We start from the raw sequence: 144,179 nt of genomic DNA on the forward strand, positions 1-144,179 counted from the left end.
ATAGCTATTATGAGTAATGCTTCTATGACAATTCATGTACAAGTTTTTGTGTGGGCACGTGTTTTCATTTATCTTGGATTGGACTGGAATTACTGGGTCATATGGTAACTTGCTGTTTAACCATTTGAGGACCTGCCAGACTGTTTTCTAAAGCAGTTACACCATTTTATATTCCCACCAGCAAAGTATGAGGGTTCCAATTTCTCCACATCCTTGCCAACACTTTTTATTATCTATTATCTATTATTATTATTATTATCATTACCATCCTTGTGGGTGTGAAGTAGTATCTCATTATGGTTTGGATTCACATTTCTTTGATAGCTAATGATATTTTTTCATGTGCTTATTGGCCATTTGCATATGTTCTGTAGAGAATTGTCTATTCAGATCCTTTGCCCAATTTTAAATTGAGCTATTTGTCTTTTCATTTTTGAGTTTCAATAGTTCTTTATATATTCTAGATACAAGTCTATTATCAAGTATATGATTTGCAAAATTTTTCTCCCATCCTGTGGGTTGTCTTCTCACTTTCTTGACGGTGTCCTTTGAAGCACAAAAGTTTTAAATTATGATGACATCTAGTTTATCCATTCTTTTGTTTTTGTTGTTTCTCCTGCTTTTGGTGTCATATCTAAGAAGCCAATGCCAAATCCAAGATCATGAAGATTTACCTTTATGCTTTCTTCTAAGAATTTTATATAGTTTTAACTCTTATATTTAGGTCATTGATTCATTTTGAGTTAGTTTTTGTATAAGTGTGAGTTAGGGATCCGACTTTATTTATTTAGGGATCCGACTTTTGCATGTGGAAATCTAGTTGTCCCAGCACCATTTATTGAGAAGACTCTTCTTTCCCCATTGGATGGACTTGGAACAGTTGTTGAAAATCAGTTTGCCATTGATGTATGATTTTATTTCTGGACTTTCAGTTTTCTCCCATTGGTCTATATACCTATCCTCATGCCAGTACCACTGTTTTGATTACTGTCACTTTGTAATTCGTTTTGAAATTGGGAATTGGGAATCCTCCAACTTTGTTTTACTTTTTCAAAATTACTTTTTGGGTTTTCTTGCCCTTCCATATGAAGGTTAGGATCAGCTTATCCACTACTGCAAAACAGGCAGTTGAAATTTCGATAGGATTGCATTGAATCTGTAGATCAATTTGGGGGAGTATTGTCATCTCGATGATATTTTTAAAATCTATGAATGTCTTACCATTTATTTAGGGTTTCTTTATTTTTTTCAACAATGTTTTGTAGTGTTCAGAGTATGAGTTTTGCACTTCTTTTGTTAAAAGGACAGTTTTGTACTCATATTATTCTTTTTGATGCTATTGTAAATTGAATTGTTTTCTTAATTTTATTTTTGGTGTGCTCATAGCTACTGTGTAGAAGTACCATTGATTTTTGTACATTGATCTTGTATCCTGCACACTTGCTGAACTCATTTATTAGTTTAATCATTTGTAGTGGATTCCTCAGGATTTGTTACATATAAGACCATGCAATTTGCAAATAGAGATTGTTGTGCTTGTTCCTTTCCAATCTGGATGGTTTTTATTTCATTTTCTTGCTGCCCTGGATAGAATCTCCAGTACACTGTTGAATGGAAATTGTGAGAGCAGAGATACTTGTCTTGTTCTTCATCTTTGGGGGAAAGCATTTAGTCTTTCACCATTAAGTGAAAATCTGGTAGCTGGGATAAACCCCAGGTCATGGTGTATAATTCTTTTTATACATTGCTGGGTTCAATTTGATAGTATTTTTGATGATCTTTGCATCTATATTCATAAGAGATATTATTCAGTAGTTTTCTTTTCTTGTGGTCTCTTTCCTGGTTTTGGTATCAGGGTAATACTGGCCTCATAGAATGAGTTGGAAAGTATTCTCTTCTGTTTTGGAAGAATTTGTGAGGACTTGGTATTAATTCTTTAAAGTTTTCGTAAAATAAAACCATCTGTTCCTGAACTATTCTTTGTGGAAAGTTTATTGAGTACTAATTCAATCTCTTTACTTGTTATAATTCTATTTATATTTTTAATTTTTCTTGAGATTGTATCCTTCTAAGGATACATACAGTTGGCATACAGTTGTTTATAGTAGCCCCTTATGATTCTTTTTTTATTTCTGTAAGGCCAATAGTAATATCCCCTCTTTGATTTTTGAATTTAGTAATAGGAGTATTATTTTTTCTGATCAATGTAGCTAAAGATTTATTAGTTTTGTTGCTCTTTTCAAAGAAATAACTTTTGGGTTTGTTGATTCTATTATTTTTCTATTGTCTGTTTTATTAATTTCTACTCTAATTCTTATAATTTCCCTCTGTGTGCTTGCTTTTGGGTTTAGGTTGCTACTTTGAGATCTTCTTTTTTAATGTAGGCATTTACAGCTATAAATTTCCTTCTAAGCACTGCATTAGCTGCGCCCAACCCAGCAGGGCCTGGATGGAGGAAAGGAATCCCCAACCTCTTGGCCACACTCATCTCTTCAATTTGGAGTTGGAGGGGATGAGAGATGTTGGTAGCTTTTCACTACTGGTGAGATTCCACACAGTAACTCTCGTGTCTGCATTTTCATTAATTTCAAAGTATTTTCTAATTTTCCTTGATTTTTTTCTTTGACTCTTTGGCTATTCAGTAGTATGTTATTTAATTTCTACATCATTGTGAATTTCCCCAGTTTGTTTCTTTTATTAATTTCTAATTTTATTCCACTGTGGCTGGAGAACAGATTCTTTGCATCATTTCAATCCATTTAATTTCATTAAGGTTTGTTTTATGACCCAATATATGTTTTATCCTCGAGAATATTCCATGTGGACTTCAGAAGAATGTGTCTTCTGCTGTTGTTGGGTGTGCTATAGAGACCTCCTAGGCCAAGTTTGTGTAGAGTGTTGTTCAAGTCTTTTATTTCCCTCTTGATCTCCTGCCCAGTTGTTTTATCCAAGATTGAAAGTGGGCATTGAAGTCTCCAACTATTATTGTTTAACTGTTGATTTCTTCCCTCAATTCTGTCGGCCTGTCATGAAACCTCAGCATGGAATGAGTGAGCTGGGGTGAAGGCGATTGGCACCCCAGCATTCTTGGTGTACCAGGCCTAGGGTATAACCTCCATTCTGTGGGCAGGGTCTGGGTGGAGGAAAGGAATCCCCAACCTCTTGGCCACACTCATCTCTTCACTTTCGAGTTGGAGGGGATGAGAGATGCTGGTAGCTTTTCACTGCTGGTGAGATACAGTAACTCTTGATCAGTTCCTGAGGGGAGAAGAAACTTGTCTTGTCCACACTCACTTGGAATGAAGTTTTCATCAAGCTGAAATGATTGGGGGTGGGAGAGAGGGAGAGGATGGTGCTTCAAATACCACATCCTCTTTGATGTTCTTACCAAATTTTAGTAGATTTTTTTGAATAAGTGTTTCTTCACTTGTTGTATGCCCTTAGGATAATCCCCACACACAATTCTTTGTCCATAGTTTTCATCAGCTTTGCTTATTTCACAGGGGAGGGGCTATGGAGCTCCTCATGCTTTCATCTTGAAAGTGGAACCAAAGAATGTATTTTTTAACATATAAAGTGTTCTTATAAAATTATTAGGAAAAAGATGAATACCCCTATAGAAAAGTGTGCAAAGTGCAATAGGCAATTTACTTTAGAAAAAATAGAAGTGATCAATTAACATAGAAAAATATTGAGTCTCTCAAAAATATTTGAGTTAAAGATATTCAACTCAAAAGAACATATCATTTTTCTATTATCAAACTGTCAAAAAAGAGAAGTAATAATACCCAGGATTGTCAAGACCATTTGTAAACAGATACTTTCCTACATGGTTGAGGGGAGTATAAATTACACCATTTTGGAGAGCAATTTGATAATATGTACCAAGATTAAAAAAAAAACCAAACGTATCCCTTTAACCTACCAATTCTATTACTAGGAATTTATCCTAAGAAAATCATCTAACAAGAATTCAAATGTACATTATTTATACTATTAAAATTTAAAACAATCTAATTATCTTTTCTTAGGGGATTGGCTTAATCAATTATGGTGTACCGACAACCATAAAAATGACTGGGTAGATCTCTATGAATTAACACATATATTAAAGGTGGGGAGTATGTAACAGAGAAGTATGGCCCATATGATTCCATTTGCAAAAGCTAATCTATCTGTAATCACTCTGTCTAAATTATATGTATGCACATGCATAGAAAAATACCCTTGGAGAATATATCTTAAAATCTTAATAGTGGGTACCTCTGGATGGGAATGTAGGTGATGTTAATTTTCTTATTTTTACCTTTCTGTATGTGTGTTTAAATGTATCTCAGTGACATGTATTATGTGAACCAAAAAGGAAAATCACAAGTAGTGTTTCTTTCTGATAGTGGGCCTAGGAGTTGGGGGCTGTGGGTGGGTACAGACCAGCAGGTCAAGGAAGTGTCAAGGCAGAGCTGGGCTCTGTAAAGTCTGCAGGTGCCCCACTGCCTTCTGGGACTTCATTCTTCCAAACCATCCATTTCACAAGTGGCAAACTTGCGTGTAAAAGACATTGCAGAGGGAGAATCCACCTGACCTGCCAGCAGTTGGCCAGAACTGAGTCGTGGTGCCTCTGAGATGGTGGCTATCATGAGTGAGCCATTCAGTGGCAGAGCTGCGTCAGCTCCGGCGTGAGGCCGAGCATTTTCCACCTTTGGAGTCTGAGGTCCAGGCTAGTGGGTAGCAGGGGAGGAAGCAGTGTCCTGCAGAAGGTAGACATGCTTGGCTGGGGCTTTGGAGATTTGATGGGAGTCCCCACGGCAGACCTGGGTATGGGGATAAAAGGGGGCAGTAACAAAGTGGGTAGTTTGACCCACGGGAGTGGCCGTTCTCCCGGGAAGAGATTATAGCAAGAGGGGAGAAAGAAGAAAAAGAGGATCAAAGACAGAGGTATGGGAGGAGGAAGGGAGCCCAAGGAGAAGTGGTCAGAGAGTGGGGGGCACACACCTCCCGGACACTAGGCACCCTGTGGCCCACTCTTATGGCCACTTCTTTTAGCATCGGACAGTTTCTTTTTATTAAAGAGAAGTTGATGTGTGCTGGGGCCCTACCCATGCCCCCGTTAACAGACAGGAAGTCCAGAGAGGGGCTGTGACTTGCCCAGAGCATCTATGGGTGTCATGACAGAGGTAGGCTGACCTCCTCGCCTCTGGGTTCCTGTCCCAGGTTCTCTCTCCAGCCCCCCACACCTCCCAGAGACAAATCTGGAAAAATGGCTGGTGGAATCCCAGGTCAGAAGGCAGCCTGGAGGGTTGTGAGACCCACCAGACCAAAATCTCCAGCACCACCTACTTTTCAGTCTTGCCCACAGTGAAATCACCTTCCTTGGTTTTCCCATCCTTTGTTTCCACTTCCCCACCCACCACATGCCTCATTCCCTTTCCACTTGCAGCCACTGATGTTTTTCAGTGCAAGTTGGATCAAATGAGTCCCTCATTAACACCTTTACCTGACGTTTATCTTAATCTGGCCTGCGGGGCCTTCATCCCTGAGCCTGTACTTGCCTTTTGGATTTGGTCTGATAAAGCTTGTCCTGCTGTGTCGCCTCAGCAAATCTCTTTATTCCGCCAGGAACTCTCCTCCCCACTCTGCCCCTCAACCTTTGGACCATCGCTTTGGCCTCAAGCTGGCATCCCTGACAGCCCCTTAGGCTCCACTGTGTGCTTTCCCTTTGCTCTAACACCTACTAGTGTCATGTTTCTTTTCCCCTCTAGACTGAACTTCAGGGTGGTAGGACAGGGTCCATTTTGTTTGCAGACATGGTCTCTGATGCTCTCGGGACTAAGAGCAGGAGAGAAGCTGGTGCGAGGTGGCACAGGCCAGTGTCTTTTAAGACAGCCCAGCTGAGGACTAAGACCCAGTCAAGTGTCTGCCTGGCACTGTGGGCAGAACATCAGCTGTTTTCAGCATTTGAACAAATGGTGTTCGGAACAGAATGTCTGCCAGAGCCACAGAAGTGAGTGTCCTGCACAAGGGCACCACTGTCAGCCTCACGAACATAGTCTAACACCTGGCATATTGTAGTGTTTGAAAATAAAGCAATTGCTGGGTTTGCTTTCAGTTCCATATGCTGTGTGGGTGCATCTGGAGCGGGTAGCTCTCAGCATGGCCTTTTTTCCTGACCTAGTCGGAGCTCTCCCAGAGTTGGGACCAAGAGACCCTTGGCCGACAATGAGAGCAACATGGAGGGACCCACAGAGCTGAGGCTGGACACGCACACCCACATGCCTTACCTGTGTGGGCTGTTGGCTCACAGGACCAACACTTAGAAACATTTCTCCCTGTCCTCTCTCTTACAACAAAGTTGTAAGTGGCTGTTAATAGAGGTTTTGTATTTTGCAGGGCTAAATACGAGTTTGTTACACAAAGGGCATATCTTCTCTTTATTCACAGAGACTTCAGAAAGGCTAAATGAATGAAAAATGATCTAAATAAGCGTTTCTTCTATTTCATATTTCAATATTAAATAGTATTTAAAATCTTAACATCTTTTTCCGGGAGTATTCAAAATTGGAGTCCTTAGTTTCTGAAGGAAGTTTTGACATCTGACAAATAGGAACAAGGTCATGGTCCTTGCCCCTTGTCACTGGCCAGAGTCTCCTCGATCACCAGCCCAATTCTGTCATCTTCCTGAAGAGGAAGAATACTTTCTGGAGGGAGGAAAGCTATATCAGTGTTCATGCTCACAGGATGGGAGCAGGGCTGGGGATGGCACAGAACGGAGAGGGGAAGAAAATCAGGACTAGCTCTTTATGAAGAGTGGTCTGGGGAAAATTTTGGAGACTTTGAAGTCACTGCAGGCAGAGATGGAAGTGGTCAGGAGAACCCCTACCAAATGTATCGGGATCAATATTTTAAAAAGCACAAAATAGGTCACTGGAAATAAGGATATAAAGCAATGAGTATGGGGATTATACTGTCCAAAGTAACAATCAGGATACTTGACCTGCTGATTAGATGGGGTAATTGGAACTGAGACTGCGCACTCCTTCCAGACGAGGGTGCAGGCTCAGGTTTAGGAGCCCTAAAATGAAATGCTTGTCTGTGACGCACAAGAGGTTATACCAGGTGGTTCCTCCCTCTGTCAGTCTTCTGTGTGACTGACTAGTGGTGGCCAGGCTGGGACAGTAGGAGAGGTCAGCAAGAGGACAGAAGTTCTGTCCCTTCTGATCGCTCCTCCGCTCAGGCCCTGGGTTCGCAGTGCATCCATGTGCCTATGTTTAGGTCAGGTTTGCAGAGAAAAGTGACATAGACGAGCCACAGGCAAAAGATGGGAAGGGAAAGCCACTGCTGTGATTTTCCACTCTGTCTTTCATTGGACAAGACTCTTGGTTTAGACTAGACTCTAGTTTTGCTTGTTGGGAGTGTGTGTGTGTATGTGTGTGCTTTGAATCTCACTCATTATTCATATTGCACGTCACACTGAAAGAGAAAGCAGCTCCAGAACAAAACCTGTCAGGTCTTTTGTCCACCATTATTTTAAAGATGGGGCTACGTAGTCCAAAATGATCAAATAGTTAGCCTTACCATCTTCTAAAAATAGTCTTTATTGAGTAAACTATGTATAGCCAAAAAAAAAAAAAAAAAAAAAAAAAAAGCAGACAAATATATAGATACAACAGAGGTATATTATCTTGGTTTCCAAATTCCATATAATAAATTCACTATGGCTGCCTTGAATACAAAACATGAAGCCTTTGACACAGGAGCTTCCCTGTTATAGTCTGAAACCCCTACCCATCCCTTGATGCACCTTGACAGGCCTTTTGTGTTCTGAGCACCCGATTTTGATGAGTGTATTTGTGGGGTTCCCCACACCCCTGACAAGCAATGCTCAGACACCAGCAGGGTGTCAGGGCTCAATTCTGACACTATTTATACCTGGAGATAGCATCAGATTCCACAGGCTGAGGGCTCAGTCCTACAAGACTGCGCCATCCCTCGTTTCAGATGCCAATTGCAGGCTTATGCTTCTGACAAACTGGCTACAAACTGGAGGTTCCAACGGCCCCCTCCAACTCAGGGTGCCAGTCCCAAGTCCAGGCTGTCACCTGTACTTCTGACTGACTGGCTATAAATCGGAGGCTCCCAAGATTCCCAGCTTGGGTTTGATTAATTTGCTAGAGCAGCTCACAGAACTCAGAGAAACCTGTTACTAGACCACTGTTTACTGTAAGAGGATGTAACTCAAGACGAGCCAGATGGAAGAGAAGCAGAGGACAAAGTATGAGAAAAGGGTGAGCTCCTTCCCTGTCCTCTCCGGATGCACCACTCTCCCTGAATTGCCCGGTGCTCACAAACCCAGAAGCTCTCTGAACCCAGTCCTTTTGGGTTTTTCTGGGGGCTTCATTACAGAGGCATGATAAAATCCTTGGCCACTGACGACTGATTCAACCTCCAGCCCCTCTCCTCTCCCCAGAGGTCAGGGGATGGGACTAAAAGTTCCAACCCTCTAATCAAGTGGTGGCTCTACTGGCAACCAGCCCCCATCCTTAGGTGCTTTCCAAAAGTCATCATTCACATAACAACACATACCTTTATCACTCGTTACTTAGGAAATTTCAAGGGTTTTGGGAGTTCTGTGCCAGAACAGGGAGGACGACCAAATACATATTTCTTATTAAAACTCACAATAACACAGCAGGTATTTGAAAAGACAAGGTACACACCTGTTTTGAGAACTTCAGCAATAAGCTGGTTTTCCAAAATGTATGGATATATATACAGCTATTAAACAGGCCTATTCAGCTTTTGGCATATTCTTTTAAAATATTATTTAAGTCACTAGGATAAGTACATAGAGAAAAAGTGACTGTTCATTTATTGCTTTAGTTACCTGTATTCTGTTCCTCTTAGCATAAAAGACACTCTTCACCCAGCTTCTAGACCCAAGAGCTCTCCATTCCGTTCAATCTTAGACCATCAGCTGCCCATCTTTAAATTCCATTAAAGATATCAAATCAAAAACATACTTATTTAATGCCGACAATACTCGTAGTCAAGGCCTCGTTAATAAGTGCTATACTTGGAATAAAGTATAAAATTCTGTCACTTAGATACAGATGTAATCTCAAATTTTCATTTCTTTAGGGCTGATGGTCAATTTCTTCCCACCCCAAATGAGCTTGCCTGATAGGGTATCTAGATATGTTATGGGTAACTACTTTTGTATTTGACTATTGTTCTTAATTGCCCTTCATTGCACACGCTCTGTCCTTAGTCATCTGTCACAGTCATATTACTGTCTGGTAACTTAGAGTGGTCTTTCAAAGCAAGGATCTAACCAACATTTTAAATAAATTCATCATTTTTAATATCAATTTTTCTTAGAACTGATCTAATTTTCTTCGATAAGTCAAAAGACATAGGCCAGGTAACACAGCATACTGTGGAAATATACTGCTCTTTTAGAAGATACAAATTGTTAGTGTACAGTCATAGTATTGCTGCTATGAGTTATCTACTGAATAGTTAGCTTCTTTAATGTCTACATTTCCTGGAAATTCACTTTGTTACATTTCCAGCTGCACAAAGGCTGTAACTGCTATATATGCCAAATCTTGGAGGGCAGCCTGACACCAATGCAACACTAGACATTTCATTTCCTGTCTTCCTTCCTACATGCTTTGTTAAAGCAGCTCACCGGAAAAACCTGCTTTTAAAAAAGTTAGAACTAGTTTCATAGCATGTTATTTGCTCGTATTGCACCATAGCCTGCTAATATGGATGTTTTTCTTCTTGCTAAATAGGTTGAAATTTAATATTGGAAATTAGTCAAATCTAATCATTCTGATAATGAAAGTCAAACTACTAAGGCTGCAATATCCTTTTGGGGAACATTAATTTCTAGTCAATAAAATTTGAGTGTGCATGTTTAATGAATAGTTAGTTCTCCTTCCCAATTTACTCCAGTCTTATACTGAGTGTTGGTTGTAGGCAAATACAGATAAATACCATATTTTGAGAACACAAATCCATGCTGTCTAAAAAGATCTTGGGAAGTGCGAAAGGAGAGAATAGATGCATTAGGTTGGGCCAGTGTGTCTTGACCTCCAAGGAAAGGGCAGGGGGACCTGTTTTTGGGTGCACTCTGTGTCCTAGACCTGTCTATTCTGGTCTGAGAGCTGAGTGTGGGGTCATCTGGGATGCTTCATGGAGGGTCAGTGCCTGGGAAGAGGGCATGGGTCACATGGGCAGCAAACACAGGGTCCTCTGTTTGAGGGCAATTTTGTTATCATGTGCATGAATAAAAGGCCCGGGTGTCACATGGTTCTTGCTTGCTACTCAAGCATACTAAAAGCTCACTTTATTCTGAGGCAAATTCTGCTCAATCACAGGTACTCTTCCTTTTCTTCCTTTTTAATAGGTTTAACTGAAGTGTCCGAAAGAAAAGATGAAAAAATAACTTATACTTGGACGCTGTAAACCTGCCAAGGGGGAGACTAAGTCACCATTTTTTAATCTTCCTACAACGCTGGTCTGAAAGGTTCTCTTGAGACAGTAATTAGGCAAAATTCCAGAGTCCCTTGCATATCAAGTCACAAAGCACGGGGGTTAGAAAGTAGCTAAAACAAAGTGGACCTTGTTTTTAGAAATCTAATGACTTGGGGAGACTAGAGTGTGACCGCTGCTTTTTCTTTTACAACTAAGCCCCTGCCACACAAACCGGACTGACAGCTGATGGCCAAGAGGTTCCACACAAGCAGTTTAGCCAAAAAGCTGGTTTGACGACTTATTTTAACCAGTGGGTCCAACAAATAATAAGACCCTCTCCTCCCACATCTGTGGAAACAGACATTGTCAGTGCCTTATTAACACATTCTTGGAAATGAAAAAAACAAAAAAACAGAGTGACACAAAAGGGGCAATGAAACACGAAAAGCAACACCTAGAATACATGAAATTGTCTAGATGCTAATTTAGCTTTGCCTAAAAACATGAGACATGTCTCCAGGAGGTAACCCTCCCAGCCCCAGAGCATTTTTCTAAGGCCAGCCTAGGTTTCTGGAGAGAATATGCTCTCTGAAGGAGATAAAAACAAAAATGAAAAAACCCCTAAAGTTTACTGCTACTTTCTGTGGCTCAAAGTTTCCATAAGAAGTATGTTAAAATACATAACACGTATAAGTCGTCCTAGGTTGCCTCAAAACCAACGATAATAACCACCTGAGAGGGACGTGTGGTGTGCCTACAAAGCTATAGAAAGTTGCAAGAGTGATGGCCAAAACCTCAGCTACTGGAGAGCAATCTCGTGACAGACTGAAGCACCCAAGGTCTATTTCCAGAAAAGCCAGTGTGTGCGTGGGGGTGTGTGTGTGTGTGAGGTGGGGGGGGTAAGGGAGGAGCAACTCTGAAGCAAAGAAGAAACTTCTAATAACCACCAAAGTGCTAAGGTTCTCGAAGGAGACTCTGATCAACTCCAACTGGCTGAGGGACTCCATAAAAGGTCTTTGAAAAAAATATGCCTTTTTATTCATTTAGGGGACTTACTGCCTGCTAGTAATGAAAAGTTGAGAATCGTGGGTAAAGCGATATAAGGATGCAAAAACGGACGTGCAGATGAGGAGGGGCGGGGATGGACGAGGCCTGACGTTTGCTGAAAGCTGACCAAGTGCTGGGCATGAGCTAGCGAGACATTTCTTAGCAGCCTTGCAAGGACATGAGTCCACTGGGAAAGTTGTCTGAGGAAGTTACAAACCCTGGCTTTAAAAAAGAAAAAAAAAAAAATTCAGGCTTCCAGTAGCCCCTGGAGGATGAGCGACCAGAGATGCGTGGTGTGGGCCTGGCCCTACCTCAGTCACAGGACAGCTGTGGACCATCTTCCCAAGTCTCAATCTTTAACACTAAGTCATTTACCTGGGGAGAATTTTTAAAGCATTTTCTCTTAAACAGTAGCTTATAAAGTAGAAAGCACAATCCGTAGAAAATTTGAAGACACAAAACCAGAAAAATATTATTTTGTTACGTTGGCCACTCTGAGCTTGACCCCAGAGCCCTGGAGATCCAAGGGACTCTGGCTGAAATGCTATGACCTGGCTCCCTGACCTGCAGCATATGAGAGGAGACAGCGGCATGGAAGACAGAATGGGCTGGGCGTCAGAGCTGCACTGGGGCTGCAGAAGCAGTTAAGTGAAATGAGGAGTGAGGGAGGTGCAGCAGCAGGAGCTGGCAAAGTCGAGAGCAACTAAGAGACAGAAGCTAGAACAAGCCTGTTCACAGGGAAGAAGCCAGCAACACCCAACATGTCTCCAGAGAAGCTCACAGCTGTCTGGGAAGAAGCCCCTCACAAGACAAGGCAGCTTTCATTCTCAGTCCCTCACTCTGGCATCCACAGTGAGGTCTCCATCTAGCAGCGTCCAGGGACATTTCAGGTAGACTCATAAATTTATTTTCTTAAAAAAACAAAAAACACTCAAATTAACTATACTGTGAGAGCTCCTCAAAAAACTTTTATTCTGTTGATTTTTTTTTTTTTTTTTTTTTTTTTTTTTTACCAGCACACTGCCTGGTACACACTGCCAGGCAGCAATTAAAAAAAAAAATTTTTTTAAATACGTAATTTATAACACTGGGAAGATTTCATTTCAGTGTTTGAGAAAATGTGGTTATTCTTGGAAAGAGTTTATACTTTCACAACTCTGCATAACAGAGGCTTTGTCCTAAGTTTTATAAGTCCTCAGACAGACAGTAGAACACCTTAGATTAACATTTAAGTGCTTTGGAAGGGTAGTAAAAAACTCTCAAGAAATTCAAGAGTTGTAACTGCAGGGAAGACGGTGGCTTCTATAGCCCAGGGCAGATTCGCAGCACTGACAGGGTAGGGGATATGTCTTCAGTGTCTCACCCAGACTGGGTACCTCCAGGACAGTTCCCCTGCTTGATTACTGCAAGAATTTGGGCAGGAGGCAGACCAACAGAGAGAGACTGTGAACTTCTCCAACCGGCTCAGGCCTCACACTGAAGCTTGGCTGAACCAGTACCCGCTGTTTAGCTACTGTGCACGTCATCCTGGAAGTGCCTCCGACATCTGTCCCACCACAGAGAAGACCAGAACCAGGATCGGGCATTCTGACCTCCCTTCTCCTTCCATGTAATTACCTGAAGTTCTATGTGTACTGGACATGGGCAGAGTTTTTACAAATTAAATAACTTTCTTAAAATACAATATAACATCATGACATACAATTCTCTTTGAAAAGTCTTTCCAATTAATTTACAAAATTTTGTGCAAAAACACTGACCTCAAATAAATAGGGAGAAAAAAGTGGGAAGAACTAAACTATTATTTTTGTTTGTTTTTTTTAAATTAAAACTTAAAAACACTAGCTGCACTTCAAAGTATTTGCAGGATGAAATGCATCAAGAAGGCCATGAAAAACAGCCCTCAGAGTCAGAGTTGCATTTTCAAGTGAGGTTTTCTGTGTTCAAAACTCACAATGGACGCCTCCGCTGAGGTCCTTCACCACGCCCTCTTTGACCAGCTTTACGAGCAACCTGGTCTCGGTTGTCACGTTATGCATGGTCTGAAAGTTCATGGCAGCCATGCAGAGATTGTCAAAGTAATGCAAAGGGGTTTTGGGTTGATTGAGGTCATATCCAAAGCCTGCCAAACTGACTTCATCACACAGATGTGTGGCTAAGATAACCGCAATGACACCAATTGTGGGGACGTTCTGAAAAAGAGAAAAGACAAAAGAGCCTAAGCACAAGTCATTGTTTCCTACGCAGCAAGCACTGCCATGCCACATAATAAAGGCTGCACTGGGGGCTGCAATTTTAAACATCACACCATTTTATATATCAGCGAATTCTAAAGTTTGACTTCCCATTCAATTCAGGATTCTAGACTCCAAAACATGGTCTGTGATGTGAATACTTTTAACACACCACCAAGAGGCAGCCTGGCAGTTCTTGCACCAAGCTAAAAGGTGTTTCTCCTTATACTTGGAGAGTATTTACTGCCATATATATGCTATATTTCCTCCCACTTATTTTGTGTTCTAACTTTTGTTTCTGATACCTTTTGCCATTCAGCAAGTTCATATTTTATATAATCAAGTTTGTCCAGTTTTTATTTTTATTTATTTATGAAAAATTTTTTTATTAGGAAACAGTGTGTTTTTCTAGGACTCATCAGCTCCAAGTCAACTCGTTGTCTTCAATCTAGTTGTGGAGGGCGCAGCTCACTTGCCTACGTGGGAATTAAACCCGTGACCTGGGTATTATGAACACTGTGCTCTAACCAACTGAGGCAACTGGCCGCCCACCGGCGGCTTAGCTCCAAGTCAAGCCATTGTTTTCACTCTAGTTGTGGAGCGCACAGCTCACTGGCCCATTTGGGAATCGAACCAGTGATGTTGGTGTTATGAGCACTGAGCTCTAGCCAACTAAGCCAACCAGCAGCCCCAAGTTAGTCCATTTTTTAAAGATTACTGTTTAAATAAAATCTACAGCTAAACAAATGAGCATTTGCCTATGCTTAAAAAAAACTATGAAATTTAATAAAGAAACAGTTTAAAATACACAGAAATCTAAAAATATTGAACAATACTTAACTATTAGGTTGGTGCAAAAGTAATTGTGGTTTAAAAGGTTAAACATTGCAAAAACTGCAATCAATTTGCACCAACCTAATATATTTACAGCAAAACATCTTTACAACTTAGTTTAAGTATCTTGCTAAAGTCTGTTTAAGTCTTGTTTTTTTAAACTGTTTTGTTAAAAGTGATGCTAACTGTTAAAGTTGTAAAGTCTTTGTTCAACGGGCAGGAATCACATGGCCTGTGGGCTTGCCATGGATGGAGAGGCAGGAAAGGACCAGAGGGGGCAGAACACCTGAGGAAAAGGGCGGCCTGCTAGGAGATGAGCTTCAACACTGTGAAACGTCTCAGGTAACTTGGGTCGTCAAGCCTGCGGCTGGAGCCAGAGCTCAATTTAGCTGTCCTTGATCATAGTAAAGAACTAGGTTTTGTTTTCAAGGAGCCTCGTAGGTGTTTGTTTCCCTCAATAACCACAGAATTCTTCCTTTAAAATTTACACAGTTGTTTGCAAGAATCTTTATACTTAGAATTTGATTCATAGGGCAAATAGAAGAACCTGCTAATCTGCCTATCGATTAACTACACCTAAGAGTCTAGCTCAGTGTTTGCAAACTGTGACCCTGACCAGCATCACCTCCTGCGAAATATCTCAGGCCCTCAGTGTGAGCTGCAGCCCCCACATTTCAAAATTACTCACTTTCCTTTACATGTAGAGGTTTCGCTCGAAGTTTTGTTTAAGAGTGATTTCTTGCTTAAAATAAAGCTTAAAGACACAGGTCTAGTTATTCAAATGATGAAGAAATAGGAACTAAAGGACTCTCCACCCCCTGGTGGCAGCACAGGCTAATTGCAGGTAAAGAATCAACTGCAGTGAACACCATGGAGCTGAGATTCTCAAATTAGGCTACAAAATAAAATCACCCCAGGAACTCTGAAAATCCCAACGTATAGACCACAGCACAGACCAGTTAAATCAGAATGTCTGGGTGGGACCCAGGCATCAACAGAAAAGCACTGCTCTGGGGGCTGATTTTATTGACCACTACTTATAAAGTGATGATAAATGTCAATTCTCACCTGAGTGGCCCACAGAGTTAAAAATGTAAAGAACTTTCCAGACCACTACAGTGCCTTTCAGGATCCTGCAATTAGTTAGATGGAGTCCCGGAGTAAGCATACCTTAAATAACATCTCAGTGACCTAAGTGTTAATGTGCTGACTACTCTAAAGAGATGAGTCGCCGGGGGGAGGGCCAACTAAACAGTGAGGCCCTGAGGTAAAGGTGCAAAGCGGTGAACACACATGGAGCATCCGATCACAGGGCAGGTTTCCCCACCGGAAGGTGCTTCTGGGTATACACTGAGCCTAACTGAGATCTGTACAGATGTCACCCCTCCAACGCAGAGAAGAATAGTTAACTTTCAGTAGCAACAAAAATACCTTATCTCGGCCCCAGAACCTTGACTGAGGCTCTGAATATTGCAGGATGTCAAAGGCAGTCTCTTTGATAATGACTGGATTCAAAATCCTGAAATGTTTTGGCTGTAATGGGATTTTCTCTGCCACCTGCTTCCAAAAGAAGAGTCGCACCCAAAATGGCTAAGGAAAGAAAGCAAACAGTCATGAGGGGTATTTAATAAAGTCATCCAATCAGTAGAGGGTGAGACTGCAACCCCTCATAATCAGGCCACACTGTGGCTGTCACCCCGTGGCTGTCACCCTGTGTGAGCATGCATTCTGCGGCAAAGTCACAGATCTTTGCAAATTCAGTACCTCAACTCAAAAGGGCAACTCTAAAGCATCTATTTATGAAGGTGGCATTGGACAAGAGGAGGAACTGCAGAAGCCACTCTTGTTTGTTTGGGGAAGAAATTCCTTAGAGAACTACCTGAGGTGGTAGCCTTTTTAGGGCGGAAAGCCACCATTGTGCCCAGGGAAGACTAAGCAAACAGCCAATTCAAGGGTATTCAGCGCTGTGAGTACCATGGTCTGATCAGGCCCTCACCCAGTGTCCTCTCTCTCCACTCACTGTTTCCCAGTCCTGTGAAGTCTCTTGGTAACTGACTGTGAATCACTTCATATGTGCTTCATCTTCCAACTAGAACAACTTCCACGCAACAGAAAGTCCAGAAGACCATGACAACCTGTACAGAATCAAGCTCTGGAGATACAAAGTCTCCATCCTACAAAGCTTGTGTGAAAAGTCTAATATGTCCTATCAATTTTGCAGACAGCCAGTTTGTGCAAGTGCATATAAGTGCACACGCACTCATGACAGTTGGCCTCTAAAACATAATGCGTGGGACTATATAGTAATGTGATCATAATTGTAAAATAAAAGGAATATGACCAGGTGGGGGCCATCTGCTCCACATCTGTCCCTCTAGAGGGCTGTGAATTTACTCCTACAAGAACACCACCAACTGAAGCATTTTTGGAGAATCTCTGAGAATATTCCTTAGAGATTTTATGTATATTCTTTTGAATATCCTCAATAATGGTTTATATTAATCCATGTAAACCTAAATTCTGGAACTAGCCAAAAGCCATGTAAGTTCAAGTCTGGTGAATAAGTTGAGTCATCAACCTTAGTAATAGTGACTCTGGTCCAAAACTTGATACTCCCATTAACTCACGATCACGATTTCTACATGTGACTCGATCAAGTTCTGAAAGCAATTTCCAGCAAGGAGTTCTGAAGGCTTTCTACAAAGGGAGTGGTCATTTGACAGACAACACAAAAGTATGCATTCCATTGTTTGTTTAAAAGTAAAAGTCTGTAATTACAACTAGACACCCCTTCACTTTTCACAAAGAGACATTCGATAGCTGAATTTCTAGTGCTTACCAGGGTTTCGTTTTTAACCATTGCTTGAAGCCAGTTGAAGTCCACACTCTTAAATAACACAGCAACAAACAAGTCATTAGAATAATATTCGAGGTCAGACAGTGGGGCACCCTCTGGATAAGTCATCCTTATAGTAGTTTTATTTCCAACATGCTCTGAATATCCCTCAACTGGTGCACTGTTTAATCTATTTAAATAAAAAGGACAAAATAAATTGACAAAGCAAGCCATCAACTATCTTATCACATAACCAAAGAAACCCCCCATCCTGTTCTCCACACTTTTTCAGGACTGGGAATGAGTCTGCGGTTGGGGGTGGGGTGTCCCTCCCATTAGCCTGGTCATCACGCCTCCTAGTTTCGCCCTCTCCAGGTGCTCGGTGAATACAGCCTTCAGTCAGGGAGGGACGCCCAAATCTAGTCTCTGAATGTCCAGCAGTTCTCTCTAGTCCTGCCACTTTTAAGCCAATCCGATCATTACATTTGGGGCTTTCTCTAGGCACTAGTAGTATTTCCTTGAAAGCCTCCCATCATGCTTAGATATTAGCTGCTCTTGCCAGAATTTCACAAAGGTAATCAGAAAGGAAAACCTAGAAACCCGACAAGGTAGACACATGCGGCAGTTACATGGACAGAGTTGGACCAAGGCAGGCAATGGGCTCAGGTGCAACCTGTTCTTAAAGCAAGGATTTGGGGCACTTGCAACTGTTAGATCAGTGAAGGCTTTACCAGGGTGGTGGTTTGGGGGAAAATTCTAAGAATTCTTCCCTAAGTAATACCGCTCACCAAGTCACACAGTTGTGTAGTCTGTTTGGTTCTTCACCTGTATTATGACACCTGTTCTTAACCTCCCTTTGCTATTTCACTGCCACTTCCTCATCTAGATCTCAGACACCTAACCCCTGGATTATTAAAAGATATTATCAGACATGACAACTAAATGCAAGGCACGATCCTGGAACGGTTATTCTTTTCTTTTTCTTTCTAGCCCCCTCCCCTTTTTTAAAAGAAAGGACATTAGTAGGATAACTTGTGAAATCTGAATAAAGACGGTAGATAAGCTCTACTGTATCAGTGTTGATTTCCTAATTCTAAATATTTTTTTGTGGTTCTATAATAGAATGTCCTGATTCTTAGGAAACACACACTGAAGTATTTAGGGGTAAAGGAGCTAGATATTTGCAACTAATTCTGAAAGCGTTCAGAAAATAATAGTGTGTGTGTGTGTGTGTGTGTGTGTGTGTGTGTGTGGAGAGAAAGAGAGAGAGAGAGAGAGAGAAAGTTACAAAGCAGTTATAAAATGATAAAGCATTATTAATTGGGGAATATGGAAAAAGGGTGAATGGGAGTTCTTCGTACTATTTTTGCAACTTTTCTGTTAAGTTTGGAATCACTTTAAGCCAGAAAGTTACTCAAAAAAAGCTTCGTAACTGATCTTCTCCCTCATCATGACACTCAATCACGCTTTCTCTGTCCCGTGTTCACTGGCCTCCCAGTGCCTAGGCATCAAGTCCATGCCCCCCCAGCCTGGCACCTGCCTGTACTGGGCACCTTCCCAGCCTTTCCTGCCCTCCCAGGACCCCGCCCTCCTTCTGCCAGATGAAGCTCCTCACCCAGATCTCCCCGCCCGCCCTCCTCCTCCCTGAAGAGCCAAATCCCAGTTGTGCTCAAGGCTGCCCTTTTCTTCCACATCTCTCCGGCCCAGAACGCGCACCATTGGCACCCGATTTCTCCCTTCTTCTCCTCCCATATCCCTGTCATGCACCATTAGATGGGCATGGGGTCCAGCCTGCCTCCCTCAGTGTTGTCTGTGCACAGAAGACCATTCAGCTGCTCACAGAAGGCCAGGGTTGAGGTTCTGGAAGCCTCAGAACCCCGCATTTATAATGCTGGGGTCTGGCCTGGGCCCTGGGCCCTATGGTATCCTCATCTATGACACTGGCCAATAGTGAAGACTTCACTGAGGAATGAGGACATCTAAAGCATATGACATGCAGTGACACAGAGACAGCCACCAGTGAAAGGCAGCAATTGTATGTCTTCACCCCAACCTTTATACTCCCTCTTCACATCATTCCTGCCTTCTGGTCACTGGGGACTATAGTACCCCTTTTGCCTTAAAACTCTGTTCTTAGCTGTTTCTTTGATCTCTTAGCCTTTACAAAAACCTGGTTCTTTCCTACAAACACCTTATATCTCCTGTGTTCTCCTCCTTAGCCCCCACCTTCCTACACATTCTCCAAATAGAGCTGCTAACATTTACTGAGCATTTACTACAAGCCTAACACTATTCTAACTGCTTTTAATCTGTTAACTCACCTTATTTTCACAGTCACTCTATAAGGCATGTGCTACTAGTATTGCCTCCAATTTCAGATGAAGAAATGGAGGCACAAGACAGTTAGGAAACTTGCCTGAGATCTCAGCTACTGGGGACAAAGGCATTATGTGAATATATCATCCCTTTTTAGTTCAAAATATCTGAAATGGATCTTGTCACCCTCCGCCACTAACCAGAGGTTTTCCTCAACTCCATTTCTGACAGCCGTTCCACTATTGTCTTAGACACACAGGCTAGAAATCTTGGTGCCCTCTGACATTAACTGGCAAACTATCAGAAAGCCCTGTAATCACACCTCTTATATTTGATCCTTAGCCTCATTTCTTCTTTCTGTCTCACACCAGGCCCAAACACTGCATGCCCTGATTGCAATCTCTAAACCCAGGCTCCCATCTGTATTTTCTCCTGCCATCAATCAAATCCATACCCTACTGCTGGACAATTTTAATTAAGACCCAACTTTCATCATGCTCCTGATTCTGCACACCCTTCAAGATAGGGACAATTTACCAAAATGTATCAAGAGCCTAAAAATTCTTGGTATTATTTCCAAGGAAATAATCAGAGATGTACATAAAGACGTATGTACAGTATGAGAATATGCAAAGCATTTTCACAATAACAAATAAACTGGGAACATTCTAAATGTCAGTAATAGGAGTGGCTAAATAATTTATGATACGCTCAAGTAAAGGAATAGTAAATTATTTAAAGTTAGCTTTCTAAAGAATATTTAATACCTTCAGAAATTGTTCCTAATGTTAAGTAAAAAAAAGCAAGACTTCATAAGAATATAAATGTATTCGTTAGTATGTGCATAGAACAAAAGTGAAAACAATAAAACAAATTAATAGTAGTTGGTTATTTGTGCTATGAGAGTGGTATTTTCTTCCTTATATTTTCTGTATTTTTTTAATCTTCAAGAATGAACATAATTTACTTATAATCAGAAACACAATTTTCAGCTAGCTAAACTAAGAAGAATCTAGGCTGGCTGCCTTATGGCTGGCCTGTTGTGTGGTGTTCAGAGTCTCCTGTGTGCTTCCTGCACCCTAACCAATGTGCTCACCCCCCATAGCTCTGCCAGGCAGCCCCTCCTCCTCTTAGCCTGTCTGGCACAGATAAGCCCTCCGCTGGCTTATCTGAATCTATCCGTCCTTCTAAACCTTACCTCCTCTGAAAAAGCTTTGCCAAATTAGGGTCAACACAGCAGTTTGGGGCATCTCATCATTTCATGTTTTTGTTTCAACTTCTCCAACAGTGAAGCCCCCTGATGGCAGGGACATGCAGTGCTGCTTGTTTCCCTCAGTGTGCCTGGTGTCAAATTGAGCGACAGCAGTGCACTTAACTCTAGAAGAGAAAGGTTGGTTGAAAACCAATGTACCTGATCACAACATCGAACTGGTTCAGGGCGTGGCCCAGGGCTAGCCCGTGGAGTATTCCGCCACTTCCGATCACCACACAACGCCTACAGCTCTTTGCTTTCAAATGTTCAGGAAAGTCGTGCTCAGGCAACAGTTCCAAGAGGGTCTGGACTTTACTGGAGAACTTCCGGAATCCAAAAGGAGGGTCGTACTTGTACTCGGCCTCATTCACTTTCGGAGCTTTCTGCACGAAAGGCTGTAAGTCCATGCTGTACCTGTGCTCAAACAACTGTGCCATTGACTTCTGGGCGAACTTGGGTCGGCATTCCTTTCGCAAGACTTGCTGAGCATGTTTCTGAGCTCTCTGGAATGGAATCACACCAATCTGAGTTTAAAATGCTCTCAGGCATTAGAAATACACCCGTACAGATAGCACTCTGCCCTGTGATGTCCGATGCAGCTCCCCTTTCGATCACTGTCCTTTAACACAGAACGTCTGCTTTTAAGAGTTAATTTATGCTAGAAACTGGAAGGAAAAAAAAAAGAAAAAAACTAGGAGAATCACACTGACAAGGAGATAAACTCAACAAGAATATTTATTTCATTGCATAAGTAAAGCAGGAGGGACCCCAACCTACCTACGACCCTGAAGGCTAACCTTGTTCAAATAAATTTGGGGGTAAAAAAAACCCCAACTTAAGATTTGATGTGTTTAAGATTTCATGTTTTATATAAAATCCTCTCACATCCTAAAACACAGATGAACTTTGAGGACATTATACTACGTGAAATAAGTCAGTCACAAAAAGACAAATGCTGTATGATCCCGTTTATATAAGGTATCTACAGTAGTCAAATTAATAAAAATAGGAAGTAGAATGGTGGTTCACAGGGACTGGGGAAGGGGAAAACAGGGAGTTGTTTAATGGGTATAGTTTCAGTTTTGCGAGAAATTGAAAAGTTCTTGAAATCTGTTTCACAACAATGTGAATATACGAGGTAGGACAATTAAGTTCGCGAACTGATTCTAGAAAAAGTGCTACATACCTCATTGCAGAATATCACTACGGTCACCTTCGAAGTACTCCCCTTGGGAAGCTATGCACTGATGCCAGCACCTAGTCCACCCTTCAAAGCAATTTTGGAACTCTTTTTCTGGGATGGCCATCAGAGCTGTTGGTGTATTACCCTTGATGTCCTGAATGTCATCAAAATGTCTTCTTTTCTTGGGTAAAGAAAGGAGTCATTGGAGGCCAGATCAGGTGAGTAGGGAGGGTGTTCCAATACAGTTATTTGTTCACTGGCTAAACACTCCCTCACAGACAGTGCCACGTGAGCTGGTGCATTGTTATGATGCAAGAGCCATGAATTGTTGGCGAAAAGTTCAGGTCGTCTAACTTTTTCATGAAGCCTTTTCAGCACTTCCACATAGTAAACTTGGTTAACTGTCCAGTTGGTACAAATTCATAATGAATAATCCCTCTGATACCAAAAAAAGGTTAGCAACATCATTGCAACAAGTTCACGAACTGAATTGTCAGACCTCGTACTTAGTCCTTAAAAGTGGTTAAGATGGCAAATTTTATGTTATGTGTTTTTTACCACAATTAAAGCATTTTTCATATTTCAGGTGCCAGTCTAGCAGGATAAGAAACAGCCTTATTCCTCAGTTGGGGCAATGAGCTTCCTACAGTCTGGAATGCAAATGACTCTAACTGTAATTCGGGAACTATGTCATATCAACACAGAAGTTGCCTTAGTTTCATACACAATTTTCCCTGTACATTAACATTTTGCATCAAGAAGGAACAACTGGTGATGAACATACAATGGGATTTATAGATGATGTAATACAGAATTGTACACCTGAAATCTATGTAATTTTACTAACAATTGTCACCCCAATAAATTTAATTAAAAAAAAAAAAAAAAAAAAAAAAAGAAGGAACAACTACGAAATGCCAAGTATACTAGCCCAAGTGAATACAGCAAGCCATGAGGAACATGGCACCAATGCCCACTGGCCCCACAGTCTCCCTCTTGGCTTCGTCTGGCTAAATACTGCCTCAGAACCAACCGCTGGGCAGGCAGTTCTCCCTCATCACTGTGCATTTTGGCCTCATCTCCACATTTAGCAGCCTGGGCTCTGCTTCCACCGCCTACCATCAAACTACCTTCACACACACACACATACATAGGTATTTTCAGGATTAAACATGTCTTCTGAACTTTGTCAGTACTACTATGAGGATTATTATTGTTGTATATAATTTTAAATGTTTAAGGCAACTGCATTTTTTTTTCAAAACCTTGTTAATTTTATTGTCTAATTTTTGTATAATAATTTTTTTTGTATTTTTCAATTACAGTTGGCATAACATATTATATTGGTTTCAGGTATACAACATAATGACTAGATATTTATAGAACTTACAAATAGATCACCCCAATAAGTCTAGTACCCACCTGACACTATACATAGTTACTACAATATTATTGGCTACAGTCCCTACACTATATTTTATACTCCTGTGACTATTTTGTAACTGCCAATTTGTACTCTTAATCCCTTCACCTTGTTCACCAGCCCCCCAACTCTCCTCCTATCTGGCAACTATCAATTTGTTCTCTGTATCTATGAGTTTCTTTCTGTTTTGTTTGTTCATTTATTTTGTTATTTTGTTTTTTTATATTCCATGTAAGTGAAATAATATGGTATTTGTCTTTCCTTGACTTATTTCACTTAACACCCACTAGGTCCATCCATGTTGTCACAAATGGCAAGATTTCATTCTTTTTTATGGCCAAGTAATATTCCACTGAATATATGTGCCACTTCTTTTTTATCCATTTGTCTATCTAGAGACACTTAGGTTGCCGCCATATCATGGCTGTTGAAAATAATGCTGCAATAAACATAGGGCTGCTTGTATCTTTTTGAATTAGTGCTTTGGATTTCTTTGGTTAAATACCCAGAAGTAGGATTGCTAGGTCATATAGTAGTTCTATTTTTAATATTTTGAGGAACCTCCACACTGGTTTCCATAGTGGCTGCACCAAATTACAATTCCACCAAAAGTGCACAAGGATTCCCTTCTCTCCACATCCTCACTAACACTTGTTGTTTGTTGACTTCTTGACGATAGAAATTCTGACAGGAGTGAGGTGGTATCTCATTATGGTTTTAATTTGTATTTCTCTGATGATTAATGATGTTGAGCATCTTTTCATATGTCTATTGGCCATCTGTATGTCCTTTTTGGAGAAATGTCTATTCAGGTCCTCTGCCCATTTTTAAATTAGAGTGTTTGTTTCTTTGGTCTTAAGTTGTATGAGCTCCTTATATAATTTGGATATTAACCTTTTATCAAATGTATCATTGGCGAATATCTTCTTCCATTTAGTAGGTTCTCTTTTGTTTTGATGGTGTCCTTTGCTGTGCAAAAACTTTTCAGTTTGATGTAGTCCTATGTATTTATTTTTTCTTTTGTATCCTTTGCCCAAGGAGACAGTTCCAAAAAAATATTACTAAGAGCAATGTCAGAGTTTATGCCTACATTTTCTTCTAGGAGTCATATGGTTTCTGGTCTTACATTTAAGGCTTTAATTCAAAATATGCTTAACTTTAACAAATTGTTTTTTTAAATCTTCCTCTCTGATTTTATTTTAATAATTCAAAGGTAATGGCAATTTAGAGATGTGAGATAATTAAAAAAAAAATCAGAGGCAAATGGTTAGAATGTTAAATAATAAGAGATTCCACTACACTGTCCAAGATTTTACTGGATTCACTGGTAAACAAAACAAGCTAATTTTTAAAAAGCCAATTTTTAACCTTGATTAAGTGATTCTGTGGTCAAGATGAGTATTTTCAACCCAATACCTGTACATCTTGATTTAACTTCTGTATATACTAGCATCATCTGCTTCTTGGCAACTTCTTGGGCAATTTTTTCAGCTTTTCACTCCTCAGGGTGCCTGCTAGTCGGTATTCTCCTCACCTTAGATTTCCCGGTTCCAAGGGTGGCTGGGGAAGCCACCCCACCTTGAACAGGATCCTCCATGGCCAGCCGCCCACTGCGGCCCTGTGGCTTCGTGGCCCTGCAGCCCAGCCGCTGTCACCTCTGTACTTCTGTCTGCAGCTGCTATAGTAAATGTTTTGTAGAAACACATCTATCTTATTACCGCAGAATTCCCCCTGCCATCAACTTTAAAAAAAAAAAATGAGTTTCAAAAAGTTATTAGTACCTGGGAAGATCACACTGTCTACATCTCAGGACTCCAACCCCAGTTCTGACAAGGGGAACTTAACTGATATTCTTTGAGCCTCACATGATGCTGCAGACACTCTGCATAGTCAACGACACCTTGCAAGCCATCTCTAATATCGTCACTTTGTGGGCTCAAGGTGGCATAACCGGTGAGGGCTAAGCTGGCAAGCTAACCTGGGCTGATTACTTCCCAAACTCCAAAAAAACCACAGCCTCTGCAGACAGAGAGCAGCACACAAACTCTGCCCCTGAGAACAAGAGTCTGAATATGAATTGGCATCTTCACGAGAAATCAGTGGGAAAGCCCCGGGTTCCTGCCAACCCGGTCATGACCTACAGCAGCCTCAGAACGGAGGGCTAGCCGCTGACTCGCCCTTCACACCTCGTTGCTGGGGGCAGGGCAAACAGAGAGGCTGGCGTACTATACACATTCATCTCTAGACTCTGGGCCTGAAGGTTAGGGACAGCAATTTTTAGAGAACAAAGGTCTCATTCTTCACCAAAGAATGACACCCCAAGCATCTGGTTTTACAAATCTCCCAGGACAGAAGGGAACATGTGAGAAGTGCCAAGAGAGACCTAGTGAAGCTCACTGACTGACTCACGACTGCAAAGAGAGGTCGGTGATCAGCTGGAAACCTGTGTACGACGCTGCTGGGTTGCCAAATTTTCTTTTTAGAAGTTTCATTTGGAAGGAGTGAAATTTCATTCCATTTCCATTTTGGCAATGAGTTCCATTGCAGGCTTCAAACTTAATTTTCTAGACTGGGCAGAGCACAAGGCTTAGGAGCGTCTTCAGTGACCCCTCCTGCACCTCATTTAGAATGGGCGCAATCAATCAATCCCCAGCAAATAAATGTTCCAAATGCCACTATAAATGTTTAAAGTCACAACAATTCTTTTTCTTCTTTTGTTTCAACTCATTCAAAGACGTATAACAAACCCCGAGAGAGCCCCCAGGATAATTTCTTCTAACCAGAAACTTGCAGCTTCTCTCCTCCCTCTTCCATGCTTCAAAGCTCAGAAGAAAAACGCCTTGGGAGGAGCACCTCACCTTGCCGGGCTGTGAGAGGAAAACTTTCATCTTCTTTGCTGCAGACAGCTCCAAAGCTGGAAGCCAAAGCAGGCAAACGAGGAAGGACGTGGGGGGTGGGTGAGGGTGTCTGGATAGCATTACCCAGGGTGAAGCCCCCTGGGAAGCAGAAAATGGGTGACTCTCAAAGATATAGGAACTCCCACTTCTTTCAAATCAAGGCATAGAAATGAGGGCTTCAGTTTTTAAAAGTCTTCCAGGCTAAGCTTGCTGGCTGCCCACAATTAAGAATAAACAGACATCTGGTAGTTCCAACTGTCAATGATGTGATTTGCCATGGAAAATCAGTGTGAAATTTCACCAAAGAGTATTTAAAAAAAAAATCAAAGTATGTTGCCTTTTGTTTTATATCCCACATATAAGTGAGATCATATGCATACAGTATTTGTCTTTCTCTCTTTGACTTGTTTCACTTGGCATAATACCCTTGAGTTTCATCCATGTTGTTGCAAATGGCAGGATCTCCTTCTTTTATACGGCTGAGTACTATTCCATTGTATATCTGTACCACTTCTTCTTTATCCAATCAAATTCATAGACACAGTAAACAGAAGGGTGGTTGCCAGAGGGGAAGGGGGATGGTGGGGGGATGAAGAGGGTAAGGGGTCAAATATATGGTGATGGAAGGACACTAGACTTCGGGTGGTGAGCACACAGTGCAATATACAGATGATATATTATAAAGTTGTACACCTGAAACTTATATAATGTTATTAACCAAGGTTACCCCAATACATTAAAAAAAAAAAAAAATCAAATGGTACACTTAAAAAAAAACCAAAATAATTTTCCTCAGGAAAATCTCCACTTTCATTTCCACTCCATAATTTTTAAGCTAATTCTCTTCAGAAATATAGGTAAGTCGCATAATTCTTAGTAAAAGGCAATGTTCTTATGTATTTATTTATTTAAATCCAGGAGAGGGCACAGCATTCAGGTTGAAGGAGAGTTTCGGATCTGGAGCTAATCAAACTTGGATAGGAGCCCAACTCAGCCACAGACCACATGAACTGAGGGTGTAAGCTACCGTATGAAATTTTCCTTTCTACATTTGTCAACTTTGGTCCTGGTCTCTTCCTCACAGGGCAGTTATGATGCCTAAGCATTTGGCACTGTGCCTGCAACATGTGAAGACCTGAATACCATCCTATAAGAACAGCAACTATTGGCAAAGCTGCTGCCACATTCAACTCACATTAAAGTTACCTGCCATAATTTTTACTTAGTTAAAAGCAGAAAAAATTTTGAATAACCAAGTTACAGAAAGAATACCACAGTGAAAGCTCAACCAGTCATTGGTATTGACTACAGAGAGAATGAGAGGGAACTAACTTGGGAGATGAAACATTCTAAAACTGGACTGTCGTGATAGAGGGGTAACTGTATAAATTTACTCATCAAACCAAAATTTTACTTCAAAGAAGTACAAAAAAAAAAAAAGAGGCATTTTGTCACAATAAACTGTGAAAAAATCAGAGATCTAGGCCTAGTTCTCTTTAACCAGCAGTGGAAACTTGGTTAAAGCATTTAACATACTCTAGGTCAAGGCTTCAGCTTCCTCATCTCTGATATTTATTCAGAGGTGGTCTGGGGAAACGGCGACAGCACTGAGAGAAAAGAACTGGTTTGGAAGTGCGACTGCCTGGACTAATTTAATAACTCAGCTTGGGGTTACTCTGCTTACTTTAAATACGTGAGTGTAGGTCTGCAGAGTCAGAGAATAAGTAAATTGGGCCCTAATTAATTACACAACACAGAATACAGTCCCCAGGGAGATATGTGGTCTTTGGCTCTCTGAGAGGAGGGAGGGCCGAGTTTTAATTGCTGCCACTAGGCAGCCCAAACCTAAATTGACATGAATGTGCCCTCATTGTCCCTCAAACATCTTGTAAGCGCAATTTCAATCTGAATCACACTTTCAAAGTATCCAAGCATCCCTGCAGAGACCACTGTTAGTGTTTTTTAAAAAGTGGCACATTAAGGGACATCTTTAAATAGAAAATACAAAACTCACAACGAATACTTCTGTCATATTACTACCGCAGGTCCAGTGCAACCTGAATAGTCTCAGAGCCCAACAGGGTCAGCAGGGTTCCACTAACACTACTAGTTGCTGAATGTCAACAACCAAGCTACCAGGGCTCCACCCTCATGGCTTTGAGACCCTCTTCAACTAAGATACATCCACAATAATTCAAGTTTGTCCAAAGGCTTTGGTGTTAAGGATCAATCTCCACAGGTAGCCCGGAGGCAGCATTTTCTCTGTAGAGCGCTCATACTGAAGATCATCTCACAGCCATTCAGAACATCATGACCACACCGGCCAGCTTCCTCTGCCTTTCCTCTACTCTGGGAACTTGACAGAGGCTTTCTGTTGTTTTAAGGATACACAACCAGATACCAAATTTAGGAGCTGCTTAGTGTGGCATTCAAAGCCTTGCACTCACTGTCCCTTTCTCATTTTCAGTCTCATTCTGCTATTCCCTACCTCAAATCCTCAGTGGTATCCAACTCTTGCTTTCCTCTAATTTGCAAAGCCTTCTTTAGGCACGTGCTTTTTGCACACACTCCTCCCTCTTCCTGGAATGAAGCTGGACAACCTGTGTGGACCACTGTGAAAAGTGGCATTTTGACAGGGTTAACAATGTTAAAAAAGCTACATTTTAAAAAAAGTCTCAAGTTATAGAATAAAAGACACCCCTAATTCCAACATGGATATAGCAGGTTTTCACTTTCCACTTTATTAATTTCTGAACTGACTGGAACTTTCACAAATATGTGTGACTTAAACAACTGCCCCTCTAGTCCACCCTCTTTCCCCACAAATTACAGGGGACTTTCTACTTTATTCATTTCTGTAGTCTTTAAATTTTTACAATGTTATTTTTATCATTGGAAAAAATAACAATCTTTTAGAAATCTTTTAGAACTGAGCTGATGTGGTGGTCACCATGGGCTGCCGCCTACTGGGTCTGAATTTCCCTCTCCTCTGCAGGTAACCGCAGTTTTACTCACCCCTCCTCCATTCAGGCAGTGGGCTTGCAAGGCTGACCCCACCCATCCCCTTTGTCAGTGATTGGTCAGGAATCCTCCCTGGAGCCAATCAGGGCAGGGTACTGGTGGCTGTCAGAGTCTGTTATTATTGGTCCAGCAGTGAACTGTACATTTTAAAACTGGCCCCATAAGCCGAAGTGGAGGACTCAGATTCCACGGTTTAGTGCCAAGGTGATGGGGGAGTTTTCTGTCTACTGTCTACTGGTGGATATAGAGAGTTGAACAGTAGGTGTCTGCTATTCCTCAAAGGGATTTTAAACTTAATGTGTGTTATTGAAAGTACTCAAAGAATTGCCTGTTATTTAACTGTCGATTTTCTGTACAATTTGCAGTTCAAAGAGGAAGACACCACATTGTGGGTCAAGTCATCTCTCCCCGCTCTCTGGGGTTTAATACACGTAAGTATGTATTCATTAATGTAAAATGTTAGCACACGCTCGCTAACTCCCAAAGGCTTGTTTGTTGCACAGTGAGGAAGACAAACATTAAAATACCACAGTGATAAGTGCTATGAATTAAGGCACGAATAAGGAAGGCTTCCAGAAGACAGAAAGAAGGATAAGCAGAGAGGACTTCTTAGAAAAGGTAAGCTCTGAGCTGAGATTTGATGTGAAAGGTGAGTAACAGAGAGGAAAAGAAAGGGAAGGGCTTCAGGCAGAGAAGAAAGAATGCAGCAAACACAGGGGAAAATCTTTTCAACAAATGGTCCTGGGGCGATTGGAGAGCCACTCGAAAAAGAATGAAGTTGGATCCGCTACCTCCCTCCATATATAAAAACTAACTCAAAAAAGGATCAAAGACAAACTATAAAGAGCTAAACTTTAGCATATAAAACTCTTAGAAGAAAACAGCATTAAGCAATGTTTTCTTAGGTATGACATGAAAAGCACGAGGAACAAGAGGAAAAATAAACAAACTGGACTTAATCAAATTTAGAAACTTCTGTGCTGAAAATCAGCATCAAGTGAGAAGAGATGCAGCACCTCTCCGTGCCATGCCCCTTCCCTCCCCGTGGCTGCCTGCCCCAAGTGGCAGAGCACGTGCGCTGGCAGCACAGCAGCCTGCTCACACGTGGGTAGAGCTACCTCCAGCCTCCAGGACTGGAGACTCTGGCAGCAACTGGCAGGGGCCAACCTGGCAGCAGTGGGTTCTAGGTCAATGGCCTCTAAGACTCCATTTGGATTCACTGAACTAGGCAACATGCGGAATCCAATGGCAAAAGAATTTCACAAAACATGGCTACCCATTCATTATTTATGATGTGTTCCCTGATGCATGCAAAGAGTTTCAAGAACTCTTTGAAGGGGTAGTGTCTTCACTAGCAGATGTAGCTGAAAAAGCTGACAGAATTATTACAACATTGCCCACCAGTATTATAGTAATAAAAGCTTATTCTGGAGCAAATAGAAATATAAAAAGTGTGAAGGAAGTGTCACTATTAACAGATTCAAGTACTATTGATCCTGTGGTTTCGACAGAATTGGCCAAAGACATTGAGAAAATGGGAGCAGTTTTCATGGCTGACCATTGTTTCTAGTGGTGTGGGAGCTGCTGGGTCTGGGAACCTCACGTTTACGGTGGAAGGAATTGAAGATGAATTTGCTGCTGCCCAAGAGTTGCTGGGCTGCAAGGGCTCAATGTGGAATACTGTGGGGCTGTTGGGACCCAGCAGGCTTGGCAAAGATCTGCAACAACCGGGTCTTATATTAATTTTTGCTCCAAAAGATGCATTAGAGCTGATGGTCTGGCTAGGTCTTATTTTTGGGGAAACATGGTATTTTTTATAAACACAGTCACAGTTCTCAAATAAATTATACTTTAGATGGGACAACAAAATGCTTACATAAATTATTATAATACCTAATTAAGTCTGGTAAGTTTCAGAGGAGCTTCAAAGTACTGTTGAAGTCCAATTTGAAATTCACTGAGTTGGGGACTAGTGGTGCCCACAAGCCGCATTCAGAACGGGGAAAGCCCCAAGTTACGAAACCAGCCTAAGCTTTCCAGCCTGGTACCATCAAATTGCAGAGAACCACAGAATCTCAGGGCTAGAAAGGATCTGAAAGACCCCTGAGCCACCCACTGTCGAGGCCTGAATTCTACCTACAGACTCCCAAAATAGTTACCCTGGCTTTGCTGAAAGACCTCTAGCGTTGTGCCAGAAAGATGGGCCATATCTTCCATCTTTGGATGTCTTGAACTGTCAAACCCTTCTCCTTTCAGCTTGGCTGCCACCCGCTGGTCCACATCTCTGCCATTAAGGCCACTGAGCAGGGCGACCCTTGGGCTAGGACTCTGGCGTATTGACAGCCGCTGCTATATGTCCTGCACCAGGTCTTCTCTCCTTCAGGCTATGCAGATGTTCCCATCCCTTCAAGGGGTCCTCAGGGACACGGTCTTGAGTCTCTTCTCTGGTCATTCTCAGAAGTCGCTATGATTCCTTGGCGGGAACCTTAGAGAGTAATGGCCGTATTGTTCAGAGCACTTGTCTGAACACTGCAGAGACAAGCAGACCATCCCTAGTCTATTAATGCAGCTTAAGGAAAATGGCCGTGGGCAGCCACAGCACAGGCTGGCGCACATGGCGCTCGCTGCGTGCTCACTAAAGACTGCTAAATTGACTTCACCCAGAGAGTTACTAAACCACATCTTCTTCATCTTGTACTTGTGAAATGGTGTAATCAAACCTGCACAGAGAGCTCACATTTTCCAGTTAACCCTGACTCTAGAGAAATGATCTTTGCATCTGGTCAGGGGGCCAACAGTGTGCAAGAGGATGCACAGAGGATGCATGAAGAGTGCAGCAAATAAACTGAGGGAAGAGTCAACAGAGAGCAGTAAGGCCTATCAAGTGTCATTCTTCTGGGCCTTTCCCAGGAGACAAGAGACAAGATATCTAAAAACTTTATCCAAGAGAGCTGTGAATGGCCTTGGAATTGAAAGGGATCTGGGGATGTCTGCAAAGCCAGCCAGATCAGGAGAGGAAACGCCTGAGCAGAGGCTCCATCCAGCAAAGCAGATGTGCTGAAGAGATGAAATGAGTCAGCGAACATCTGAGGGCAGACACAGCAAAGACAGGAAGGCTCTGCTATCAGCAACACCAAAGACACAACGGGTCTGCAGAGGCCGAGCTGTGTATTTAAAACTGAAGAGCTGTCTCTTCAGTTTGCATTGACTTGTTTATACCTGTCTTGAGACACTTAGGACAGACAAGATTAAGTCAGAAAACAATTTAGTAACTTGCCCAAGGTCTCAGTGTTACTAAGTGGAATTTACATTTGAATCTAGGTCCGGAACTTAAGCTCTCTCCATTCTGCATCACACTGCCTGCCTCTCCGGGCTTCTTTTCTGTGGCTATTCCAGACCCAGGCAAACAGCAGAGTCATCAGAGGCTCAAACTCAAACTACACTGCTGGGTCCAAGCCCTGACTCCAGCCCTTACTAAGGTAACCTGAGACACGTGAATTAATCTCCCTGCCCCTCCATTTCCTCAACTGAGAGCTGGGAATAATAATAGTACCAACATCCACAGGACTGTTCAGAGGATTAAATGAGCTTGTATTACTAAAGCACTTTCAGAACAATTACATTCTACACACTAAACTAGATTAACTAGATTAGTGAACTAAACTAGATGTGAACTTGGGCAAAGAGTAGAACTTGCCCAAGTAATCTAAAACCAAGTAATAGATCTCCCAGGCCACCCTCTCCAAAATGGAGAGAATACGAGGGTATCTCCTCGTCATGATGATAACTAAATGAGATAATACTTATAAAGCACCTACATATATATGTTTGGTTATCATTGTTACCAGGCTGCTTTACTTAAAATTATCTGTTCTTTCTTCCAGGGCTGAACACTATTGGATAATTTAACCACTCAATCAGTGAAATCAATATGTCAATTGATTTAGAAAGATAAATATAAATTGAAGGAAAAATCTTGAAATACAATGTGAAATTATTTAAAAAAAAAAAAGAAACACACGAATGACTGGTGATACCAAAAGAAATTCTTCCCGTCTGTTTTAAGCAGTATCGTGGCATTTTAACGAAATGACAAGTGTTCTAGAATGTGTTGACTGGAACTCACCCCCTACCTCATGGCTTCAGTGAATGGGGAAGAATACTGCAGGTTGGGTGGGTTATCCCTGATTCTGGTTTTGGAGTGCTGAGACTAAGTGATTTCTTCTCTGTTTATAACTCATGCACATTTTTTTATAATACTTTAGAGATGATATTACTGTTCAGGTGTATGCTTGGAAATGTTTTAAGTTTAAACCACACCAGTGGAATATCTCACCTTTACGCGGTCAGGGTCCACATAATGCACTTTTTTCATATCACATTCTTCAGTAGTATAGTTTAACTTGAGGATATAAAGGATCCATACTCCAAACACAAGCAATATACACCTAGAAAAAAAAAAAATAGGTATAATGATGCAGTCATGTGATAATCAAGAGAAATCATGTAAAATAAGTGAAAACCTAACCCAAGTTGAGTTTGCCTGCCATGCACCATGACCTTAGTGGTCAACTTAAGGCACTACGTTTTATTTCCTGACAAGACAAACTAGTCATTTATGACTGTCTTTGTTACAAATAGAAAAAAACTTTCTTTCCACAAAGGCACCATGATAAAATCTGAATCAAAATGCAGATTAATTGGACTTAAAAAAGCCAAGTAATAGATTGAACTATAGAATCTCACCTTCAATTTTTTGCCACTTTAAAATACTGTCAACCCTTCAGATGCTGTATGATTCCACTCTATGAAATACGTAATATAGTCAAAATCACAGAGATAGAAGTAGAGTGGTGGTTGCCAGGGACCAGGAGAAGGGGAAATGGGTAATTCATGTTTAATGGGTACAGTTTCACTTTTACAAGATGAAAAGAGTTGTGGAGATGGATGGGGTGATGGTTGCACAACAATGTGAATGTACGTAATGTTGCTAAACTGTACACTTAGAAATGGTGAAGATGGTAAATTATATGTTATGTGTATTTTACCACAATAAAAGAAATTGGGGAAAAGATACTGTGAGTCCTAAAAAAAAAGGAAAAGAAAACACACAATCTACTCATTATCCCTCTAAAGAATGCTACTCAGAAATGAGCTAAGGTGAGATAGTACCACCAGTCAGCCTTAAGATTGTCTACAAAAATAGCTTTTAAAGAGCTGATAAATTCACACTATTATATAGTTTAAAACACACACACACACACACACACACTCACACACAGGATTAGGAGAGAAGAACTGAGTCTAGAAGCAGGTGGGACACACACACACAATTTCTTACATACACAAGACTGGTAACATTGGTTATCTACACGTAAGTGAACAGGGGAATTATGGGGAGCAGGGATGAGAAGATGCTTCACCGAGTCCCTTTAACATCTATTGAACTTTGAGTCTTGTGAATGTAGTATTACCTATTCCTCTCACTAGCCCCAAGAAAAGATATTATATTCAGTACATGTAATAATTCCGATTTTGATTTTAAAAAAAAAAAAAAAAAAGGAAGGATAAAGGGGTTAGAAGCAGGCCGCTGTCCATAGCACTGACCCTGATGTATGGTAACTCCTGGTCTCGAGTCTGTCTTGCCCCCACACTGCACACATGGGGTGCAGGTCTATCCCATTTGCTGCCACGTGGCCAGCACCCAACACAATGCCAGGCACATGTAGGCCTCAATAAACATTGGTTGATGACCAAAAGGAGATGGAAAATGATACGAATGCTTGTGAAGATACATTTTCCTTTCTCACATTTCCCTGTCTATACCTCCTGAACTAGTAAAGTGAGATGAAAACTAGATTTCAGGGTTCCATTTCTATCTTTAGACATGAAAAAGAAGTAATTTTCAACTTGGTTCAGTTGGTACCAAATAAAACTGACAAGTTCCTCCTTTAACAATTCTACCACTTGTTAGGATATAAGGGTGGCCTGGCTAAAAACACCTGTCATCCTTTTTAGTATTCAATATTTAATGTAATTCAAATGCCTTTGGGGGCCTTTAATTAACCATATTTTAGATTAACTTAAAATAGCTAAGGGAAAAAAAGCCCTTTTTTGGTTATATAATGGCAGGAAGAGCTGCCCTCTGTGGGCATCCACGCTCAGGTACTGCCTGAGCGGCCCCGGGGCTGGGCACGGTATTCTGACCAACTACATACACTCTGATGCGTAAAGCCAGGGCATCTGTGCACTGCATCTCTACTCAATGTGCCTTTAAATGGTCCTGTGACCAAGAATGAGAGCCATCGTTAGAGCTCTCAGTGAGTTTACTCCCAATTCTACAGTTGACCCATATCAGGGGAATCTTATGGTCCAAGGGCTCAGACTTACTTGAAGATATCTTTTAACAACAGGCTGGGTCTTCTCATCTTGTTTTGAGCTCGAGTGTACCATTGCAGGGAGGGTCTTGAGCAATCGCTTCTCAGTTTCACACAGCGATAGTCCCTTGGCATTGCTGTGAAGAGAGGGGAAGAGGACAAGAAGAGGAAAAAGAGGGATGAGTTAGGTGGATAATGTTTTTAAAGAGCCTTTTTGTGCTACATCCATACTATGGAATACTACTCAGTAATAAAGAGGAATGAACTAGCGATACATGCAACAACTTGAAAAAACCTAGAAAGAATTATGCTGCACCAAATACTAAAAGGTTACATATTTTCTGATTACATTTATAGAACATTCCTGAAATAACAAAATTATAGAAATGGAGATTAGTAGTTGTCAGGAGTTATATAGCAGGTGGTGGGGATGGCTATAAAAAGGCAACGTGAGGGATCCTTGCGGTGGTCCTGCGTCTTGCCTGTATCCATGTCGTTATCCCAGCTGTGATACTGTACTATGGTTTTGCAAGATGCTACCATTGGGGGAAACTGAGTAAAGATTACATGGGATCTCACTGTATTATTTCTTACAACTACAGGTGAACCTAAAGTTATCTCAAAATAAAAAGTCCTTTTTTTTAAAAGAGCCTTTACCTTTTAGAGATACATATGAAAATACTTACAGATTGAAGAGCAGAAATGAGATCTGCTTCAAAAAAAATCAGGAAGGAGATAAGTACATGGCAGAGGAATAGATGAGACAAGACTAGCTTTATACTGTTAACTGTTGAAGCTGGGTGATGGCTACATGGGGCTCACGATACAATTCTCAATACTCTCACACTTCTGTATGAAGTTATAATAAAAAAAAGTTTAAAAAGAAAGTGTAACATTAAAAACAGAAGTGTTACACTAAGAAAAAAAAGAAGATGGTAATTTTAAAAGTTTGAATTAATTTTATTCTCAATTTTTCCATTTCTAAATACTACTCTAAAAGGAACTGCAGGAGAAATTGACACATCTCCCACCCAAATCAGGTTCCCCCTTCCTCTCAACTTAATAGAACTCTGGATTTTGACCTGGACACATGGTCTCCCAGAATAAAGACTACATTTCCTAGCTTCCCTTGGATGTAGGTATGGCCTCATGACTAAGTTCTGATCAATGGGATATGAGCAGAAGTGACTTGTACAACTTCCAGGGCACAACTTTCCTTGGCATACTCCCCTTTTTCCTTTATCCCCCTTCCTACTGGCTGAAATACTGACACATGATGAGCCACACTAGCCCACACAGACAGCACATCACCTAAGGGATGGTGGTGGAGCAACAACACAGAAGGGGCCTGGGTCCCTGGACAACCCTAAGGGCAGAGCCACCATTCCACCCGACTGCTTGCCTCTGGACTGTTACATGATGGAGCAATAAACTTCTGTCTTATTTAAGCAATTGTTAGTTAAATGCAAAGTCACATCTCAACTAATATAGGTACCTATTGCTATGATAATTTATATATTAAGAAATGTCTTTACTATACTTAGTCTTTCAGCCAGGAGGAAGTTACAATTCATTATTCACTTCATTTCTCCCATCAGGGTTGTGCCATTTTCTTTGAATTAAAAACAAACAAACAAAAAAAGCTTTTATCAAACTGACATTTGATTTAATTTTAATTTAATTTATTAATAGTATTTTTAATTTTTTGCTACTGTAAACAATCTCTCCCTCAATGTCAATTCTAACTGTGTAGCACTAGAGTGTAAGAATTTTCAGATATGTATCATTCTATTTGAGTAGTTTCAAAAAATAATGCCAAGGACCTCCCTAGTAAACATTTGCTGAAGAATCTACTGAATTCTTAAATGAGAAATCAGAACAACTGAGACCCTGGTAGGTTTTCAAACACCACAACTTTGTGGTTACTTAAATAACATGGTCAGCCAAGTGGTGGAGACCAGTAGCCTACCTATAACCATTACATATATAAAATTGAAGTTTCTAAGATGTCTGTGTTTTTATGACCTGAGTGACACTCAATTCCCACCAAAGTGGACCTCCAGAGAACTGTGGTAGCAGAAAGAACCCGGTTTCCACCTCTGCCTATCATTAGTGATCTCTGCTCTACTCTGCCCCTCAGGCTGTACTCCTGTAACTGACATTTTCCAGAATCTCTCTTGCCAGCTGGCGTCCTGTTCGGTTGTGATTGTGTGACATCCGGGAGGAAGACTGGAAGACAGGAAGACAAGAGGAAAGAAGCAGCCCTTCCATTCCCGATTTGGCGGAGCTTCTGATGGGGGCAGCAACAGGAGCAGGTGATGGAGGGTGACAAAATGTGACTTCAGCAGCAGGGTTGGGCATTCAGCGTCCGTCCGAGGTTTCTACTTAATGGAAGTGAAGACACCTCCAGTAGCTTTGTGACAAGTAGAGCTTCAGCCCAGGGTGACAGCAGTTTTTTGATCTCTGGCTAACACTTCTTTCTCACTTTGGCACCTTCCGGCCTGCCAATGTCTTTGTAATCAATCCCCTGCATGAAAGCCCTTAAGTCTCCATGTGGTTTCTGGTTTCCTCCTAGACGCTGACTGGTAATTAGGTGATCCTCTGCTGCACTTTCAGGAAAGTGGACTCGAGCAAGCAAAGGAGGGGCTCCGGGGGTGATAGGAGGGTCTACAGTCCTGAATACATTCCTTTTCTTACCATCATTGCCACATAATGCTCACACAATCCATTCAAATGCTCAAAAAACAAACAAACAAAAAAAAAAAAAGTTGTGTTTTTTGCCTTCTGATCACACTGGAGAGGACCTCAGGAGAGATAGCAGGAGAGCACGGCAGCTGCAGCCTGACAGCTGGGCTCAGCTCCTCCACCTACCCGCTGTAAAGCTCTGGGCAAGTTACTGTAACTCTTGTATTAACAGCTCAGATTCCTCATCTGTGAAATGGCTGTAATATTATTACCTACCACAGAAGATTAACATGGGGACCAGTGGGTGCACATAACAAGCCCTACATAAGTGTTGATTGCCGCTACTGTTATTACACAGAAAGGGAAATTATAGGCGCCCAGCTTCGTTTTCGACAACTCATCTGATAGGGCTTTGAGCCCCTCAAAACATGTATTTCCTCAATATGCTTAAGATTAAAACTGAAATTGAATGTGAACAGAAATTGTAATAGCGAAGAATAAAGCATAAACTCTACTGAAACATTTAAAATGTCCAAAACCAGGATGTTTGCTGTTAAATGAGGGGGTAAAGCACACCTGTGGAATACACTGCGGTCCTTAGAGCCTGGCTACATGAAGTGGAAGCTGTGAACACAGCCTCAGCACCACCTGGGAGCAGGTTAGAAATTCAGCTTCAGCCACCCCCAGACTTGCTGAATCAGGGGAATTCATATGAACATTAAAGTTTGAGAAGCGCTAGCTTAAAATATTCAGTATACATTTATTGAAACAGAAAGATATTGTAAACTTCTTTAAAAAAAATGTATGTACATATACATATAATCACGTTCTGGGATGTTGAAGGTGGGAGAATTTGACTTTCCACTGAGTTTCATCAAACCTTCCTCCGTGGGCTTAGAAGGTATTCTTCCTGATTTACAAGCGACCATTTGAATTCCATGGCCCTCAACATCACAAAAAGGCCCAACCTGACTTATCGTCACAGCTGTACAGCTGACACACAGCTAGGTGGCCTTAAGATGTTCCCTCAGACACCTGGGGTTTACCAGTTTATTGTCGTGTCACCTCTGCACCATTTGCACTGTTTTCATTCATTTCTTTTGTCTTCAATGTTCTGGTTGGTTGAGGATGGGTTGCAATTTAAAGGTTTAATTACATAAACACTGAATGAACCATGGACATTTTAGCTACTGAATAACTGCATACCATCAATCTCAAGGGTAATTACACTTTTTTTTTTTAAAGATTTTTTTTATTGGGGAAGGGGAACAAGACTTTATTGGGGAACAGTGTGTACTTCCAGGATGTTTTTTTTTTTTCTTCCAAGTCAAGTTGTTGTCCTTTCAGTCTTAGTTGTGGGGGGGTGTGCAGCTCAGCTCTAGGTCCAGTTGTCGTTTTTCTAGTTGCAGGAGGCACAGCCCACCATCCCTTGTGGGAGTCGAACCGGCAACCTTGTGGTTGAGAGGACGCGCTCCAACCAACTGAGCCATCTGGGAGGCAGCTCAGCTCAAGGTGCCGTGTTCAATCTTAGTTGCAGGGGGCGGAGCCCACAATCCCTTGCGGGACTCGAGGAATTGAACTGGCAACCCTGTGGTTGAGAGCCCACTGGCCCATGTGGGAATCGAACCGGCAGCCTTCAGAGTTAGGAGCATGGAGCTCTAACCGCCTGAGCCACCAGGCTGGCCCCAGTAATTATACTTTTAACTAACAAAAATTATCATAATGCTGTTTATATGTCCATAGGTGTATACAGATATAAAGCTATCTGGAAGAAGGTACACATAAGTGTTATCAACGATGGTGGGGGTGGGGGGAGTTAATTTCTCATTTTGCATTCCTTTTTAAACTACCTGAATTCTGTACATCACTACTTTCATTTCTGAAAAATTACAGATATTTTCAGCTGGTGGAGAAAGTCCTTTTGCTATGATGAAAAGACATTTGAAAACCACTCAAACAAAAAATATTGCTAGGAATTCTGAATCGTCTCTTTAGTGTGTTAAGGACAATAAATATCGCATAAGTCAAGCATTTAAAGGTGAAAAAGTAGAAACTAAGTTACTATATTTGGGGGAGGTCTGCAGAACTGGAAAAAATATATATTTATGCAGAAACAAAGTGAAGAACATTGGCACGGAGCAAGTTCAGCTTGCTCCAGGGCGCCCAGCTCTACTGATGCATCAGGGGCCTGGTGAATAAATCAATGGATGAATACAGGATGACAGAGGCCCCTTCGCTTCAGGGGGCTTGCACTCACCTGATCTGGCCTGACACTGCTTCACTAGCTGGAGAAGCAGGATGTCACAAACATCTCCCCGCACGAAAGCCACCCCCACAGACCACACTCATTTTAGTGATCTGGACCCTCTACTCAATTGAATTAATTTACATAATGTGAAGAATGCTTAGAATAAATAAAACTGCTATAGATCTCGCTTACCAAAACTGCTTATAGGATATTCCTTTTTGCACGCTTTCTTTTGTCTTTATAACACTTATCATCATGAGACACATTCGTAATTTTTTTTTTTTAATATACATTTTTGTCTCTTGTCCCCTCCACCAGAATGTATTCCATGGATCCAGGAGTCTACTTTGCTCACAATGCACTTATAGTGCCTAGGGTGGTACAAGGCACATAACAGGCATCTAGTACACATTCACTGAACAAATAGCTTCTCATGAGGGTTTCAAGGTGACGGTGGTTTCAGGCACTCCTCCAAGGATTTTTGTTGGCAGACTATCATCAAGGGCTTGGCTGTCTTCTGTGCTGTGGCACCCTTCTGGTTTTCCTTCTCCACATCCTTCACAGGCAGCTCTTCTACTATCATCTCCTGCTAAGTGCTAGGGTCCCAGGGTACATACATTTGAGCCTCTTTTCACTCAGACTGCAGGGGGGAAAGCCTCCACATCATAGCTTCACTAACCATCGTTATGCAGAAAAGGGTAAGCGTTCAAAATTACGTATTTCTACTCACATACAAAAATGGAAGCATTTATGAAGCCCTTGAGGATTTTCTTCAGGAGGGGTTAGGAAACACGTGGAAGAAAATCACTGGGGAAGCAGCTGGGGCAGCAGAGGAGGGGGAAGACGAGTCTGAGATGGGAGGCTGGTGAGGAATTACTGCAGTTCTCTGACAGCACGTCCTGTCTGTCCCAGCAAAGATGGCGGAAGCCAGGTGGAGAGGAAGGGCTTCCAGTCGCAGAACTGACAAAGCTTGAGATAGATCAGATGTGGCGAGCAGGCAGGAGGGAAGATAATTCAAGTGACAGGGAGGACGATGGGGCCCTTTGTGGACAGCGGTCACAGGATGAGGGAAACCTGTGGAGATGGTAAATTCCCTACTTTCTAGAAACCCAAGGTCCAGGGAAATGATTAATAGGAATGTAATTACAAAAGTGTGGGGAAGGCTGTGAGAGAAGGAGACTATTGAGAAGTGTGGTGTCTGAAACCAGAACAGACACAGAGGCAATGTGGTCAGGGAGCTGACTCCCTAGGCCATCTTGGCATGGCTCTATAACAAACGCGGTGGGTGTGAGTGAACTTCTAAACTTTCTTCTGCCCCCACCCATCAAGGAGGGGAAGCTGGGCATGGGAAGACAATGGTTTAATTGTAAATGCACAAAAGTATACTGGTCCACTGTCCTACCTGTGTCATACAGAGCTCTTGATGACATGTTACTTACTTCTCTTACTGATTCCAGAAGTCGTCCTGACCACCCAAGCAGACTACCATCCTCATATGATCTAGGTAATTTCAAACTAGTTTTAACTGTGGAACTCTTTTTTTGTAAGACAGTTTTTTTTAAAACAGGACTTTTATTGGGGAACAGGTGTGTACTTCCACACCTTTTTTTTTTTTTTTTTCCAAGTCAAGTTGTTGTCCTTTCAGTCTTAGTTGTGGAGGGCGCAGCTTGGCTCCAGGTCCAGTTGCCGTTTTCTAGTTGCAGGGGGCAAAGCCCACCATCTCTTGCCGGAATTGAACCAGCAACCTTGTGGTTGAGAGCCCACTGGCCCATGTGGGAATCGAACCGGCAGCCTTCGGAGTTAGGAGCATGGAGCTCTAACCGCCTGAGCCACCTGGCCGGCCTTTTTTTTTTTTTTTTTTTTACTATGAAAGATCACTTAGAATTCTAACATGTACTAGAGATAAGAAACATTCAATTGCTTTCTTGCAGGGTTTCCTTACAATGCATTATTGACATTTTGGGTTGGGTAATTCTGTTGTAGGAGGCTGTCTTGCATATTACAGGATGTTTAGCAGCATCCCTGGCCTCTACCCACCTGTCTTCCCCCTCTCTACCAGTTGTGACAACTGAAAATATCTCCAGACATTGCCAAATGTCCCTGGGTCGGGGGCGGGGGGAAGGGTGGTAAAATCACCACAACTTTACCCTCCAGGACAAAGTCGTTACATATATTAAAATTACAACATTGCCGTATCTTTAAAGTATTAAAGGTATAAAAAATAACATAAACTGAGCCACTTTAAAATGGAGTTGGAGCTGCTATCGCCAGAGGAACAGCCTTGCATGTCTTACTTCTCAAACCACTGGAATGTTAAAAGTGGGCAAAACAACCTTTGGACTGGGCCTAAAGCAGTACTGTATTCCAAACAACTGTTTGTTATGACTATAGGACTGAAAATTAAAGATATTCTTTGGAACTAGCATCACTATCTTAGTTAATCCACATTTACAGAAATTCCTTCTATTTGTGTAATTATTCCCCTTTTCTTCCTCATACCCCTCGCCATCACCTCCTAATAGGAACACTATTTGGGTTTCTGCCTGAATCAGTGCTTCCTGAACAGATATTTTTTTGGGATATCAAATAAATGCTCATTGCCTCTTACTTTGGCCTTTCATTTTTAGGTTGACAATGGTTATTAAACTTCATGCAAAAACTGAAATAAAAGACTGTGGGTTAAAAATTGATAATACTTGAGCTTCAGTATCTAACTGGGAGCCAACAGACACACACAAGCCTGCATTCATATACCAGCCCGACAAGTTGGCCTTCACAGATGTGCACGGGGGTGGAAGGACAACACTCACTCCTGGATCCATCCAACCAAAGCAGAGCACCTTTAACCGTCTCATTCCACTCCCACTGTAACAGTGAAATGCCGGGTCTAACTCCATCTTGTTCAAGGCTGCGTAGTTCCCATGGCCTCCAGGTGAATAGCTCCTGCTTTGTCTTGCATATAGACATGCTAATCTGTACTTTCTTAAGATGGAATTGAGGAACCACCAGGGCTCCCATCTTTTCTGTCGGCGGTTGGCGCCTTCTCAATCAACAAACCTTTCTTAATTCCAAACTCTGACATTTTGAGTTTTGGCCTTTTGAAGCATTGGTGTGGGGACAGAGCCCCAGAAAGTAGTTTACAGGCTCTCGGCCTCATGTGGAAGGGTGCTGGCTCGGGTGGTGGATGGCCGTCAGCTGTGGCTGATTGGCTGGTCGGCTGTGGCCGGTTAGCTGATTGGCCGCTGGTATAACTGCTGCGGCCACGGAGGAGAGCCGAGGAGAGCCGAGGACTGCCGAGGATTGAGGAGGAGCTGAGGAGAGCCAAGGAGAGCGGAAGAGAGGAGGAACAGAGTCGAGGAGAGTGGAGGAGAGTCATTGGTCGGTTGGTGGAAAGGCGGACGGCAGGTCGCACGTCAGGTGGGCCCAGCCTCCAGTGACACTATAGTGGTATGACTCCCCTACCTATGGCTCCGTGGGTGTTCCTTTTTGGCCTCACCATATCCTGCGTTCTTGTATGGGGAGCGGGAGCAGAGACCCTGCAGGCCGCCCCGCCTGAAAAATGGCGCAGCGAGCAGGGTCTCCCGCACGACAATTGGGCACGCAGACTTTGGAAACCCCACTAAAGGGGGAGAAACCCCAACTATATGGTACTTTCCCTATTTCCACTGGGTAGGTAGTGTCTCTTTTATCTTTAAGGAATGTGAAATTTCACCCATGATATCAAAACCGCCAAGAAAGTGCTGACAAGAGCACTGGTGCTGAGACCACACCTAAACATCTCTGATATCTTACAGTATTTATTCAATTTAATGTACCAGTGCCTCCACGGCTGTCTTGGCCAGTGCCTCTCCAGTCTGCTCATGAACAAGAATCACTGAACGAAGCCCAGATCTCACCTCTAGAACCTCTCACCCGAAAAGACCAGGTAAGGACGTCAAATGTGCACTGTCAGCAAGTTTTCCTCTGAGTTATGTGGGTGCAGCTCTTTGAGAAACCCTGCTCCCCAGCAAGCTTCTCACAGCTGTAATTAACATATTTTAGCCTAAGGATTTTCAGATCCTTCAAACTGCGCAGTTATGAAGACCTGTCTCCTGCAATGAAAAATAGAAGTGTTGCTCTGTGAATGCACAGTCTACACTCCAGTGTCAACTTGGCAAAAAAACTCTCCAAAAAAAAACCCAAGAGTGGTTTATTTGGGAAAACAAAAAACCCCCCCAAAACCGAGGTCACCCCAGCAGTGCCAATGCATACTTCCAACCTGCACTCCAACTGGCCACACACGTGGGAAAAGCCCCGAGTCAAAAATGGCTTGTCTATTTACTAGCATTCCTCCCACTCGAAGTTACACTGCAAAGTTTAACAGGAAGTCAGGACTAGAGAGTTAACAAGGGGGCCCAGCTCCACCCATAGTCTTCCCAGTTCTATGGTTAAGCATCTGAAGATGCCAGTTCGCTTTTATCACCACCAACCAAGATGCAATCACTTCAATGATTCTGAGATATGCTTTTTAATCTACTTCTAATTAACTGCTTTTCCTCTAATGTTGAGACTACATCATTACTATCATTCAATTGCCTGCTTTTTACATGTTTAAAAGTGTTACAATTAATCTGAGTCCTTGGATTACAGAAACATTCTTCCAAATAAAACCATACCCAGAAACTACAGATGGTATTTCTTCAAGATTTCACTGAAATGGCAAAGATGTTAAAAGGGCAGCAACTCTTGCAGGGTCAAAGCCAGAGCCCTCTCCCCTCTCCGCCTTTCTTACACTCTCTTTACTCCACTTCAGCCTAGCAAGCCTCCTGCTGTTCCTCACACCCCCATCCCAGTCTCAAGGTCTCCACTTGCAGTTCCCTCTGCCTCCTCCAGATGGCTCCCTCTCTCACCATCTTTATTCTGGTCTGTGTTCAAAAGTCACCTGCCTTGACTACCCCATTTCTTTGCAAAACAGCATTCCAATGCCCAAGCCACGTTATTCGCTTCCCTGCTTTACTTTCCTTCAGAGCACTCATTGCATACATATCAGCCTATTGTCTGCTCTCCCCACTAGAAGAGTCCTAGAGAAGGGACTCTGTTAATTTTGTTTACTGCTATAACCTTAGAACTTAAAATAGTGCCTAGCACATAAAAGGCACTTAACAATACTTGTTGAATGAACAAACCGATGAATGAATAGATGCACTGATCAGGGGACTATACCTAGATCCCCACAGAAAAGCTAACCCAAATTTAGCATGGTCCTAACAAGAAGACATGAAGACTGGACCCTTCCATGTGTTCATATATCACAACCACGGGGCATTAATGAGGTGTACACAGCACAGCTGGCACATGGAGACCAGGGATGGGAATCCTTTTTCAAACAAAAATTACTGTATGTTGAAGAAGGAGATAAAATCAAATGATGGTCCCACCCACCACCACCACGGAAAGAAAAGAACACCTGGACATGTTTTTTTGCTTGTTTTTTCTTCCTTTCTTTCTTCTTTTTCTTTTTTAAATTAGTTTCAGGTGTACAAAACAATGTAATAGTTAGACATTTACATCCCTCACAAAGTGGTAACCCCATTCCCCCAATCTACTACCCCTCTGACATCGTATATAGCTGTTAAAATTCCACTGACTCTGTTCCCTACGCTGTACTCCACATCCTGTGACTATATATATTAAATTATAGTTGACATTCAGGAACCCTCTTTCTTTTTTTTTAAAGAGAGGAAAGAGATAAAATATTCAATTGTTCACTGTTGGCTATTTGATTGTGGCCAAGTCACCTCTTTGAGTATGTTTGTCAATATGTAAAATGCAGGGTTGGGTGAGAACTTTCCTACTGCTCCTCCCTCCATTAAAATTTTATGAATCTTACCCACTTTTCAAAGTAAGAACAGGAAACAAAACTTAGCTTATTCAACGGACGCTAATATGTTAACGGCCATTTAGGAGAGAGAGAGATAGAAACCTGGAATAAGTCGAAGACCGATTTTAAAAGATAAAAGGGGAAAGACAGAGGGGACACAAGAGTGGAGAAAATGGAGTAGGGGTGGAGGATAGGACATTCTGAGAAAGGAGAGCTGCAAGGGAAACACAGAAAGGAAACACAGAAACTTTATTACCATTCGTACCATGTTCTGTTCCCTGCGGTTACAGTTTCAGAGGAACTCCCCTTTGCAAATAAGGAGACCTACCCACAAACCAACCTCGGGCCCCAGCTTAGAGCGCCGTTTCTGAATCCAAGAACTACCCCTGCCACCTCCACCCCACAGGAGAGATTGCAGGGCCTGGGCCTTATTTGCTGCCAAGGGCTCTACCAAAGCACTGTGGTGTGTTAGAAAAAAGGGGTTCTATGGAAAGTAACCTCACAGGGTGATCTGATCATAAATTCCTAACTGGATAGGTGATGGTGGATAGTCACACCCCAGGCCTATAACTTCTTTAGTGAAAGGTTTTAAGCCAGCCCTGTCCATTGTTCTTGTACATCTAGGTTAAGACACCTTTGAAGTGCCAGAAGTAACACCCCTCACAGAAGACATTAAACTGCAAGAGAGCACTCACTATCCTTGCTTTTTCCAATCATCCTTACATCTCCTCCTTAATTTCAAATGTATAAAAGAAGCTGCAAAACTTATTCTCCAGAGTATTTGAGATCTTGCTCTCCAGCATATGTAGTCAGTTTGGCTCAAACGAACTTTTATAAAAATTCTCTCCAGGTTTGGATGTTTCTTACGTCAACATTGGTGAATTACACTGATTTCACGCACAAATACTCTGAACTGCATTTAAATACATTTTCAAAGTCACATCTTGCCTGGGAAGCTTCTTTCACAGGACAGCTGTAGGTCTAGTCTAAACCCGGTGAATGTGTGGGTCAGAGCTGGTTGACCAGACACCTGAGGATAAGCAGCAGGCGTGAAGTCTCCTGGCGCAGCAGCAGCAGCTGCCACCACAGGCAGCTGAAGAAAGAAACCTTCCGGTCAGTAGCCACACGATTAGTAGTCAACCTCCATCTAGTGTTCTGCCGAGGCCAGAGAAAGCAAAACCAATTTTGAAAACAGCTCAGGGCTGTAGGAAATAATTTCAATAACAGCCACAGAAAGGGCCCTGAGAAGCCCCACCCGTGTTTAAACTTTATTTTTTGACATAATCTTGAACCTATGGAAAGATTGCAAGAATGGTACACAGAATTCTATATACCCTTCACCCAGACTCCCAATTGTTAACATTCAACACATCTCTCTGTTACCACATTTTGTTATACAATATGCATATTACTTCCTTAATTAACCATTTGAAAGTAGGTTGAAGACATGATGACATTTACCCCTAAATATTTTAGTATTTCCTAAAGACAAGGACAGACCCTTCCTTACACAACCATAGAATTATGATAAAAATCAGGAAATCACAGTTTCTACAATAGTGTTATCTAATCTAAAGACCTTATACACATGTGTCTAGTGGTCCCCAGAATGGCCTTAGAGCAAAAACTGGATCACATGTCCAGGATCACACGTGGCATTCAGCTGTCATGTCTTTTCAGCCTCCTTTCATCTGAAACAGTTCCTTTATCTTTCAGGACTTTGGCATTTTTGGAAAAGTACAGGTCAATTACTTTCTGTGTAATTGAGATCTGTTCCTTCATGATTAGATTCAAGTTACCCGTTTTGGGCAGGAATATCACAGAAGTGATTCTGTGCCCTTCTTGATGCATTGTCCTGGAGACACATGACGTTGGTTTGTCCCAATACTGGTGGTATTAAATTTGATCAATCGGTTAAAGTGGTATAAGGCAGGTTTCTCCACTGTCCAGTTACAATTTCCCCCTTGTAATTAAAAAGAGACTTGCTGAGAGATACTTAGAGACTAAGCAAATATCCTGTTCCTCATCAAATCTGCTTGATTCAGCACTCACTAGTGGATTCTTGCCTGGATAAAGATAAAATTCTGTGTGAGGTCAAAGTCAAACTTGAGGGGAAGAAACTAGGGCTGTTAGCAGCAGTAGCTGATTAGCAAGAACGAGCACGTGAGGCTCCTCTATCAGATTTAATTCAAATAACCCCAGATTGTGTCCACCCTTCGCTATTTTAAGGAACAAAAACAACACCTCTAGATTTGCGTGTGAGTAGTCACGAGTATCCATGAGTATGCTGGCTTCTCTGAGCCATGCCTGCTGGGAACTCAGCCCTTCCGTTCACAAGGTGTCCAACGGCAGCAGAAAGAGACAGCCAGGTGCAGAGAGCTGAGAGCTAATCATCCTCACCCCAAGGCCCAAATCACCACAGGCAACGGTGAGGGGCTCAGCTCGGTGCTTCCTGGTCCGCTGCAGCAGTGCACAGGGAGCTATATTTAAAAACAAAAACTCCAGCACTCCACCGCCTTATACTGAGGTATAACTGGTTTGGGAACTCTGATTTTGCTTATTCAAGGAACATTTTTTTAAAACTCTGTTGTCACAAAGTGAGGAACCTCAGAAATTACATAAAAGCAGCGAGACCATTTTGAAATCACATACTGGTTGTTACATTCCAGCACACTGATACCCGCTATTCACACGGCGGTCTATATTCTATGTGTCTTTTCTCTTTGCCTACATATATTTTATCAGGATTGGGAGCATGCTGTCTATACCAGCCTTCTTCAAACTGGGTTGCATTGGAGAATTTAGCCCTACAGAAAAGGATACCAGTGTCTATGTTCTCAAATCTCCCAGGAGTGGTCTATACTTAAATTCATTCCAAAAGCACAGGAGAGCAGTTATTCATAACACACAATGGTTGCCTTAGAGTATTAGGGCTAAATTCTCTTGTAGAGCCCAGCTGAGGAGAGCTGGTCTGTACTGTTGTGTAATTTGTTTTGTTTGGGTAATATTTCTTTAAATAAGGATTTAATAAGCACCTTCCATACACCAGGCACTGGGAATATAAAGATAAATAAGACACGGCTCCTTTCCTCTTTAAGTGAATCATCCAGCCAGGGAAAGCAAAAGTACCTAAATACCCCAAATATGGAATAATGCTATGAGAAGAACGGCAGTGAACCTGGATTGCCGTAAGCAAGGAGCCACTAGCTCCCTCAGAGGAAATCGGAGAGGCTTTGCTGAGGAGATGATGTATAAATGGGTTCTTGAAGGATGGCAGACTGCAGAGAGAGAGGAGCAGATGGAAGGCAGGGCATGCCAAACGCCCGGAGAGGCAAGTTCAGGCCAGATTACAGGGGCCCTGAGGGAGATGCGGCTAAGAAAGAACCAGCCCTCTAAACCAGCCCCAAAGGAAGAGGCATCAAGCGAACCCAAGTGGTTCTTAAGCAGGGGGGTGGTGAGCTCACCTGGGATGAAGGTAACCAAGGGAGGGGGGGTCAAGGGGCCACTGAGATCATTGCAGCCAGAGGTGAGTGGGGAGCTGAGCCAGTGCAGGGATGGCAAGAAGGGAGCCAACCAAGAGATGTGCGGGAAGAAGATGCCACAGAACCTGGTGACACAGCTGGCAGGGGCTATTCTTACAGCACCAAGTCAGCCAGGACCGGCCTGCATAACAAATTCAGGCAGCTAAAGGAAAAAAAAAAAAAAGCATGCAAGAAGGCTCCACATGCTGCTGCCATTCTCTGCGGTGATTTAACAGCAGAGGTGGGGGTAACCCTCAAAAAGGAAGAGGCCTGAGGGAATAAGACATGACACTGGGGTAAAGTGAAGAAACTGCCCATAGAACTGTCCCTCCTCTTGGGGTGCCTCCAAGCTCTATCAAAAGGCCTTACATAACAGCTCTCTGTGGTGGGCTCCTGTGACAGCAAATTATACTATATGCAGAATATGCTACAAGAAAACAAGTCTATAGCAATCCCACGAATGCCACAAATAAAGCAAAATCTAGAAGCTACCTTTTTAATGAAAAATTTCCCTTAATTGAAGGGAAACACAAGTAGTTGGGCTGAATTACTAATGCTTAATAGGAGAAAGTGAAAGTCAGTAGAATTAACAGTAAACAAAAGCAACTCTGGGACCCAATATGAACAGGCTCCAACACAGGGACCTTCCCCCAAACTTGGGGATAATGGGAAACGCAGGGAATGAAATGATGGGAAAGTGTATATGCAAGTTCCATTATAAATAACCGAGACCCTACCGCCAAAAAGAAAGGGTAAGATTGTGGGTTCTTAAGGTTTGGGATTATGAAGGGCCATCACTAAAACAGGACCTAGTAATATTCCTCAGCCTGGCTGGATGGATGGAGAAGGGAAGGTGGAGGATTTGCTAGGCAGTTGATGCACTCATCTTGTATTCAATAATCCCATTCGTCTTGTGGGCACAGAAGCACCAGATCAGTCACATAAAACCGCAAATCAGAAAGTGGTAATGACCCTCACAAAAACCACCTCACTGGAAACCACCTAGAGTTTGACAGGCCCTGGCAGTTTAGAGAAGGAGAGGGAACAGTAATACAGGAGACAAAGGAAAGTTTTGTTTGGACCACTTTAAACGCAGAACAAGTTAAACATGTTTGAATTCCTAAAACCAACAACATGTATTTAGAGCTGCAAGAAGCATAGCTGAAATATCCCATTTATTTTTATACCCCAATCATACATCCCTTTTGGGAAAAATTTAGGAAACCAGCATTTGGGCAAGCTCCACAAGAGGCATACTGACATTCACATAACCAGTTTTTAATCAAGCATGGAGCATGTACCTGGGGATGTAGCAATAAGCAACACAGACAGTCTCTTCCTCAAACAACTTTCATAATCTCATTTTTAAAATCGGACAAGTAGATCTATCACCATTGTAATTATTTTCATAGTTTTTCTTGTTAACTTACTCTACATTGGCGATGAGGGCGGTGTTAGGCGTTTTAGATTTGGGGTGTGTGTGTGTGTATACATGTACGTCTGGGAGATGGCTCAGAAAAGGCGCCCCCCAGTCTGGGAGATGGCTCAGAAAAGGCGCCCCAGGAAGGAATGAGTAGGACTTGGTGAAGAGACCAAGGTGGGGCAGGTGCCACCTGAGCGGGAAGAGCAGGAACCAGGAGGAAAACTCCCAGTGAAGTGTCTGAAGGTCCAGCCCAGAAGGGAACAAGGTACCGAGAGAGGTTGTAAAAGGAAGCAGGCCGTGCCACGTGGGTTGGAATTTTATCCTAAAAGGAGCAACTGGTGGAGAGGGGTGGGGATTGAAACTGGAATTGGGTTTTGGAGAGGCCTCTCTTGAGACTGGACTGGAGATTGTGAACTGAAACCAGTCAGGAGGTGTGCCTGGAACACACGACCTGGCCCAGGGAACAGAGTCATCCCAGCCACCTCAGCTCACCCTCCTAAGAATCTCCACAGCAGTCGTTCTGAGGGGTGGGGTGGGAGTGCACTATATGCTACAAAGACCGGGATGCACCTGACTCACCTACCAGCTGCAGGCCAGACTGCCTGAATCTGAATCCTAGCTCTGTCCCCTAGAGTTTCTAAACTTCTTAACCTCTTTGAGTCTCAATATACTCATCTGTAAAATGGGATGATAATGGAATGGAATCAAACTCATGACTTTGTGAAAAAATGGGCTGACACATACCACATGTCTAGAACAGGGAGGCTCAAGTGAGTCAGTCAGTATAATATTTATCATTTTTTCTGTCCTACCTATGTTTTGTGGCATGTGCGTTTGTTGGGTGTGAGGATGTTTAGTATCAAGAATTTTATAAGAGCCCACTCTCGTTGCCAACTACAAAACACTGCTAGATTACCATGATCCTAGGTTCGCTTGGCAGATAACTGAATCCCACCACTGTTAGTTCTGACTGTTCCCTTTATCAAGATAAATCAGCTCAACGTTTACTGGCTAAGATTTAGGGCTGTGCTATCCAATACAGTTGCCACCTGCCACAGGTGGCTGTTAAACGTGGCCAGACCAAATTGAATGTGCTCTATGTAAGTGTAAGATACACACCAGGTGTTGAAGACTTAGTATGAACAGAAAAATGTAAAAGAGCTCATGAGCAATTTTTACAGATTTGATAATATATTGGACATATTAGGGTAACTAAATTATATTACTAAAATTAATTTCACCTGTTTTTTTAAAAAAATTCCTTCCTTCTCATTCAACAGAAGCTATGTTCCTAACTTCTTCTTAATTTAGTTGATTAGTTCATTAATTTTTGCCTTTTTTTCTTGCTCCTCTGAGCAATTAAGACTGAACATTTCCCTTTAAAGGTGGATTTAGTTGTATCCCACAAATTTTTTTAAAGTGTACAATTTATCCTATAAGCTTTGATGTATATTTTCATTATTCTTTATCTTTCAAATCTGAATACTTTCAAATTCAAATTTTAAAAAAAGTTTTAAAATTATCTTTTAAAATTGATACATCATTTAGTTGCATTGTATTTAGAGAACTTTGTATGCTGCCGATTATTTTAAAATATTATGACTTACTTTATGACATGGTGTATACTCGATTTTTATAAGAGTATTATTTTCACTTGCTGGGATTATGTTTCTTTATATAATCAGATTGACCAAGCTTATTAATTGTGTTTTTTTGGAATAATTCCTTGTTGGCTTTTAGTCAGCTTGCTCTATCAGTTACTGAAAGAGGTATACCGAAATCTCTCACTATGATGGCAGATTTGTAAACTTTTTTTCCCCCTCATTCTGTCACATTTTAATTTATATAGTTTGGAGCTGTGTTATTAGGTATTTAGAAGTTGAAAAGTTTTTAATCTTCCTGGAAAATTAAAACTTTGATCCACTTTTTAAAAAAATTGTTTAAATGTAGCTACTTGAAATTTTTAAATTATATGTGTGGCTTGGGTTATATTTCCATTGGACAGTGCTGGTCCAGAGGAAGGATGAGCCTGCACCAGCCACCAAGTCCTGAATGACTAAGGATTTGATTGCAGAAAATGACAAGCAAAGAGAAGAGAGTATTAGCGGCCTTGATAAAATACCCTCTTATCCTCCTCTCTCGCTGCTGCAGTCCGATAGGATATGAGAACAGCAAGAAAGAAAGAAAAAGAAAAGCAGCTGAGGAGAGAGGAAGGCCAGGGAAGAAGGAACTCTACATGTGAAATAGATGTGTAATAGATAAAACTGCTCCTGCTCTAAACATAAGACATACAAACCTTTAATTATGAAAATGACTCCTCGTCTTAAAAAAAGCCTTAACTTCCAAAAGACAGAACTATTTCATCAAAGCAGACTTTTAAATTTTAATTTGTTTTCACTTCCCCTCTTTGAATTAATCAAACCATATGATACTGAACTATTATGATTTAAAATATTAAAGACTTAAAGGGAAAGGGGGAAAATTCATGGGTAGAGGAGTTGGTGAAGCATCCCATCACTTAATCCTGTATATTTCTCCACGCCACGTAAGAGGAGAACAAAAAAGTCTTGTATGTCCTCAAAAGACCAAACAAAAGAAATGGGCTTTTCCTCTAGAGCCTGGGAATTCTTAAGAAAAAATCCAGAGGTATAGGGAAGACAGGTCAAGGAAGCAGAAAAAAAGTATAGAAACAACAATGTTACCAAAGCGAAAGGAAGAGTGGTTCCCAGGAGCCTATGCAGTAAGAAGCAAAGGAGCTGAGACAAAGAAAAGCAGTTTGGCCAGAGAAATTCTTCCCTGAAGACAGAGTTCTTGAAGCTACAGGGTTCCTACTGTTCAGTCTGTCCTGCTGCCTGGCCCAGGGGAGACTGGGGCCTAGAGGTAACTACACTTGCCAAGAACATACGGGGCACAGCCAGGTAGAAACTGACTGTAACTCCTGGTCTGACTCCTGCCTTAGTCTCCTCGGTGAGAAGTGACAGTGAAAAGTGATGTTACACTCATCAGCTAGTAGCAAAGAACCACCAATATAGTTATTCCAAAAATTGGGATAAAATGTCTTTGTCTGTAGCTCCCAAAGCTGAGCATACATACCCAGGACCCAGCAATCACACCTCTTTGTATATATACCCTCATCAGGAACACATACATATCTATACCAAAGACCCGGAGGAGAATAATCACAACAGCATTATTTGCAGTAGCCAAATGCTGGAAACTGCCCAAATATCCATCAGTAATGCACAAATTAATATGTGGTTTATTATTCACCCCATGGCCAAATCAACAATGAGAGTGAACACACCACGAGAGGCAGCATCATGAGTGAATCACAGAAAACTAACTGTAAGGAAAGAAGACGGACACTGTAGGATTCCATTGATACAAGTGCAGGAAGTCAGGCAGCGGTTGCCCTCAAGGAAGCAGTGACTGGAAAGGAGTGTGAGGGCAGAAAAATCCTCCCTTCTTCCCCTCTAGGTTCTTTGGCTGGTCTAATAATTAAATTGCTGTAAGACAGGTTAACAGGAGAAAAATTTAATACGTACCTATAGGAGCCCCATAAAGACATGACGACTGAAAGGGCAGTCAGATAATTGTTATCATCCTCTTTTATTGTCCATTCACCTCCCAAGAGCCAATCTGCTAGATAAATGCCCCTCACTGCTACCAAATAGCCCAGCAAGGAAAGCAGGGCTGGAGGCAAATCAGAGAACAAAGGGTTTGTTCTTATTCTGCCTTGAACATATCCTTAAAATTCAATACCAATCCATTTTGATGACAGGGGACAATTCAGTAGTTTGCGCCAAAATTATAAGCATTTTCAAAATAGGCAGTCATAAATTCAAGTTTTTAGAATTTATGCCTGTCAGCCCTCTCTCTCTTCCATAAACCCCTTCATGCCTTCTTATCTCACCCATTTATTTTCTTGCCTAGAGGAAGAAACGGCTACTAATTATAAGCAAGGTACACTTCATCTCACAGAAACAGCAGCACTCCTAATGGACAGACATGTAAAAAGACCCATGACACCTGGTTACAATGCTCTTGCAGCTCATAGCAGCCTCTCCTTGCCCAAGCACTGGTTGGAATTTAGGTGATCCCAAGCTCTAGGAGAGATGTAAGACATTCTAAGCTGTCAGCTTTCAGGGCTACACAAGTGAAAAACCACAACCCTTCTTGTTTTGGAGCCTGTGCCCCTTCACCAAACAGATACCGATTCCTCTTCCAGTTTTAGGATATGCATCTTTCTGTGGAAGAGAATTTGTAGTCATAAACCACGAGAAGGGTCAGCTAAACACCAGAGGACAGATGAGTCTCCTTCCTCTTTATAACCCTAATACCCAGCACCCTGCTTGGCACACGAAGAGCTGGCAGCCCAAGGGTGCTGGATTAAAGCACAGCACCATTTTCCCTTCTAAACGAATGATACCTAGTTAGGCAGAGGCCATACACATACACGAACTATAAAACGTGAGGACAGAAAATTAGTCTTTCAATTCAGCTAGTGCTTCTGTAGGACCCTCTTCCCTCCTAAACACATTTTGCTGTCCGAACCATTAAACCAGGGGCCTGGAAGGGGCCTCCGCCAGAAGCAGGTCAAGCTTCCCAGCACAGACAGACCAAGAGACAGAGCCCCACGGGGCATCAGTGTCGGCCAAGGTCACCCAGCTGGTATGGGATAGGGGCAAGATCCCACCTCTCCCTATTCGCCAGGCTCCTCAGAGACGCTCTCTGAAAACCTTGGTTACTTACACACTAAAGGCGCATAATGAATGCATACCCAGGTCAAGTCACTGCTTGCAATTCACAAAAAACCACAAGTCACCAAAACGTTTCTCTTCCGCAGGGCTGGACGCAGAGAGGGGGCAGCGAAGGTCACTGGCGAATTTCTACCTGCAGACATCACACTTTAAGCCTTCCCGATGGATGCAAAGGGCTTTTCGGGAGCTAGCCCCCAATCCCGTCCGGGGAAAATGAGTTAACTCGGCTCTGCTGGCTCAGAAGCTTCCAGCAATGAATTAAACGGAGCCGATACGGAAAGCTAGGGGAAAGGACCACTGCGGCTGGACTCGACACCGCGGCGGTTCACCCTGCGCCTCCACCTCGTCCACAGTTGCGCGGGCCGCAGCGCCCCACGCTCGTCCTCGCAGCCGGAGGCCACGACTCTCAGCCCGCGTTCCAGCGAGGCGCGTCTGGGGGCGCCGAACCCTGGACACTGCCCATGGGGGATGGGGCGGAGCCGCTAGGCCCAGCTAGACGGATCGCGGCCGCAGACCCCAGCTCGCGGGCCCCGCTCCGCCTAGGGAGGGGGCTGCGCCACGTACCTTGGCCGGCAGGTGCCGCCGCCGCTACCGCCGCCTTGGTTCGCGGCTGCAGGGGACGCAGCTCCGCGCCGCCCGCCGCCTTCGTCCGCATACTAGGGAGGGGGCGCTGGCCGGTAGCCAGCCCCCGGCCCGGAGCCCCTGCCTGTCCTGGGGGCCCGGCTCATGCCCATTCAGTCCCGGACCATCAGCTTCCAGCGCAGATGCGGAGGAGGGGTGTGGGGGCGGGACCGCCCATCACGAGGACACGGGAGACCAATCCGAGAGCGCGAGGGCTACAGCGGCGGCCCCACCCCCAGGACGAGCAGCCCCTCCACCCAGCTGGGTTGGGGGAGCCGGCGCCCTCAGCTGGACGCACCCAGCTGGGGGTTCAGAGCACTCACTGCTCTCTCGCTGAGTGCGGTTAGATGATGGAAAGTTGTATTCAGACTGGTCATAGGCTTTAACTGCATAGAGGACTCGTAGGTGCAGAGCTGGTGAATGAAGGACTTTACGTAGTCACGTGCTTTCTTTACTAGGCAGCACAGCTTCGCAGGCCAGCACGGTTCCGAGCTCCTGGGGCCCTAGAGACCATCACGAAGGCAGTCTGGGCGTGTCTGGAGACTTGCGGGACAGCTTCATGTTGTTCCACGTGTAGGATAAAAGAGTGAGAGCGCTGATTACCCACCTGTTTTACAGATGGGTAATTGAAGCCCAGAGAGCAGAAGTGAGTCACCCTAAGTCATTGCGGAATATAGTGGAGGAGCCAGTATCAGAACTTGCGCTTGGAGCACCTACTTCCATACCTCCGAAGTCCCCTTGGATTCTGGAGAGGAATTGTGTCACAAGCGACTGCTAGGCTCACGGTCTGTGCTGCAGTCTCTTCCTGCAAGTCAGGGTGACTAACCCTGGAGAGACTCTCAGACCCCCCAGGATCTACCTGGCACTGACTGAGGCCTCCGTGTGGCACCAGCGAAGAACAGAGCACGCAAGATCTTAAATGCCTTTCAATATGCTCTTTACTCAAACATCAACCATCAACACACCACACAGTAAAGCACACAGAGAGATACAATAATTGGGTAAAATAGAGTAACGAACCAGGCCCAAAGTCAATCAGAGTCCTGGGGGAGCAAAGAAGGGTGGCTGGTTTGGGAGGTTGGTCCAACAGAGGTTTGGTCTGAGCAGAGAAGAGTGGAGGGTACTCGGAGCAGAGTGGCAGCGTGGTCACCTCTCAGTAGAGACCGGCTCTCTGAGCTACAAAATCCTCAGTTCTTAGATAGTTCTGAGTGCCTTCCTGATGTCACCTTATCAGGGCAGCAGCAAACCTTCTGATGTCCTTATAACTTCAGTAGCAGACCTTCGGGGGTGTAGCTGGTTACACCCAATTACCAGGGCAACCCAGCAGCTCCCTGGGCGTTGTCTGCTAAGTTCTTTGAGCATCTCCAGAATGGAGTTACTCTTGCTCATTCAATATGGAGTCACTCTTGCTCACACAAAACTCATTCTAACAGCTTCCAGGGACGCTCTACACAAAATGTCACACAATTTTAAAAAACATAAATATTAGTGAGTCCCAGAATTGAGAAATTAAAAAGAGTTTACTTAAAAACGCTGACATATTATTTCTGTGACATAGCTGCATGTGTATTATGCGCCTGTGACATTTTTGTGCCTTAGGACTTGTTGACTCTTCAGTGATGTTGGACTGCTTTCAGAATTTACTTTCAGGTTAAAGAACTCAGAGCGTATTGGTCATGTGCCCGTGATACTGCTTCTGGTGTGAAAAGGAGGATCATAGACTGTGAGCCAAATACATTTGCATAAACAAAAAGTCTTGTTACTCTTGTTTTGCAACAGCTTTCACAGGGTTTGCACAGCTCCAAACAGGGTTTAGAATGTCTGTGTTCTCCCCCGGGTGGGGGAAGGGGTGCTGGAAAAAAGTGTGTATCTGGCTCACAAAGGTCAGGAGGGAAATCTTAGGAAAGGATGGGCAGACAGCCTTCACACCTCTCAAAGAGATTTTTGCCATAAAACAATGTTCTAGATTATTCTAAGGTGAGGACACGAGCATTTTGGGAAAAAAGGAGGAAAAGCTGTCACTGGGAGATCTAATCCAGAAGGGTGGCCAAGGCTGGCCAGGCAGAGCAGCAGTCTGGGTCAGTGACAGCTGCAAGGAGAATGCTAAGCAACTCACCCCCTCACTCTTGGAGACCAGCCTGAGGTCTGCCTGATTCATCAGTCACTTTACCTCTCTTTGCCTCAGCTACTCTTCCCCATTTTCTGCCAGATATTCCTTGTCCATAGAGCCAGGCAACTGAAAGCATTATAGGTGGCTTGGGGTCAGCAGTACCCTGGCTTGGAAGAATGGGTGCAAGGTGGTGGTGAAGAAGGAAGGGAGTTTGAAGCTGCTTCCTGTCTCAACCTGACAGGACAGTTATTTAACTTACCCTGTACCCACTACCTCATTCACTCCACTCACATTTGGTGGGGAGAGAGTCTGACCCACTTGTGCAACAAGACAAGCCCTGCTCCAAAATCCTTTTCACTAGCTACCATTCTGTATTAAAACAGAGATTCCCCAAACAGATTAGGATCAGCCACTATATCGCAAAGTCTCACCTAGAATCTCTTCAAGTCAATGGCTGGTGTCAGAAAATCTTCTGGACCCTGACTAGCAAAAAGACTATTTGTAAATCTGGGACAACAACCATAATTTTTTAATTCTTAGTTGCTTATGCTGAGTACTTTTGTCATTCTTAGCGGGCATTGTGGTTACCCCCATCATCCACCCTATCCTTCCCCTCTGTGATGCTAAGATATAGTTTAGGTAAGTTTGCCCTACTGTTAGCTCTGTGAGTGGGGTCTAATTGCTCTAAGTCAGCAGTTCTCAAAGTATGGTCCATAGACCCCTGGTGGTCCCTGTGGACCTGTCAGGGACTCTCTGAAGTCCAAATGATTTCATAATAATCTAAAACATTACTTACCTTTCGCACTGATGGTACAAAAGCAAAGATGTACAAAACTGCTGGTGCCTTCACACATCAAGACAGTGGCACCAAACTATACTAATATTCTCCACAACTATGTATTCATGGTTAAAAAAAAATTCAGTTTCACTTAAGAATGTTCTTGATGGAGCAGTAAAAACTATATAGTTTATTGAAATCTCAATCCTTGAATATGCATTTTTTAAATATATGACAAAATGAAAACTGCACAGAAAACACTTGCTACAAACTGAAGCATATGATGGTTGCCTAAAGAGAAGCAGTTGTGCAATCATTGGCGTTGCAAGCTGAACTAGCTGCTTGTTTTATTTTATGGAACACCATTTTTACTTGAGAAAACAACTGACAAATTATGGTTATTCCAATTTGGGTAGCTGATAGGCATTTTCTTGAAAATGAACTAAGTGAGCCTGTCTGTTCAAGGAAAACAATCGACTATTTGTTGCCAATGATGAAAAAATTCCAGGTTCCAGAAGAAATTTAGAATTTTGGAAAACTTCTGTCATCATGAGTACGACAGCTTCTCAATATTTTAGGATTTTTCTGATGGGATCAATGGTGGTATTAATGAATGTGATTTTTGGATATTGGATAATGTGTAACGTGTCAACATTTGGAAGACCTGAATTTACTCCGTGAATCAAAGTTTTCCAAATGGCTAACGCATGATGTTACAAAATCATTGATTTTTAAATGCAAGGCAGACAATGGATTTTAATTTAACAATATGAAAAGTTTATAGGTAATGTTTTAGATTCCACAGTGCAACAATTAAGAAATTACCTCTTGGAGGGCCGGCCCGGTGGCTCAGGCAGTTGGATATCCATGCTCCTAACTCCAAAGGCTGCCGGTTCGATTCCCACATGGGCCAGTGGGCTCTCAACCACAAGGTTGCCAGTTCGATTCCTCTACTCCCGCAAGGGATGGTGGGCAGCACCCCCTGCAACTAAGATTGAACACGGCACCTTGAGCTGACCTGCCGCTGAGCTCCCAGATGGGTCAGTTGGCTGGAGCGCGTCCTCTCAACCAGAAGGTTGCCGGTTCGACTCCTGCAAGGGATGGTGGGCTGCACCCCCTGCAACTAGCAATGGCAACTGGACCTGGAGCTGAGCTGCGCCCTCCACAACTAAGACTGAAAGGACAACAACTTGAAGCTGAACGGCACCCTCCACAACTAAGACTGAAAGGACAACAACTTGACTTGGAAAAAAGTCCTGGAAGTACACACTGTTCCCCAATAAAGTCCTGTACCCCTTCCCCAATTAAAAAAAAAAAAAAATCTTTAAAAAAAAAAAAGAAATTACCTCTTGGAAAGTTTTGGTATAGTATCAAAGAAGCATATCCACAATTTTCTTAAAAAGCTATTAAAATACTCCTCCGTTTTCCAATTGCATATCAATGTGAAGTAAATTTTCTTCATGTACTTTAACTAAGCAATTTGCAACAGGTTGAATGCAGAAGCAGCTATGAAAATTCAGCTGTTGTCTATTAATCCAGTCTTAAAGAGCATTTAAATTATAATTTGGCAAATATCAATTGATAAAACCTCCAGTAAAAAGATTCTTTGGGATCCGCAGTAATTTTTAGGAGTATAAAAGGGTCCTGAGACCAGAGTTTGAGACCTGCTGGTCTAAGCCACCTAGAGTCATCCCATCCTCGTGGCCACTAGAATTGGTTCATGGGTGGCCATAGGAACCAGACTGATCAAATCAGAGGAAATCTCAGAAATTTATTGGATGGGGGAGAGAAGTGCTTTCATTTCCTACTAGATAGTAGCCAGGAAATAATAGATAGTAGACTCAGGAGTACCTGATAAATCAGGCAGACATTTTAGACTACAGGAAGAACTTATGTTAGTAAGAGAACAATGCTGTGGGAAGCAGAGAGAGAGGTTAAAGAGAAACCATTTCCTTTTGATATTTTTGAACCACTATATCAAACCAGCCCTACAGCTCACCCTACCGCTATACATTCCAGTTTTATGAGCCAATCAATTCCACTGTGGGTTAAACTACTTAACGTCAGTTGCCCCAATTGATGCACTGTGGACCTGTTTATACATATTTTCACCTAAACAAATATAATGTCTCGGATAATATACTTTCTGAGGTTTACTCACTCAGCCATTATCATTACAATACCAGATAGCTTCTGAAGTAAAGTTGGAAGGTAGAGCAGGATCTGTGAGGAAGGGAACATAGCACAGACAAGTGGGGGTCAAAAGTTAACATTTTTGAGGACAAAAAATAACAGTGGCATATGATCTTGAATAGCAAAATTACAGCAGATTTTTTATTTTCTTTGCTTTTATGTATTTCTCAAATTGGACAACATGAGCATGTAATGCTTTTATTTTAAGGAAAAACTAGAACTACATTATTAGTTTTTAATAGCCCACTGGGGCATGGGCTCAGAGAGCAGGCTGGGATTGCGATATAGCAAAAGTACTCTTGGGCTAAAATTGCTAGCAGGAAACAAAAATAAAATAAAATAAAATTGCTAGCAGGGAAGAAAAAAGATATGTAAGGAATGCCGATGGGCCCAGAAAACAAATTTCCCTTTATTACAGTTTGCCAAGAGCCAACCTCAAAGATTCAAGGGGATGAGCAAGAATCCCCAATGGTTAAGGAATCATTAATTGTGCTTTAATCAAATCAGCTGGAATATTTGCAGTTTAAAACCAAAAAGGGAGAGAGAGGCTAATGTGAAGATTATGTCAACACTGGAAAAGACTTAAGTGAAAAGAAATAAGAGGACACAGATTATATGCAAGCTTCTATCATGTGGCCAAAAACTGGAAGTGAGCTTGGAAAAAGGAAACAGTTGTGGTGTTAGGGTGGTGGAATTATGAGTAATCTTTTCTTCTTTTTAAAGAAATGTCCTTTCATGTTGTTATTGTGTTTTTCTTGTGTGTTTGTGTGTTTTTTTGTCTTTTTTTTTTTACAATAAATAAAAATGAGAGGAGTCATTGGTTCAAATTACTGAGGTCTTGGAGTCCTTTCTATATGATCTGTTTCTTTGCACTGGCCATATGGCTCTCATCTGACACCAAGACAAAACTGTACCGTCCTCAGGGCCTGCATTTTCAAAGGTCTTAGGGGCGATGCTGATGTCTTCTTTTGTAGGTGGCCAGACGGAAAGAAGGGAAGGAAGTTGTAGCGGCCAAGACTGAAGATGTGTGTGAGATGGGGGATCTGGCATTCCTGGCCCTCTAGCACTACCTTGATATGGGGTTATGGCCCAGCCATTGTCTCTGTCTTTTTTCTCCTGGTGGGCTTTACCTTCTGTTCAACTTCCCTCCTCATCTTCCTGAGATGCTGTCCCTCCCTCAGTCCCCAGGGGCTGGAGCCCAGCTGCAGTCAAGAGAACACAGACTCTGTCTGCTGCCCTGAAGTACAAAGGAAGTCAGTCCCTTGAGGTTTTTCTAGGAATGTTTCCTGCGAGCAATCACTGGAGAGGCAGGAGTAACACAAACAAAGAAGGGAAAGAGATGTTACAAAAACATCAGGAGAAGGCTGTCTGCTGGCAGACGGCAGCTCAAATTGAGGAAACAGTTCCACACAGACTGAATTCTTTTGAAAGCTGTGGTACAGGTCTTCACACACTAGATTCAAGCATGTCTGCGGGCCCTCATCTGTCCATCCTTCACCCATATATTAAACTGCACAAACATTTATGGAGTGCCTATTATGTGCCAGGTATTACCCTAAGTGCTTTACATAATTTAATTCATCTTATCTTCACAACACCCCTTTGAGGTAGAATCTTCTTATCCTCATATTTATGTAAGAAAGATGAGGCTTGGAAAAGCTTAGGGAAATAAAGCCAATTGCCCAAGTTCTCATGGCTAAGAAGTAGAAAAGCCAGCATTTGAACTTAGGCCATCAAACTCTAGAGCCCACCTAAGACCTGGTCCTTGCTCTGAAGGACCAAATGGTCTAACTGAAGAGAAAGATATTTTAAAACAAATGAACAGACAAAACCAGCAACACAATGAGATATAAGAGAAAAAAACTATGAGAAAAGAGCCACAGGAGCATCAAGGAGGGGCACGGCTGTACCTGCCTCACAGCTGCAGGATACCTCTGGGAGGGGTGTAGAAATCAATCCTGACCAAGAGCTGCAAGACAAACAAAAACTTTATTTAAGGGTCTTTTTTAGGAATTGCAATTCGGTAGCCACAGATTTGGGTAGAAATCCCAACTTGTGTTCCAAGGGGGAAAGAAAGGGTCAGAGTTTATAAAGACAGAAAAAGGGGAGTTATCAAAAGGATTACAACTTGTTTAGAAAGAGCTGTGATTGGTGCTGGCAAGCAGACTCACATTATGCTATACCGGATTAATTGCTTATGTCTATTGCTAGGTGCAATTTTTTTTATTTAATTGGGGAATATTAGGGAACAGTGTGTTTTTCCAGGCCCCATCAGCTCCAAGTCAAGTGGTTGTCTTCAATCTAGTTGTGGAGGGCACAGCTCACTGGCCCATGTGGGAATCGAACCGGCGACCTTGATGTTATGAGCACTGCTCTCTAACCAACTGAGCCAATCGGCTGCCCCTGAACATTTTGTTTTTTAATAGCGAGTTCAGTGATGCAGAACCAGTTCCAGGAACTATATCAGGATATAGCCATTTGATTTAGCCCAGTTCAAAAGTTTGGTTTCACATGGAGGGGGTGAGTGAGCTCAGCTTCCCCGCGGCCTCCCGGCTCCATTTTAAACTGATCTCTTAGCAATGCCAACTTCATTTCTCTGATTTTCTTTTACATGTACCCCTTTTGATCAAGATCTTTCTTTAGAAAGCATTGATGATCAACTAGGAAATATTTTGGTCTGTCATTTAAAAAGCAACATTGAACCCTCGTTGCCAGGAAAGCTCATTCCCGGTATGTCATGCCCCATGTAGGAGGGAAGGCAGTCTCCTGAGTGTACAATAGGAGAGATTATGGCTACATCTGAGCAACAAGGACTTTTGCTGGAAGCAGAGCTAAGTCACTTATTCCTCAGATCAAAAGTTGCTTTGTAGAGGTGGTCTCGGTCAGATTTATTTTGTTGTAACATCTCTAGGCATTGGGCGACCATTATTCTGGTAGTGGCTGTTAGTCATTGTTCAGTGCACCTGGCAAGACATTAAGGTAGTGAACAGTATAATCACAAAACCAATATGATTAAAGTCTGTTATATAGAATGAAGCTGTGTCTCTCTTCCTACAGGCAGCCAGCTAAGAACATCAGTCTAAAACCAAACAAAAGCGTAATGTCCTGTCTGTTCAAGGATTCAAATGTTTTGTTTCAGAACCTCATGTTGCTGTATCACTTTACCTGATTGTTAATATAGAAACAACATTCTTCTCCCCGTAGGGCATAAGTACCACCTTGCTGTGCGGCTAGCATATCTGGAGCCCTGTGGTTTGGTAGTACCTGGCCAATCATTCCTTGTTGTTCTTTAAAAGCAGTTGCAGTAGCATTCAGCGTTTGTGCTATAGGGATAGAAAGGTTTCTCATAGACTTGTCTAGTTCAGCAATTCCATGTCAAGGAAAGAAAGCTCTAGCATAAGCATGTCCAAAGTCTTGTTTATCTATTACAGGGTTTTGGGTGGAGAGAGGATCCACAAGACCCTGCTCCAAGTCCCAATTCCATTTGGTCCATTTTGGTCGAAGTTTATAGACAAAAGAGTCTAGATTGGGACTAATGGCAAAGGAAGGGAGAGTCTTTCTGGTGACAGCATCAGATACTAACATTACAATGTCACATCTGCCTAGCCAGCAGGTTGGCAAGGTGACATATATTTGGGTTCCACATAAGAAGAAACACCAAGTGCTCTCAAGTAACAATACACAATTAGACCCTTCAACCCAGACTTGAGGGAAGTATTAAGTCCCATTTCTGAGGCAGGGACTTCATATCCTCCATATATTGGACGACCATAAACCTCAGGTGCTCTCTGTAGATTTGGGTCAAGATCAAAAGATTAGCATGGGTTTGATTCTTCCCAGTTTTCCAGCTGGGATGCCCTAAGAGATAGATTTCATTTATTTTTCCATTAAATACTAGATTTTGATCTAGTCTCCCAATAGTATTTGGGAGTGGAAGGACACCTGCTTTTCAGCAGTCAGTGGCGTTATTCCCTGAATGTCTCCACATTAGAGAGACATTGTAAGAAGCAATATGGTCGTCGCTTAAGGCCCATTGAGTTGTGAACTCACGGTCATCTGAATCATACAAAAGAGTGTAGATACACATTTTCAAAGGGACAAAACCCAAGATTCTGCCTGAACCATTTATTTTTTTCAAAACATATAGAAACGTTATCAGAGTGCAGATTGTATTTATGGGTATTCCCTTATAAGTTGGAGGAACCTTATGGAAGGCTCTGGCTACAGAAGCGTCATATGTTTCATCAACACTTTTTGAGGTTGAGAATAAAGCAGGACTTTAAATCCAGCATTATGTCCTGTTAGGTTTTGTAAGCTTTCAAAGCCTAAGAGCTAAGCCACTAATTCTGGTTCATCATGAGTATGGTTAGCTCGGGGGTATATCCAACAGTCAGTTAAATTGGCACTTTTGGATAATCACTGGATAGCAGGAACAAAAGGAGGTGGAAGGGCAACTAGGGTAGTCATTGCAGTAAGCAGACATAGACATTGAGTATGTTCATCTTGAAAGTAGACTAAATAGTTAGGAAAAGGAAGAATGTTTTCTCAAGAGTTTTGTTCAGGAAAAAATTAGGTCATGATAGCAATATAATCAATAAATGAAACAAAGATGGTTCAAAGGAAGACCAAGTGCAAGGGTTTCTGGGTGAAGTCATGTCTGACTGACCTGGTCTGGGGTCTTGGGAGAGCCATTTACATCAGGTGCTGCCTGCTTTGATCCTGGAATGAGAACGCTAGTGATGGTCTTGGGTTGTTTAGAGATTTTCAACTTAAGACCAGCAATAGGCTGAGGTGAATCCATGTGTCAATACCCTTAAGATTAGCAGTACAAGTGTTAGTAAGTAATACCTGATATGGGCCTTCCCATCAGGACTGAAGGGAATCTTTATGGAGATGGTGTTTCCAATAGATACCATCTTAGGTTTGGAGGTCATGATGTTATAGGTCTGCCTCCCAGGAGTTCACTATGGAATGATTGTTCCATGAGCTGTTCATCTTAAAGGCCCTTATAAGTTCTTTCAGTAGATCAGGAAGTCTCCTTTCAGTAGTGCAGCATTCCATATTCTTTGGTCTAATCTCAGGGGTCTGCTGGTAATAATTTTAAGCAGAGATAGTCTATGTTTGCTGAAAGGAGTAGATTTTAGGTTGAGCAATACCAAGGGAAGAGCCTTAGGCCAAGGCAGATCAAAAGACTCTATGAATGGTAAGGTTTCTTTCTTCTTTATGGTTGCGTAATACTCCATTGTATAAATGTACCACAGTTTCTTAATCCAGTCATCTACTGATGGGCATTTCGGTTGTTTCCATGTCTTGGCTATTGTGTATAATGCTGCAATAAACATAGGAGTGCACAAATTTTTTTGAACTAGAGTTTTGGATTTCTCCGGATAGATACCTAGGAGTGGAATTGCTGGATCATAAGGTAGTTCCATTTTCAGATTTTTGAGAAACCTCCATACTGTTTTCCATAGATGGACCTAGAGAACATTATGTTAAGTGAAATAAGTCAGACAGAGAAAGACAAATACAATATGATCTCACTTATATGTGGAATCTAAAGAAAAGAATAAGTGAATGAACTAATTAGAAGCAGTTTTGGAGATGGAGACATAGAGGAGAAACTGAGGGTTGCGAGGTGGGAGGGGGAGTGGGGATAAGGGGGAAAGTGAGGGATTTAGAAAGCAGTCCGTAACCACAAGATTGCCACGGGGTTACAAAAGTTAATTTGGGGAATGTAATCAATAATGTAAAGATGTTGTAGGGTATCCAATGGACACTTGTCTCATTAGGGAGACCACCTCAGGGAACATGTAGATGCCTGATCACTGCACTGTACACCAGAAGCTGAAGCTGAACAATAATGAATGTCAACTACAAGTTTATATATATATTTATAAGAAGCGGAGTACAGCATTAGGAATAGAGACAGTGGAAATGTATTGGCTGTGTGCAATGTCAAAGAAATAGCGGATGGTGGAGGGGATTGGCACAGTGTGAGGGATATAAATGATAAATGTCTAACTAATACTTTGTTGTGTGCACCTAAAACTGATAAAAAATAAATAAAATTAAAAAGACTCTATGAGTTTTGCCAATTGAATTTTGATTACCTTGTTAGTCCATTCTGCAAGGCCAGAGGACTGGGGATGATAAGTACAGTGGAAATATTGTAAAATCCGCCACATTTTACAAACAGATTGTATAATTTGTCCTGTGAAATGAGTTCCTGGGTCGCTATGGAGCTCTGAGAGGATTCCCCAAGTGAGGAAACTCTTCTCTACAAGTATTTTACTAACTGCTGAGGCTGTGTCTCTGTGGCATGGGAATGCTTCCACCCATGAGAAAACATACAAATCATCACTAACACAGATTTGTATCCTTGAGAAAGGGGTGACTGAAGAAAGTCTATTTGCCAGACATCAAAGCATCCTAAAGTCAAGGGAAAATGCCCCATGGAGGTATGAATGGGCTTTCCAGGGTTGTACTTTGGGCAGATTTGGCATTTTTGGTATACCTGGGAAGCTATCTTTGGAGATGGCTTACAGTAGTATTTTTTCCCCATAAAACCATTTTATCATTATTCCAGTGATTTAAGTCATGTACATATTTTTTTTTTTTAATTAAATTTATTGGGGTGACAATTGTTAGTAAAATTACATAGATTTCAGGTGTACAATTCTGTATTACATCATCTATAAATCCCATTGTGTGTTCATCACCCAGAGTCAGTTCTTCCATCACCATATATTCGATCCCCCTTACCCTCACCTCCCCCCCCCCACCCCCCTTACCCTCTGGCAACCACTAAACTATTGTCCGTGTCTATGAGTTTCTGTTTCTCATTTGTTTGTCTTGTTCTTTTGTTGTTTTTGGTTTATATACCACATATCAGTGAAATCACATGGTTCTCTGCTTTTTCTGCTTGTTTCGCTCAGCATTACTCTCTCAAGATCCATCCATGTTGTCACAAATGTTCCTATATCATCTTTTCTCACTGCCGAATAGTATTCCATTGTGTATATATACCACAACTTCATTATCCATTCATCTATCGAAGGACATTTTGGTTGTTTCCATGTCTTGGCCACCGTAAACAAAGCTGCAATGAACATTGGAGCACACGTGTCTTTATCTCTAAATGTTTTCAGATTTTTTGGGTAGATACCCAGGAGAGGGATTGCTGGGTCATACGGCAATTCTATTCGTAATTTTTTGAGGAACCTCCACACTGCCTTCCATAACGGCTGCACCAGTCTGCATTCCCACCAACAGTGTATGAGGGTTCCTTTTTCTCCACAACCTCTCCAACATTTGTTACTATTTGTCTTGTTGATGACAGCCATTCTGACTGGGGTGAGGTGATATCTCATTGTGGTTTTGATTTGCATTTCTCTGATGATTAGTGATGTTGAGCATTTTTTCATATGTTTATTTGCCATTTGTATGTCCTCTTTGGAGAAATGTCTCTTCAAGTCCTCTGCCCATTTTTCAATTGGGTTGTTTGTTTTTTTGTTGTTGAGTTGCATGAGTTCCTTGTATATTCTGGATACTAGCCCCTTATCGGAGGCACTGTTAGCAAAAATCTTCTCCCATTCAGTTGGTGGCCTCTTTATTTTGTCAATGGTTTCTTTGGCTGTGCAGAAGCTTTTAAGTTTCATATAGTCCCATTCGTTTATTTTAGCTTTTACTTCCATTGCCTTTGGAGTCAAGTTCATAAAAAGTCATGTACATATTTTAATATATGATGTTGTATGCAATCAGGGAGCAGAAGTCAGTTGTTTGGACCTTCCCATACGTTTTTATTAGGGTCAAATTTACAGCCTTGTTCTAACCACTACTTCTTATTTTGTCAGGTATCTAAATGCTGTGCTTCCATAATGTTATCTCTTAACTCTCCAATTGCTTCAGCTGGTAGCACAGGTGCTTCCATTAGGAGCTCAGATTGTTTCAATGCTGCTAAAATAGCAGCAGTATCAGGCCAAACCATCACCTCTATTTTCCTCTGTGTTTGCCATTGAATGTCCAAGGACTTTTATGATTGCTAAAGATTTAGGTAATTGCGTAGCCTCTAAGAGTTCTAAAACAGAAGAATTGTTTTTTATCTTTTGTCTGGAAGAAGTCAAGAATCCTCTTCATTTCCAGAGCATGCCAAAATTTGCTTACCTTTGGCTAAATTGCAACCTTGAATTAATGCATAGAGCTCTGCTTGTTGAGCAAAAGTTGCGTGAGGCATCAGACTAGCCTAGTGGTTTCATTTAGAGAGACAATTGCATAGTCTACTTGATAGTGGCTTGTTTCATCTTTTAGGTAAGAACCACCAGTAAACCAAACTAATTCAGCATTTTCAAGAGGTGTTTCCTGTAAATAAGTTTGAGGAGTTAGTAGTTGTTATGCAGTCGTGAGGGATTTCGTTAGAGGGAAGAAAGAGGAGAGTAGCAGGGCTCAGAGTATTACAGAGAGCAATAGTTGTATTAGATGAAGATGATAAAAGAGTTTCATAGGAGGTTAGTCTGCTGGCAGAGAGGTGCTGAGTTTTATGATTGCTAAAGATTGTTAAGTAAGGCATACACTGAATGAGGCACATAAAGAGTCAGTGGAGAGCCCATTATTATCTCTTCTACGTGTTGCAGTAAATTGGCAATGGCTACAACTCTCTCATACAGGGAGGGAGACCTCTGGTCATCAGATCTATTAATAATTATTGACTATTATACTCAGTGGGCCTATGTTGGCTTCCATGTTGTTGGTTCAAGACACCTAAGGCAAAAAGGAAACAGGGAAATTGATAATTAAAATGGACAAAAAGGAAAAAGGGAAATTGATAATTAGAATGTCCTAAAGCAAGGCAGACCATAAGACTGCCTTTTATTTCACTGAAGGCTGTCTGAGATTCTTCTTTCCATGTGAGGGGTTCTGTCTGGTCAGCCTTGAGAAGAGAGTATAAAGGTTGAGCCATGACAGAAAAATTAGGAAATAATTTCCACACTATCCAGCCAAACCTAGGAACCCTCTGAGTTGCCTTTGACTATTGGGGATAGGAAAAGTTAAAATGCCCTGGATCCTATTGGAATCTATGAGGAGATATTTATCAGTAACTAAATGTCCCAGGTATTTAACTTGAGTCTTACAGAACTGAAGTTTCTCTTTGATTCCTTATGTCCCTTTTTTGCTAGTTCTCAAAGGAGTTGGAAGCTATATTGAAGGGATGCCTCCTCGGGGTGAGCAGGAGGAGGTCATTCACATTGTAAAAAGATGGACTGGTAAGAGAATTCAGTATCTACAATATCTGTCTTTAAAATTTGGAAAAAGTAAGTCAGACTTTCAGTGCATCCTTGAGGCATTATTGTCAAAGTATATTGCGGTCCTTCCCATGTGGAAGTGAGCAAGAATTGGCTTTCAGTATCAGCAGGCATGCTAAAGAAATCACCACAAAGATCTATAACGGAAAAGAATTTACTTTCTGGTGGTATGGCTAAGAGTAAGTTATGAGTGTTAGGTAAGACTGGGTGTTGAGGTATGACTGTTGTGGTGCGGGGAGGCCTGCGGAGTCTCTGGTCCCGCTCCCCACACAAGAACGCAGGACGTGGTGAGGCCAAAAAGGAACACCCACAGAGCCACAGATAGGGGAGTCATATCACTATAGTCTCGCTGGAGGCTGGGTTGGAGACACAGTAAGCAGGAGCCACACGATCTGCAACCTGCCGTCCGCTTTCTGCCAACCAACCAACCCCATTTGCTAACTGCAATCCATGCTTGCTAGCTCAGCCACCATCTTCTTGCTAGCCCCCATTTTGCTGCTAGCATAGCCACAGCAGTTATATTAGTGGCCAATGGCTCGTTGGTTACAGCTGACAGCCAACTAGCCACAGCTGATGGCCATCCAATCACAGTTGATGGCCATTTACTACCTGAGCCAGCACCTTTCCACGTGAGGCCGACAGCCTGGAAACTGCTCTCTGGGGCTCTGTCCCCACAACTGTATTATTTATGGCTCTTAGATCTTGAACAAAGCTCCAATACCCTCCCATGATGTTAGTTTATTTTATTTTTAACAGGGAAGATAGGAGTATTATGAGGGCTCGTGTAAGGAATGATGAGGCCTTGTTTGAGGTATTCATCAATGATGGGTTTGATTCTTTGAATGGCCTCACATTTAAAGGGTAGTGATGGATGTTAGGCAAGGCTTGTTTTTGTCAATTTGAATTTTCACAATTGGTGTGGAATGAATGTGACTGATGTTGGTGGCATTTTTTGACCCAAGTTCATTTGGAATAGAATTTAAAAGAGGGTTTGGGTCAGTTAAGTTGACTGAAAAACTTCAGTAGCTTTAATGAGTCCTCTTAAAGGTCATTAGTTAGAAGCTCAAGATGTAAGAATATTTCCCCCTTTTGAGAGAAGAAAATATGGACTTTGTGAACTTCGAGGAAGTCTCATCTTGAGAGTTGAATAGGGGCAGAGGGAAACAAAAGACATTGGTGGTTTCCTTGAATAGGTCCAAGTTGAAAAGGAACTGGAAAGAATTTGGAGGCAGTCATGGGTTGACTGGATACTCCTAGCATTTATATGATTTTCAATATTCTGAAGAAGAATGGAGAGGCTGTGGTGGGGTTAAGAGCTGATAGGTTGCCTCCAGTATCTATTAAGACTTTGGTTACCTCATTCACAATAGTTAGATCAATTTCCCCTAAAGTAATTGTTAGAAGCATGGGATAAATCTTTTGATTCTCAGAGCAACCCTACTGCTGAGAAAACTTAGGGTGTAATCCTTGAGAAGGATTCACAGACTCTTTGAGCTGTTGGTCTTGAAATTGCTTTTGAGATTTACACAAATTTTTCCCGATATCCAGGGTTTTATTTTTGTTTGCTTGTTTGTTTGTTTTTTGCAATGATTACAAATCCTTTTGAATGATGGTTTGCCTTGGGGATCTTAAAAGGCAAATTTAGACAATTGTTGCAATTGCAAACTCAGTACTTGAATTGCCTGAATTTGGGTGTTTAAGGCTTTTCTAGCTTTCTTTTTGGTATCTTTTTGGATAGCTCTGGAGAGCTGCTCAGTGTAGTTTACTAATTCTTAGTTTTGCATGGTGGTCCAATGAAATTGTAATTTTTTAAATTATTATTATTTTTTTTACCTGTTGTTCAAGTTCGTCATGTATATACTGAAAAAACTTTGAGGTGTCATCATGGACTTCATTTACGCCGGAATACTGTTTCAAAACTTTAAAAAAAATCAATCATAATAATAAAAAACAGTTTCATCAGGTTTTTGAACATATTTTTGAACTTTATTCCAGTCAATAACGCGAGGAAAAGCCTCAGGAATCTTTTGATGCAGCTGCTTAGCCTGTTTTGAGCTTCATTCATGGCTTCTTGTCTTTATTGGGAAAAGCCTCCTAGGGCTTTGCCGTTCCACCTTGTTCAGCCGTGCTCTGGCATGTCCTTCTCCTGCAAACATATGGTTAAGCTGTTAGAGATCAGAGAACCCTGGCTCATATGTTTGGATAGTGAACAGAAATTTTCTCACAAACCCAATGGAGTCCTCTTTGGGATTAAGGAAATCTTTTAGTAGTGGCACGGAGCTTAGATTTAGTCCATGGGGGTATAAGAAATAATAAGGGGTTGTTATCCTGGGCCAGGCCTATCCAATGGTTTAACTTTAAATGGGGTGGCAAGAGCAAGCGGGTCTCATGCTCATCACTCTAAAAAGGGAGGTCAGCAAGTGAAGGGTAAAGAGTGAAGGACAGGCAGGCAGCAAAAGAGAAAAAGGTACAGGTAATGAGACATCAGGACATTTAGAAGTTTTCTCAGTTTATTCAGCCTCTGAGACAACTCAGAATTTGTTTTGGTTAATTTAGAATTTGTATCCTAGAGGGAAGCAATTTTTGAATCACTTATATGTATAACAGCCACAAAATGCCAGGTAAAATATGCTTCCCATTCAGTTTGCTTAGTTTTGTAATCATTTTCCAAGTGATTGCCCAGATAGACTAACTTGGGGATTTCAAAAGAACCCCGCCTTGGCCAGTTTAACTGTAAATCATCCTAGTTAATTATGGGCCAGTGAGATAGAAAGTTTCAGGATCAGGGCCCGTAATTTTTGTACATAAATCCAGCAGGAGTTCTAGAAGGTTCAGCAGCTGTTCCTTTAGAAAGTGAACTTCCCATTTTTCAAAAGAGTAATTATTCACCAGACAGGCATTTTAAATCCCATAGACAAAAAGCCAGCATTGGAGGACACCCAAATAGAGCCTGAACCTCAACCAAGGCAGGAGTTTTGGGAACAGGAGAACTTACCACAATGATCTGGGACCACCGGGGAGATGATAAGAGTGAAATAGATTCTTGTAGGTGTTGTACTAAGATTCATGAAGGCACCAAAGGAGAAGGCAAGTCACCTGGATCCCATTTCTTTGACGCCATGTAAGAAAATCAAGTTTGACCAAGAACTGCAAGACAAATGAAAGCTTTATTTGGGGGTCTTTTTTAGGAATTGCAACCGAGAGACAGATTTGGGTAGAAACCCCATCTGTGTCCTGAGGGAGAAAGAAGGGGACAGAGTTTATAAAAACAGAAAATGAGGGGCTTCCAAAGAGATTACACAAGAAACTTTGAAAGAGCTGTGATTGGTGCCGCCAAGCGGACTTATAGTATGCTATACCTGAGTAATTGCTTAGGTGTTTTGCTAGGTGAAGATTTTATTTTTTAATAGACAGCTCAGTGATGCAGAGCCAGTTCTAAGAACTATATCAAGATATAGCCATTTGGTTTAGTTTAGCCCAGTTCAAAAGTTTGGTTTCACATGGAGGGGGTGAGTGAACTCAGCTTCGCAGAGGCCTCCTGCCTCCATTTTACATTGCTCTCTTGACGATATCAACTCTGTTTTGCTGTTTTTCTGAAACAAGTGAAACTTGAATTTGTCTTTGAAAGACAAGGTAGATATGTAGATAGGTATATTAGTTTAGGGCTGTAATGGTTTCTTTATTGTTATGTAATATATTACCACAAATTTTGTGAATTAAAACAACACAAATTTATTACCTCACAGTTTAAGTATGGGGTACAGTGTCACTGGATTCTCTGCTCAGGGTCTCACGTGACTGAAATCAAGGTGTTGGCCGTGGCTGCAGTTCTCATGTGGGCTCAGAGTCCTCACCCAAGCTCACTGGTTTTTGACAGAATTTATTTCCTTGCAGTCACAGGATTGAGATCCTAATATTTTTGCTAGCAGTCAGCAAAGGACCACCCTCAGCTACTCGGGGTTGCCCATTGTTCCTTGCCCTGTAGCCCCATAAGAGCTACACAACATGGATGTTTGCTTTCTTCCAGGCCAGCCAGAGCATAGCTACATGATTTTCTCTTCTGCTACCAATCAGATAAAACTCTTGGCTTTTAAAAACCTCATGTGATTAAGTCAGGCCCCACCCAGATCATCTACTAATTTTAAAATCAACTGATTTGGGATGTTAATTACATCTGCAAAATCCTTTCACAGCAGCACTTAGATTAGTGTTTTATGGAATAACTGGGAGAATGTGTGCATACACCAGAGACTAAGAATTTGGGGAGCCATCTTAGAATTCTGCCAATAGTGAGCAGTAGGATTTAGCAAATGGAGAGGATGAGGAAGATCAACCCAGGAAGAGGAAATAGGATGAGCAAAGGATTCTGGGAGACTGTTGGAAAATGAAGATAGGAAAGTGAGTTTCATGTTTCCAACAACATGGCAGACTAGATGCTGGAGATAGCTGCCAACTCAAAAATCCCTAAGATGCTGGGGAAACTATTAAAAACATGTTTTTATAGCAAGGCTGAGCTGGTAGGAATGGGAGAAAACCACTCTGAGGCAGAAAACTGAGAACATGGTGGTCCAGAGAGGTGAGCAGAAGCCGGAGTTTGCCTTGGAACCATCTATTAATTATGGCCAAGTGGGCTGGAGGTAGGAGACAAAGCCTAGACTGAAGCAGAATGTGAAGTTAGATTGGAGATCATTACACATACCCAGAACCCTCAAAGGGTGGAAATTCAGTGGGTGTACTCTGATCTTGCTTCCCAAGGGAAATAGTGGGGTACTTGCCATAGATAATTATTTGCTTTAAGATACCTGATCTTAGTTCAGAGTGGAACAAAAATAAAAATAAAAGTTTCCCCTAAAAATACCCAACCAAAAGGCTGCACTCATGCCGCTTGGGGCTGGAATTCATACCACCTTTGTGACCAACAAACTTTTAAAGTGGTCCCAGGTTGATAGTTCTCTTGGGCATCTGTAAGAAGCAAGGTACCTCTAGGGACATGCTTTTTAGACCCAAGCCTAAGACAATTACCACAAAGTTCCAAGGAGTTTGGCTTTGCAATTTAAAATATTGCATTACACTTAGGGAAACAAACCACTATACCCAAGAGTCAGCAGAAATAATAAAATAAAGACTCAGACCCACAAAAACTACAGAGAATAGAATTAGGAGATTCAAAATATCAAATAAGCCTTGTTCAATGTGTTTATAGAAATAAAAGAAGGTATTGAAAGCATGGCTAAGAAATAAAAGAAACAAGCCTATCAGCAATAGCGCAGTAGACAAATGAAACAATAGAATGGAGAGGTAAAGATATAATTAGTAAATTGAAATATAGATACAAAGAAATTACCTAAATTCTAGCACCAAGAGAAAAAAGTTATGGAAAAAATGAGATTGAGACATGGAGGATAAAATAAGTAAGTCAAAAGTCTAGCACATGCCTAATCAGATTTCCAGGGGGGAAAAAAGGAGAAAATGGTATAGAGGCAATTGCTAACTGAAGAAATAATAACTGAAAAATTTCCAGAATGATGAAAACACAATCCTCACATTCAGGAACCCCAAGAAATCATAAGCAGGAAAATTAACAGAAATCCTAGACACCTCAGAAGGAAACTGCAGAACACTAAAGAAAAAGAAAATCTTAAAAGCAGTCAGAGAGAGAAGACAGATTACCTACAGAGAAATAGCAATTATGCAGTTATATCTGCAAACTTGGGGGAGAAAATAAATGTCAACCTAGAATTGTATATAAAAAAGGAAATCATCTTTCAAGATCCAGGGAAAAATAATTAGCCTACCCTAAGTAATGGAACTTCTAAGGGATATACAGTAGAGAGAAAGAAAATAATCTTGGAAGTTCTGAGATGCCAAAAGTAGAGTCTCAATCAAAGGCACAGGTGAAAGAATTAAAAAGTAAAACTTGATTCTGGGAAAACAACCAGCTGAATGCACAAAACCATGGAAATTATTTGTGTACATCCTAATATTGGGAGAAAAACATGTCTAGGAGAGCAATGGGAGATTAGATTGGGACCAGATTTTGAAAGATTGACCAACCTAAGGCATATGGAATTTATTCTTCTGGCAGGAGGAAGGAATTGGATTTTTATATTTAAAAAAAGGAAAAGATTAGATGCCTGGGGGGAACAAGCAGATAACTTAAATGAGTGAAGTAGGCTGGGTGTGAGACAGCAGAAAAGGAGGACATTATGGGGTGACTATGGCAGCTGGAGAGGATAGCCATCTAAACGGGATAGTTGCCTCTTGCCAATTGTTACCATATGGGAATTGAGCACCCTGTGTTGCCAGATCTTCAGATTTTTCCAGAGAGGCTGGGAATCTGGATTTTCAGATCAATTCTCTCAGTTTTTAAAAGTTAGCAACAAACTCAGTTTTTTAAATTACAGTGCAGATGAGCACCAGATGGGTGAAACACAACTTCCACATAAAGGGCCTGAAGGTTTATGACCTCTGGACTGAGAAAGAGGATGAAGAAAAAACACTGATGTGGTGTAATGTACAAGATCAACTTGAGAGCTTGTCCCAGGCCTCTGTTGCCTCTTCAGAAATTGCCTTGTCTAGTCAGGTTTGGTTTTGTTTTACTCAGGAATGCCCTGTCAAGTCCTTACAGGCAAAGATCTCATCTTCGCTCAACATTCTACAGGATAGAGCATATTGTCTGGCTTTTAGAGGGTAGAACAAACAACCTGGTGAGAAATTAGCTCTCTTCTTCCCCCTCTCCCAAGTTTCATTCTCAAAAATTGGAGGTATTGTTTCCTGCCTCCATCCTCTCAAGATTGCAGTATTCTTGGGATTTTGGTCTCTCTTGCCTAAGCTTTAGTGGATGGCCTCCTAGAGGCCAATGGCTGGTGCCATTGTTACCACTGACCTTTAAGTCTGGCTCTGGACATCTGCTGCTGCAAGGCCCACAGGGATGTCCTCATCACACGTAGCTCAGCCATAGACTTGACCACAGGTTCTTCAGCTTCCTGCACAGTTGTGGCATTTAGTGCTCAGTACCTGGGCATCCATAGACATTCCTATAGATGGTTCTCTAGTTCCTAGGGCAGTTTAGAGGAACTGGGTATCGGTGTCAGCCTCTCTAGGAAGCCATCCACTCACACCTAGAGTCTGGACATTTAGACAAGGATGAATGACCACGCTGAATTCCTTTTCATGTCCTCAGCACCCACCACAGACCCTGACTCAACTAAGCCCTCATGGTGCCATGTTGAAGTAAATGACATTTATTCGGCCGTCAAGAACGTTAAAGCGGGAAAGATGTTCTAATGGGTCACAGATGAATTCCTATCTGGTCATTTTTAATGATTATTTATTTTAAAATAAGATATTGGAGATATGATCTGAGCCCAGGGATTGGGGAGAGGCCTTTCCCAGGCTCTTATTCTTCCCCTGTGAGTCCTGAGGGAAAGGGGCAAGGAAGTGGTCATTCGGTTTCATTGTGGGTCACGGGTCCTTCGGCTGGGGTCCTTAGATAGGCAATAAACCTCAGTAATCATGTGCAAACTGTTAAGTAAATGTGCACTTTGGGGATGGGGAGGGACAGGAGGGTGGCCCCAAAGCTCTCCTTGAATTCCCTAAGGGGCCCAGCTCCAAAGAGCACTCTGGCCTTCCTCCTTCCTTCCTTTGGCCTCGAAGATAAAGGAGTTCTTGATGAGCTTCACGTCTGAGGTTGGGTTAAAGCACCCACAAGTTATAAATTATCCCTTCCGAGCTTTTCCCATGTGCATGGATCTCCCACAGGGGCCTCGAAGAAGGGAAGCTTTTGCCCCAAGAAGCAGCTTACCTGTGTCCAGGCCTGAGCACTGGAGGCAAAGTTCTCTGCAGAGAGTATCAGCTCCCACACCAAGAGCAGCCTCCTTGTTTACCATGGACAGTGGGCTCACCCACGGACAGTCAACGCCCAGCTCTAAGCACCTCAGGAATCTTGGAGTGTGAGCTAGGGGGGGTCACATGACATGTGGGGCGGGGGACAAAATTCCCCAAGAGAGGCCAAGCTCCTACACAGTGATCTTGCCTCTGACAGGGAATCTTGAGCTGTAGTGATTGTAGAGCTGGCTCTCCAGGACAGGCTCCCCCGGAGGAGCAAAGGAAGGAGGGTTGCGTTTTAGGATTGATGAGTGGCCCAGGTTTTACTGCATTCCAATGTTAAGCTGGTTAAAGGGCAGACACCTGCCAGAAAGTTTGGTCACATTTGCAGTCTCCTGTCACGTTCAAGGTGTTTTCATTTGGATAGGTTGGCAGCTGCTTTCTTTCTCTCTTGCTCAATCATTCTTTCTGCATTCCATCGGAGTTCTTGCTTCCCATCCAAAAGGCTCAATTCCTTTTTTAAGCACTTTCGGTTTCCTAGTCTCCCATTTCCTCCTCATCCTACACATATGGACACTGGTTAGTCTCAGAGTTTTCTAGTTAACCTTGGTGTAGCCCCACATCATCTCTCTCAGCGTCTGGCTCATAAATCAATTCATCCTTCAGTCTACGGTAACTCAATTCTATATGTCACTCTCCTGTTTCCAAACTCGCATCAGACTCCTCGGTTATCTCCTGAATTAACTTCCATCTCTTAAGCCTGGCTTTAGAGGCCTTCTGCCATCTGGTCCCCAGGGCAGCAGCCAGCACAGACGCAGGGCCAGGGTGCATGGCTCTGAAAGGGGAATTTGTCCTGGATATTAGCCCCATTGTATCCAATCACCCTGGTCTGCACATTTGTTATATTATTCGTGTCATTCAAAGTTCTTTAATTTCCCTCTTCAAGTCCCCCAAGGCCCATCTCAGGTGGCACTTCCTCATCAGTCACACTTGCATGGGTAGAACCTGATCATCCTGTAGGGGACCTGGGTGGGCTGTTTACCTTGCAACAATATCTTTAGAGTTTTCCTCTTGAGCTGCTCAAACTCCCCAGAGAGGAATTTCCAGGTTCCTGTCTGAAAGACGGTCAGGCTGCCTGCATGTTCTGGGCCCCACTTGGTGAGAAAAGCTGGGAGTCCCTGAGATGAGAAATTAATGGCATTAGTCGTCGACTTTTGTGTTTTCCATTCTGCACCCTACACTCCACTGTCCCTTGGCCCTCAATACAGAGACCCACTCTGTTACCCCTTCCAGAGAGAAAAACTCGACTTCTGTTGGGGGGAGAGGGACAGGTGCCCAGAGGAATAGAGTTGGATAGGCCCTCAGGAGACCTAGAGAGTATAGTAACAGCAGAAACTCATAGACTGCTTACCAACTTACTATATATCCAAAGTAATGTACACATACTAACTCTATTTGCCTGTATAAACATATCTTTACATACACTGACTACCCTCTCTTCCTAAGTACCGCTCCTCCTAGTCCTCTGTACTTAACCACCCATCACCTGCCTACTGGGTCCAGAGGTTCCCGGGACTTGTGCTTCCTCTTGTTGAGGAGTCTGCGGTGTGAAACATTTGGTTGGTCTTTCTGCACGTCAGACTTGGGACTGAGCTCAAAATTCTGCTGAGTCAGTTATTCCTCATTTGTTTGCTTTCCTGCTTCCCAAATGTTGTTGCTATTGCCTCCTCACAAAATTCTTTCTGACAAAACATCACTGTAAGTATGCTAGTGGGCTAACAGATGTTTATGTACATGGAGAGAGTTGTCCGTGCACCTGACCTGCCACAGCCAACTCCCCACACCTGCCCACCTGCACGAGGCCACACCATGAGTCAAACCCAGATTTGAGGATGGGCCTCTGGTGTTCAGTGCACTTACTTGTACTTGCTCTCAAAGCAGCAAATAAACAGTATAAAAGATGGTTACAAGTGGACCGATACAACTCACCCTGCATGTCATATGGGCAGGCCTGAAATTCCGCAGTCTTGGTGGCCTGGATGGAGTAGCTGAGAGCTGCGGGCTCTCAGGCTTTTAGAGACCCACCCACATCAGCATCCTAAAACCACTTATACTCTCATAGATGACATTAGTCCAGCCCTTCAGGAAGAGACACTATTCAGCTCCTGTGTTCATTCTGAGCCCTGAACTTGTGGCTGAGCCTGCCCTGGGCCATCTGTCTCTCTCTCTCTCTCTCTGCACCTGGGTGACAAGGCTTCAGAGTTTTCCATTGTTGTCCATTTGGGGGCTTCCCATGCACAGGCCTCACCATGGCCAGCCACACCTCAAGATTCTGAGGAGTGGTAAATGCAGAGAGGTGTTATCCTCAAACCCTGACGCTGCCTCCAGCTAGGCAAGGCTGGACCTTGTGAACGCTTGGCCTGGACCTGCCTACCAACAGCCTTTGAACAAATCAGAAAAAGGCACTTCTTGGATTTTGCATAATAAATACATGCGAAGCCCTAATGACTATAAGGCCAATGTACCTCCTTTGATGTGGTGCCCCGAGCAGTGCACCGCCTGGGCATCGTACAAAGTGGCCTTGGGTCCAAAGCCACAGCAGGCCAAGTGAGCTCTTACGGCCTTTCTCCTGCGCTCACAACAAACTCTCTTTCTTTGCTTTTCCATTCTGTTGCTTAGGAGAGGTCCAGCTGAGAAAGTAATTAACAGGCAGTGAGAAAGAATGAGAGCATTTCTTCTTCTTCTTCTTCTTCTTCTTCTTCTTCTTCTTATTATTATTATTATTATTATTTTAAATGAACACACTTTTGTTGAGGAGTTACAGGTTTACAGAAAAATTAAGTGGAAAATACAGAATTCCTTTCTGCACGCTCATCCCCACCAAGTTTCCCTTGTTACTAATATCTTGCATTAATGTGGTGTGTTAGTTACAATTGATGAACCAATATTAGTACATTATTATTAATTAAAGTCCATGGTTTACATTAGGGTTGACTCTTTGTGCTAGACATTCTATGGGCTTTGACAAATGTATAATGACATGTATCCATCATTATAGCCCCATACAGAATAGTGTCACTGCCCTACAAATCCCCATATGCTCCAAATTTCATTCCTTTCTCCCACTTGTGCCCTGAACCAGGCTCTGGCTATGTTTCTCTTTTAATCCTGAACACTTTATTCCCTCCAAACCTTGATGCTGGCAAACCCACCTCAGTGCCCCTTCTCGATGGGGTAGAGTAGGAAAGGGAGAAGTGGGGAGAGAGAGGATGTGCTGGGAGCTTCCCTCTGAGGTCAGCATTCCTCGGGGCTTTGTTCTTTTTTCTGCTCACTCACTAGCCCTTCAGGAAGGAAGTTAGCTACACAAATCAATAAAAGCCAAACCTACTACTTTTCTCCACTTCCTCCCTGAGCTGCCTCACATCAAATTCAAGATAAGTGACAGGAAGTTGGCACTCACGAAAGAAATGCCACATACGTCCTTTTATTTTGTGGTGATGTATTTAAACAAGTTTATAAAGACGCATTTTACTGCGTATTTTATCTGAACGTTGGTAGAAAGCATCAGTTTCATTACACTGGCAAAGTTTATGTATTAAAAATAACGTGTAAGAATACTGCTGTGCCTTGTGTAATTTTGAGAGAGAATTTTTTATAATAGTCAAGCCATGTTCCTTCCAAGAAAACAACTCTGGTTGTCCTGTTTGGGTGTCAAGGAGACAACTACTTGGGCAGGGTGACAGTCAAAATGTATAGAAACTTGCAGGGCATTGGTACATATTAGTCAAGATGCACAGACACGCTGCAGTAACCATCAACTCTGCAACACCAGTGTCTTCAAATAGATTTATTTCTTGGTCACATTCCTTGCTTCCTGCATTGGTGCGGGTAAGGTTAAATTAGTGGTTGGTTAAATGCTCTACTGTCCCTGTCTTGAAATTCTTGATAATTTTTCAGCAAGGGGTTCTGCATTTTTATTTTGCACTGGACTCTGAAAATTACTGTATGTAGCCATCCTGGTCCCAGGGGAGGAACCAGGAAAACCACAATGGTAGAAGGGCGCTGTAGGAGTAGAGAGCAGCAATCATTTACCAACCAGCATGAGTATTTCCGTATGTTAACAATTAGTATGGCAACTACTGCATATCAGCTGAATATCAGTCCAGCGTATGAGTTGACATGATAGTCCCCCAAAAGGCCCACATTCACTAGGATAGTCTTGGGGGTAGGAGTAATTCCTTAGCTGGAAACCAGAATTCAGAAGGCAGGCAATACACTCCCATTGCTCTCCGAGTCTCCCTTTCGTGACTCTAGATTTTGAGGAGGAGAAATAAAAAGACATGACCTCTTGGGTGGTGAAGGTTAAACATGGCACCTGCTACATGGCATTCAGATAGAAGCTAAAGTGGATGGGTCTTACATGTTCTAATAAGCAAGTCTTCATTTGCAAACAGCAAATGGTTATTCCCTTTTTTAAAACTCCCTTAACCCAGAGTTAGTAAGTGTCCAACATGCATGCTACCATGCTCCCCTTCTTATCTTCTTCTATGCCAAGGCTGTCATGATTCCTTCCAGTTGACCCTGGATGTAGCCTCAGAATTCCCCACATAGAACCCTAGGCAGCCACCAGGATCACAGTGGGTTGGGATCCAAGGAAAACCCTAGCATGGCAGCACTAGCCTTAGTCAGGTCCCACTTAAATATGTCAGCCTTCTGACAGCCATGCTATGGGATATGGTTGTATAATAACTTTTTGGTCTTTGTTCTGGATTTCTGTGATGGAGCCTCTAAATTCTTGAATGCTAGGAGTGCCTTATTCAGACTGGGCCCCTGGGACCACACCTGACTTTATGCTAATGAGGTGACTCCTAGAAGGCCCTAGATAGTTTCAGGATGGGGGCTGGCCATGCCAGAAAGGTCAACCACGTGATTAGAGAGTTGGGGCTTTTTAAGAAATTGTGGTAAATTGGTTTGTTTTATGTATATACATTATAATTTGATATTTGTGTACACTACATAGTGTTTACCATTGTAGTCTAGTTACCATCCATCACCATACAGTTGACCTCCTTCACTCATTTCGCCATCCCCCAACACCTTTCCCTTCTGGTAACCACCAATTTGTTCTCTGTATCTATGAGTTGCTTTTTGTTTTATTTTGTTTGTTTTGTTGTTGTTTTTTAGATTCTACATATAAGTGAAATCATATGCTATTTGTCTTTCTCCATCTGACTTATTTCACTTAGCAATATACTAAACTGCTTGACATCAGTCTTAGTGGTGTTTATTTGGATCTGACTCCATACTCAAGGGAAACAAAAGCAAAAATAAACAAATAGGACTACTAAAAAGCTTCTGCACAGTGAAAGAAACCATCAACAGAACAAAAAGGCAACCTACCAAACAGGAAAAGATATTTGTAGATCATACTTATATACCCGATAAGGGGTTAATATCCAAAATACATAAAGAACTCGGACAACTCAACAACATAAAAACAAACAACCCGGGCAGTCCCGGTGGCTCAGGTGGTTAGAGCTCCATGCTCCTAACTCCGAAGGCTGCCGGTTCTATTCCCACATGGGCCAGTGGGCTCTCAACCACAAGGTTGCTGGTTCAACGACTCGAGTCCCACAAGGGATGGTGGGCTCCGCCCCTGCAACTAAGATTGGGCACGGCACCTTGAGCTGAGCTGCCTCCAGGATGACTCAGTTGGTTGGAGCGCGGGCTCTCAACCACAAGGTTGCCAGTTCAATTCCTCGAGTCCCGCAAGGGATGGTGGGCAGCACCCCCTGCAACTAAGATTGAACAGGGCACCTTGAGCTGAGCTGCCGCTGAGCTCCCGGATGGCTCAGTTGGTTGGAATGCGTTCTCTCAACCACAAAGTTGCTGGTTAGACTCCCGCAAGGGATGGTGGACTGCGCCCCCTGCAACTAGAAACGGCAACTGGACCTGGAGCTGAGCTGCGCCCTCCACAACTAAGACTGAAAGGACAACAACTTGACTTGGAAAAAAGACCTGGAAGTACACACTGTTCCCCAATAAAAAGTCCTGTTCCCCTTTCCCAATAAAAAAATCTTTAAAAAAACCCAGTTTAAAAATGGGCAGAGGATCTGAATAAAGATTTTTCCAAAGAAGACATACAGATGGCCGATAGACATATGAAAAGATGTTCAACATCACTAATTATCAGGGAATGCAAATCAAAACCACAATGAGGTATCACCGCATACCTGTTAGAATGGCTATTGTCAATAAATCAACAAACTACAAGTGATGAGGATGTGGAGAAAAGGGAACCCTTGTGCATTGCTGGTGCGCTGGTGCAGCCACTATGAAAAACAGTATGGAGGTTCCTCAAAAAGTTAAAAATAGAATTACCATGTGATCCAGCTATTTCACTTCTGGGTATTTAATCAAAGGATATGAAAACACCAATTCAAAAAGATATATACACCCCTATGTTTATTGCAGCATTATTTACAAGTCAAGATATGGAAGCAACCTAACTGCCCACCCATGGATGAATGGATAAAGAAGCTATGGTACATATATACAATGGAATATTACTCAACCATAAAAAGAAGGAAATCTTGCTATTTGCAACAGCATGGATGGTCCTTGAGGGTATTAAGTTGAGAGCTGGAGTTTTGAGTCAGGTGATATTAATCCCCAGGGGTGCGGAAGCTGAAGATTGAGTTCAATCATGTGGCCAGTGATTCAACTAATCATGCCTATGTAATGAAGCCCCAAGAAAAACTCTGGACACTGAGACTTGGGTGAACTTCCTGGCAGGTGAACTCATCAATGTGCTGGGAGGGTGATGTGCCTGGGCTTTCATGTGGACATAGAAGCTCCAAGTTCAGGACCCTCCCATGTTTCTCCCTACGTGCTTCCTCATTTGACTAGTGCTAATTTGTATCCTTTATAATAAAACAGAAACTGTAAGTATAGCACTTTCCTGAGTACTGTGAGTCGTTCTAGTGAATTATCAACCTGAGAGGGTGGTAGGAATCCCCAAATTTGTAGCCAGTTGGTCAGAAGTGTGGGTGGCCTGGGGATCCCTGGACTTGGGACTGACTTGTGAAGTATGGCAGTCTTGTTGGAGACTGTGCCCTTAACCTGTGGAGTTGGGTAGTTAGTATCAGAACTGCACTGCAGTATTGCAGATACGAAAGACAAGAAGGAAGCCACACTTCACTGAGGTTGCCATTGGTAGCAAGAGTCCCCAGAGATGAAGAGGTGTCCAAGGGCAAAGTGAACCTTTCCAGACCTCACCTGCCGTTGTAACCAGGGCATTCTCCCTCCACTGCCAACCTCTTAGTCGTAAAGTACGTGAGTTTTCCCAGGTCTCATAGGGACAAATGAGGTCACATTCACGTCCTTATTTCCACAGTTCTTCCTTACCTCTGCCCCTGCATAGTGCCTGTCCCCGGGAGAATTTCTGGGAGTTCCCAAGGTGGCTCACGCATGCTCATGAAGAAGCATAGTCAGCTCTTTCTGAGGTCTGCTGGACGCTGCTGCTTCTACTGGATAGCACAGTGTTGGATAAATTCTGCTAACCCCTCCAGATCCCCTCCCCACCCTCCTCAGCCATATTTGGTATCCTGAAATGCTGACCTTTATGAATTGCATCATCCAGGCTACTTTGTCCTGGCTTCTGGTCAGGTTCAGCCAAGGAAGGCCCTGGAGGGAGGAGGAGCGTGGGGCCATGGTATTTATTCCCTGCTCTCTCCCTGAAGTGAGTTGGCTGACTCCCCTAAGAAACGCTGCAGCTCTTACCAGGTGGCTTATATTCTAACTACTCGCTCTTGTCTCCTCACGTCCAGGAGAGGTAAAGGCTTCCTGCTCTGGCTAGCCCTGTGATGCTTCACCACCCCTGTAGGTTTTCTTTAATACTGCCCACATCTTTGAAAATGGTCTTTCAAACTCTCCTCAGATACCCAGTTTGAGATACCATTTCTTCCTGTTGGGACCCTGATCACACAGAGGCCACTGCGATTTCCACTGAATATACATCTTCAGGCCATCCCCCCTTCTCCCCTGCCCCTGCCCCTTACATCACCAGTAATTCCTGTCCTATTGAAACGGAGCTGACATGGTGCCAACGCTGCATAGTTGCCTATGGCAACGTGGGAGGGAACATCTCTCCTTGTTCCATTCCCCTCTGTTAGAGTGGTCTCAGAGATGCACTGCTTGTGCTCCAATATCTTCTAGAATTTTGAGTGAAACAGCTCCTTTTGTTTCACTTGCGTGAGCGGAAGCCTGGAGAGTGGGAGTTGCAGAGCTGGAAGGAGGAGTCCAGAAGCGGTGTTCTCACAGAGAGGGCACTGCAATGAGGTCCAGAGGCTGGAGCCGGCAGCTGGCTCTGCCTGCATGGCTGTGTGACCTTGGACAAGTCACTCTCATTTTTAGGCTTCAATTTCCTCACCTGTATCACAAGGATTGGATTTGGTGATTCTCAAACTGCTCTGGGCCCCCAGCCTCACATTAACCAGAGCAGCTCCTGTTTGATCTATTTTTAGAATTTGGGCTTTTGTGAAGATTTCCTTTAAAGCATGGATTCCACTGCTTTCAAAATGCTCAAAAATAACTGGACTAGATGATTCTAAGGTCCCTTCCAGCCCCTCAATTTTTGAGCATAAAATCAACCTTGTCTTCCTTTCCATTGTGCCAACAAGGGTCTGGTTCCAAGAATTAATGGAAAACTGATGTGTAAAGGCCTGTCTCCTGCCAGGCTTTCTGCCATGGCAAACTCACCATGACTGAGTAAATGGTTCCCCATCTATCCTCAGCAACTTCTCACTTATTTTTCGTTTACTTCTGCCACTAGTCATAGGCGAGGAGAAGAAAAAGAAATTTTAAATCTGTTGTATAAAATGCAGACCATCCCAGCAAACAAAAATGTGGAAAAGACATCAGCTTTACTCAGCTGATCTTGAGAGCTTTGTAAAAGTTTGGCCCACAACAATGGAAGCTGGCAGCCCCTCAGTAGTTCATCCCAGACACTTGGTGTTGAAGAGCATTACAGAGCAGTAATGAATAGTTTGGGATCTGGGGTTAGAAAGATATGGGTCACATCCCAGCTCCACCATTTACTAATTGAATGATCCTGACCAAGTTACTCAGCCATGCTGAACCTTTTCTCATAATCTGTAACATCGGAGTGATAATAATACCTACTTTATAGAGTTGTCATGAGGTTTGAGAGTGAGATACTACATGTAGGATGCTTAGCATAGTGTCTGGTACACAGAAAGTACCTGCCTGACACATCAGCTATTTACGGTTATTGTCATTAGAACGATTCCTCTGGCTTCCAGGAAACTCAGAGATCAGTGCTCCATTAACTGCTCAACTGAGAAACCCTCTGACGTGTCATTCTCTCCCCCTCCTCTCCCATTTCGTAGCTTCTTTTAATTATCATTGAACGCTTATCATGTGCCAGGATTTAGAGATGCTACCCAACACCTAGACCAGTGCTAGGAATATTCTAGGTAACTCAATAAATGACGGTAGAAGAAATGAATGATCTTATTCCATGCTCCCAGCATCCGTGAGAAGTAGGTATTATTGCCTCAATTATAGTAGACATATTTTTGTCATAATTATGCAGCCTCTGAGCCTGCGTCCTGCTTGTGGAGAATGTGCCCTTGTGTGAGGATCCCTCTCTGGACACTGAGAAGGAGACAGCTCCCCTTTGACCCCTGGCAGCTGGAGCACAGATGTATTATGAACGAAGTACAGGCAATCAGATCCTCACCTGAGACTTTTAAATCCAGACTGAACAAGGTGATTGGAATTCCTCCTGGTGGGGCTGACAGCTAAGGCATTGGACATCCAGGGTCCTGTGGCTTTGGTGGCTCTGGGGCCAACAGTGACCACGGTGCTGGCAGAAGGCCCAGTGTCCAACTACCTACAATCCATTTTGAAAGGGGGGGAGGTATTGTAAATGACATTATATGATGTTAGTTTTGCAAGAGAGTTTCTACATCTTGCCAGGCTGTGGCTTTTCCAACTTTCCCTTTTCTTCTGAAGTTTGTGAGTGTCCTTGACAGTCCCAGGGGATTCATTTCTCGGGGTGCTTGCCTTCCATCTCCTCAGCAAATGTTTAGGCAGCTCTTGTTGCCTCGCCAATACAAGCCTGTCGGTACTCTTCTCCTCTTGGAAATGAAAACCCCAGGGTGAGTCTTGCTGTCACACACATATGTGCTGGGGTTGAAGGCTGAGTCATAAATCTTGCTTAAGGAAAAAGGGTCCTTGGAGAAGTTGGCCAAGGTTTTGCTTTCATTTATTTCTTCTTCCTTCCCTTCTTAAACTCTTCCTCTGTTCCAGGTCTGTGGTAGATCTCATGGGTTTCTGAGGAGCAAACACATGTACAAAATAAGGGAAAAAATGTAGAACTTTGAATTGGGAGACCTGGGTTGGAACCCTGGCTAAGTCACTCACTCACTATCTGTGAGATCTTGGGTAGGTTACCTAACCTCTCTGAGCTTTGGTTTCCTTACCTGTGAAATGAGTTCCCGAATGTTCATATTCTGTGGATTGTTGGGGAGTTTAAGTAAGAACGCATTCAAGCCGTCATCAAAATCACTGGTTCTTAGGAGACCTCCCGTAAATTTGGGCTGCTGTTATTGGAAAGTCCCCCAGCAGATGGAGCCCCGAAGGGAGGTGCCTTACACCTCCAGCAATCCTTAGTGGCAGGGGGAGGGGGGCATTTGAAATTGGGGTACCTGAAAACATGGGGAAAACTACTTGCAATTGTGTTATATGTTGGTTTATATCAGTCAAATATCTTTTTATATTTCTTGGCAAGAATGCTTGTAAAGTAGAGTGGTCAGGGCCCCTGAACAATGCGGGCAGTTGACTAGATGGAAAAGAGCGCCATGCCACAAAGAAGAGCTGAAAACAAGCCGTACCCATAGTTCAGTACTGTCTAGTCCCACGTCCAGTTTCCCTGTGTTCCTACGGCAGGGGTGGCAAACACGCTACAGGGGTGGGTGGAAGCAACGTGGGTGCTGTGTTGGGAGACCTGAGTTCCAGTCTTGTCTCTGACATTTATGAGGTGAAAGAACTGGGAGGGTCACTGAAGCTCTCTGAGCCTTAGTTGCATTTACTGTGACAGGGGAAATACTAGTACCTGCCCCACAATGGTGTAAACAATGAATAAGCCATTGATTTTGTAATAATTTATTGAGATATGATTCAGATACCATGAAACTCACCTTTTTTAAAGTGTACAGTTCCATTGCTTTGCGTAAATTCAGTCATGAGACCATCATACTATCGTGCATTAGAACATTTTTATCATCCCTCCAAAAACCTGTGCCCATTATCAGTCAGTCCCATTCCCCCTCCCAACAGACTTATTTTGAAACTATAGTGCTATATCTATTTTGATTAGTATCATACTGTTGATTTGTTGTAACAATTGACCGTTGCTGTACAATAGCCTGCTTCTAAGTAATACCACAATTTTTATCAGATTTATAAAGGCGATGTGAGAAGTGTATCAGGAGTAAACTCAGCAGCAGGATTTTAAAGATAAAGAGGCTTTAAGAATACAATTTATTTCTGTCTTGTAGAATAGCCTAGGTAGCTCCCGGGAGCTCACTGCTCCGTCTTCCCTAGGATATGGCTTTCTTCCTCTGGACCCAAAATGTCAGTCAGCACTCCAGACATCATATCCTTGCTCCAGGTAGCAAGATGCAGGAAGGGATGAGCACTGCATGTCACAAGGCTTTAAGGAACGGTCTCAGAAGCTGTCACACAACACTTCTACTAACATCTCATTGACCAAAACTTGTCATATAGCCACACCTAGCTGCAAGGAAGGCTGGGGAATTTAGCCTTATTCCAAAGAGCCAGTTAAAATTTTGTTTTTGCATTGTTATGAAAGAGGGGAGAACAGCATCTGTGTCAGTCATCAAATGCTATAATAATTCTGCAGAACAAACCACACCAAAATTCAATGGCAAAAAACAATGAACATTGATTTTTCTTCCTCTCAGGTTGGCTGGGAAAGCTCTGCTTGAGGCTACAAGTTTGCTGGACGAAGATGAAAGCTTAAGAATGACTCAAGTCTACCTGTCTCCATGTTTTCCTTGAATCAGCCCTACCAGGGTATGTTATTTTCATGGAAAATTGCAGGAGAACAGGAAGTTGAGCACTTGTTGTCTCTTGAGTCCTCTTGAGTCACTCTTGTCCACATTCCATTGACCAAAGCAAGTCACATGGCCATCCCCACATCAGTGGCAGGATGTGTACTCCACTCACACTAAGGGGGACACTGTAAAGTCACTTGGCAAAGAATGTGAGTGTAAAATTATAACACATGAAGGGTCTGAAGAATGGTGAACAATGATGCATCCTATGACAGAAGATAACCAACATTGCCAGGAAATGCAGTTATCAGTGGCCTGGGTCTCCCACGATCTCCCAGTGGCCTGCTAATGCTGCTGTTCTTAAAATTGCAGTTTCCTGCTCTAGCTTCCCGCTTTTGATGGCCCCACTTTCCACGTGGAGGACTACGCTAGTACAGACTTTCACATCAGCTTTCTAAGCCATGATTCCTAGTTCCTCACCAGCTACCCTGCAACCATTTCTTCTGTAGTCTTGCCAAGAGAAGCAGGGCTTCCAAGGGGTTCAGGACTCCTCCATGTGGGACCAGCTGCTGTCAGACCCCTTTGCTTCAGTTCTCAGGGGTCCAACCAGGGTCAGATCCCTTTCTCCTATTCAATTGCCCAAACACAAAAGCTTTCTTGTGTTGCATTCTTGTAAAATATGGTTTGATAATACATCTGGCAGAGTGAAGGTCCTCAGATCATAAAAAATCCTGTTTATTTTTCCTGGGGTAGGGTGGAGTCCAGAGCAGTGAAAGTTTTCAGAACTCAGATTAGCTTTTCAAAGGGTGACCTCACCATAGTTTACATTCTCAATAAATTACCCTACTAAATTGTAATTGGTTGAGCTCAAAGTAAAATTCCTAAAGGTTTTGTCAACATTTTAGCATGAGTAACCTTCAGGGTATTTCAGTATTGCTACTCTGCTTAGTCCATTTCCATTGGTAATGTGAATAAGAGATTTTCTTGGGTACAGCCCAAAGTTAGCACAAATTATAAAACCTACTCAGGAATTGGTTAATTCAGGAGCTATTGAAAAACAGCTTTTTTCAATAAGAGCTATCACCTCTCTGTTACCACCTTCTCTCTGTGGAGATTGTTTTGGTGTGGACTTTACTTCCTTTCTAAACATCCTTTCTAAACAAACAAGCCACAGGTTTGTTTGTTTGTTTGTTTGTTTGTTTGTTTTTATAAAGTTAAACATACACTTATAACCCAGGAATTCCACGCCTAGGTATTTTTACCCTAGACAAACGAAACTTCTATCCATTCCACATACACTTGCACATAAAAGTTCATAGCAGCTTTATTCTTAACACCCCCAAACTGCAAAAGCAAGTGTCCATTCACAGACGAATGGATAAACAAATTGTGGAATATACATACAATGGTAAACTCTTCTGCAGTAAAAAGGAAGGGACTGCCCATACATGTGACAACATAGATGAATCTCATAGATATTATGCTGAGTGAAAGAAACCAGACACAAAAGACTATACTATATACTATTTGATTTCATTTATCTGACGCTTCTTAGTCAGTCCTGGCTGCTTAACCAAATACCATAGACTGGGTGGCTTATAAACAACAGAAATTTATTTCTGGAGGCTGGAGGTCCAAGATCAAGATGCAGGCAGATTCGGTGTCTGGTGAGGGCCGTCTTCCTGGCTCACAGATGGCTGTCTTGTCACTGTGCCCTCACATGGCAGAAGAGGCACAGGTGCTCTCTGGTATCCGCCCTATAAGGCACTAATCCTATTCATGACATTTCCACCCCCGTGACCTAAACACCTCCCCAAAACCCCACTTCCTAATCCCACCACATTGGGGGTTAAGGTTTCAACACATTGTTGGCAAAGGAGAGAGAATTTCCTCTTTACCCTTCTTTAGTTCTTCTGGCTGGACTAATTAGAAAATAATAAAATTGACTCAAGACTAGATTAACAGGAGAAAAAAACAATTTAATGCGTGTGCACGGGAGAATCATACAATATGATGCTCAGATAATAAAATGAGGCTTAAAAAGTGATTAAACTAGGCACACTTTTAGACGTTTTAGACAAAGGAACAATACATCTGTGAGAAATTGACAGGGCAAAGAAAGTTAGTGGTCCTTAGGGAGGAATCTAAGCAGGTTTGGGTATTCATTAATGAAGAATTGAAACAAGGTCTGGGCTTGGGTTGTCAATTAGTAAAGGTGTTACAAGGTTTATTTATACATGCTTTTTTGACTCTGGATTTTCTAACTCTCATGCTAATGTTATCTCAGTTCTTCAGAGTGGGGAGGGCACCCATCTCGGAGATTTATTTCCTGCTTTTACGGTGACAGAGTCAGAGAACCCTTCTTTTTCTTGCTGCTTCTCAGGTGATTTTAGTTCAAAATAATGAATGTGCCATTGTGGAAATCTTGGGGCAGCCTACACTGGGCACCAACAATCGGAATTTTAGAGAGACACATTCAGTCCATAACAGACATTCTAGAAAAGTCAAAAGAAATCTATGGTGATGGAAGTCAGGACAGTTGGGATTGATTGGAAAAGGGTGAGAAGGAATGTTCCAGATGATGAAAATGTATTGTGTCTTAATGGAGGTGGTGGTTATAATGTATATACACGAAGGTCTGACGATTAAGTTCGTGAGCTTGTTGCAACGATGTTGCTAACCCTTTTTGATATCAGAGGGATTATTCATTATGAATTTGTACCAACTAGACAAACAGTTAATCAAGTTTACTATTTGGAAGTGCTGAAAAGGCTGCATGAAAAAGTTAGACAAAAATGAACTGAACTTTTCACCAACAATTCATGGCTCTTGCATCACGACAATGCACCAGCTCACACGGCACTGTCTGTGAGGGAGTTTTTAGCCAGTAAACAAATAACTGTATTGGAAACCTCTCCCTTCTTACCTGATCTGGCCCCCAGTGACTTCTTTCTTTACCCGAAGATAAAGGAAATACTGAAAGGAAGGCATTTTGATGACATTCAGGACATCAAGGGTAATAGGATGACAGCTCTGAGGGCCATTCCAGAAAAAGAGTTCCAAATTGCTTTGAAGGGTGGACTAGGTGCGGCATCAGTGCACAGCTTCCCAAGGGGAGTACTTCGAAGGTGATGATCATGGTATTCAGCAATGAGATATATAGAACTTTTCTAGGATGAGCTTGCGATCTTAATTGTCAAACCTCGTATATTTGTCAAAATCATATCTATAGGTTAGATCTGAGAATTTCACTGTATATAAGTTATACCTCAGTGAAAAGTATTTTTAAAAATCAGGCTATTTTCTTAAATGTCCCAAGAACAAATAGGGTATCCGTGTCCTGAATGTTAATGGAAACATTGGTGACCTTCAAGCTGGAGAAGTGTTTTGTAATGTATGATCCACAGCCAACTGGCAACATTTTCGTTTTGTCATCAATCATTTATGAAAGGATTTTGTGAAAATGGAGTATAAGTCTCATCCAGTTAGGTCTTTAAAATAGTTTTGTAGTTGGATCGCAGGTTTTGTACAGTAAACTCGAAATGTCATTATGGGTGGCTTTTATGTCAAGGTTCCGGATGTTCCCTTGCTGAGAAGCAGGGCTTGTCTAAACCCTCAGAACTTGAATCTGAAGAGACTGTGACATGTCGGTCAGAAAGAGCACCTCTCCAAACCCAGGCAAAACATGAGATTCTGAAGGCACCAGAGTTGGAGGAGACCACGGATTCAGTTTAGATGATAGAAAGAACTCTGGACTTGGGGTCAGGAAGCTTGAAGTGAGACTTTGCCTTTCCAGTAAACTGCACTGAGCAATAAAGTCATCTGGGGTCCTGCAGACACTCCACCAGGCGGACACAGTGCTGTGACCTTGGGCAAGGCACTTGTTGCCTCTCCTCCAATCTGCCCAGGGCCTTGGGACTCTTCGAACAGGACATTCATTATCACACTCCCTTGATCAAAATCCTTTATAATCCTGCCAGGAAGGGCAAAAATTGCTTGTGTTGATGGCCTTGCTTTGTTTAATGTGACCTGGGACTGACCTGGGCCATGAGTTTTCCCCTACATGCTCAGTTCGGCAGGCTCTTTTGACATAGAGCTATACTGAAAGAACAAACAAACGAAAAACCCCGCACAAAAAAACAGTGCATAAGCTGAAAAGGAAGGCGGAGGGCCCCTTCTCCCCTTCTTGTCAAATGTTCTTTGGAATGTGTTTTCCTTCCCACTCTGCAGAGGTAGCCCTCCTAATCATGGGGGACCATCACTGGGTGCTGTCACTTGCTGGGTGGCCCAGCCAGTCTTCTGCTCACTCAGCCCCGGGGTAGCTTCACGTATAATGCACGTTAAGCGCTTGGTTAAAGGTCCCCTCCATTCTTTTCTCTTCTGGTCGCCATCTTCTCAGTCTCATGAAGAATACTTGCCTCAGCACCTTCCTACCAGGCTGACACAGAGTCATGTACACATCACCACATCTACCACATCTATGGCACAGTGCAGAAACACACACCACACATACATAACCACACACCACACAGACAGTGCATATCTAGACCACACACACACACACACCTATTTTTCTGGGCAGAAACTGAGTCAGTACCGGTTTCTGTCCTCCCACAGCCTCCAGTGCTTCTCAAACCCCAGGTCACAGGAAAATGTCACTGGGGGCTGATTTCCCATCTCCCCATCTTGACCATGAATAATTTGCTGACATCCACCAATAATGTTATTTTAGGCAACTAGCAGACAAGCTGTCTTTCCAATCATTCAACTCACTCCAGTTCTGGATAGTCCTGCCAGTGACTGTGGTTGGTCGCTTCGGGGAAGTCACTGGTAGAATAAACAATGCACACTGCTAGAGCATGCCACGGTGGCATTCTTAGTTGTTAAAGTATTGAAATGCTTCTGCACCAGTTGGCAAACACCTGCTGTCCCTGGCTCCCTGAAGACCACAGCTCCTGCAGCTCTGGCCCTTCTCCTGGGCCTTTCCAGATTCAGCAACTAAAAGGTTAGTGCACAGCATATTGAGGGAGCCCGAGATACCGGTCCCTTGCCATTAGCTGCCTGTCCATGCAGTACCAGTTATTTGTAGTTTAACCATCATTCCTGCGCTCAGGGAATGAGGGAAATGTCGCCTTACCTGCTTTGAGTTTTTTATGATTGTCACCCATATTTTGCCCAAGTATGGATTAAGCCCTTCTCGGTGAATGGGGCCACCAATAGAGACTCAGCAGGATATGGCCCAGTTGGTGGCAGTGGAATGAGAGTCCCAGGAGAGACCACAACCAGCCAGACCTGCTCACCAGGCGGGGCAGACAAGGGGCTCAGCGAGGACGAGCAGTCCAGCCGACGAACGATGGGTCTGGAGCAGGAGACAGCAGCAGCAGGTGGGATCTGGGCCAGCAGTCAGCACCAGGGAGATGCAAGGCAGAGCCCGACTGCTAGGTGGGTGTACATCAGAAAGGAAGGCAGGAATCCAGTGAGAGACGTGCACGGTACAAGGTAGAGGCAGGGCAGGGTGTATCGACAGTGAGGGAGGCAGTGTGAGCAGTCATTATTAGTATGTTTTCCACCAAGTGAGCATGGAGCACCTACGTGCCAGACATGATACTAACCAGTCAGGATACAGCAGTGAGCAAGATTGACACCAGGGGAAAGGCACACAGCGCTCATGCTGACAGACAGGTAGACAGAGATGACAAAAGGCCATCCCAGTACAGAGTGATGGATCCTACAACAGGGAAAGTGCTAGAGGAACGCAGAATTAGGGGCATTCATTCAGTCTGAGATTTCAAGTGATTGTTACTTTTGTCTTTGTAGTTCCTGCATTGTTTGAATCTTTGTTATTATCTATTTTCATAATCAGAAACTCAATAAAGCTAGATTTTTTCTGTCTTTAAATTTTTTAAATTGAAGTATAACTGACCTATACATTTGTATACATTGTGAAATGATCACAAGTCTTTACCGTCTGTCACCAAAGTTGATACAATATTATTGACTGTATTCTCCATGCTGTGCATTACATCCCCATTTCTTTGTCTTTTTTTTTTTAATAAACTTTTAATTTTAGAATAGTTTTACAGAAACTTGAGAAGATAGTAGAGTTCCCATATATCCCTAACCCAGTTTGCTGGTTAACCGAGCTGGACTCCTTCATTTATGTGGAGGACCTAAATGGGAACCACACTTATACATTAACCCTGCCTTTTTTTGTTCTCTCCGGAGCACCCGAGGTTGCTACCGAAATGTGTGACTCACAGTTTACAATCGTTTTTGCACAAATAAATGCTATTTGTTCTTTATTGCAGCCTAAATCTCTTTGTTGGTTAACAAGCTCTTCTGAATCAGGGATTTGTCTCTTCTCCCCCATTTATTTGTCATTTATTTATTTAATCACTTATTTTTTATCGGTATGGACTCATGGATATTTATTGTGTATTTTGGGTTGTAATTCCATACTACTTTGATTATTTTGTTACTCAAAATAATTTGTTTCAGTTTTGGCCGTTGGGAGCTTTCCTTTGGCTCTTTCCCGAGCCTCTTGGACATACCACCATCAATGTGGCTTTGTTTAGCGCCTGTATGGCTTCTTCCTTCCTTTCTCCCTTTCTCCCTCTCTCTCTCTCTCTCTCTCTCTCTCCACCCCACCCCCCGTTCTTTCTTTGTAACACTCCTTATGCTCTGGCATTACAAGATGCTCCAGGCTCATCTTGTGTATTCCTCGCCCCAGTCCTAGAATCGATCTCTCCTCCCAGGAGCCCTAGTTCCCTTTTTATTGGAGAATGGTATTAGAAACCAGGATGTATGGAGTAGGTGTGCCTGGTACCACAGTGGGAATAACACCAGTGAAGTCAAGGCAGCAGCCATGTATGTAGGCAGACAATGAGGCACAGTGGCAGAATGAGGGTCCCTTTCAGGAGGGTGGTCAGGCCTAGGGACTGACCTGGAAGAAGGGTCCACTGGGGATCAGTTACAAGAGACTTGCAGGACAAGGAGAGTCCACCTGGCCCTGCCCTGAACCCATCTCAGGGTTTCTCTTGAGTAGCCAGCGGGGTGGGGGAAGAGGAAGTGACCTCTGCCTCCTCTAGACTCCAGGGTAGCTGCAGAGCATGTGGGAGGGGAGTAAGAATGCATGGCCCCTTCAGGACCTGGCAGCCCCCAGCTCCTGCCCTGCTCTGTTGTGCGGTAGGATCTTCCTCGGCAACACCTCTGAGGTGATATCTGGGCCTATGGCCACAGGTCTTCAAACTCAATCCAGAGTTGGGATAATCCTGCCCAGGAACCTTGAAGAAGGGAGGCCTTGCTGTACAGAGGCCTGGGAGGCAGCTCTCCTCCTCCCAGTATCCGCTGTGGCATGTGACCAGGCTGTTCTCACACACGCACATTAGGGCCAGGTGGGGGACTGGCTTCCCAGGGGGGGCAGAGGGAAGCGTAACCTGAAGCTTGCTGAGCCCTGGTCCGCTGCTCAAAGGTCTAGACTAGGGATTCAACATTGGTTGCACTCAGGATAAGGATATACTGATACTAAATGGAACATGATCATAATTTTAAAAAAGTATTCCTAGTTTATGTGAAATGAAAGCTTGTATTTGATCTGACAATCTTACCCAAGAAACCTGTCTAAGGACAGTCTCAAGCCAGAGCAAGGTTAGAGTGGCTTTGGGCCCACCAGAGCATCCTTTTCTAAATCACTTACCACGTCCTCTCTTATCTAGCTATTTTACCTGAAATCTTGATAATGTACAACACAAACTTCTCCGGCTGATAAAAGACAATCAGAAGTGCCAGTGTTTGATTTGCCCTGAGGCAGGACTAGGGACCCTGACTGTCATTTACCTCAGTGCCAAGAACAGGACCAGGGACTCACTGTCAGGGTGATGCCAAGAAGCAATGTCAAAGAAGCTGAGGCATGCACCCCAAAGGGTTTGGAAACGCCAGAGAAGGCACTTGAAGAGAGAATCAGGAGCTCACCTGCTGAGCTGACCAGAATGGGAGAACCAGGATACATGACAGAGCAGCAAATTGTTATGGCACTATGGGGACATGTGGATGAATTCAGCTGACATGGGTCAACCCTCAGCTAGATTTGCACCCTTTCTACTGCGTGTGTTAAAACGGATGGGATGACTGACGCAGTGAGGAATCAAAGGTCAGCAAGCTAATTAATATGCAAGCAGGGTTTATTAGTGATACATTCTCAGGGAAGAGAACGGGCCTAGCTGAGATGGGGGAAAGGGTGGACAGGGAGAGAAAGGAAGGGGGAGAGAGAAAGGGAGAGAGAGTGAGCGCCAGAGATCTCAAGAGAGAAAGAGCCTCTGTCCAGAGGATTTATAGTTTGCTGGGTGGGGTGAGGGAGTTACGTATTGATTTGGCAGGAAAAATGGTGCAAGCTCTTCCATGGCAGGATGTGACCGCCTAAAATGGGTGGAGGTCTGTTGACTCAGATCTTTATCTTGCTCCAGACCACGTCTTGTCATCTGTTGTGGTAAACACAGATAAGGTGGCTGGAGGCAGTTAATCTAAGCTAGTTATGAGCTTTTTCTGTAGGCACTACGGAGCCCCTCCCATCTCTCCTTCTACTTTTTCTAACTTCTACTTAACAACCCCTCTCCTAACCCCATATAAATGACATAAGTGAGACAGCCAATAACTTTTCCTGATTAATCGTCACTTTCTCAATTGAAAGGAAAACAGTAGAGAAGACATAGCAAATATGGCTAGTTGATAACTGTACTCTTTCCTGTTGGATTTGGACACTGCCTCAGAATCATTTCAGCACGTTGTTACACTGTCCTTACTAATCAAGATAAAAGCCTTATTCCATTTCTGCTTTATAGCTGTTTATCCCAACTTTGTCCACTGCCCTGATCCCTAGACAACATTATGGGACTTCTCAAGTCAGACGGCCCTATATTTGTGAAGATTTTTCCTTTCTATCTAGTCAAGAAGGCTTGATGCCACTGAGCAAGTTTTCAAGTCATAATTCCATTCCCCTTTCCCTGAAAGGGAGGCCCTGTAGGGAACACATCACACACTGAGACAGGTAGAATCTGTAATGGAGGCCAGGGGAGTGATCCCAGGAATGTTTCTTACCTGCAGCCTGAGTCACAATGCTTCAAGGTGAGTGTCAGGCTTGTGTTCGAATCTCTAGCTGTTTTGAAAGTCAGAGGAAAAGTTATATCAATCACACTGTGATATGTCGATCAGTCTAAAATCTCACTTTAAAATAGTACATGTTTTCATGGTTAGAAACTCAATCTAAATTGTTTCTTCTTTGAATTGCATAGTTTATTTGAAAATTGCAGTGTACGTATTGTTTGCTTGGAAACCTTTATGTTAACCTTTGACCCAAAAAACTGACGTTCTGGAGAATATGATGAAATAAATGTTACTGACTTCATTTACACATTTAGCACTGTGCCTGAAGCAGAAAAGATGCTCAATAGATGGTAGCAATGTTCATTCTCTTTCATTATTTTTTTACAAGTAAACATTTAAAAAATTTATATCTAAGCCAAAGGAGTTAGAAGAAACAGTTAGCAGTCACACCTGTACTTGAGACTCCTGTAGGAAGCTTTTTAAGACTTTATAATTACTATCCAGGGTTTCTCAATTGTAACATTACTGAGTTTGGGGCCAGATAATCTTTGTTGTGTATGGGTATCCTGGGCATCGTAGGATGTTTAGCAGCATCTCTGTTTTCTGCCCACGAGATATCAGTAATACCCCCTCTCAATTGTGACAACAAAAAATGTCTTCAGGTATTGCCAAATATCCTCTGGAGGGGAAGGAAGGTGCAAAATTGCTCCCAGTTGAGAGAAACTGATCACTGTCAAAACCTCTGTAGGAACAAATTCTATGGTCAACCACGGCTGTCTTATAAAGAAGTAAATTTGTCATGCATTAGGCCTCTTTGCCTGACTCTGGTCACCTGACAGGTTGAGATATGCTCGGGTTAGCTTGGAGCTGAATTTGTCAGTGAGCAGCCATCCAGAAGTGTTTATTCCCAGCAGAGAGGCCAGAGAAACCCTGCAAATGTAGAATATTTAAAAATGCTAAATACAACATTTTTTTTAAAAGATGTTTTAAAACGTAGGTTAAAGTAGTGGGTAAGCAAGGGAAATCCTCGGAGGTCCACGATGAGAAAACCCAAATACAGAGGTAAGCAAATGCTGAAGTCTGAACTCACCCTAAACATAGTATCTGCCAATCCCCGGGGGCCTAGAGCTGGGTATTGATAGATCTTATATACTGGGAAAAGGAGCCAAACTCTGGGACCTATGTGGGATGGAGGTAGAGATAGAGATTCCTTCATCAGTACCTCTGAAAAGTAATTAGGGAAAAAAAAGGAAAAACTCATACTCAAAGTTCTGTCTCGGCCGTGGCTCTGAGTGGAATGGAATAAAAGATCTCTCCTAATTCCTAATGATAAGCCTACTCACACTTGTTTTAGGAATCCACACTTCTTACGTAACTACAAATTCAAAGCTAAAACTTTCGTTGAAAAGAGTACCAGGCTGGTAGTACCTCTTAGCATCTGGCAGAAGAAATGCAAATCCTCTTGAGAGGAACACATATTAAACCCATACCTCAAAACATCCCAACAGATAAAACACTGAGAAATGTGAGATAACAATAAAGAAACCATAAAATATTTAAGGAAAAAGCCACCATGAGCTAGTAAGCAGAAACAACAAACTGCAGAATCAGACCCCCAAAGATAATAGATATGCAATGAATAGATACGTAATAGAAAATGAATACGTTTAAAGAAGTAAAAGAGAGACTAGGAAGTGTGACAGAGAAGTAAGACTCTATCAACATTGAACAAACAGAACGGAAGAAATACAAGTGTTATTATTTGTAGGTGATATAGAGATGTATATAGAAAATCCAAAAGAATCTTCAAACTATTAAAATTAAATGAATTTAGCAAGGATGAGGGATACAAAAGTAATATACCAAAATTAATTGTATCCAGAATAGCCAAAATAATTTTGAAAAAAACACACACAAAAAAACAAATTTGGAGCACTCATATATCCTAGCTTCAAAACTTACCACAGAGCTACAATAAGCAAGACATAGATCCATGGAATAGAATCAACATTCCAGAAATAAACTCTGATGTTTACAGTCAATTGATTTTCAACTAGGGTGCCAAAGCAGTTCAATGGGAGAAAGAAGAATCTTTTCAGCAAATGGTGTTGTTGAGACAACTGGATATCCACATGCAAAAGAACCAAGATGGACCCCTAACTCATACCATATATAGAAAGTGACTCTAAATGGACCAAAGATCTAAATATCAGAGCTAACACCATAAAGCTCTTAGAAGAAAACGTAGGTGTAAGTCTTCATTACCTTGGATTAGATAGGCACTAAAAACACAAGTGACAAAAGAAAAAATAGACTTCATCAAAATTTAAAACTTTTGTGCCTCAAAGGACATGATCAGGAAAGTGAGAAGACAATGAGAAAATTTTTGCAAATATGCTTGATGAAGGACTTGACCTAGAATATATGAAGAGCTTCTACAACGCAATAATAACATGACAGATAACCCAATTTTTTAAACGGATAAAGAACCTGAATAAACGTTTCTCCAAAAAGGATATACAAATGGCCAATAAGCACATGAAAACATGCTCAACATCATTAGGCATCAGGGAAATGCAAATCAACGCATATATGTTCACCTGATTGATGGCAAGGGTGACACAATACGTTGGGTAACAGGGAAAAAAATATGTTCTTTTCGCAATTGAATTGCGAAAGGGACAAATAAATCTTGACTCTTACCTCAAATTAGTCACAAAAATCAATTCCAGGTGGACTGTAGGTGTAAAAGTGAACGGTTAAAAAAAAACTCTTTTAAAATAAAACTTGGGGTTGGCAAATATTTCTTAACATGACACAAAAATAACCATAAGGGGGAAAAATGATAAATTGGACTATATTAAGATCAAAAACTTGTGTTCATCAAAAGATGCTGTTAAAAGTGTGAAAGGCAAGAATAGACTGGGAGTAGATAAGTAAAACAGAGGACTCACACGGCAGCATGAATGCACCATTCAGATTGCCCTTCAGGTAAGGACCCACTGCTGAACTGTGAGGAGGCTGTTAACTCACAACCTCCTACAGTTAGCTCCTTCAGGTCCACGTCAGCTTCTTCTTGTGGTGGTCTTTGACCAATGATTGAGAAAGGCATTGATGACTCAGCATGTTCTTTGTGGAGTGTTCCCTCCCAATGATAAACAAGGCACTGGTACGAGAACCTAGCAATTTCCACCCGCTGTGTCCTCTAATGAGCAGCCTTTGCTCCAGAGCACCCCGTTGGCCTGTCAGGGACGTTCAGGTCTCACTGGCAGTATACTTGAATAGGCACTTCATAAAAGGGAATATCCAAATGGCCAATAAACAAATGAAAATGTTATTATATTAGTTGCCTGCGATGGCTATAACAAATTCCCACAACCTTGGTGGCTTAAAACCACATGAATTGATTTTCTTACATTTCTGGAGGCTGGAAGTCTAACATCAATGTTTTGGCAAGGCTAACCTCCTTCTGGAGGCTTTGGGGGAAAACCCATTCCTTGTGTTTTCTGGTTTCTGATGGCATTCCTTAGCTTGTGGCTACATCTTTCCAATCTCTGCCTCCATCTTCCCCTTGCCTTCTCTTCTGTGTATGTCTAATTTCTGTCTTCCTTGCTCTTATAAGGACTCTTGTTATGGCATTTAGGGCCCAACAAATAATCCAAGACAAACTTCTCACCTCAAAATCCTTAACTTAATCACATCTGCAAAAACTTTACCATGTAAGGTAATGGTCGTAGCTTCCAGGAGTTAGGACATGATATCTTTAGGGGGCACCATCCAGCCCACTAACATTTATATCATTAGTCAGCAGGGAAATGCAAAAGACATGTAAGTTAAGATCAAAATGTGCTACTACTGGTACTTCACAACCACCAGAACAGCTAAAATGGAAAAGGTAACATGAAGTGTTGGCAGGAATGCAGAGCAACCAGAACTCGCACATATTGCTCACTGATAAGTTGATACAATTATTCTGTACAGCTGGTGGGCAGTACTAAAGCAGAGCATATACATATGCTATGACCCAGAAATTTTGGTCCTAGGTATGGAGCAGATTTAAAACATAGTTGCAAATTCTTTGACACTCCTTTCATGAAGAAGTAGGTGTCTCTATCCTTTGCCTTGGAATCATAGAGGGTTTACAGTTGTTTTCATGGCTAAAGCATGGTGTTGATGACCCTGTGTGACTTCTGAAGCTAGGTCATGAAAGGTCTTACAGTTTCCATTTTGCTGTTAGAATACTTGCTCTTAGAGCTTCAAGCCCCCAGGTAAGAAGCCTGCCTACAGGAGGCCACCAAACTGTGAGGAAGCCTAAGCCTCATGGAGAGGTTGTGGATAAGTGCTCTGGAGCAGAGTCCCAGCTGAGCCCAGCCATGGAGTTATTCCAGCCCAGACACCAGAAGAGTTCACATGATTCCAGCCCCTAGCCATCGAATTACTCCCCAGCCATCTGAGTTTTCCCAGCTGAGACCCCAGACAGGGTGGGGCAGAGACACACCATACTTTCTGTGCCCTGTCCAAATTTCCCACCCACAGAATCCATGAGTACAATAAAATGATTGTTGTTTGATACCACTAAATGTGGGCGGCACCTTGTCATGCAACTGGGATAATATCTGTCAGAAATATGTACAGAAATTCATCAAAAGACAAATAGAAAAATATTCATAGTTGCACTGTTGTACTAACCCCAAACAGTTGGCTACACCAAAACACCCATCAGCAGTGGAATAGATAGATAATTTGTGGTATATTTACACAATGGAACACTATACAACAATAAGAATAAAGAAATTGTAGCCACACACAATATGGATGACTCCCACAAACATTCAGGGTTTTGAACAACTGAAGCCAGACACAAAAAGAACATACACTTATTGTTCCTCTTTTACATAATTTTATACATAATTTTTACACAATTTAAAATAGACAAAACAAATCTACGATGTTAGAAGTCAGGAAAGTGGTTACCCTTGAGGGGAATAGTAACTAGAAGGTTTATTTTATGGGTAATGTTCTGTTTCTTAATCTGGGTATTGGTCACACAGGTGTGATTGCTTTGTGAAAATTTATCAAGCTATGCACTGTGATTTGTACACTTTTATGTAAATATATTAATACCTCAATAAAATGTTCAAGAAAGGTGTATCTTAGAAGCAATAAAATAGAGAAAGATGGGCAGAGTAGTCAGTAACTAAAAAATGATGGTCTCAAGGCTTAAAAACAGTCTTGATTCCAGGTGGAAACCTGGAAGCCTACTAAGTGTTCAAGGGAACTGTACAGCCAAAAAATCCCAAGACTGGTCTGCTACCACTTGTGACAGGTAAGCCCCCCAAAGCACATCCCAAGCCCCAAATCTGAACCAGCAGAAGCAGACTGTGAAGACAGTGTAGCTCCAAGAAGCAGAGCTTCCAGGTCCACTCAGATGAGGCTGTGGAGGATGAGGAACAAGGAAGAATCTCAGAGGAGGCAGAGCCATGACCACAAAGGATACTCATATAGAGTAGGATGTCCTCTCAGAGGAACTTGGCATTGCCAGAGGAGCTAACCAGGCGGAAAATTCTGCAGCCAGGGTTGAAAGTCTCCACTAGTCCTATTCAACTGCACTGGTGATTCCTATGGGCCAGTCACTGCTGCATGCTTCCCATTCTCCCCTTTTCTGAATGAGAACTTTATTCATATTAACCTATTCCTCTCAATCATTGTTCATCAGATGGCTTATCTTTTAGTTTATAGTTCACTACAACATAAAGAGTCACATCTGAGCCTGATAGGAAGGACTTCATGTCACACAAAAAAACCACACACAAAAAAACTGGACTTTGAGCAAGATGGAATAGGGTAGGACTTTTGAGGTTTCCTTTTTTGGAGAATAAGTGTGTTCTATAGGGCAGGCAGTGTAAAATGGATGTTTAATAGCTAAAAGTAAACTGTGGCAGTTTACCTATTCCAACAGCCATTGTCGTCCTCTTCCTTACGGACGAGGAAGTGGGGAGGCAATGCAACCTACTAAAGTTGTGTAATTCCCAGCCTCCTTTGCATCTAGGTGTGGACATGAACTAAATTCTGGAAATGGAAGTATAAGCAAAAGTGTGTAAGACTTCTGGGAAGTATCCTTAGAAATAATGGGCAAGCCCTCTTTCCCTTGCACTATATGACTTACTGGAATTCAGGTGTGAGGGCTGGATTTCCAGAAGCCAACCTGGACCTTGAGAAAGGAAGCCCATAACAGCCCAAGATTGCCTAACATCTGACCACTTTTGTGTGAGAAATAATCTTTTGTCTTTTACAAACCACTGTCATTTTGAGTTTTCGTTCACATGGGCTTAACCTAGTTCTAACTGGTATAGACATAGCTTATCAGATTCAGACTGCCCAACAAATCCCTTGCAATAAAAATGAAAGGAAATTTATATCTAGGTAGTTTTGTCATAAAATTGCAGAACACCAGAGACAAAGAGATCTTAAAGGCGGACAGAGAGAAAAGACAAAGAATGACAAACTGGTTGTTGACTTAACATAAAAACAGAAGCCAATAAACAATTCAATGATGTCTTCAAAATATGAATTTGACTTATTCATCATCACGATGGCAGATTTCAATTCACAGGCCAAGTAAATAAAAAACAAAATAAAAGTCAGTAAGAATATTGATGATTTGAACAACACAAATCAAGTTTGACTTACATAGAACTCTGCACTAATCAATTTAGGGAAATATTCTGTTTCTGTCTTTTAAAAAAAATTAGTTTCCTGTGTACAAAACAACATAATGATTAGCCATTTACACCCCTCACAAAGTGATAATCTCCCTCAAGTCTACTACCTCTCTGACATTGTACATAACTATTACAATATAGGGAAATATTCTTTTCAACCCAAGACATGTTTTATAAAAATTGGCTACATACAAGTACATAAAGCAAATAAAGTTCAAAGCACTGAACATACAGATCATGTAAAGATTCATACAGATCACATTCTCTAACAAAAACAATGAAGTTAATCAGTAACAACAACAAAAATCTATAGATTTGAAAATTAAAACATATTGTCTAAATAACTCATGCCATGAGGAAAAATGATGGTCTGAGGCTTCAAACTTTCATGAGGTGAAACAGCTAGTGAAAAAGCTCTGATGGTAGAAGGACTAAAGAACCTTTAATAAAAGAGGGTCTACTGCTGAATTTGAGGCTGCTTTTACTTCTTCAGTATTCTCTGGGTAAGGAGGACCTCTCTTATCCAATGCTGGTATGTCAACCATGATTGGCCTTGCTTAGGTCACATATCCATAACTGAACCAATTACTGTGGCTAGAGAAATGGGGTCATCTGACTGGCCAGCTAGGTTCTACCTCTGCTGAGATGGAAATAAGGTTGGGAGTGGAGTGTCTTGACTCCTAGACTCTCCAAGAGCACATGGAGTCAGAAAAGAGGTCCCTCCTGGGAAGGAAGCTTGGCAAACAAAATCACCCTTCTTTCCATAAATACAGTTCTATAAATGCCCCCACCTAGCATACTACAATGACTCTCTAAACAAAAACTAAAAACCAAGATCGTGTCTAGTTGCCACATCCAGTCTCAAGCCCAGGATTTCTGGGTGTTATGTTTTCCTCTTTCATCAGGTTCCAAAGCAGTCTTTCGTGGATTTGGAAGCCTACAGCTCAAAGATAAGTTTAACCACCATCACCACCACCCTCAACATCCCCAGGACGCAATGACAAAGGGACGACAGAAACACTGCACTATGTCTCCCATTTGGCAAGGAGGAGAAGAGAAAACCATGCGGAGCAGCTCCTTGTATACTCCATGCTCTGCAGGGCAGGGAGACGGACAGCCCCAGGCAGGGCAGTCGTCGCTGGGTCAGCCCACCAACTGGCCCCTTCCTCCTAACTGCAAGGACACCCCTTATCTAGGAATTTCCATGACCACTTCTGAGGAGGGTGCAGGGGTAGACTCCCCACCAGGGGGTTGCTTTAGTGGCCACTTCCTGTCAGCATAATTGTGGGGCCTGGGACTTGCCCTGGGGATTCAGCAATTACAGACTGCTGTTCACCAAGCTTGGGATTTTCTGGCAATATAATATCCCTTGACCCTAGTGGGTGGCTGTTCTGTCTGAGTTTACAAACTGTTAACAAGTAATTCACTCCAGAAGCCTATTCCTGGTCATGGCCCTTGAATTAAACTTGCCCTTGTAGTTTCTCACTCAGAGGGAAGTGCTGCTCTTTTGATCTTGTGCCCAAATTGAGGGTTTCCTTCTGGACTTCAAATGGGAAACACAGCTAATCTGACCCCTACATCCAGTCTACATTCCAGTGCTTGGTGGGAAAAGAGAACTTATTAGCTCCAGTTACACGGCAGCATGTCCAGGGGTGGACCCAGCTGCAGGTGTAGCTAGATCTTGTGGCTCATGATAGAGTCAAGGCTCGTCTCTTCTTCCATCTCTCAGCGCTGCTTGCCTTTGCTTGGCCTCGTGCAAAATGAGGCTGTGTCCATATGACGGGAAAGATAGCTCCTAGAAACCTCAGATTCATACCCCTTCAAATTAGAAAATAGCTAAGAGAACGTCTCTCTCCCCATATTGACCTCAGGTAATTCTCTGATTGGCCCATCTTGCTTTACATGGCCATTCCTGTGGCCTTGTGGATGGGGCATTTTGGCCAGTCTGGTGATGAGGGCGGGAGATGGAGCTGGGCACTCTGATTGACAGTTCTGTAGGGACTATCTGCAGTGGGGTGAAATGCTTCAAAGGAAGGGATGCTGGTAAACAAAGGCAGGAAAGGTCCATAATAGAGGCGCAAGTGAAAATGAAAGCCAAATCATAGGATAAAGCATGGGGAGTCACTTTGCATAAGTTCTTGAACATTTATAATAAGGGACCTCCAATTTGATTCTGTTTCCTGACAACGAAAGCCGAGGTAGAAACATGATCGGTGATGCAAACCAGATGGTAGCTGAGACCTCCAGACCCGGGGGATGTTCACAGCACCTCCTCAGTTTCCTTCTGTCTCCCTGGAAGCTTACTTTCTCGGAGTTCTTGATTCCACAAGGGCTACCTCTGTCCCATGCCATGTGGCTCCCAGATGTGAGGCTTACCTTGTCTTTGACTTCTAAAAAAGACTGTAGTCACACAAAGTAGTTAGTGAACATTTTCATAGGAAGACAAAATTGTGTGTGGGGGGGGGAGGGTGGTCTTCAAATGTCCCTTGGCTCCTGTTGTAGGCTAAACTCTGCTCCCCCCAAACCCTAATGCTGAAGTTCTAACCCCTAGTACTACAGAATGTGACTGTGTTTGGAGATAGGGTCTTTAAAGATGAAGTTAAAATGAAGTCATTAAGGTGGGCCTTAGTCCAATAGGACTGGTGTCCTTATGAGAAGAGATTAGGACACAGCCACGCACAGAGGGAAGACCATGTGAAGGCACAGGGAGAAGACAGCCATCTGCCGGCCACGGAGAGAGGCCTTAGAGGAAACCAACCCTGCTGACACCTTGATCTCAGACTTCTAGCCTCCAGAACTGGGAGAAGATAAATTTCTTTATCTTCTTTGTTTAAGCCAACCAATCTGTGGTGCTCTGTTATGGCAGCCCAAGCAAATCAATATAGTCCCTCTATTACTGGTTTTCATCTCACTTGCATCTCTTCCCGCTCTTCTTCTGGCTTCTCCGAATGTTCTCCCCTCCTTCTCAGAGGCCAAATTCCCCTTTGCCTCAGGCAGAAGTCTGTGTCTTATCTTGAGTTACCTGGCCTACAGAAACACCCAGTTCTTGGGCTCCTACTCCCACGTCTTCAGCTTACCAAGTTTATTGCCAAACTAGAACTGTTTTCTGCCTAAGGAGAATTCTACGCGCAGCAATTAAGATCAAAACATTTCCCCTCCTTTGAACATGTGCCTCTCCTGGAAACAATACCTGTGTTGGAGAAGTGTTCCTGCGATCCTCATGTAAAGGAAACTGTGTGGTGGTCAGGGCACCCATCACGACATGCTCACAATAAACCCAGCCGTCTCAAACACACAGCAAGGGCCTAACACCAAAGGGCAATGCTGATGACAGCAAGTGGGATACTTTGAGGGAAAGTCAGTGTTCAAAAAAAGGAATGAAGTGTACAGCCTTTGATAGTCTGGCTTGGTCAAATCTAAAGGAAGGAATACCCTGCCTATTCTCCGGGCAATCCTCTGTAAATATGATTTCTTACAGGGTTGAGGTTACGGTTGGCAGTGGCAGTTCCAATCTAAAAGCCTCGCAAGGCCACAGCATACTGGCATTGCTGTTGTAGGGTAGAGCGGATCTGTATAGTTTTTAACTCAACTAAATGGCAGATAGGGCAAAATACTATTATTATGCCTATTTACATTTGAGGAAATTGAATCTCAGCTTGGTTAAGTAAGGTCAAGTTCAGAGCTAAAGTTTGTACCCTGGTCTATTTGATATTGAAGACTCTGAGCTTCTAAAATTTGGTTCTTGATCTCATTCTTACTTAGTTTGAAAAGCATTAATGGATAGTGGTTAAGAGCATAGATTCTGCACTCAAATCCTGGTTTTATTATTTAGTAGCCGAGAAACATTGTGCAAGTTACTTTTTCTTTCTTTTTTTAAATTAAAGTTTATTGGGGTGACGATTGTTAGTAAAATTACATAGATTTCAGGTTTACAGTTCTGTAATATATCATCTATATATATATTACATTGTGTATACACCACCGGAGTCAGTTCTCCTTCCATCACTATATATTGGATCCCCTTTACTCACATCTACCACCACCCCACCCCCCACCCTCTGGTAACCACTGAACTATTGTCTGTGTCTATGAGGGTCTGTTTCTTCATTTGCCTGTCTTGTTCCTTTGTTGTTTTCAGTTGTGCAAGCTGCTTAACCATTCTGTGTTTTAGTTTCCTTAACTGCAAAGTGAGGACTATAACAGTGCTTGTCTCATAGTATTGCTGTGAATATTAGCAGAGCTTAGAACGATGTCTGGCATGTAGTAGGTACTCAATGCACTGTTATTACTATTCTCTAATTACAGCTTCTTGCTTCTGTCTTATCTACAGCACTAGATATGTGATAAGCACCTACTACATGCTAAGTTCAACGTCTGCCTTCAAGCTGCCCTGGGGTGGGGGGAACAGACGTGTCAACAGCTGAGGTACTGTAACCCCAATGTGAGTGGTGGGTTCCACTGTAGAGGCTGGAGCAGCAGGCTTCAAAGACCAGAATGGCAAACTGCCAGTGGAGAGAAGGCGCACAGAGCAGCCACATTTGCTCCACATCCAGGAAAACGAGTGACGATTTTCTAGGAGAGCCATGGTATTTGCAATCATGGAGTCATCTGGAGCCGGTGCTGGGTGGCAGTCGGGGAGGTGTAGCTTCTCTGAGCAGTTTAGTGGGACAGAACAAAGGGTGTTTGAAGCTGGGGGTGTCATGGCGAAAATCAGAGATGCTTTTCAACTGGGGGGAGGATTCAGACTCACTTATTCAACAGTTCTGGCCAACATGAGTGGGAGGGTGGTCAGTGGGATAAGGGAGGCTGGTTAGGGTTCTGTCATCGGATCCCAATATGCGTGGGCATGACCTCCGTGGGAACTCAGATGGACTGAGTGTGCAAGGCTGTAGTGAGGATGCAAAGATTCCACCCTGCGTGGCTGGGCACAAGCTCCCGGACCTGTTCCACCTTCCTCAGTTTACCTGTGAGAGTGTAATGACTCAAGAAAGAGCCTATACAGGAAGTGAAGCCTGAGGCCTGCATATGTGAGGGAAGGTTTGCAGCATGACTGTGTCCTCCCAAAGTCTCACCTGGCCCTGGGGTAAAGGTTAATAGTACAAGATCAACATAAGCCTGGAATACGCAGCCGCTCTTTTCCCTCAGAAGAAACGTTTTTGTAATAAACGAGGAATATTGAAGAGCAAGAAAAGTCTGGTAGTTTTAGACTCACGGTGCACATCACAGTAGTAAAGTTTCCAAGAAATCCTGCTCTTTGGGAAGTGATCTAGTAAAAAGCTGCTCAATCAAAGGAAGGAAAGGAAAGAAGGAGACACAGGAAGGAAAGGGGAAGGGAAAAAAGGAGGCTTCATCTGCAGGGGCCTTAAGTGAGTAGCCAGACTCTCTCCCCTCATTATCCTAAGCTCACCCCCTGCCTTGCTCCGAGCCCTAGAGCCTTCCTACGTCCTGGGCCTGACCTCTCATGTTCCTCATGGAGCCTTTGCTACCCTTTGCCAGCTAGGCTGTGTTCCTGACAGAGCCTTCCTTTTGCTGGAGCTGCCCTGCCTGAGCTGATGTTTTCTCTCTGGCCAAGTAACCTGGCCCAACCCCCAGATTGCCCCTTCCACTGCAGCCCCAGTCCATACCGCACTCTAGTTAACCCACCCTCCTTATCACTCAGATTGTCTCTCTGGACACTGGGCATCAGCGACCAGTGATGTACCTGAAAGTGAGCCTGGGGGCATCTATGTTACTAGGTGACGTAGACCTAAGGAAGTCCCTCTCCAGGGCTGGCTGTGCAAATACAGCTGTTTATTATGAACAGCTTGTGGCGGCAAATCCTTTCTCTCATGTCTTTGTTTTTCCCCCCAAAGTGCCAAGCACAGAGCCAGGCGCACAGGAATTGTCTCAGGAATGCTATTTGGAATGGCAGCGTTTGCCACAGAGCACTGCCATCCGTTTGGATAGAGTCTCTGCGTCACATTTCAGGGGAACGCTCTGACGGAAGCTGAGGTGAGGCCATTTGGTGGTGGCTAGGCTCTGACTGGAGGGCTGCTTGTGCCCAGTACGTGTGATGAGGAGCTCAAGAAGGGAAAGAAAACCCCTTCTGCTTCCTTCCTTGTTTGCTTTTTTATTCCCTCCTACACGCCACAGTCACATTCCTCTGAGTTGCTTTCCTCCTGCTTCACAAACACTCTGAGATTTCCTGGTCGAACATCAGTTATTCCTCTGGACACAGGCAAGGAACCCCCGGTGTCCAGGGCAGCAGCACCACCTTAGATCCCAGATGGAAAACCCCAAAACCGTCTCTAAAGACTGCTGAGTCTTGGCTTCGTTCTGTGCCTTGGTTTTTGTGCCAGATGGACCCTTCATTTCTTACCCCGGACACATACCACAGCTCTGACACTGTAAAACCCCATGGGGTGTGTAAAGGTAACAACAACACGCACCTGTACAGGACATGGCTGCTTATGAGCCTCTGTCAACGGGAGCTTGCTCTCGTTCCCCACAGCTGCTCTGCAAGATATGTTTGACGCCCTTTTAAGAGTGAAGAAAGGGGCTTAGAGAAGCCAGGGGCTTGCCCAATACCACGCAAACACAGCAGTCTTTGTGCTCCTGGGCCAATGCTCTTTCCACACAGACTGGAGCACATGGGGGTCAGGAGGGGTGGGAACATCTTGTGCTCTCTCAACAATCACGCCTTCGCTGTGGTGTCCCTCTCTGCTTCCTTCCTGGGCAGAGCAACACACTCTGGTGTCACAAGACTTATTGGGTTTGAGTTTCAGGAAGAGAGTCAAGGCAACCCCCATACACGTGGTCAGTCCTTGGGTCTGAGGAAGTGCACTCCAGGCAGGAGTAAGGTCTGCAGTATTCTCGGCACAGGATGAAGTGGGGTAACTGGACGGTGAGGATGGGGTGGCCTATCCTCGCCTTGGGAAGTTTAAGTAGCTCCTGTTCTGAAGTGTTTAATCAGCCAGCAAAAGTGTGTATGAGGAATGAAAAGTAAAAGTAAACAGTTGTTCCATGGATACACAGTTAAGAACTTGCAGAGCGGCAAGTTCTGTGGCAAGTTCTGCTTTTCCAACAAAGTTCAGGTCGAAAGCAGAATCATAAGCCTCATTCCTTCCCTCCCCCAAGTTAAATATCAGGGTTCCCTTTGCCCTAGAACAAAGGTCTGGCTTTCAGACTTCCTGGGGCCACCATAATTAATGTCTTCTGTTTAAATTTGAGGACTACTGCTTTTTATTATTATTATTATTATTTGGCAGCGGGGGGGTGGGGTGGGTTTGGGGAACAGTGTGTTTCTCCAGGGCCCATCTGCGACAAATCAAGTCATTGTCCTTCAATCTAGTTGTGGAGGACGCAGCTCAGCACCAAGTCCAGTCACCATTTTCAATCTTTAGTTGCAGGGGGCGCAGCCCACCATCCCATGCGGGAGTTGAACCAGTAATCTTGTTAAGAGCTCATGCTCTAACCAACTGAGCCATCCGGCTGCCCCTGAGGACCACATCTAACCTGATCTTCTTGCTTAGATTCATCTCACATTGACTGGCACAGTGTTAGGCGTTTTCACCTACACAGTCTCATGAAATTCTCCCAGCCAGCCCCTAAGATTGGTTTGTTCTTTCAGTTTCAGTTTCAGAGGAGACTGAGGTTCCCAGCAGTGAAGGCGTTTGTCCAAGGTCACCAGGCAGCAAGTGGTATCCACAGTGCCAGCCAGCACCACACTGACATGTGTAGACGTGACATGGGCCCATCGAGGGTCAGAACACTCCCCAGCCCCACTCACAGCATTCTTAACTGTCCCATTTATGTTTTTTTTTACAACTCCCCCACAGTCTCAGCCCCACCTTTCAAGTTATTCAGTTGTTCATACGTCTGGATTTACCTGTCTAGGTCTCCTTCTGAGGGGCTGACCTTCCCCAACAGCCCTCTTCATCCTCCCAGAACAAGCAGTATCATCACAGACTTCAGAGGCTCTCTGAGGTTCTGTTAAAAATAGTCTATTCCCATTGCCTGAAACATTCCTCCCTCTGCAGCAGCACCTGCTATGTGTATGGAAGTAGCTAGAGATTTTTTTCACTCAACAGGTTTTCTCATCCCCAGTCTTCTAGTAACAATGCCCTTCCTTTTTTTCCTTTGGGGGAACTTTCTCTCCCCTGATTCCCAATCCTCAACTGTCCATCACGGTTCTCCTCCATCCCCTTGCAACAGAAGAGAGATGTGTGACTGAAGTTTGGCCAATTGGAGGACCTGATCCCTCTGGCCATCGTGATTGGTTCAAGAATGAGCATGTGACCCAATCCAATGATTACAAGTTTCCCCTCTTAAAGCAATGATGCAATGAATATACTATGCGGGTACTGACATCTCTTTTCATTTGCCCAATTGTTCCCATGGGATAAATGCCTTGTTTGGAATTGCTGAGTCATATGTATGTACATTTTAAATGTTGGAACATTTTGTGAGGTTGCCCTACAGAAAAGTTGGCCCAAATTTACACCCAGCAATATGTGAGAGTTGGCTCTGCACACAGCAGCAGCACCTGGTGTGGTCAATCTTTAAATGTTTGCCAGTTTGAAAAGTGAAGACAGCTGTTGAAATCTGTTCCCAATTCTGGGTTTCTTTTTGAGTCATGTCCCTACATGCCTGTTCCTAACATTACCCACTTCTGGCCTTGCTTCTAAATCTCTTGCCTGGTCCTTTGTCCAACTTTTCTGGTCTGCTTGTATCCTGCTCCACTCTGCAAGAGTGGAAAGTGAGTCTTTATCATTCATCTCCCTTTTCTCTTTAAGCTCCTTGCAGGTACTAAGAACCGTTTGGAAGCCAATAATTATTAGTTGAATGAATGAATGAATGAATGAATGAATGAATGAATGAATGAATGAATGAATGAATGAAAACCCTGCTGTGATTCACCCATTCCCTGTTTAGCTCTGAGTGGTGCCATGTAGCTGGGTCAGTGCTAACCTTGCTAGATAAAGGCCTAAGAACATCAGGTTTCACGGATCCCGATATTCTAATGGTTATATTGCATGTTTAGGATGACTCCAAGAAAAGTCACTCCCCAGGAAATATCCTTGATTAACACATTTTTACTGCTAATCTGCAGGTCTCTAACGTGGAATTAAATGACCGTCCCTGACCTCACATACCGTATCTATGTGAGAGGTAAAACTAATAAGGAAGGATTTGAGTTTAACTGGGAGCTGTATCATGTGGCATTTACGAAATGCAATCCTTTAGGGAAAGTAAAGCATAATGTGGGCTACAAACACTTGAGAATGTTTTATTAAAAAGATGATTGTAAAGGGGACATTGATGAGGGCTAGAGAGGTGCCCTGGGCTCCCCCCTTGCATCCTGGGGGATGTGAAGTCAGAGCTCTCCTACTGTAAAGCAGTGTTATAGCCTCTAGCCTCTTTTCTAGATCTCTTATGCTGAGTTTTTCACCTTGATTTTGGGGTTTGGATACTCACTGGCCAAGAAAGTCCTGAATCCGTAGTGCTTTTGAGAGTAGTGCTATAAATTGCCAAAAGCCTACTAGGAAAGGAAAGAAACATTTCTGAGATAGAAGTAAGTGTTGCAGTGGCCAGAATTGCTGGTAGGTTTCCCTAAGGTAATAAAAAATGCCCAAATTATTTCAGAGCAATCTGGTTTTTGCCTTCTATTCAATGGTGCCAGGACCCCAAAGGGCCACAGTTGCTAGAATAGGGGACTCTGGCTCTCTTAACAGGGAATGAGACTCAGAAAGATGGATAGAAGTTAGATAAAGGAAAACAAAAGGAAGTGCATTCCAGAGAGGGTGAATGAAGAAGAGTGTTTCCATAGAACTTTATAGTTTATAAGCTCCCTTTATAAACACAATCTTTTTTTGGGGGGTGGGGGAAGGGAATCAAATCATCTTATTGAGGGCCTTTAGGGAGGGTCAAAGCGCTGAGAGGACAATGAAATCCAGTGTCCTCAGCTAGCAGGAATCTCCACAGCTTCGCAGTCTTCCCAAAGCACAAACATCTTTTGTGTAATTCCAAATAACCCTGAAGGTGTTGTTGTTATTATCATTACTGTTTTTAGGTCTTAAAAAAACTGAGGTTGAAAATCTCTCAGCTACTAAGAGGCATGGGGAGCCTCAAATCCATGTCCTCTGACCTGCGTTGAAACCCAAAATAATTAGCAATGAATTCGGCACAAGCATCATGGCTGACACTGGTCAGCTGTTCGTCAAACCAGTTTCCTCTTCTCCTTGGCTCCACAGCTAGACTGCTCTTCCCAGCCTTCTTGTAATTAGAAGTGAGGTTGCCACTTCCAGGCCAGCCCACAAATCTTTCACACATGCCCCTTAGAGTCTTTCTCCCTCTTGCAACTTGTAACAGTGACTCTGAAAAATATGTGCTACAGAGGGTGAAGTGTAAGAGGGAAGGAGCCTGGGCCCCAAATGCCCACTTAGAGGAGAGCCACCCACAAATCAGCAATACCCATTTTAGACATTATCTGAAAAATAAGCTGTGCTCATTTTTGAGTCATTCTACATTTTTGTTCGAGCAACTTGCTTTATTCTGACTAATTCAGACCCCGAACACTAGGGCAGAGGTCAGTGGTAGCACCCTATTGTTGCTGGAGGAAAGTCAATTCCCAGGCATTTCCAGCTTTCTGTAGCCTCAGGATAGTTCTTTAAGAATGAGCTTCAGGTGCTGGCTGTTGGGGGGTGGGGGAAGGAGGACAAAAGTGGTTTAAAAAAGTGGGGGCGGGGACCGAGGTAAGCACCAGCATTGCCCACTATGGGGGGCCAGATTATGACCGGAGAGGAATTTGAGTTTAATGTTTCATGCAGAGGGGACCAGAGTAGGTCCCTCAGTTGGGGTTTTAGGGTTGCACATGAGGGAGCCCAGTTGTCTCATGATCTGGTCACCCTGATTGAGACAGTTCCCCTCACCCCCAAACACATACACTGAGTGAGTTCCACTCATGCGCAGTAATGCATTGTTTTCTCCTGAGCGCTTACAGTACATCCTGTCAGACGGCCTTATCTCTAAGAGGCATATTTAGTTCAAGGGAAGGTCATACTCCTTCCTGAGCAGTTCTTCTATCCCAATCAATTCACCAACGTCACAGGATCAAGTTCAATATTCAATTACAGTGACCCTGAGTTTCTAGCGTACACGGAACCCGGAAAAATAATTAATATTTGTTGAGTTCTCACTATTTGCCAGACTGGGGACTAAGCATTTTCCATAGTTCAGTCATCACAGGCTCACAGTCTCCTCTAAAGGGAATCCCTCCTTGGCCGTTCCTGAATTGGGGGTTGGGGTGCAGGGGATAGCTGGGCCGCCATGCTTTAGACTTCAGTTTATGTCCATCAGTAAAATTGTATTGTTTTTAAAATTTCAGCCTTCCATATCTCTTACCGGGTCTATTTTTAGGTGTTTAATCTTTCTGTGTATGGTAAATGTGATTCTTTTTCTGTGATGTTTTGAAATTATCTATTGTTTGTTTATTAGAACATGATTTTTATATGTTGATTTTGTATTTGGCCACCTTTCCAAACTCTCTCACTTTTCCTGTTTTTTTAATTTATTCTCTTTGATTTTCTAAGTACACATGTGTCTTCTAAGCAATAAATATCTTGTAATAGACAAGATGGTCATTTTTTTTAACAGCTTCATGGATACAATTCACATACCATACAATTTGTCCAACTAAAGCATATATTTCAATGTTTTTTTAGTACCTTTACAGAGTTGTGCAACCACCACCACAATCAATTTTAGAACAATGAATAGCAATTTTTTAAATTCCTTTTTTTTTTTTCCTTATTGAATTGTTTAAGGTCTCCAGTAGACTGTTAAGTGGTAATGGTAATCATGGGTCTCATTCCTGATTTTTCTGGAATGTTTGACTTTTCACCATTGAATAGGATATTTGGTAATGGTTTGGGGTAGTTTGTCTTTATCAAGGTAAGAAAGTTTCCTTCTGCTCTAGCTAGCCATAAATTTCATGTTCTTATTTAGAAATAGACACACATTTTATCAAATCCACTTATCAAAGCATTTATTGTGATGGGAATGTCTTTGCTCCCCTTTAATTCATTCATGTAGCAAATTAATAGATTCTCTGCTTAAAACCATCTTTGCATTCTTTCTGTGTAATCCTGATAACACCCCATTGGATTCAATTTGCTAATAGATATATGTAGAATTTTTGCCTTTAACTTTTTAGTTTGATAGCCTATTGACCAAGTTCACACTTTTTCTCAGGATGTTTCCAGAAAAGACTGAGGAAGGTGCAACAGCTGAGCTATTTTTGCACAACTCAAGACTCCTCTAATAGGCAATCTTTGCTCTAGAGCTTTGCCAAAAGGCTTGGTCAGAATTGCATCCTGGTCTGATATTTCCCAGGCCCAATCTGGATTACACTTTTTCCTTTCACAGGTGTTATTCCCTAATAAACTGCCTGCATGCCTAACTCCAGTCAGCATCTGCTTCCCACAGCCCCCAGTTGACACATATGCTACCTTTCCAGCTTGGCATCTAGCCATGTAGACTTTTGTTTTCCATACTCTGGAAGAATATATGTATCATTGTCGCCTTACAGCTGCCAAACTGTTCGTTCCCCAGTGCTCTTCCCAGGATCTCTCAAGGGAGTGCCTCAGCAGACTGAGACCAGATGGAATTATATTGGTCCCTTCCCTTCAATGGATTCCTTGGAGATGTGCATGTGTGTGAAGGCAAAGTACAAGCTGGAACACAAAGGGAACTTTCTGAAAGACAGCCAGCAGGCTACTAACACAGAGACCTTGAGATTAACAATCTTTTACCTCTTTCGAAGTTTACCAATAAAAACTAAACGTTGGGCCGGCCCGGTGGCTCAGGCAGTTGGAGATCCATGCTCCTAACTCCTAAGGCTGCCGGTTCGATTCCCACATTGGCCAGTGGGCTCTCAACCACAAGGTTGCTGGTTCAACTCCTTGAGTCCCGCAAGGGATGGTGGGCAGTGCCCCCTGCAACTAAGATTGAACAGGGCACCTTGAGCTGAGCTGCCGCTGAGCTCCCGGAAGGCTCAGTTGGTTGGAGTGCGTCCTCTCAACTACAAGGTTGCCGGTGACTCCCTCAAGGGATGGTGGGCTGCGCCCCCTGCAACTAGCAACAGCAAATGGACCTGGAGCTGAGCTGCACCCTCCACAACTAAGACTGAAAGGACAACAACTTGACTTGGAAAAAAATCTTGGAACTAAACACTGTTCCCCAATAAAGTCCTGTTCCCCTTCTCCAATAAAATCTTTTAAAAAAACCCCAAAAAACAAAAAACTAAACGTTGGCCCAATTCGGGGCCAGTCCTTGAGGCTGCAGCCCCTTGGCTCCACTTGCATGCTAATCTTGACTACTGTTGTTTCTTAACCCCGCGCCACCCTTCTCCTTCCCCACAACCCAAATTGTGCTGGATGCGACATATCATAGAAATGATTAGATCCTTAAAAAATTAGATGTAATTCACCAACAAAACCATCTGAGCCTTTTTATTTTTCTTTTAAAGGAAAGAACTTTAACAACAGTTCTCGTTGCTGCTGTTATTAGCCAATCCTGGTTTTCTAACTCCTCTTGTATAAATTTTAGTAATTTGCATTTTTCAAGAAAATTCTGTATTTCGATTTTTAAATTTTTTATTAACATTAATTTATTTTTAGTAGCTTCTTGAAATGTTTTAAAATTTCATCCATAGTTATGTTTTCTTTCTCATTTCAAACGTTGTCCTTAAAATTTTTGTTCAAATATCTTATTTATGAAATTTAATTAGATTTCTCTATAGTGATGATATTTCAAAGATAAAGTTTTTGTTTTATTAATCAAGTTTATTTTTGTGTGTGTGCTTTACCTCATTAAATTCTGCTAATTTTTACACACTGTCCCTTCACTTTCTTTGAGTTTATTTTGATGACCTTTCATTCTAGGTTCTTGATTTTTAGCTTCTTTTATTTATTCTGAACTCTTTTTTTTAAATAATAAATTTCCTAAGTCCACTTGGATCACATCCCATAAGCCCCTGAAACATAGTCTCTTAATGTGACTTATTTCTAGTTTATAATTTCTTCTTTAACACGAGAGTTACTTTTGAGAATTCTTTAAAATTTCTAGCAAAAAGACTTCTTGTGTTTTGCTCTGCTTTTTAATTTCTAATTTTAAAATAGTGGCCAAAAATTTTATATGATTTGTGCTTTTTGGAATTTACTGGGATTCTCTTTGTGGTCAAATACATGACTGTTTGTAAAAGGGCCTTGGTTATTTGGGGAAAATGAGTGCTTTCTCTCTGCTGGCTACAATGTTTTATATATATGAGGAATGACAATTAAGTTCATGAACTTGTTGCAATGATGTTGCTAACCTTTTTTGATATCAGAGGGATTATTCATTATGAATTTATACCAGCTTTACAGACAGTTAATGAAGTTTACTATTTGGAAGTGCTGAAAAGGCTGCATGCAAAAGTTAAAAGACCTGAACTTTTTGCCAACAATTCATGGCTCTTGCATCACAACAATGCACCAGCTCACACAGCACTGTCTGTGAGGGAATTTTTAGCCAGTAAGGAAATAACTGTATTGAAACACACTCTCTACTCATCTGATCTGGCCCCAATGTCTTCTGTATTTACCCGAAGATAAAGGAAATATTGAAAAGGAAAACATTTTGATGACATTCAGGACATCAAGGGTAATACGATGACAGCTCTGATGGCCATTTCAGAAAAAGAGTTTCAACATTGCTTTGAAGGGTAGAATAGGCGCTGGCGTTGGTGCATAGTTTCCCAAGGGGAGTACCTCGTAGTGATATTCAGCAATGAGGTATGTAGCACTTTTTCTAGGATGAGTTCTTGATATATCTATTAAATAGATATATTTCAGAACTCTATTGGGAGCTGCACTGAGACATATGACTATTATATCTTTTTGGTGAACTGTAGCTTTTATCAATATGAACTAATCTTTGTTTGCAGTAATGCTTTTTATTTATTTAATTTTAAAAAATTGTGGTAAAATATATAACAAAATTTGCCACCTTAACCATCTTTTAGTGGCATTAAATACATTCACATTGTTGTGCAACCATCACCACCATCCATCCACAAAACTCTTTTTATCTTATAAAACTGAAAGTCTGTACCCACTAAACTACAACTTCCATTCTTCTCTCCCTTCAGCCTCTGTCACCCGCCATTCTACTTTCTATGAATTTGACTATACTGGGTGCCACATATAAGTGGAATCATACACTATTTATCCTTTGTTACTAGCTTATTTCCCTTAGCATAATGTCCTCAAGTTTCATCTATGTTGTAGCATGTGTCAGAATTTCCTTTCTTTTCAAGACCAAATAATATTCCATTGTATGCGTTCATATCACATTTTGTTGTTTATCCATTTCTCTATCGATGGACACTTGGGCGGCTTTCCACTTCTAGCTACTGTGAATAATGCTATGAACCTGGTTGTACACATCTCTCTCTGAGTCCCTGCTTTCAGTTCCTTTGGGTATACACCAGAAGTGGAATTGCTGGGTCAAATAGTAGTTCTACTTTTAATTTTTTGAGAAACCATTACATTGTTCTTCATAGAAGCTGCACCATTTTATATTCCTACCAACAGTGCACGAGGATTCCAATTTTTCACATCCTCTCCAATACCTGTTATTTTCTATTTTTTGTAGTGTTTTTTTATAGTAGCCATCCTAATGGATGTGATACTTTTAATTTTTAATTATGGTTTCAGCTTTCTTCCAATTATGTACTATTTGATAACTATTTAGGTGGCATATATTTCTCTATACCTGCATAATTTTGTTACATATATACTTTTTGGAAACGGGATATAACTTTCTTCTTTTTATTAATCTAAACTGCAAATACATGTCTTGTAGTAGGCTAATTTAACCTATTTATAGGTACTGTGATTACATATATAATTAGACTAATTCCTATCCTATTATTTCATGGCTTTTATTTATCATACTTACTTCTTGTTCTTTTCTTCCCTATCTTTTCTTCAGCTGATCAGTTTTTCTTTGTTCCATTGTTTTTCCTCTTGTGGGTTGGAAATTGTATATATTCTATTTGTATTCTTTTACTGGTTACCATTTGGCCTGTGGGCCAAATTCTGCCATCTATCTTTGTACAGTTTGCCTAAGAATAATTTTTAAGCTTTTAAATGGTTGGAAAAAAAGTCAAAAGAAAAATAATATTTTGTTACACATGAAACTTCTATAATTCAAATTTCAGTGTCCATAAATGAAGTTTTATTGAAAGACAGCCATGTTTATTTGTTTACATATTATCTATAACTGCTCTTGTGCTGTGATGGCAAAGCCTAAAATACTTGCAATCTACTCCTTTACTGAATAAAATTGCTGATCTCGGGTCTAGATGTACATCTCCCCCCAAAACAAGATAAGAATTAATACAGAGATTAATTATTCCTTCTAATCCCCAAGACTTACTCCATGCCACACTTATGTTGTATTCATTTAGGATTTTATTTCCAAAAACTGAAAAGAACCCAAATATCCATCAACAAAGGCGTGGATTAACAAATTGTGTTACCTCAATATAATGGAATGCTTCTCAGCAATAAGAACAAACAATGGAAACACACACATCTGAAAGCATGATGCTAAGTAAAAGAAACTAAATGCAAAAGGCAACATACTGTGTGATAGTATTTATGTGAAATTCTAGAGAAGGCAAAGCTATAGTGATAGAACGCACACCAGTGGGTCGGGGTAGAGGAGAGGTGACTGGCTGCAAGGAAACACGCAAGCGCTTTTCGGGGTGATGGAAACATGTTATATAATAATTGTGGTGGTGGTTACTGTATGCATTTGTCAAAACTCATCCAATAAGATTGGTGAACTTTATTGTATATAAATTATACCTCAATTTTACCTTAATTTTAAAAACCTGTTCTGGACAAAACTAATCTTCAGTGGGAAAAAAAATCGATGATGGGAAGGAGCATGAGAGAACTTTTTGAGGTGATGGGAATGTTTTAGATCTTGATGGGGGAGTTGTATTGCACAGGTTTAATGCATTTGTCAAAACTAAGCTAACATGCACTCAAGATTTGTGCATTTTGTTATATATAAATTTTATACCAGAGGAAACGTATTGATCTCTAGTTGTGATAGGTATATTGAATATTTAGGGGGTAGTGTATTGATGACTGCAATTTACTTTGAAACACATCATCTTGAGAGGCACTGATGGGAGGATTCCTAGGGTTTGTGAGGTGGTAACAGCTTCATTGTGAGTGGGAACAGGGTTCTACCCCTGGCACTGTGACCTTGGGCAAGTTATTTAATGTCTCAGCTTGGTTTTCCTCAGGGGTACCATAAGGATAATATGTTCCTCCTCAGGGTATCATGTATTTAAATGGAACATTGTTTATGAAGCAGTTAGCACAATGCCTGGGCCCAGTAAAGGAACCACTATTAGTGGGCCCAAAGGAACCACTATTATTGTTGTTTCAGTAAGTAACTGGATGTTGGCTCTGGTGCTACACTTACAAGCTGTGGCATTAATCCTCACAACAATCCCCAAGGTAGTAGTATTTTCTAATGAGGAAACTGATATGCACGTCCAACATCAAGTCTTCAGGTCTGGATCAAATACAAATACTGTTTTCTAATAATCCCCTTGGCAGGTATGGTCTCAGCAAAATTATCATTCGGCAACGTGTATTTTGGCACCTCCCTTATTTCTTTCCTCTGTTCTCTTCTCCCCACCAAGTTGGTGTGAAGAAGAAAAAGTTGGGGACAGCCTGAGATTCCTGGGTGATAGGAACACTGTAAGGGTATTTCCCAGGACCCCTCAGGGCAATCTAGAAAGTTCTCCATTCTTCTAGCACTGGCTGACAAACCCAGTCAGTAGGTAGAGAAGATTTACTTTTGATATCCCTAAAGCAGTTCCAATCAGTGCCTGGTTCCCTGACTAGAAGTGTATGTATAGGGGAAAAAAGTTTTCCTCAACCCTCTTAGGGACCCCGGCTGGGTCTGAAAGTTAGACAGATTGACAGGAGAAAAGCATACAAATTTTATTGAATTATTTATTACATGTACGTCGGAGCCTTCACAAGAAAATGAAGACCAAAAGTGGTGGCCAGAGCAGGAAGCTTTTATACCTTTTAGACAAGCGAAAAATTTGTGAAGAATTGACAAGACAAGGGGTCTTGGCTAGAGGTAGTAAGTGGTGAAAAAGTAACTAGGAAGACATGAGTTAGTTTAACAAAATTTGTTTATATGGACTTCTCGGCCCCAGATTCTCTGCTTCTGGTGATAAGAATATCTTCCTTCCTCTTGGTGCAGGGATGAGACCTTTCATGTGGAAGTTTTATGATCTGTTTGGGGGAAGAAGGATGAGTGGGTAGAGGGGAGATCAGAGTGTCTTTCTTGCTTCTGCCATTTTCTCATACTCCTTCAGCTTAAGATATGCAATATGCCAAGGGGCCATATTTTGGGGTAATATGTCCTGACCCCCATCATATGCATCATCTAAGAGCTTGTTAGAAGTGACAATTCTGCTCTCACCCCCATTCAGACCTACTGAGACAGAATCTCTGGAGGTGGGGGCCCAGGATCTGTTTTAGCAAGCTCTGCAGTAGATTCTTCAGCACAGTAAAGTGGAGAAATACTATTTTAAGGACCAATAAGAGGACATAGGAGTGGACCAGCCTCTGTGATCTTACCTTTCCCCAAAATGGGACCACTGATCTGTGCAGAGGGTCTTTCCCAAGGAAGAAATAGGAGTGAAAAGGGGGAAATGCATTAAACAATATTTTTTGTTACTCTCACAGCTTTCTTCCAACATGTTTTTTTTTTTTTTTAATTAAATTTATTGCGGGTGACATTTGTTCCAACATGTTTTTTACCTTCAATAAAATGCCTACATGGAAATGATGGATGTGGTATGTTTGGCAGCATGGAACAAATCAGAGAGGAGTGTGAAAGGGATGTATACCTGATCTGACCAAGCCAACAGGAAGGCCATTTGGTAAAGAGGACTGTGGCAGAGTGTGATGGGGCCTTGGACTGGAGGTAGGCCCCAGCCTGGTCTTAAAAATGAGACCAAAAAAAAAAAAAGGCTTATCTGCGGTGCGCACGCCAGCCTGTCAACTGCTGCCCTGTTCTGTCACTCACTAGCTGTGAGACCTTGGGCAGGTGGGTGACCTGGCTTCTCTCAGCCAAGGGGATTATGTGTATTTAAGCACCTGGCACGTAGGAGGCATTCAATGCAGGTCAGAGTGACCTTGCTTTGGGCCTTTGTTGTGAAAGGCGGTGTGGCACAGGACCCAAGCCAAGTAGGCTTTCTGTCGGCCTCCATCACATAGAGGGTTCCCAGAGTCCCTTTCTTAGGTCTCTCCATAGAGAATCCATGGAATCAAAGTTTGGTGTGACTTCTCTATCCTGATGAATGTGACCCTATGGCCACACTCTGGTATGGAAGACTTGGGGCATTCCATGTGGCCACCTTCTTGATGAGCAAAGACCACCCTCCCTTCCCCCAGAGACTCTCTTTCTTGCTCTCCCCACACCTCCAGCCCCTTGGCCCTTTTCATGCATTACCCTCTGCACCTAGCCTTCAGTATGGTTGGTGGGTTCTTCTCAGTCGTGTTTGGTTCCATGGCTGGTTAATGGGCAGAGGGAGGTAAGAGGTGGAATGGTGGAGAATTCTTCTGGAGTTGACTAGACTTTAAAATGATGATGAGCTTCAGGGTGGTGCACCGATAGCATTAGGTATTCAATCTACAAAGAGTAAACCTCCTCCTAGCATTTCTGCTATATGTTTTTGTGCTAAAATGAGTCTCCTTCCCAGCCTTGAGTTGTAGTGTGAAGACCTCAGTAGTTGCCAGGAAAAGGGTACAAAGTTGGGAAGAACACTTGCTATTATTATTGATTGATGTTTCACCTAAGTTATCCTCAAAGGTGCTGGTAGAGCCTCACTTTGGACATTTTTCCTTTTCACCTAACTGGAGCTCATAAGTACTTGAGTCATCAAACGAGGATTCTGTCATAGACTCAAAGAGTCAAGGAGATGGCTTGTGATGACTCATCCACAACCATGGCTCGTTCTCCCATAGCGGAGACACAGTGTTTGGAAGAACGAAGTAAAGCTACCTGACCCCCCAGGAGGCTGCAAAATTAGCCATACATTTCCTCAGCAACAACCACCTCAATGTACTTTGGTCTAGACACCCTCATGTGTTATCAAAAGGTACACTGATAGAATTCTCAGAGCCAAGTCTAGTCTAGACAGTGGCTTGCTGGAAGGAGATAGTATTAGGGCTACAAAAGACTGAACAGGGTTATAACAACACAGTGTATTTTCTCTTCCCCCTGGCCAGACTCAGCTTCCCACACTGCCCTCACCTCTGTTTTATTTACACCTTTTTATTACAGCTCCCGCCTCTCATCACTCCTAGTTCAGATGACCTCCAAACTCCATCACCAGAGGTAAAGTCTTAAATGCAGCTGGAAAAACATTCAGGAGTTTTTGCATCTGGCAGTGGAATATCTCACCTCTTAACTAAACTTGATCACTGGCAGGAAGAACCTCCCTCTAAATCTGGCCCTCTGCCCAGCTGGGTCCAGTGCCAGGGTGCGGCTGGCACAAGATTAAGTTTTTTAATGTATTAGCAATAGAGTTGCATTTAATAAAAGCCAAAGAGCTTCTGAACACACATGTTGGAGGAGAAAAGAAGCAAGTTAGAGCTCAGGAGCTGAGCATGCGTGGGATGATGTTACTTAGGACCGGATGCCCAAGGCCCTCAGGACCATGGAGGAATCTTTGCTGACACTAGGACAATGATCATCAGTCAATCCATCCCACAGACATTTTTTGGCACTGTTCCAGACATTGGGGCTACAAAGACGAGCACCACAGGTAGCTGAATAAAAGGCAAGCATTTTTTTTCTGAAAATTATCCCTCAGAAAAGACCAATTCCAAGCAGTCTTACATTGGAATCCTTAGCCTCCTTACTTACATGCTGGTTTCCTTCCTCCTACCTCTTCCTTCATTCCCTCCTCTTCATTCCTTCATTCTTCTGTTCCTTGATCCCTCCCATTGTCCCTCTCTCCCTCCCTCCTTCCACCTTTTTAAGTAATGACAATGGTGTGGGGAAGATGTCTTAGCCTGAAATGACCTCAATCAATGCTATTTTGCATGTTTATAAAGATCACCTGATGACACTGGTGAAAAAAAATAGGCAAAGAAATTTGAACACAGATTTAGTAAGTCTTCCTAGGGATATAAACTCATAATAAAGAGCTGCATGTTTTTGTAAACGAGGCTTTTAAAGGTCATTGTAAAATACAAGCTCTGGAGATGACAAACATACAGCTCCGGGGTAAATGGGGAGACAAACTGTCCTAATGTTATGCTAATAGGTAATTGTGGTTTGGGTTAAAAGTTCCAACGTCAGCAGCACAGGCAGGTTCAGATGGTACCGTCTCTCAAGCAATGTAGGTGAAGTGAAAATGATATGTGGGAAATGAGTTGGGGATCCTAGTGAAACTATTACTTCCCCTACAGTCAATCAAGTCAGGCTGTCCTGTCTCCAGCTGTCACACATCGGGCCTGAGGAAGGTCGTCATCACCTTTACTCCTCGTTGCTGCTTCCAAACCATTCTCCCTTCATCCTTCCTAAATAGCCACGTGGTTGGAGCTCCCTTTGAATCTCATCAAACTATACCATGACCACCCTCTCCTGGTTGCAGATACCTGCTGCCCCCAAGGCACGTCTCATTCCTTGAAGACTGCGTTTCACTCTCACTCTCTCCAGCACTGCTTGTTTTATCTCATGGTGATGTTGATATCCACGTAGACGGTCCTCCCTGTGTCTTAGTCCAGTTGGGCTGCTGTAATAAAAAATCATAGGCTGGGCAGCTTATAAAGAACATAAATTAATTTCTCACAGTTCTGGAGCCGGGGAAGTCCAAGATCAGAAAGCCCACAGATTGAGTGTCTCATGAGAACCTGCTTCCTGGTTCACAGGAGGCCATCTTTTTGCTGTGTTCTCACATAGGGGAAAGGGCAAGGGAGCTGACTGGACTCTTTTATAAGGGGATTAATCCCATTTATGAGGGCTTCCCCCTCATGACCTAATCACTTCCCGAAAGCCCCATCTCCAAAAACCATCACATTGGGAGTTAAGTTTCAATAGATGAATTTGGGGGGACCCAAACATTCAGTCTATAGGACCCAGCCTCTCAGTTCTAAGACCTACTCTCCACCAATGACCTTGTCACTTCCACCCTACCCACTCATTCCCATGGTCACACCCTGGAACCTGTCACTGCCACTGACTGCAGCCCTCCATTGCCTCAGTTTCTAGCGTCCCACTCTGACAAGACTACGCCCTGTCTTTCTAGCTCACTCCTTCTCTTTTGCAGACTGCAATAATTTTTCTCCCAATTGAGACTGCAATCTATGACTCAACTATGTTTTCACGAATACTTTGCCACTTCCTTCCCTCATTGCCCTCCTTATCCTAATTAGATTTCACGTTTCATCATCACAGAACTTCCTTGCACACACCCAACTCCGTTGTACTTGCCTGACAGAACCTCAACCATGGCTGACCTAATTAATAGCACGAAGGGGAAGCAAAGTGACAAAAAATATCTTTTCCTGTATGTCTCATTCGGCTTCCAATTCTCTGCCTCCCATTGACAGAACACTTTAAGAGTTGTCCCGTTACTGTCACCAATTTCTTTCCTCCCTTTCTTGCTGGAACTCACACTCATTGACTTTCTCACCTCACTCCACTGAAACAGCTCAGGTCAAGACTCCCAAGGACCTCAGTTACCATGCCCAATGGGCGTCTCAGATGCCGTCTTGTTTGACCCATTAGCAGCATCCTTTGATGGAGTAGATCACTCCACCCTCCTGACACGCTTCTGGTTTGGACATGCACTCCCCTTGGATCTCCTCTGACCTCACTGCCGTGCCTTCCCACATTTGCTGACCCTAAACATTGGAGTGCACCAAGACTCAGGCCTTGGACCTTTCCTCTACCACTCTTTACTGACCTCATCCAGTCTCAAGGACTCAATAACTCTCAAAGAAATCTCCAGCCCAGATTTCTACGCCAAACTCAAAACTTCTGTCTCCAACCTAAAATTTGACCTCTCTACTTGGATGTCCAATGGACATGCCAAACTTAACATCTCCTGTCCCTCCGGTGTGTTCCTCCTGATCTTCATCATCTCAGAAAGGACAATTGCAGCTGCTCAGGCAAAAACACCTCAGAGTTATCCTTGATTCCTTTCTTCCTCTCACGACCTGCGTGCAATCAATTAGTAAATTATGTTGGCTTACTTTCAAATACATCAGAACCCAGAGCTTCTCAGCACTGTTTCTAGTATGACCCAAGCCACCCTCATGTCTCATTTGGGTTATTACAGTAGCCTCCTAACGGGTCTCCCTGCTTCTGCCCTCATTCTTACCTTCCCCTCTCCATCAAGCAACTGGAGTAAACTTTCAAAAATTCAAGTCAAATCTAATTACTCCTTTGCTCGAAACCCTCCTGTAGCTTCTCGTCTTATACAGAGTAAAAGCCCAAATCCTCACAATGGCCTCCAGGCCTAATATTATCTGGCCTCCACCACCTGCTGACCTCATCTCCCACGTCTTCCCCCCATCACTCTGCCTCAGCCACATTAGCCCCTGCTCTTGGATGCACCAAACATATTCCTGCTTTGGGATTTGTGCTCTTTGCTGCTCCCTCTTCCTAGGACAGTTTCCCCCAGAGAGTCACATGCCTTGCTTTCTTACTTTAGATGTCACCTGATCACCCTGTATAGAATGTCAAACCTACCCCTACCTGTCTTCCTGTCCCCTTCAAGTTGTGCTTTACTCTTTCCCCTTGGGGAGGCAACACCTAGACACTAGACAAATAAGGAACAAGGAAGGCAGGGACTTTGATGTTTTATCAGTGATGCTGGAAATAAAGCCAAACCCTGCCTCCACTCCAGTCTCACCTTTTGCCTTATGTCGTAAGCCATCAAACTTTGCTGTACCTCTCTAGGTGACTTCCTTCTCGGTAGCTTTGTCACTCTCTTCCCTACACTTGGAACCCTAACTCCCCCTCCTCTGTCTGACAAGCTCAAGCCCATCACTCCAGTGCAGGAGTCTCCCTTGGCAAGTTTCCCCAGCCCCCACCAGACCAGCCATGCTCCCTTACGTGTGCCTACACTCTGCTTTGCACACCTACTCCTATCGTTTGTCAGTGGCAGGGGCTAATCTAGCTCCCTTCTCTGGTCTGTGAACTCCTTAACGACACCAAACTGTTTCATCTCTCATCTTCATCTCTGACCCCCTGACCTTGACATTGAGTTGGTGCTCAATAGCCATTTGTTTCCCTGTTAGCTCAGAAATCTTGAGCAATTGTCAGCAGTGGGGAACTAATTACTTCCATTCATTGGGCAGGGGCTTCTACATAGAATATTTTACTTGCATTTCACAAGAATACTTTCTGAGTGAAATATAACAAACTATTTACAGATGGGGATACTGAGGCAGTTAACACATGCCATTGGCCTCCCCTTCTGGGGTAGCCCATTCATTTGAGGGCAGGCTTCATTATGAGGGCTCTCTCACGTTCTCTCATTTCATTCGATCCCACATCAATTCTAGGAGGAAGACAGTGGAATTCTCATTTTACAGAAGAAGTAAAGCCAAGACTTCCATAATGTCAAAGCCCGTCATCTTCAAACACTGTCATCTGAGACTGGGAGTCAGATGGAACACCAGGTGGGGGTGAAGCAATGCCTCAGGGAGAGTATTTCCCCTGGCATAGCCCATTTGTGAGGGTACTTGGTGTTCCAGGAGCTTCAGACCTTTCTCTCCCTCGGCCCTTGGAGACACCCAACTTGATCTCTCCAGCACCATTCCAGGGGGTAGTTAATATGTGCCTTACATGTCGGATGTTGGGATAGTTTTCTTGTCCTTAAAAGGGCAGAAGCTGGGTCTACAGAGAGTTGGGTTGCTGGGACTTGCCAGTCAAGGGGGCAGGCAGGGAGATTGAACAGATTTCTGTGGTAAACTTCCAGCTCTGACAAGTGCCAGCAACTTCCAGGAGATTCACCTGGCCAGGTTGTATATTCTAATTAGAGGAAACAAAGGGAACAGGGCTTCTTACAACCTGGGCTAAATGCAAATAAATTCAAATTGCATAGACATGCAAAAATCTGACTCCTTAGTTTAAGAAACACTTGAAAGACAAACACAAAAGTTGTAGCACTTCCCAGAAATGATTTAGATGCAGAGAAGGCATGTAAATGTGCTGGATGTTTCAATATTACATGCCAGAAAGGAAGTAGTTCTCTGTTCCCAAGTCCCACATAGCCTCACCTTCCAAAGGAGTCTCCCACTCAAAGACCCAACAGAGCGCAGTGCCTCAGAAATACCCACAGCTGTGAATGAAGCCCCGTTGAGTTCCCAAGGACTGGGGTCCTCACCACCCCTCGCCAGCACCCCATTCTTCTGGAGATCTGGCCCAGACAATAGGATGATCAGGGTCTCCAAATTAAAATTAAGACACACAGTCTGATATATGATTTCTGACTTGCGTTGTATTTATGTAGATAATCCTGCAAAGACTGCTGGCTCTACACTTCTAGGCCCTAGTACCTGACTGGAAAAAGTAAAGTTCTGTAAGAGCCAGACTACCTTGGACAAACTGCGATGTACATTCACCACATGTGTGATGCCAGATAACAATGGTTTGGTAAATCCAGGCCTGGGTTTTGAGGCCCAGTGTCATGTGCAGGTCACGGGGCACAGGTGGTGGGGAGAACACGGCAGAAGGCTCTCTGTTTGCATCTGATGCTCTGCAGCCTAGTGAGGCCCTGGGCAAGTGGCTGGCATGGTGCCAGCGAAAATTAGCAACGGTGCCATTAAAGGGGCAGGGGCTGGCTCGTCAGGCACTTAATAAATGGTATTAACTTTAACTGTTATTCTTCTTTCCTATGACTTGCTGAGGCTTGTCACCAAAGCTGTATGGAGACCGGTGCTCTGCGGTAGGGAAGAAGACTCCTCTTTCCTCCCCACCCCACCCCCTTCCGTTAGCCAGGCAGTTGGTTTACTTTGCTCTAAGGGCTGGAACTGAGGGTCACCCCACGGTGACTCCACTTAGACTCTGTCCCTGGCAAATAGAATTCAGCTCACTTGTCAGCTCCAACTGGTGCCCTGCAGATGCCAGGATTGATTGGCAATGTCTCCCAAGGCCGAGGCAGTGGGAGTGGGAAGTGTAAGCCACATAGTTGTATCCCCTGAAATAAGGCTCCCCTCCCTAATGGGCCTCCTTAAACTGGGTTTCCCGGAAGCAGACTCAAGACAAGGATTCGTTTACAAGTAGTTTGTTGGAGAAATGATGCCAGGAGTGGGAAGTGAGACAGGGAAGGGATAGCAGGGACAGGGAGGAAGCCAAAGCAAGTGACTTCATAAGCAGGTCACCCATGAGAGCTTCTGAGGCTCAGCTGGGCACCTCTGAGTGAGAGCGGGGAATACTTCAGGATTGTCCCAACTGACGGGAGAGGGAGAGAGATGTTTATCCTCCAGTGCCCCAGCTTCCAGTGCACCCCGGGACACAATCCTGAGATGGAGGTCATGGCCTGTGGGCAGATGCCCTAGGCACGTGTGGACAAGTTGCCAACAGTGTCTACTCCGGTGCTCTGCCCCATCTGGGATGACCAGCCCTGCTCTGACAATGGAGCTCAACCCCAACAACTTGCTCCTCTGGGAAAACAGGCCTGACCCAGTTCACAAGGGATGTGGTGTGGCCCTGTGTGCCAGACATGGGCTCTGCAGTCAGCCAAACTTGGGTCCAAATCCTGGCACAGGCTGTGTGACTACAGGCAAGTCACTGGACTTCCTGGCATCTTCATAACCTAGACGGAACAGTTCCGGCCCATGGGGTACCATGTGGATCCCCTGAAGTTCCCCTTTTAAATACTTCCCTGACGCTCAACTAAGTCAGCATTGGCTACCCACCCGACTTCATCTGCACAAAACTCCCTCCATACACATATAAACACAAACTGCCCAGAAGCGCAGCCCCTGTTTCCTTGAGAAAATCTGGGAGGACAGTCAGAGCTGCCAGTGGGAATGTAGACCCGGGCAAGAGGTCTCTGGGTGTAACACCAGGCTCTAAGTCTCCTATGCACATGAGACAGAAGGCCACTGGGGGGCAGGAAGAGGATTTTAGAACTTTTTCTTATCCTCATTTTTAGGTACCTTTTAAAAGTTCTGTTTTTGCTTTTGTTTCATAACAACCATAACAGAATTGTGCAAATGCATAATTTATGCATACATAAAAATACATGTGTTAGGGTATGTGCCCCAAAATGTCTATGGGTCCAAAAAGTTTGGAGACAACTGCAATGGATCCTTTCTTGGCCTACATAACTATAACTCAGGTCTGGCCTCTTTCCTGCTGGGTACTCTCCCCACACCTGCCCTGCCTTTAGTCGCATTCTCTCCTCATAGAATGATATCTGGCTGCAATTCAGTCCCTGGCCTCTCAAGGTTTATAAAAGAAAGCGTTTCTTATTACTGGTATAATCACCACAAGAGGCCCAACCTTGCCTTATCCCAGCCTTGGATTCCCTCTCTTGGGCGTCTCTTACTGTCACTGCTACCACCACCACCACCACCATCTCCCAACCCTGTGGTTTCCTTAAACTGTCAGGGTCTTCCTCTTGGTGACAAACCAGCCCAGTTTCCTGTGTCAGGTGCCCTGAGCCTGCCATTTCCTGAAGCCACCTCCCAAGCTTCCAGTTCCCCCAACTGTGCTCCAGCCTTTGTAGTGCCAAGGGCAGACCCTGAGTTCCCACTTCTGTTCCTTTCCTCAAGATGGCCTCACCCCAGCCCTGCACCCTGCAGGGCTGAATCCCTTCTGACTCTGAGGCCAAATCCAGAGGCCACATGTCCTTGAAGCTTCCTTGGAGCCTTGGGTCACAGGGTGACATCCTCCAGTGCCTCCCACAAACTGTACCTGCCAAGCCCCAGGAGACTTCCCAGGTGCTGCTTTGGGTCAGGACTGGCTAAATAATTTGTGGGCTCAGTACAAAACAAAAATACAGGGTCTTCTATTTAAAAAAAAAAAAAAAAAAAGGCAAAGGTGCCATTAAAGACTAAAATCTATAGCCTTTCCTTTCTTCCACAATCTATCTCTCACTTGATTTGTCATGGTGATTTCTGTTTTCTGTTTGGTGTGCTCCCTCAAGCATGGGGACACTGACGGCAGCTCTCACAGGGGCCAGCCATCCCCACCCTGCACAACCTCCGCACCTGGGCTCTCACGTATCTCTGCAGACTCCCCTCCCACCACAGCTGCCTTATCAGCACGTTGAGCCAGGCATCTGCCCTTCCCATGGGCCTGTCCCCAACCCACAGCGGATGGTGATCCCCAAGGGGATGGCAACCTGCGCTCTGTGATGTGCTAGGTACCTGGGTCAAGGGAGGGTAAGAGGTTTGCCCGTGCTGAGTGGCCCTAATGCTGGCCAAGGACAGAGATGGGGCTACGGCCGTGTCCCCGCCTGACACAACAGGACCCACATGCCCAGGACCCTCCAGCCAGTGCAGAGAGCAGCAGTGGTTGTTGGGAAGGGGCAGGGAGGGAGAGCTGGGCAAGCCCGGGACACTGGGGGTCAGGGGAATGGGCAGCCAAGACCGTGTCCTGGAGAGGTGGCAGAAGACAGAAGGGTGTGTAAATGGAGGCTCCAAGCCACCAGCACATGCTTTATTGTCCCATTGGATTCACTTACAGAATATAAATTTAAAGATAAAATTATTAAAAACTTCAAGAGAATTAACCCCAAAGGTCGGGTCCCTCTGGCCGTGGGGCCTGTGGGACGGCACTGGTCCCACTCCTCTGAGTCCGGCCCTGCTTTTTGTTATGATTATTAACATGTTGTGATGTTGACTCTCTTCTTCCAAGTCACTGCTGCCCTGAGTGCTGCTTGCGACATGGCTGGTTCACAAGGTGATATGTGCGGAGGCATTTTAAACATTTTAATAGTTTAGTATTTATTGAATGTGTATTAGGAAAATATATGAAATAATAATCACTCTATTATTTCACGGCAATATGGTCTTAGTTCGGGCTGCTAGAACAAAACACCACAAACTGGGTGGCATATCAACAGCAAAACTTTATTTCTCACAGTTCTGGAAGCTGGAAGTCAGGGTGCTAGCATGGCTGGGTCTTGGTGAGGGCCCTCTTCCAGGCAGCAGATGGCCAACCTCTCATTGTATCCTTACATGGTGGAGAGACAGCAGGAAAGCTCTCCTGGGTTCCTTTAACGAGGCTCCACCCTTGTGACCTAATTATCTCCCAGAGGCCTCAACTCTGAATAGCCTCATCTTGGGGGTTAGGGTTCAACATGTAAATTGTGGAGGGACACTTTCAATCAATAATAGATATGTAGACTCCCTTAGAAACAAATTTATGGATGGAAAAAAATCAGTTACTCTAAATAAAAACATTAAGTAAATAATAGTACATGTGGTACTCAGATATGGCAAAAAGTGTGAAGATGGTGCTCGGAGTTTGGGAAATACGGCACTAGACTGTGAGTTCTTTAAAGTCGCATACAGCTTGTCTTTACGTATCCACTCTCCTTTCTCCTTCAGCCCTTCCTTTAGGAGCAGCCAATGCTGAATAAATGAATAAGCAAATCAACCAATGAAAACTTGGATTCCCAGAGCCTGAGCCTCTCCTTTGAAAATTTTATGGTTGGGACTTTTTTCTGATTAATTGATTTACTTAGGATTCATTTCTATACATTTTTAGAAATTTTTGCTAAAGAAATTAATTCCTTTAAAATATACAGAGCTTGTTTTGGAATAATCTGCCTGCCTTCCCTTTTCAGGGCCCCTTCCTGACTACTAGGTTCAGACACATGGCCTGGTGATGGAGCAAATTCACAGCACATGCAGAGTGTACTCTCATCCAGCCTCGGATTCCCTCTTAGCCTGGAGGCTGTATCCTGCAGGTGGTCTGAGAGGACACCTTGTGACATGTATTTCTGGGGCGGGGTACTTTGTAAAGATATCATGACTGGAAAATACCAAAATACCTCTTGGGAGGTCCTGGATGAACAAATGGCCAAAGTTTTACAATCAAAATTTGCTAGTCCTTAGAGAAATGGTCTCCGGCTTCACCTCTCAATCAAATTTTGCCCTATCACACAGCAGAGCCACAAAATTTTTTAAAAGGATAAAGACATTTAAAATGATAAAGAAATGTCATCCATGACAAACAGTTGGGAAGTTTTCCTAAAATGGAAAGAAAAGTAGAAACACATATTTAGTGGTCATAGGCCAAAGCCACCTGAAGCTTCACTTGTCTTTGCCAGGTGGCCTTGTGTTTGTCTCCTTAATAATCATTAATTTATATTTATATGGGTTACTTACTGTTGATATTTAATAGAATACAAAAAAGGACATTCCTGACATGCTGTTTTCCTTCTACTAGAACATATCACCAGTGTTTACTTTTTATGAGAAACTTTATTTGAAGTTTTCAGGTAAACGGTTTGAATGGATTGATACATTTCAGCACTTACCCATCCCATAAATCAAGAGATGGATATACATACGTGCTCATTGTAAAAGTTCCAACATTACAGTTATGGGTGACTTAGAAGGTGAAAGTTCCCCCATAATTCTGCTTTCCAGATATAATGCGTGTTTCTAGTCCTCAGTACATTCTTCCAGATTTTGTCTGCGCTTGTGTGTGTACACACACACACACACACACACACACACACACACAGTGCAAAATGCTACTACTCATTGGGCTGTATGATTTGCTTCTTTCACTTGACTCTGCCTTGGACATCTTTTCATATCAGTTCACAAAGAAAACTTTTTCAAATGACTCATCAGACTTGGCTTTTTGGTCAGATTCAATAGAGCACAGTGATTCCAAGGGTCTGCTGAACTTGACTTTCTCCCCATCATCACAGGCCAGAAAAGACGACCCTCACCAGCTCTTGGGAAATGGCCACCTGTTCTCTAAGACCATCCCATGCTCACTGCCCGCAACCCACAGCCTGTCTTACAGATCCCACTGTGGGTTCTGCTATCCATGCTCACAGCCCTGGCCAGTCCCACCCACTTGGCCCAAAATGTGACTTCTCAGGCAGACTCAGCTTATCAACTGGACATTATTCTTACAGGAAAAGTCTGAGTTCTAGGGGAAAAAAATAATTTAGTCCAAAAGATGCAAAGAAAAACTGCATAATCAAAATGAATAAGTGTTAAATTGAATGCCTACAAAGTGGAACATTGTCAACTTCATTAATTGATAGATTTAGTATTTATAAACATTTCACTACATTTGAAGAATGAATTGAAAGTAGCATTTCTTCCTTTGCAAGAGTTCTTGGGGAGTGCGTGGAGATTGCAAAGAAATAGCGTGTGTTGTTCATATTCTATTATTTCAAAAAGTAAAACGGTTAAAGCCATTTAAAAATATTTTACAAGAAAAATATATACACAAAACATATGCATATATGTGAGTATACTTGTATGTATATATGTATATATACTTACACATACCTATGCAATAGTCAGTGTGGGTTGTGTTTAAAGTGTTTGTTGCATTATTGGAACAGAGTCTTTACAAGGAAGAAGAAGACCTGGGGACGCACAGGTCCGCACAAAGCTCAGGCCACCCCAAGAAGTTGTGTTTTCAGTCAGGATTCTCTTCTGCAGGCATAGACATGAGTCATGCTGAGTCAAAAGGAACTTCTTAAATAATCTCTAGTTTCTAGCACGTGGGGCAGGATATTAGTGGTCTGGAAACTAGGAGACTCAAAGGCAGAATTTAGAGCGTTGACAAAAATGGAAACCCATAGCCTAGAAGGTGTCTTCAAGGCTCCCTTGGTCCTCTAGAAAAAAACGTAAAATTCTATCATTAGCGCCAATGCCTTTATTGGCCTGGATCTCCACTAAAATGCAAGTAACTCCAGAAGAAAATTGCTCTTTATTTTCTCCTTTAAAAATAAAAAAGTAACGTGTAATAAAGAGCACAGAGGCTAAGAGTATGGACTAAAGCCTTTATATATATATAAAGGCTAATATACATATGCCCAGGTTAGCACCACCCTGATAAATACACAAAATATTTCTATCACCCCAGAAGACTCCCTCAGGTAAAATCCTCCGCGCCAAGGTAACCACCATTCTGATTTCTGCCGCCATAGCTTAGTTTGCCTATCTTGCTCAACATCGTGTCTGTGAGATTCATCCCTGTTGCTGAAAGTGAAAATAGCCCTTTCAGGTGATAGATTTAGCAGTGATAGATTTTGCACATGTCCAGGCACGTCTGTTACCGCTCCTCCTACAGTATTTTTCCATATCATGCAATTACCACCACTTACCTTCTTCCCTCACAACTCATAGCTGTGTAAATGAACAAAAAAAAGTCAAAATATTTTACAATTTAAATGTATTTTTTCCTGAGTACAAAAGTTACCCATGCTCACTGAAAAAAAGAAATTCTAGCTTTCAGAATCTTGAGTGGCTCACCCAAACACAGCCAATCCCTGCTCAATGGCTTTGGCCTGGCTCAGTAAATGAATTGAGTCAGTGACATTCTCCCTCTCAGGAATGTGGCCTCTAAAGCTCAGAGGGAAACTGCAGTTGGTGGAGACATTGGTCCCGCTTGAACCGTGCGTTGTGCTCCCTGGACCTTCCTCCAGGACTAAAGGGCCTCTTTCCCTCGCTGCCAGACTTCTTGTCCCCACTCGGGACAGCTCTCAGAGGCCAACCCAGCTCTGGAGTTCCTTGTGGGATTGGCTTAGGCTTTTGCTGAGACTGTACTGCTGCTCAATTTCTCCTACTGCCCAATCCTGCTTCTTCCTTCACCCTCACTCCCCACGGGGATTAACCTAGGGCGCACCACAATAAGTCTTTCCCAGGGGACCAATTTGCCAAAGGGTAGAAATGAAGGAGGACACATAAGCATCAGGTGTACTTCGAACAGGTCCTTCCCTTCTGACATGGTTGAGGCTGTATCTTCTTCAGGGTGTTGGGAGGAAAAGAAGCTCTTCTACTCCCTTACCCCTCACCATGCTCCTGCACTTTTATCCTCTTGGAGGATTGCCTACCAGGCACTCAGAGTCTCCAAAAGAAAAAGACAAGTTTGCCTTTTTACATATATATACCCTGAGGTTACCACCAGATCAGGCAAAGCCAGACTAGTATTACCTATCTGAGCCTTAGTTTCTTCATCTGTAAAATGGGCCTTTGCAAAGGTCACTCCACCCAATGTCTTTCCCACCACTCTCCATTTCCCTCCACAGCCCCCACCTGGTTTCCCCTCCCCAATTCACCCTCTATACTTCACCCAACAGCAGGACACAGGTTCATACAGGGTTAACATTCCATCTGGGGAGAATGGGATAAATGACTGCTTTTACATTAGCCATTTCAGGATTATTATGTGACAGCATTGCTGTTGGTTGGAGCACTTTGGCACAGTGGGCTTTCTGAGGCCCCATTTTAATGAAATAATGCTCCCTGAACACCTTCAGTGGTTTTCCCCACCTGCCCAACAAAGCCTAGATCTGGAAGCCTAATCCACGGTCCTGTGTTCTCTCAAAACCTCATCTCCCATTGCCTGGTGCCATTCACCCGCGCTTCACATGCCCTAGACATTCCCACCTCAGTGTCTACCCACACTGACCCTGCCGGCTGAGGCCCAGCTCAGATTCCAGCTCTTCTACAAAGCCTTCCTGGAAGCCCCAGGGCACGCCAAAGCATTTTCTTGTTTCTTTTTGTACATTGATGGTAGCATTTGCCATTAACTGCCATGTGTTAAGGATTAACTAGGTTAACTAGCTACAGTGCTTCTTCGGTTAAAAAAACAAAGGTGAGTGGCATGTCCGCATGGCTTGGTAACTTGTCAAATGCCTCGCATTTCTCCAAACTTGGCACTAAAATGTATCATTTGTACAGATGAGTCAGTAGAAGGGAGAGATAATTTATTGGCTTAGGTTTGGGGAAAAGCAACAAATGAATATGTGTCACCTGTCTGCTGCCCTCCCTCAGATAAGCAACTCCTGAAGAATGCAGGCCAAAGCGGGAACCTCATACAGTGCCCACCTAGGAAAGTCCCCGACCTCTCCACCCTTTCCTGGATCAGAGTGGGGTGGGTGGGCTTCGGAGGCCCCTGGAGACCATCCCATAGCACAGCGCTAGGGAGCAGGGAGCATTTGCAAGGCCAGAGGGGATGCTTCCTCCCACCTCCCAGGGAGAGGCTGGGACTCAAGGACTCCCACACAATGTCTCTATTGACACTTGTGGCCAAGTCAGCATCTTCGTGCCATGGAAACCTCTCTAGGGAGCAGAAAGGAAAAGCAACAGCCCAGGCCTCCCACACTAAGCCCATTGTCCCCTGCCCCCTCCCAGGCCTGCAGCTCCTGGTCCCCAGCCCACCAGCAGCACCAGCTTTTCTCTTGCTGGTCCAGCCTGGGGAACTCCAGGGGCCTCCTCTACCTCAGTTTACCACCCATGCTGCCCTCCCTATTCCTCTTGAAATCAAAGGCAGCCCCAGTCTTGAGGCCAGAGAGTTCATTTCTTCGCTGCTCTGAGAGTGGAGGGGACACCAGGCAGAGAGGGGCACCCGAGGTAGGCGGGGCCCAGCACTGCATCCCCCTTTGGAAGTTGAATAGAAAAAAATCTTCTCTAGTTGGGGCAGCCTTATGCCTTGAGTGACATGTGCTATACCTTCCTAGCCTCAAGGAGGAAGGCCAGGCTCGGCACTAGCATAAATCCACATGCGCCTGGTTCTGTTGTAAGCCCCGCTCACTCTTTTCTCCTCTCTCAAGTCATGGAAACTTCCCCGGAAGCTGCTCCCTGGTGTCCCCTCCCTCCCACCCCCCTCTCATGTCTCTCTCCTGGAGCCAAAGATCACGATGCAGAGTAACATCAGAGCACAGGAGGGCCAGAAGAGGCCTGAGGAATTTGAGCCCTGCCCTTCCCCCTTTATCATTTTGTGGAGGAGAAGCTGAGGTCAGAGACGGGGAGGGACTTGCCAGGATCGCAGGCCCAGCCCACAGCCCAGGAGCTGGGCTCTGGCTCCCGCTGATGTCATTACATGCTGCTTCCCTCTGCTTTGAATGGACTGAGAGTCACAAGAGCCCTGGAGGCAGCAAAACCAACAGGGGTTGGAAGCTCTCAACCCAACGCAATCCAAAGTGGGGGTGTCCACAACGAGAAGGAAGGGCTTGTGATTACAGCACCCCCTCCCACCAGCAGTCACCAGAGCTCTCCCTTCACAGGCATGGATTAGGCCAACAAGGGCACCTGCCTTGAAGCAAAGCTCCTGAAGCTCCTCAGGCTCCAGGAGGGAGGGGCTGGTCTGGATGGGCAGCCAAACGGAGCCTGGGCTTTGGGTCCAGAGCTGGGAGCTCCAATCACAGACGGGTAACCTGGGACAAGGGATGTAATCTCCCTTGGCCTCAGTTTCACCATTTGTAAAAAGAGCAATACAAAAATGTCTACACACCTTATTGAGATGTTGTAAGGACTTGCAAAGGTAGCAGATAGGAAGTGTTTAGGAGGGGACACAGAAAGCACTCGATAAACAGGTCATGTGGACAGTTGATGGATCATGTTGCTATTATTATCTATATGGCAACGTTTTACCCCCAAAACTCTGGGCACCAAATTCGGTGTGGGGGATAAAGAAATACAGAGAGCAAAGGGAAGGCCCTCAGGTGACCCCCATTGAGGCCCAACTTGGCCTGAAGCAGGAGTTCCTGACCTGAGGGAGAATGAGACAGCAAATGGCTGAATTGCAGGCAGTATAGGACCCCATCAAGCTCACCCCACCCCATAACATTCCTTTTGGGATTTAACAGGGGGTGGCTGGTTAGTTCCTGGAATGTCCAAGAAAAACAAACTGGTTATTCTGAGTGAAATTGCAGGCTGGCTAAGGAGGGCTGGGTCTGCTTTAAATTAAACACAGCATTTCTGAGATTCTTTTCATCCCCTGGCCACTGCGGGTTAGCAGAGACATTACCTCACCTCACCTCACCTTCCTGCTCTGAGGTGGGGAAGCTGACAGGGCGTGGACCTGGGAGTGGGACGAGATAGGTAGGGGAGCTGAGAGCCCCACCCTGGACACCTGGGGGGCTGGAGGTGAGCAGGCCCTCTTTCTCCGACAACTCAGTCTCCCTCTGAGACTGGCGGGTACTGCATACATGGGGGCTCAGGGCACTCCCATGTGCAGTCAACCTAGTTTGTGGTATTTAGCTGAGGAGTGACAACATTTACAAATACATAGCTTTCATAGTACTTGAAAAAAACTTGACTGTAATTTTATAAGTTCAAGGTTGGCCCCTTTCTTGCCCCCATCCAACACTTAGGCACTAGGTGGCCATGGCCTGCCAACTCCTCAGCAGAACTGGGTGCTAGCTGTCAAGCTGAGACATTAACCAATTCCCCCACAGGAGTGCATTGGTCAAGGGGTGGAGTTCAATTCTGGTTTTCAAAATTGCTTTTGGCCAGCTTGTGGAGTCCTAGGAAATTCCAGAGTGTTGGAGTCAGGCAGACCCAAGTGTAAGTTCCAGGTCCCTTGATGAAGTTGACCTAATCTTACTTGGACTTTGACTATCCTCATCTTTAAAATGGGGGTAAGGATGCTTACTTTTCAGGGATGTTATGTAGATGAAATGAAATGAAGTGTGTTCAAGGTTCTTTTGTTTCAAATGAAGCATCGTCAAACTTCTTTTGTTGTAAGAAACGGAAACTTCCTCAAGCTGCCTTATGTCAAAGGGAAATATTTTGTGTGGAATCAAAGGACTTTCATAGAAACAGGCATTAGGTCTCTTAGAGAACGGACACCGAAAAGAAATTTGCAGTTTCTCTCTTCCTGCTCTGTTTCCACCTGTCCCTGGGTACCTGCTTCTTTGGGCGCCAGTCTCCTTGCCCTGCAGACCAGCCTTCTCTTTCCCAGTTACTCAAAGCCCAGGCTTGGTCTTACTTCATTCCCT

General features: G+C 43.1%; 1 protein-coding gene, 3 long non-coding RNA genes and 1 pseudogene across 8 annotated transcripts; 2 read left to right on the forward strand and 3 right to left on the reverse strand.

The window, feature by feature from the left end:
- Positions 1-7,568: 7,568 nt before the first annotated feature.
- ST3GAL5 (ST3 beta-galactoside alpha-2,3-sialyltransferase 5) lies at positions 7,569-57,192 on the reverse strand. 4 transcript variants are annotated; one of them, XM_019749212.2, is made up of 8 exons: positions 56,961-57,182; positions 56,417-56,529; positions 35,913-36,036; positions 33,859-33,970; positions 21,158-21,501; positions 17,434-17,620; positions 16,026-16,184; positions 7,569-13,718 (listed from the first exon to the last, which is right to left on the reverse strand). In XM_019749212.2, the coding sequence occupies exons 3-8, from the start codon at positions 36,032-36,034 to the stop codon at positions 13,470-13,472; spliced, it is 1,173 nt and encodes a 390-aa protein (XP_019604771.1). In that variant the 5' UTR covers positions 36,035-36,036; positions 56,417-56,529; positions 56,961-57,182; the 3' UTR covers positions 7,569-13,469. The 4 variants fall into 4 exon arrangements, with proteins under 4 accessions (XP_019604771.1, XP_019604769.1, XP_074188380.1 ...); XM_019749210.2 differs by lacking the exon at positions 56,417-56,529 and having other exon boundaries at positions 56,961-57,192; XM_074332279.1 differs by lacking the exons at positions 33,859-33,970; positions 35,913-36,036; positions 56,417-56,529; positions 56,961-57,182 and adding an exon at positions 25,139-25,265.
- On the forward strand, positions 27,543-39,054 carry LOC141571575 (uncharacterized). Its single transcript, XR_012496414.1, has 3 exons — positions 27,543-29,780; positions 29,888-29,953; positions 38,084-39,054. It is a non-coding gene; the product is annotated as an uncharacterized LOC141571575 (long non-coding RNA).
- LOC109456750 (3-hydroxyisobutyrate dehydrogenase, mitochondrial) lies at positions 30,435-31,399 on the forward strand (annotated as a pseudogene).
- Positions 57,193-73,392: 16,200 nt separating the features above from the next.
- Positions 73,393-87,171, reverse strand: LOC141571840 (uncharacterized). Of its 2 annotated transcripts, none has more exons than XR_012496897.1 (3): positions 86,632-87,171; positions 74,393-74,544; positions 73,393-73,543 (listed from the first exon to the last, which is right to left on the reverse strand). It is a non-coding gene; the product is annotated as an uncharacterized LOC141571840 (long non-coding RNA). The 2 variants fall into 2 exon arrangements; XR_012496898.1 differs by lacking the exon at positions 86,632-87,171 and adding an exon at positions 78,284-78,864.
- Positions 87,172-98,114: 10,943 nt separating this feature from the next.
- Positions 98,115-103,619, reverse strand: LOC141571841 (uncharacterized). Its single transcript, XR_012496899.1, has 3 exons — positions 103,382-103,619; positions 100,422-100,479; positions 98,115-99,805 (listed from the first exon to the last, which is right to left on the reverse strand). It is a non-coding gene; the product is annotated as an uncharacterized LOC141571841 (long non-coding RNA).
- Positions 103,620-144,179: the final 40,560 nt, after the last annotated feature.

The sequence above is a fragment of the Rhinolophus sinicus genome, linkage group LG05, assembly GCF_036562045.2.
Source record: "Rhinolophus sinicus isolate RSC01 linkage group LG05, ASM3656204v1, whole genome shotgun sequence".
Lineage (NCBI taxonomy): Eukaryota > Metazoa > Chordata > Mammalia > Chiroptera > Rhinolophidae > Rhinolophus > Rhinolophus sinicus.

What these genes read in the sequence shown, in the direction of transcription:
- ST3GAL5 (XM_019749210.2), bottom strand. Translation starts at nt 57,051, where the DNA reads ATGCGGACGAAGGCGGCGGGCGGCGCGGAGCTGCGTCCCCTGCAGCCG. An exon ending in GGCGGCACCTGCCGGCCAAG is followed by an intron (nt 36,037 to 56,960) that starts GTACGTGGCGCA and finishes CTCTCTTCACAG; the next exon opens with CAATGCCAAGGGACTATCGC. An exon ending in TTGTTAAAAGATATCTTCAA is followed by an intron (nt 33,971 to 35,912) that starts GTAAGTCTGAGC and finishes TTTTTTTTCTAG; the next exon opens with GTGTATATTGCTTGTGTTTG.